Source organism: Marmota monax, unplaced genomic scaffold (genome assembly GCF_021218885.2).
Source record: "Marmota monax isolate L192 unplaced genomic scaffold, Marmota_monax_Labrador192_F-V1.1 WCK01_AAM20220418_F8-fsc00006, whole genome shotgun sequence".
NCBI classification, from domain to species: domain Eukaryota; kingdom Metazoa; phylum Chordata; class Mammalia; order Rodentia; family Sciuridae; genus Marmota; species Marmota monax.
Window position 1 is genome coordinate 20,265,683 of NW_026693712.1, and position 143,395 is coordinate 20,409,077.

Below are 143,395 nucleotides of genomic sequence, written 5' to 3' on the forward strand. Positions count from 1 at the left end.
AGTGACCAGGGCCAGAGAAGTCTGCAGGCACATGAGTGCCTTGTGCTTAGGCTCCAAATAGTCCACGTGGGTCCTGGAAGGCTGCAGTCAACTGAGTTGGTCACTTAGAAAGCTGGATCTGATAGGTCCAACATGGACACAGAACATAAGAAATGGCATCTAGTTCTCAACATGAGAACCAAGGGGTCAGGAAGTGGCTCTGCTTGCTTTAGCTACCACATCCTCCCCAGGAGGCTGGCTGAATTGATCTCTGGGGTTTCTTCCTCTTAGTTAATGGGACAGAGTCATGATTGTGGCTGAGATGAGATTGGATAGAGATCTTGGCAAAGAAAGACCCTATGTTGTAGGGACAGGAAAGAGCTGTCTGGGGAGCCATGCATTTCCCTGTCAGCACTCAAGTTTCCAAATGATAGACACAGCTTAGGGATGCTGGTATAAAACTCGCCATCAATATTTCAAGCAGCATTATTTATTGATCACTCATCTGGCTGGGACAGAAAAACAGTGTAATTAATCAAGGATGTAGGGCTGGTGGGGTCAGTTTGGGAGAGAGGTCAGAGAAAGATAGGTCACTGAGAAGCCCCACCCTCAGCCCCTGCAAGAATACTGGGGATTCCTGAGTTTGGGGACTAGGGACTTAGTATTCTCTTTCAACTCCACAGTACTCTGGATGAAAACAAGGGCAGGGAAGCCTGAAGCAGGTCTCAAAAGGCCATCGTGGCCAAGTCCAGGAAACACTGCAGCCGGGTGAGCTTCCCTTCTCCTGAACCCAACCCCCACTTGAGCCCCTTTTCACTCCTGATCAATAAATAGCTCCATCAGCCTTTCCAGATGTCATTTTAGAAGCTCAGGTTGGAACCCTTGGTCTGTAGGTTTTCCCAGGGTCAGCCTGGCAATTTCCCTGCTCCCTGCTCCAGGGAGGGTACCTGACCCTGGCCACAAAACGGTGCTTTCTAGGTCTGACCACCTCTGGTGGGGAGTTGGCAGAAGGTGTGCACACATGCTGGACTTAGGCAGAGATTTCTTGAGAATCCACAGCCGTTTACCTGCCAGAGATACACTTTATCAGCCTCGCACTCCATGCAGAGGAGTAGGAGGCACTCTGTTCACCAGTCTTGAGCAACTGACTGCAGGAGGATTGTCCTCTAGTCTCAGAATCCCACATTGGGAGGAAGCAGCTCCACCTAGTGGCCTTTCCCTTCCTTGCAGCCAGTCCTCTCATCCCTGCCTCTAGCCCACAGGTGGGACAGGCAGGACAGACAGGACCCAAACTGAAACTGATGCCCAGCTCTAAGAATTTGGGGTGCCCTTCTTCTCCTGGCAGGCATAATTCATCACAGAGGAAAAAATGGGGGGATTTGGGATGAAGATGTTGCATTGTCTGAAATTTAAGGTAAAGTGGAAGGGTACAGAGGCTTTTGACCTGGAAATAGCTTGTCTATCATGCAGGATGCCACAGATCCCAGGATGCCATCTGGCTCAAAGCCCACAAACCCCTCCCACCTCTGACTGCCTCCTTCCAGGCGGATCCTGGGCTCTGCTCTGCTAATCAAATGAGAGCTGGCACAAGCTTCTGGCTTTCCTCTGACATCACGGCTTGGAAATCCCATTTTAAACAGGTTCTCTGGGTGTGGGGAGGAGGGGCCTGCTGAAGTGGCTCCAGGCCTGAGGCAGTCCTAGCTTGGGACCTCAGGTGGCTGCATGGACACAGTGCTAGATCCAAGCCCCAGCCCCTATTCCAAAGCTAGTACCTCTCAAAAACCCCTGGTGACCCAGGAAGCGATCTAATACCCTCCACCTGGTTCTGGCCATAAATCTTTGTTCTGACATCTCTTTTCCATTCCTTTGGCCTGGAGAGATCTACTGAGGCAAAAGGAAAGGAAAGGTAGTTTAAGGGAATGAGGGGACAGCAAAGGGTCACCTAGACCCAGATGTGTCTCATCAGCCCACCTCCTCCCAGGAATCTTTCCATACCTTTTTTCTGTCACCCTCCAGCTCTCTTCTCCTCCCCTGCACCATGGGGGGCAGGCCCTAGCCCAGAGTTCTGGAAGCCTGAGTGTTTCCATGGCAACAGACCAATGAGCTTGGAAATGCTCCCTTTGACACAAGGAAACTCAGATGTGCCTGGAGAGCCTAGCAATACAGAATTTGGCAATGACCTCCTTAGTCATTGTGGGTACAAACATGTACCTGAGTATGAGCGTGTGTGTGTGTGTGTGTGTGTGTGTGTGTGTGAGAGAGAGAGAGAGAGAGAGAGAGAGAAGCAGCTAATGAGATTTAGGTAGAGAGCTTAACCTGGTTTCCTGGCCATATGGTAACTACTAGTGTGGAGCCACAGAATCTTACTCCATGAGGATATTTCTAGAATGAATCTCTCCCTGAGTTCAATCCTGGCATCTTCCTATCTCTCTCTCTCTCTCTTTTTTTTTTGGGGGGGGCAGTTACCATGGATTGAGCTCGGGGGTACTCCACCACTGAGCCACATCCTCAGCCCTATTTTGATTTATTTAGAGACAGGGTCTCACTGAGTTGCTTAGCACCTCACTTTTGCTGAGGATGGCTTTGAACTCTGGATCCTCCAGCCTCAGCCTCCTGGGCTGCTGGGATTACAGGTATGTGTCACCATGCCTGGTCTTTCTCTTATTTTGAATAGAGAAAGAGACCAAGTTGCTCAGGGGTCAGTGGTGAAAGGGATGGCCTTCAGAGAGCTGGTTTCTTTTGGAGGAATCCAGGAAAGAAACAAGGGACCTACCCCCACTATAACCTCAGTTCAGAAGGTTCTTGGTAGTTTGGCTCAAATGTGGTACATGTATGGCTGGGGATATAGCTCAGTGGGTAGAGTGCTTACCTAGTATGCAAAAGGCCCTGGGTTCAATCCTCAGCATCACAAAAAAAAAAAGAGGCAGGTGGACATACCCTGTAATACAAAGAAATCCTTGTGCAGGGATATTTTGCCAAACCTGGGGAGCCTGGCCTCTATCTCACCCCCAGGTCTGTTTCCTCCATTTTCCTACCACAGGCTGAGCTATTATTTCTCTCTCTGCCCTCTCTCCCTCCAAGCTCTTTTCTTTTGCTAATTTCTCTGCAGTCACAGCGTCTGCCGTTCTTTCCCTTCTCCTGGGTTTTGGCCTTCCAGGCTCTCATGCTCAGCCAACTGTGTTTCCCAGGCCCTACAGCCTCCCTTCTCTCTTCCAGCCTAGCCCAGCACTTCAGGGCTATGTCCCTCTCTTTGCTGATGCTACACTGAGCTCTCCTTAGGTCCTAGCCCAGCCCATAAGTGTCTTGTTTCCCTTGTTTGTTCCCAAGGCGAAAGGGGCTGGTTCTTCCACAGTCCATCTTATCTTCCTGTTCTCTGCCCCTTCCCTCTACCCCCTTCAATATTTCTGACCTTTCCAGACACTGTGACCACATATTCTAGCCCCACCCAGCAGATCCCATCTCATACCTATCTCCCCTGGGGCTTCACTGGGGTCTCTGTCCTTAGAGCTTACATCTGGCACTTTCTGTGTGACATCAGAGGATCTACTGGAGTCTTGGGACAGGATTTTGAATGAAAAGACAACTCTCACGGGCCCTCTTAGATACCTGGCTTTATCTTGAACACCAAAACCATTTTCTCAGACAGAACCAACCCAAGAGTGTCTCTTCCCTAGAGATCAGTGTTAATTGGGTTCACAGTCTGGCCTTTTTTCATTTCCTACCACCCCTCCCCCAAGCTGGGCCTGTTTCTCACTGGGAGTCCTTTCAACCTGTGTACTGGGTGGGTCAAGAACAATACAGAGCTACTGTATTTTACATCTTAAATTTCTTTTTCTTTTTCTTTATTTAATTTTAATTTTAATTTTTTTAGTCATACATGACAGTAGAATGCATTTTGATATATAATACATACATGGAATGTACAAACATCAATCATATTGTCTATTCTATTCTGCTGCCCTTCCTATCCTCCCTACTCCTCTCCTCCTCTCCCATCCTTTTTCTCTGTCCAATCTAATGTGACACACTTTTTCTTTTTCTCATTACAACATCACATATGTATTCTGTATAACAATGAGGTTCTCCTTTCATCTTCTGTGCAACTCCCCTTCTCTTTTTTCCCTCCCAACTCTCTTCTCTATTTAGTGGTAGTCTTCTTCTCATGCTCTTCCTCCCTATCCCATTTTGAGTGACCCCCCCCTTATATCAGAGAAGACATTTGGCATTTGTTTTTTAGGGATTGGCTAACTTCACTTAGCATAATCTGCTCTAATGCCATCCATTTGCCTGCAATTGCCATGATTTTATTATTTTTTAGTGCTGAGTAATATTCCATTGTGTATAAATGCCACATTTTTTAATCCATTCATCTATTGAAGGGCATCTAGGTTGGTTCCACATTCTAGCTATTGTGAATTGTGCTGCTATAAACATTGATGTGGCTGTGTCCCTGTAGTATGCTCTTCTTAGGTCTTTCGGGTATAGTCCGAGAAGGGCAATAGCTGGGTCAAATGGTGGTTCCCTTCCCAGCTTTCCAAGGAATCTCCATACTGCTTTCCAAATTGGCTGCACCAATTTGAAGTCCCACCAGCAATGTATGAGTGTAACTCCCCCCCCCCCCACCCTCACCAGCACTTATTGTTGTTTGACTTCATGATGGCTGCCATTCTTATTGGAGTGAGATGGTATCTTAGAGTAGTTTTAATTTGCATTTCTCTGATTACTAGAGATGGTGAGCATTTTTTCATGTATTTGTTGATTGATTTAAATTTCTTTTTAAACATTTTTTTTTTTAGTTGTCGTGGACCTTTATTTGTATGCGGTATTGAGAATTGAACCCAGTGCCTCACACATGCTAGGCAAGTTCTGTACCACTGAGCTTAAAACTCCAGCCCCATCTTAAATTTCTTTTTTTATTATTTTTACTTTTGGGGGACCAGGGATTGAACTGAGGGGCACTCTACCATTGAGCCACATCCCCAGCCCTATTGTATTTTATTTAGAGACAGGGTCTCACTGAGTTGCTTAGGGACTCATTTTTTTTTTTTTCTAGTTGTAGATGGACACAATACCTTTATTTTTATGTGGTGCTGAGTATTGAACCTAGTGCCTCACATGTGCGAGGCGCGTGCTCTACCACTGAGTCACAACCCCATCCCCTAGGGCCTTACTCTTGCTGAGGCTGGCTTTAAACTCGTGATCCTCTTGTCTCAGCCTCCCAAGTCACTGGGATTACAGGTGTGTGCCATTGCTTCCCACGGGTTTTGCATATTCTCTGTATTCTTATTAGGTCAAAAAATAATGAGCTATGGCCAGTGCAGTGGCACACACCTGTAATTCCAGTGTGTCAGGAGGCTAAAGTAGGATTGTGAGGTCAAAGCCAGCCTTAGCAACTTAGCAAGACTCTGTCTCTTAAAAAAAAATATATAAAAAGGGCTGGGGATGTGGTTCAGGGGTTGAGTGCCCCTGGGTTCAATCCCCAATACGAGAGAGAGAGAGAGAGGAGAGAGAGACTTTCTTTTAAAAGGTATTTTATGTTTTAAAAGAGCCCTCCTAAGCCTAATGCATGATGTATGAAAATATTTCAAAATAACATTTTTACTAGTATGAATGTCCTATTAACATTGAAAAACTTAGCAATATATTAGTAAATAGATGTTACCAATTATTTTGTTGTTACTTTGTTTCCCAGTATATCATTATTAATATGTTCTTAGTGTGGTTTACTGACAGTTATTACCAGTTATTTTTTAAAAATATATTTATCTTTTGGTGTAGCTGGACACAACACAATGCATTTTATTTTTATGTGGTGCTGAGGATCAAACCTGTGTCCTGCCTGTGCTAGGCGAGCCCTCTACCTCTGAGCCACAGTCCCAGCCCCAGTTATCTTATTTCTGTAAAATGAACCTCATTGTAAAAAAGAAGCTGGAAGATTAAGGTACATTTGGAAATAAAATTTCAACTTATATATGCTAACAATTACTTTATACCTTGTTTGTAAGCATTTATATTTCTCTAGTGGACAAAAATCAATGTTTGGTTATAAATTGAATTTTGAGCTCTGAAGGATAAATTATGTATTAACACATTAAAGAATAATACATCTAGTGCAGTGTAGTTTCAGCCACTTAAAACATGTTTTTTTTTCAAATGTTGATTTTTAATTAAATACTAATTATAAGAACTTAAAGTAAAAGCCTAAATTGATGAGTAAAATGATATTGGAAACCTTTAAAACAACAACAACAACAAAAAAAACCCAGAGGCCGAAATAAGTGAGGTGCCAGAATTTGGTTTATTGGCTCATCTAGTGCCAAAGGTCCAATGGGCACTATCTTTACAAAGAATTGAGAGTCCTTCTGCTCCTGCATTTCTTTTGTCACAGGTTCCTCTTGGCCCTGATGGTAGCCACGCAGAAATGGGAGGTGGGGTAGGGTTGGAGCTGGGCTCTGACAGGGGTCTGCTTGGCTTAAGAATGGGACCCTGGGGCAAAGAAGGACCCAGTGGGAAGAGGAAGGAGCCAGCTCAGCGGGGCTTCTGCAGTGACTGAGGTCTAGGAAGTCAGGACAGGAGTAGGTGAGGCAAAAAGGATCAAGGATAGAGGGGGAGCAGAGAGGTCCCTTAGAGCCCCATCCTGACCTGGGCTGGGATCCTCTGAGGCTCAGAGACTAGCAGGGACAGTGAAGAGGGGGAAAGACCAGGGCTGAGAGTGGAAGGAGGTGAGCACTAGAGGGAGAGTCCTTAACCCAAACTGGCCCCAGCTCTAGACCCAGTAAAATAACACTCAACACTCACACACCGAACCCTACCCTCTTTTTTCAGGGGGGACATGTAGCACACAGCCTTACCAGATGCAGCTCTGATCAGGGCATCTCAGTCATTTAAATCCACACAAAATTCATGTCCTTCACTCAAAAGCTGTGTCTAGAAGCCCCATCCAGGTCCCTCAAGGCCTGTCCTATTTGCTCCCTTTCTCCCAGTGCCTTCAGGCCCCTTCCTTGGTACATCTGGCTGTGACTGTCCCTAACCCTCATCCTGGGGAGAACAGGGGGGCATGTCAGGGCCTCAAAGAAGGGGATGGCCATGGTCTTCAGCAAGGCACTGGATGGGCAGGGCAGGACTGGAGTGGGGAGAAGAGCAGTGTGGGCTGAGGAGCCCTCCCCTCCTTGGGAGCTCAGTGCTCAGCTCTGGGGCCACCTCTACCCACAACCCGCACAGCTGGGCCTCTCTTCTCTTTTCCAAGCCCCCTCCAGAGGAGTGGCCACTGGGTGGGTCTCAGGAACGAGTATCTGAGGGAGCCCCAGAGCCTGAGACACCTAGGCTGATGGCACAGTATAGAGCAGGGGCTAGGGCTGTGGCCCCTTCCTTGGGCTCCCTCTTTGCTCCGCAGTGTGGGGGCATGGGGCCTCAAGCTGAGTCACCCCCGCCAGAGCTCTTCTTCTTAGGCCTGGTCTTTAGTGTCTTGGAAGCCAGTGGCTGTGGAGTGTAGAAGAAGACAGGACTCAGACCAGTGCCACCACCCCTTCTCCACTTCCTCAAGCTCTGGCCCATGCTCTCACCTCAGTTTTGGGCACTTTTTTGATGGATTTGACCCTCTTGGGGGCCTTGTCTCCCATGTCATCCTCTGAGGTCTCTGTCCGGGGATCTGTCTGGTTTGTGCTAGACCTTATACTCAGGGCAGCCTCATCAGCTGGTTGATGGGGAGGAAAGGAGAACAAAGGTCCAGGGTCTCCCACCTGGCTTCCTCCACCCTGTTCCTCCCCCATGGCCCTGACCCCTGCCTGTACCTAAGTCCTCAATGGTGTCTAGAAGGCCACCAGGGGCAGTTCGGAGGCGGCCTTCAGTTCCCTGCAGAGGCAGTGCATCCTCGTCTCGGATCAGCGTCAGGTCCTGCATGCTGAAGCTCCGGAGCTTCTCTGACAGCACCCCCTGGCCCTAGGGTCACCACCACACACCAAGACAGCAGGGGTGTGGGGGTGGGTTTGAGACAAAGGTCACCATGGTGCTGGCAGCAGCTCCTGGGCTCAGTGCTTTCCCCGCACTGTCCTTACCCAGGCTCACTGAGAGGCCGGGTCATACTTTCCCTGTGGTCAGCTGAGGAAACTGTGGCTGGACAGCAGAAGTGACTTGGCTGGACACAGAGCTAGGACTGGTAGCCCAAGCTGCACAAGACCAAAGTCTCCATGGCCCTGAGGATAGGGTGGATGCCAAGGGACTGGCCAGGAGCAGGAGACAAACAAGGTGGGGGTCCTTGAAGTCCGGGCCCACCCCATCTCACCTTGGCAGCAGCTGTGACAGCGGCATTGGCAGCCAGGTTCAGGCCTCTCTTGCCCACTCTCATCATGGTCTCGTAGCTCTTGTCCCGGGCCTGTGTGATGTACTCATCGATCTCCTGAGAGATTTAAAGGGAAGGAGGAAGAGGTCAGGGGCGGGTACTGCTGTGGAGGCCCTGCTCTTTGCTCACTCCAGGAGGCTGGGGCATTGCCAGGTCACTTTAGGTTCTGGAGACCTAAAGGGAGGGCCAGGAATGTATGGCACAGGGTTGTGTGGCTGCAGGTGCAGGGCTGCCTTGGCTTGGGGAGGCTGGGAAGCAAGCTGAATGGGGCCAAACCTTCTCCTTGTTGGATAGTGTTGGGTGCACAAACTTGCGGTAGAGTACGCTGGAGCCCTTGGTGTAAGGGGACAGAAGCCATATCACAAAGGCAATCTTGAGCTCAAAGTAGAAGGGGAACCTGGGGGGACAGAGGCAAGTATAAAGCATGGGGCAGGGTGTCAGGGGGTACGCTAGGCTCAGCAGCAGTGATCTCTGCTTAACCCTGGAAATCTCCCACCCCTTAGTGCACTGGGGTTCTCATGAGGCTCCCAAGGGGATTAGGAGACTCAGCTGAGAGTTCACAAAAAATGGTAAGATGTGATTTCAGAAGAAATTTACCCAGCAGTGGCTCTCCTTGCTCTCTTCTCTCTTCAAGTCCTGCCCTCTCATTCCTATAGAAGACCCCTATTTTTCTGCCCTGGAGTCAAGATCAAGGCAGACTCCCTAACCTTTCAGGTTAATGTCTGTTCCTCACCCCCTTCTCTTCCTGCCCCTTCTATGAAGAGGGCTGGGATGGGTTCTGAATCCCAGTATTTGCTGCTGTGATACACATACACACATACTCACACCTATATATATTTTTTCTTTCTTTTAGTACTGGGGATTGAATTCAGAGGTGGTCTACCACTGAGCTACATCCTTACCCCTTTTTATTTTTGAGACAGGGTCTCACAAAGTTGACTAGGCTGGTCTTGAATTTGCGATACTCCTGCTTCAGCCTTCTGAGTCATTGGGAGTACAGGTGTGCACCACCATGACCATCCTCAATTTTCTCAATTAAAATTTTTTTTTCCCTTAGGTTAGGAGCAGTGGTGTATGCCTGTAATCCCAGTGGCTTGGGAGCTTAAGGCAGGAGGATTGCAAGTCAAATTTAAGACCAGCCTCAGCAACTTAGTAAGACCCTAAGCAACTTAGCAAGACCTTGTCTCATTAAAAAAAAAGGGGGGGCGGTGCTGGGGCTAAGTGGATAACTGTTCCTGGGTTCAATCCCTGGTACAAAACAAAAACAAAACAAACAAAACAAAACAAAAAACACTCCAAGGCTCAAATGATCCTCTTGCTGCAGCCTCCCAAGTAGCTTAGACTATAGGCAGACATACCCAGCACCCCTCACTCTTAAGGACTGTTTTCCATTTCCCCCACTGCCAAACTTTTTCAAGAAGACTCCAGTGTCCTCACAAAGCCCTCATTAAAGCCCTCTCCTTCCCTGTGTCAAAAGGATCTAGACTTACCACTATCCTCAATCTTGAAGACATATCTTGTCTAATTACTAATTTCTATTAATATTATTGTTCTTAAAAAACAAGGGGCTTATCTATAAATGCTGTGGTCTTTCTGTCTCCCACCCCTAGGCAAAACTCTCTTGATTTGCAGAGTACTGTTTTATTAGTTCTCCTTTCCAAGAGGCATTTGCTCATTCAGCAGATATTTTTGAGCTCCTGCTGTGACTATGCAGATGATTCAGACATATTCCCTGTTCTCAACTGCACACAGTCTAGAATTACCTGGGAAATGGTTGGAAATACAAGCATCCCATGTCTATAGGATTGGATCCCATGTCTATTTCACAAATAAGGAACCAAGGCTTAGACAGTGATTTGCCTAAGGTCACAGTAAGTATAACAAAAGTAAGGTTCCTAAATTCCACTACGGCTTTGGCTGCCCCCAGAAAGAAATGTGGGGGTTATAGTGGGGATTGAACCCAGGGGCACTCCACCACTGAGGTATATCCCTAGTATTTTTATTTTTTGTTTGAGACAGCGCTTCACTTAGTTTCCCAGATTGGCCTTGAACTTTAATTCTCCTGCCTCATCCTCCCCGTCACTGGGATTACAGATGTATGCCACCATGCCCATCTATTTACTCTTATTCTGCTGATCAAATCAGACAAGGAGTGAAATATTAAAGACCCCAAGAGACTGTCAGGAGTTGGGGGGACTCCACTGTGGGGTCCAATCTTCTGTCTGATGAGAGAAAGAAAGAGGCTTGGGTCCTAAGATGCAGAGAGGGATGCTGGACCTCACCAGGAGAGTACAATGTCCGTCAGCGTCTCAGCTGTAGTGAAGAAGGCAAAGACGATCCAGTACATCATCCATTTCACCTGAGGGGACAGAGGGCAGCATTTGCTGGGGCCGAGGGCTAAGGGGTCAGGGACACCTAGGACGCCCCCATCTACAGACTCCTCACACCAGGGCTGTGGGAAGGAACACCCAGGAACCCAAATTTGTGGGCCACGCCAAGGCTGGGCAAAAGGAACACCCAGGAACCTCCTTTATCCAGGGCCTTGTTAATGGCCAACAGTGCTGACACAAAGTCACCTCCATTTGTAATATGACCCATTGCCCTTTCCTATCTCTACAGTGTGGGTCGGATAGGGGGTTTAGGTCATCCACTCACATATTCCTTCACGTTTTTGGTCTTCACGGCCTTGTAGGAAGAATAGGCTGGGTACAAGGTGCCAAAGATGAGCCTAGGGAGGCAGGTATAGTTACTGGGCCCCTCTCCCTCCCAGCTCTGCATTGGCCCCTGGGTAGGTAAGGGGGAAAGGGTGGAGTCTGGTCAGGGGCTAGGGTCAAAGCTGTCAAGACTCAGGAGATACATAAGCATGGGGGATTCAGCCAGCAAGGGAGATGCCCGTCCCCATCCACTGTTCATTTCCTCTTTTGCCCTGGAGGCCCACAAAGACCCAGGAGCCATAGTGTCAAATGTGGTCCCTTTAGTCATGATCCTTGGTATGGACAAGCATGTCATGAGGAGTGGGGGAGTCCAGTCACTGCTATTGAGCTATCTTCCCTCCTTCTGGGCTTCATGCTATTCAACCTATCAGCCCTTACCTTCTACCTCCCTGTCTCAGAGCCAGGCTGGGTAGGACCAGCTTGGCAAAAGAACCTGACACCACCTAACATGATACTCAACCTGGCAGTTAGAGGCACTATTGTGGCCCTGGAGACCAGAGGGCACAGGGTCAGGAGGCCCTGGGAGAAGCAAAGACATTTATTCCCCCATGTCAATTCCTCCAAGATTAGGCTTAGGGAAGGGCCCTGGGCTCAAGGCCTTGGCTGATGATTCCATTACAGGCCACAGACAGGACACAGGTTAATTAGGAAGAAGAGCAATGCCTCTTGGGGGCTCCTCCAGGCCACAGAGAAGCAGCTACCCTGAAGGCCACAGAGAGATAATAAGGCCTGTAGATTCCCTCTGGGTTGGAATGGGGAAAAGGAATGGGTAAGAGGAAACAAGCACATACATGGCAGCATTGAATGAGAAGCCAGTAGGGTGGGGCTGCAGGGATGTCAGTCCCCATGGTGGAGGCTGAGGAGGGTCCTGAGCTAGGACAGGGGTTGGCTGAGGCCCACAAGGAACTTCCCTGACAACTTGAGGGGGTTGCCTGATGGAGGCAGGTTACTTCCAAACCAGCCTTTGCAGATGGGATGTGGAGTAGAATCCTCAAGGACAAAATTTGGGGTTGTGTGGGTTCCGTTTGGAGTTTGGGGGAGGTGCTAGGGACCTCGCTTCACAATGTGGCTGGCAGGTGAATGAAGGCCTACAAACATCCTTCCCGCAGTGGTTTTCACAACCCCAGGCTGAACACACACCTCCTTTCCCAGTTACCTCCTACACTTTGTCCTCCAAGCATCTCTGCTTCCCCTCACCCAGTCTTCCTTCTTGGGGCCTTTGGGGCAGGTGTCCTCATCCTCAGTCTCCAGGCAGTGAAAGCCGGAGGAGGGCGGGAGCCTCTGGGAGGCCCAGGGAAACGGCCATGGCTCCTGAGCTATGGAATGATGAGGCCCTGCCTCGCTCCCCACTCTGTCCTACTCTCCTCTTCACCCAGGGAGAGGAGGCCTGGTTGGAGGGTTTTTTCCAGCCCAGATCTGGAGGTGGAAAAGAAACGTGCCCACCTTCCCTTACAAATCAGCCGCTGCTTAGCCCTAGGATGGGGGAGGGCACAGGAGCAGGGCAATTAAAAATAAAAAAAGGTTATGAAAAAATGTGGGTGAGGTCCCTGGGAATTCAGGCCTGCTAACTCCCCTAGTGTCCCCTTTCCAGTCCTTGGTCCTACATCTCTGGGGACCCCAAACAGAAACGATGTGCCTTTAGGTGACTGTTGCATGAAGCCCCGGGATAGTCCATTACGGGGATTTAATATCCCCGCCCTCCATCACTAGCCCCCACAGCCCCCAACCCGGGCGTGCCCTGCCGCCGCCTCCGCACTCACACCACCAGGCGAGAGATGATCCAGGACACCATGGCTGGGCTGGGCGCTGCGTGGGGCGGGGACCCGGCCCGGGTCGAGGATGCAGCTGTCTGAGGCCGAGCGGCCGCAGCAGCAGGAGCTGCAGTAGCAGCAGCAGCCGCCGCGGGGGCAGCGGAGCTCCGAGCTGCCACCGTTAAAGGGGAGGTCCCTGCCGCAGCGGCGGACCGTGGGCGGTGGCGGCTCTTAAAGGGGAGGCCGCAACAGCGGCGGCGCGCCCCTCTAGCACCTGCTGTGGCTGGGCATGCGCCTTCACCCTCTATGCCCTGCCTCTCTCTTAACCGCTTGTTCACCTTTCTAGGGCCTTGAGACCTCTGGCCCCGCTCCTGCAGGCCTTCTTGACTCCAACCTGATAACAAAGTCCTTTCCCTGCCCACATCAGGCTGAAGATTTACTCATAACAAGGAATAACAACTATGATTTGTTGAGTGTTTATTGTGAGGCAGGCCCTGTCCTGAGAGCTTCACATGCACTATTTATCGAATCCTCCAAACACCCAAAAGTTATATTTATCTTCATTTTTAAGATAATGACATGGAAAGTTTAGGAATGTTTAATAAATTGCCAAGGGTCACAAAACCACTGAGTCACACTGCTGAGATATGAACCCAGGCAGTTTACTTCAAGCTGACTACATAACCTCAACTGCCGACTAGCGGATGCTCCTTCCCCATTACAGGCCACGTAAAGACATTCACCTGAGCTCCTGAAGTCAGAGACACAACTACACCTGTCCACCCCACCCCTTCTCCACAATCACCAATCTCTAGTTCAAACAGGCCCTGCCTGAGCCATCTGTTTTCCCAGGTTGTCAGTAAGCTTTGCAGGGGAAAAGAGCAGGGGCTGGGGAGATGTGAGCCTTAAATTTCAAACAGGGGCTGGGAGGGGTACCTGGGTCCCAGATCAGTGATGAGTCCAGGGGCTGCAGTTCCACCCCCATCAGTAAGCACTGAGGGCAGTGTATGTCCTAATTCTGAAGACATTTATATCCAGAATGTAGGCTAGCCTGCCTCCTGATTTTCACCAAAGCAGCCAAGCTTCAATGCACCCCCCAATTGCTCTCCTTTCCTGTTCCATTTTAAAGTTTTGCCATTTCTTTACCCTTTATGTCGAGGTGTAATCCTTCTGTTGACCAGACTGAATGGACATGCTGAGTTATGGTCTTATTCAAACTTAGTATCCTTGAACTATGATATATTTTCAACCTGGTAATTCCATTCCCAGGCTAAAACTTTCAAGAGAAGCAGCCTCTAATGACCCCTCTTGTTATTCTTTACAACTTCCCCTCTAAAAGGCCTCTACTAATTGGAATGCAGTCTGTCCTTACCACTCAAACCACTTTGTTGTTTAATAAACAAAAATAAATCTCAGTTGAGCCATTCTCCCCAGACATTCTGCCCTAGGAAAGTAAGACTCCTCTGTTCACAGAGCATAAACTAGGAAAATCCCTTTCTCCATCCACCCTCTAACTCAAATGGCTCCTTGCCTTTTAGCCCCAAACCACACTGACTTCATCCTGGCACTTTTCCTTTCTCCCAAATGGCAATAAGTTCAGGAAGCAAAGAGCAGTAATCAGGTGCAGTGCAATAACAAAAACCTGGAAATGAAAACCCACCTCTAAACCAGCCCTCAATATGGCCTTGACTTTAAAAGGGTTGGTCCACAGGAAGAATTTAGTCCACTCCAAACAGATTTGTTAGATTTTTAATAAGAACATGGAAATCCCAATCAGCCCTTCGACAAAATTAAAATACAGAAAGTGAAATTAAAAGTATTCTACAGTAAATGACTTTTATTAAAAAAAAAAAAAAGTAATTGTGAACATATAAACAAGCCTGCAGGGCACTACAGTACAGCTGGAAAGAGATACATTTCCCAATGTACCTATGGGCCAATGAATTCCATCATTTTCAAATAAATTTTTAATAAAAACTCCACTGAGTTGGAAAGTTTTGCTGAAAATATTTCAGGACAAAAACCCAAAAAACAAAAACCTTCATGTTGGAAATCAAACTTTCCTTAGCATTTGGAAATGAGGAGTCCCAAGGGAACGCTGGTAATAGGTGAAAATGGTTCCTGGAGTCACCAGTGTGTATATGTGGGGACACACCACAGCTCAGACATGACAAAGTTCTTTCTCAGATGACTGTTCCCTCAAGATAAGACTGAGAGGGGAGAGGGAGAAACTAAAAGAATTCTAAAAAGCCAATTCTTTTAAATTCTGCTTTGGCTAATTTTGTGCTATAATGGGCAACTGATTTCTAAAAATCATATTTCTTCAAAGAGTTTTATCGAAAGGAAGACTAAATGTAATGTGCCTTTCCTCATAATCCAGGAAAACAACTGTGGTATTTCAAAAATTCTAAAAATATCTACTTTCATGAAATAGTAACTATTTCACTACAAACCTATTTTTCACTAAATACACACATTTCCTAATCCTGGAGCCTCCTGGGAAAAGCAGTGGGTTCTCCCTGGGTCCTGTAAGACTCCAGTGTTCATGGGAGAGTGTGGGGAATAGCTGTACCCCATCTCCTGGGGCAGGCCATGTCAGAGGTCATGTGCAGAGACAGTCAGGCTTCCACCAGGCATATTTAAGCAATCACCCCTACTTGTACCAGTTACATGATTCCCTCTACCTCCAAACACATCCCCACTTAACGAGGCACAAGAGGAAAAGAAAAGTGTGCCCACATTCCTGGATTCCATGATCTCAAGTCAGAGAATAATGCAGGAAAGCCTAGCGATGTTCAGGCAATCCGGGTTCCCAAAAGGCCACTGGCTGGGGATGTGGCACCCTTGGCTTGGAGTCAGAAACTGTGTGTGTGAACAGTGCGACTTTCCTGTGTCAACCTTCAGTGTTGAGGCAGCGTAGAAAGAGTGGCTGGAGAGTTTGTAATACTGACCACACTGGCTCCAGGTGAAGGGCCTCTGCTCCAGCAGAGAACCCTGTGGTTCCCTGTAAGTGTTGAGTGAAAAGACCTGCTTCACAAGGGAGCTTGGAATTTCTCCGTGCCTAAGACCTTGCCAGTTTGGATTCATGAGCCTTGAGGGTACCAACAGCATCTTTCACTGCATGGTAAATGATGTTCTTCACCTGGAGAGTAATTAGCACTGTCAGTTGAATGCAGCTCCATTTTGTGTTCCACAAACACAAATGTAAAGTTCTACTCTGATTCTAAGCCAACTGGTGAAGAAATGACTGCATGCTTCCTAAATCACTCCCCACCAGGATTTATAAATTGTGCACAATGTAAGTTCTCCATGTATTTATTTTCCTTGCCGTACCAGGGACTGAACACCCTGTAGCTACCACTGAGTTATATCCTCTGCCCGTTCTATTTTGAGACAGAGTCTTTCGAGGCTAGCCTCCAACTGGTAATCCTAACTCAGCCTCCCCAAAATCACCAGGATTATAGGTGTGTGCCACCAAACCCAGCTACAGGTCTGTATTTAAGAAAGAATGATACAATCACTTGAAAGGCTATACAATCACCATTATCTATGTGCTGGGTACTATTACTAAGTTATTTATATGGATTTTCATTTAATCCTTGCCATAATCCTATGAGGTAGATTAATATCTATTATCATCTCCATTTTATAGGTGAGAAACTGAGGAAATACAGGTTCCAAGGTAAAGAATCTTGCCGAAGTCCTAAAGCTAATAAGGATGCAATGAACAGTGGAAGGGGAAGGGGGGAAATAACTTATAATGCTGTGTAGTTTTGTACTATTGGTATGTTGAATTTTTTTTTTTTTGTACTGGGGATTGAACCTAGGGTGCTTAACCACTGAGCAACATCCCCAGCCCTTTTTTGTATTTTACTTAGAGACAGGGTCTCACTGAGTTGCTTAGCGCCTTGCCATTGCTGAGGCTGGCTTTGAACTCATGACCCTCCTATCTCAGACTCCCGAGCCATGGGGATACAGGCATGCGCCACCAAGCCTGGCTCCTTTATATCTATTTTTCTTAGTTGTAACTGGACACAACACCTTTATTTTATTTATTTATTTTTATGTGGTGCTGAGGATCAAACTCAGCACCTCCCATGTGCTAGGGCGAGCATTCTACCGCTGAGTCAAAATCCCAATCCTATATGTATGTTTTAATTTGCCTAAAAGGAACAAGTGTTACATGTGAAGTTGGAAGACACAATTAAAAAGTTATTAAAATAAAGCAAACAGGCAGGCACAATAGTACATGCCTGAAATCCCAGAGGCTGAGGCAGGAGGATTTCAAATTCAAAGCCAGCCTCAACAACTTAGTGAGGCCCTAAGCAACTCAGCGAGAGAGACCATGTCTCTAAATAAAATATAAAAAAGGGCTGTGTTGTTGTTTGTTGTTGTTCAGTGATTAAACACCCGTGGGTTCAATCCCCAGTACCAAAAATAAAAAAAGCAAGCAAGCAAGCAAGCAAACAGGCTAAAGACAGGTTTGTTTTTTTTTGGGGGGGGGGGAGGATACCAGGGATTGAATTCAGGGGCACTTGACCTATTTTGTATTTTATTTAGAGACTCTGAGTTGCTAAGTGCCTCCCCATTACTGAGGCTGGTTTTGAACTCGTGATCCTCCATCCAGGCTCAACCCCTCGAGTTGCTGGGATTACAGGTGTGCACCTGCACCACCGCACCCAGCTTAAAGACAGTTTTTAAAAAAGGAATGACATGATGATTGTGGTTATCTCCTTTTTTTTTGGTGGTGTTGGAGATCAAACCCAGGGCCTTGTGCATGTGCATGTGAGGCAAACACTCTACCAAGTGAGCTATATCCCTAGCCCCAAGACTGTGGTTATCTCTATGGAGGGAAAATGGAGAAATGGAAAGGGGAAGAATACATTCAACAATGTAACTGTTGTAGGTTGTATACATATATAATATCATTTCATAAAACATAAGGGGCACTTTGTAGTGGGCACACAAATCTCCCTTGTGCTAGTCTCTATTTTTTTTTTTATTACTTCAATAAATATTTACTGAGTACCTACTATGTGCCAGCCATCATGCTAAGGACAGCAGTGAATAAAATAGCAAAGCCAGGTGTGGTGGTGTACACCTGTAATCTCAGCTACTTGGGAGGCTGAGACTGGAGGATAACAAATTTGTGTCTAGCCTGGGCAATTTAGCCAGATCCCTATCTCAAAATAAAAATAAGAGCTGGAAATGTAGTTCAATGGTAGAGCACTTATTACTTAGCATGTGCGAGGCTCTAGGTTCAATGCCTAGTACTGCAAAAACAAACAAAACAATAAAATTCCTGCCTTCACAGAGCTTAAATAACTTACATTTGAGAAGGAATAGTGACAAACAGATAAAGTATATACCATATCAGATGATGAAAACTACTACAGAAGAAACTGAGACAATAGAAGGGGATTGGAGTGGTGAAGCAGAAATCAATATAAAAAAATATAAAAAATAAAGCAAACAGGCGGGCACAATAGTGCCCAACAGGGTCAAGAAAGGCCTTACAGATAAGGTGATATATTACAAGTAGAGACTGAGGTGATATCTGAAATATGTATGTTTGAATATTTGTATTATATCTATAATACTAATGTGATTATACTTTGTGTAAGAATTTAATGGTTGAAATGTTCCTTGAATTTTTTCCCCTGGTACTGGGGATGGAACCCAGGAGCACACTGCCACTAAGCTACACCCCCAGACCTTTTTAATGTTTTATTTTTAGACAGGGTGTTGTTAAGTTGCCCAGGCTGGCCTCCAATTTGCAATCTTCCTATCTCAGCCTCCTGAATGGCTAGATTACAGGTATGTCCATCACCCAGCTGATGAGTTTCAAATATTGAAAAATGAAAAGCAGGTCAAGCTCAGAGTTGAAGGTGATTAAACCTACCAGCAATTAAACAACAACAACACAACAACAACAAAATTTCTTCCAACCTGATTTGTCATCAACTAAAGAAGACAGAAATGAAATAGGCATAACAGAAGAAGAGGCCAGAAGTGAAAGATGGGGAGAGTGTATATTCAAACTATTAAATCTTCTGCATGGAGAATCCTGTTTCTTTATTCTTTTTGTTACTGAAGTGAATTAATAATGAAATTGTCCTTAAAATTCCAATCCATTTCAAGACCACAAAAATCCTAATCTGAACATCCAGTTCAATTATATAAGGGGAAAACAATTTTCACCCCTACAAATGCAATTCTCAGGGATAGGAACTGCAATCCCTAGGACAGCTATAAAAATTTGAATCTGCACAGAACTTTGCTATAAGAAACAGTTTTAGGTCTGTATCTCTTCTTACACTGCCTTAGTGCTGACCAGGGAGGTGTGTCTAAGTCAGTTACTAAAGTTCAAAACACTATACCTGGGCTGGGTTGTGGTTTAGTGGTAGAGTGCTTGCCTACCATGTGTAAAGCACTGGGTTTGATCCTCAGCATCACATACAAATAAATGAATAAAATAAAGGTATTATGTCCATCTATGACTCCAAAAAATTAAAAAAAACCCCCAAAACAAAGAAACATTATACATTCCAAGGGTAGAGAAACAGGGGCTGTCATGCTGGAAATGAGGTTTTTTTTTGGGGGGGGGCATGGGGGAGGTAGTGGGATTGAACTCAGGGGCACTTTACCACTAAGTCTCATCCCCAGCCCTTTTTATATTGAGATAGGATCTCATTAAGTTGCTGAGGGTGGCCTTTCGATCCTCCTGCCTCAGTCTCCCGAGCCACTGGGATTATAGACATGTGGCACCATGCCCAGCTGGAAATGATTAGGTTAAAAGATGATTAGGTTAAGAGCACAACTGAAGAGAACTGAGGACTGATAAGGTGTTTCTGAAAGGAAGACTCCATAGGTCGAGGTGGAATTCCCTGTGTCATTCTTCCTCCTATCAGACAACTAGAGAATACCCTCAGAGAGGAGAATGTGCCTTCTGTGTAGTATGTGAGCATGTGAAGAAATGACAGTGTGAGGTGAAGGAGAAGTTATTTACCTGCAGTTTATCCTCATGATTTGTATGAGTGTTGGAGAGATGCCTGAATTCCTGAGTCAGGCGGAAACAGTGCTTCACGTGTTCTGGAGATACAAAGTCTTCTGCTACTTTTATGCAACTGTATAGATTGTGAACCTGGGGGCAGTGGTAGGGGTGAGGGAGTACAGAGGTAAAACGTCAGACATTAGAGATCAATAACTCATGGAAAATGTCTATGATAATAAAAAACAAACAAAACATCCACATAATATATCCATTCCCTGCCTTTTTTTTTTTTTCTTTTTTGGAGACTCTTATGATGCCCAGGCTTGCCTTGAACTCCTGGGCTCAAGTGACCCTCTGACCCCAGCCTCCTGAGCAGTTGGGACCACCACATCTAGTTCTTCATTTTGATAATAAAAATACAGAGACATTGTAAGTGCAAACATATAAATTATAAATAAAAATGTTTGCTGGGTACGATGGTGGTACATGGTCAGCTACTCAAGACCAGTGTGGGCAACTTAACAAGAGCCTGTCTCAAAATAAAAAATAAAAGGTCTGGAGATATACCTTATGGGTAAAGAACCTCTTGGTTTGACCCCTACTTCCAAAAACAAAAATTTTAAAACAAAGGGGCTAGAGACTCAGTTCAGTAGTGGAGAGCCTGCATAGTATGTGTGAGGCCCTGGGTTTAATCCCCAGCACTGTGGAGGGGTCGGGGGGGAGAAAAAGTCAGAAAAATTTGAAATAAGACTTAAAATTACAAGGAATCTTATTTATGAGCTGCTCAGAGCAGATTAAAAAGTGTGTTGACAATACAATTTGCAAATTAACTATCATCAACAGGCATAAAAATACTAATCAAGCCAATTGCATACATATCTTTGGACATAAGAGGACTACAACATATTTTCTAATCTTACTTCCAAAATTCAGTCCTTTTGAAAGAGATTAATCCCACATTATCTGCAATCTCATTGTTGCAGATGAGTTCCTTTACAATTAATTTTGGACAATGCAAGTCTTAACCTCTCCCCGCAATACTGAGGAATAGAATCCAGGGCCTCACAAATGTGAGGCAAGTGCTGAACCACTAAGCTACATTTTTTGAGTTATTTATTTTTGAGACAGGATCTAGCTAAGTTTCTCAGGCTGGCTTAAAACTTTCAATCCTTTTGCCTTAACCTCCTGAGTAGCTGGGATTACCAGGCATGCACCACTGTGCCTGGCAATAATGCTGGTTTTATTTCTGCCACATAGTCAAATTTCTCATCATAATCTAACAGTGACCTTTCTTCCAAGCCTCACTTATCTGCCCTACTCCAGACACCCTATATTGCATTCCCTACTACCCATTAGGTATTTGCCTCTTAAAAATACCTGTAGCAGTCAACCTCTAAAATAATCCCAACCTTCTGGTAGTCACAGCCTTCATACCTTTGTGTGTGTAGTACTCTCATAATAAGATTATTCTGTGACCAATATAATGGAACAGATCTGTTGTAATCTGTTTCTGTACACTCCTGGGTGGCATTTTACCATATTGATAAACTACAACTGGATTGTACATTTACCTACTGATGAATATTAGGGTAATTTCCAATTTTGACAAGAATAAAACTTCTGTGAATACAGGCATACAAATCTTTTTGTGGGCATATGCTATCAAAAATTAATACCTAAGGATGCAAATTAACTAACATCAACAGGCATAAAAATACTAATCAAGCCAATTGCATACATATCTTTGGACACAAGAGGACCATATATTTTCTAATCTTACTTCCAAAATTCAGTCCTTTTGCAAGAAAGAATGTTGGCTGTCTATACTACTGCCCATTAATTACCCACTAGCTCTCTGTTATCAGAGGAACTATCACAGTATCACCGTGCTTATGTTCACATACCTATGAAAATAAATAAAATTATAAGGAAGAAAATTAAAAAGCAAAATAGTAAGTTGTGGTATGGTGAAGCAATCAGTCGAATTCTGCCATTTATCTCTCTTGTCAGATTAGAAAGAGAAGCAGACATAAAGAAGCCCATGGAGCTGTAGAGCCCAACCCCAATTTAGAAAATACCTGGTGTGGGGCTCCTGCAGGTATGAAGACAGCATCACCCAGGAACTGCACAATGGCCCAGCCTTGCACACCATATTCCTCATAGAGACGCTTACGGAGAGTCTGGTCCAGGTACCAACTTTGGTCATGAATTGGGTCATGATCGGGGGGATTCTCTTGGCCTTGTTCTTCTCCAACCTGAAGCCATGATCAAAATGCAAAAATAGAAAGATTAATAGTCACTTATTGGGGCTGGGGATGTGGCTCAAGTGGTAACGCGCTCGCCTGGCATGCGTGGGGCGCTGGGTTCAGCACCACATAAAAATAAAATAAAGATATTGTGGCTACCAAAAACTGAAAAATATTTAAAAAAATTCTCTGTCTCTTCTCTCTCTCTCTCTTTAAAAATTAGTCACTTAGTCATAGTTTTATTTTCTGTGATTCTAGCTATCCATAATCAGTCATGGTCTAAAAATATTAAATGAAAAATTCCAGAAATAGCTGGGTACAGTGGTGTACACCTGTAATCCCAGTGGCTCTGGAAGCTGAGGCAGGAGGATCTCAAGTTCAAAGCTAGTCTCAGCAAAAGTAAGGTCCTAAGCAAGTCGGTGAGAACCTGTCTCTAAACAAAATAAAACAGGGCTGGTAGTCAAGTGCCCCTGAATCTAAGTCCTAGTACCAATCAATCAATCAATAAATCAATCCAGAAATAATTCATAAGTTTTAAATGGTGTGCTGTTATGAGTACTGTGTGATGAAATCCACAGCTCCATGCCACCTTGAACATGAATCATCACTTTGTCCAGAGTATGAATGTTGGCTGTCTATTCTACTGTCCATTATCAAAGGAACTATCTATCACAGTATCACCATGCTTGTGTTCACATACCCTTATTTTATTTATTTTACCTAATAATCACCCAAAGTTCAAAAGCAGTGATGCTGCAATTCTGATATGGCAGAGAAGCCATAAAGTGAAAAGGTAAAGCACAATTAGATGCCAGGTGTGGTGTTACATGCCTATAATCCCAGCTACCTGGGAAGCCAAGGCTGGAGGATCCCAAGTTACCGGCCAGCCTCAGTAACTTAGAGACAGCCTATCTCAAAATTAAAAAATTAAATATAGTATGTTGTTATACTGTTTTATTTTATGATGAGTTATTGTTAATCTCTTACTGTGCCTTGTTTGTAAATTAAACTTTATCATACGTATGTATGTATAGGCAAAAACGAAAATATATAAAGGGTCTGGTACTATTTGTGGTTTCAAGTGAGGGTCTTTGAATGTTTTCCCTTTGGATAAGGGGAAACTACTGTAAATACATTTTTTGTTGTTGTTGACACCAGGAATTGAACTCAGGGCCTTGTGCACACTAAACAATACTCTAGTGCTGTGCTTTATCACCACCCTCATTCATTCATTCATTCTTTCTTCCTTCCCTTTTTTTTTTTGAGACAGGGTCTGGCTAAATTGCCCAGCCTGGCCTTGAACTTGCCATCCTCCTGTCTCAGCCTCCCAAGTAGCTGGGATTACAGATGTGCATCATTGTGCTGTCATACATAAAAATCAGTAACAGGATAAATCCAACTTGCTACATTAGTGTTTCTGGCAAAGCCCAAAGTTTCTGGTTTACTCTATTCAATATGCTCGAAGTCTGACTCAGATTTTCTGGGTATTCTGATAAGACGTACATGGCCACTAGGTCTTTAATACCTAGGGACTCCACATGAAAAATCTTGGACAGGTTGTCTCAGTCTCTACACTTTTTTTAGTTTATTTGTTTTTTTGGTGCTGGGGATCAAACCCCAGGGCCTTTGCATGCAAGGCAAGCACTCTACCAACTGAATTATATCTGCAGCCCCTCTAGACTCTTAATTTGAGAGTTGGGAGCACATTTCACCAAGAGGCATACCTTTCGAAGCAGCTCCCGGATCTTCTCTGCATCCTTGGCTGCATAGATGTGCCATAATGCGCCTGGCTTCTCTTTTCCATCATGGATCCTTTGCTTCGTCACCTCATCAGCATCCCCCTCATCAATTGTCTTGAGTACCTCTGAAATGAGCAAAATGACAATTTCAATGTAACTAGTTATTTCAGTATTTCTGAGTGAAATACAATGTCCAAATCAAACAAGTTTGGTCTTTTCTCTATCTCTCTGGAGTTACATAGCAAAAAATCAAAACTCATGAGCTGGGCACAGTGACACATGCCTATAATTCCAGTAACTCTGAAGGTTGACTCAGGAGGATCTCAAGTGTAAGGCCAGTCTCAGCAATTTAGCAAAACACTATCTCAAAAATAAAAAATTAAATCGGACACAGTGGCACATGTCTGTACAATGCCTATGATCCCAACAGCTCAGGAGGCTGAGGCAGGAGGTTTGAAAGTTCAAAGCCAGCCTCAGCAATTTAGCGAGGCCCTAAGCAACTCTAAAGTGAGACCCTGTCTCTAAAGAAAATACAAAGAAGGGGTAGGGATGTGGTTCAGTGTTTAAGCACCCCTAGGTCGAATCCCTGGTACCAAAACAAACAGGACTGGGAATGTAGTTCAGTGGTAAAGTGCCCCTGGGTTCAATCCCCAGCACCAAAAATAGAAAGAGAGATTGGACTTGGAATGTAGCCCAGTGGTAAAGCACCCCTGGGCTTAATCCCCAGTATCCCCTTCCTCCACCAAAAAGAAATAGCAAAATTTGTATTGGTCTAAGCTCCCTACCCACAGGGAAGAATAACTCTAAACTTTCTTTACTTAACAGAGACTCAATATTTTTGGTAATCTAGTTTCTTCTTCTGCAGTCCTAGGGAATCATACTCAGAGCCTCATGTACACTAGGCAAATGTTTTCCAGCTGAGTGACATACCCAGCCTGTGGTAGTTTCTTTTTAAAAAAAATATTTGTAGGGCTGGGGATGTAGCTCAGTTGGTAGAGTGCCTGCCTCGCATGCACAAGGCCTGGGTTCAATCCCCAGCACCAAAAAGAAAAAAGAAAAAAATTGTAGACATTTTTTGTTTATTTTTATTTTTTCTGGTGCTGGGGATTGAACCTAGGGACTTGCATATGCTAAGTGCTCTACCACTCAGCTATCTCCCCAGCCCCTGTGGTAGTTTCTTTAAAAAATGTTTCTTGCTCAAAATGAATAGCTATTTCTTATGTTTAACTTGTGGGTTATTTCCTACTGAAAGTAGGGGGATTCTATACATTTTTGCAAGACCACTTGAAACTCTAGGATTTTGCTGATTTAAGTCCACAAAGCATAAAGCTTCTCTGGCAAATTAAGAAGGTTAGCTTCTAATACCTGTCTATTATAATCCACAAGAAACCACAACATAATGGAAAGGCCTACAGGTGTGTAGCATCAAATCTAACAACAGAATAAGAAATGCCAAAGTAATAATACTGATTATTCCTAAACCTTGACATTTCAAGTTATTTTTCAAAACTGTTCTCATTTTTCTGAAACTTCCACAAGGAACTCATTTATTTTATTTTATTTTTTGGCCAAGGATTGAACCCAATGGTGTTTAACCATTGAGTCACATCACCACCACTCCCTTTATTTTTTATTTGAGACAGGGACTCACTAAGTTTCTGAGGCTGGTCTTGAACTTGGAATTCTCCTGACTCAGCCTCTAGAGCCACTGGGATTACAGGCATGAGTCACCATGCCCAGGCACACACATTAATTTTAACACTGAGATTTGAGCTGATCTCCAAGATGTCCTACCCAGCTGGCCCTTAAATACAATGGGGATCACACCCTTTTTAGTGTCTTGAGATAAACATTTAGGCAGCATAAAATATTGCAAAAGAGGGCAATTACAGCAAAATATCACTTTTATGCTTCGCTTTTTTTTTTTTCTTTTTTTGTGATGCTGGGGATTGAATCCAGGATTTTGTGCATGCAAGGCAAGCACTCTACCAACTAAGCTATATCTCCAGGTCCTTATGCTTCAGGTGACCCCCGCTTTACATCTGTCACTCCAGAGCTGATCTGGCGGATGGGCCAAGTAGATGGGTTTGTCCTTTCTTCATTCCTCATGTGAGGCTACCCCTTGGTCAAAGATACACAAGTAGCATTCTTCTCTGCTAGAACTTCTTTTTCTCTAGCAACATTCACTAGGCACCTACTACATATCAGGCCTGGTAGAAACTTAAGAAAAAGTCACTGGGGAAATAAAGAGAAAGAAAGAAAGAAAAAAAAAAAAGCCACTGTTCCTGACTAAGGAGGTAAACACTCAGTTCTTCCTGGAAGCCAAGTCTCATCACCTAAAGCAGTTTTTCTAGAAAACATACCTTCATCATGAGCACCCTCCCCGACGGGGATCCCAACATACACCATCACATTAACGGCATCAGACACATCTAAGTGAAGATTTGTTGTGCCAACTCTTCTGTCTTCTGCAGTTATCAAGCCTAAAGGGTTAAGGAAAATATGCAAGGTGAAGGGGAAATATTCTGAAGAATCCACAGAGAGCCTAAAACTGAAAATATACTCAAGGACATTCTCAAATGAGTACCACTGGAGAGTGAAGTATGTCTGTTCCATTTATCAAGAAATCCCAGGGGCTAGGGGTGTAGTTCAGTGGTAGAGTACTTTTCTAGCAAGCATGATTCCCTGGATTTGATACCCAGCACCATAAGCAAGCAAGCAAGCAAACAAACAAATAAACAAAAAAATCATTCTTTTCATCTCTCTTATACTGTCTAACATTAATTTCTAGCATGGGTGACACTATCATTAGCTTTAGCCATAGAATTAATCCACTCCCTGAAAATGGTCCCTCCTTTAAAAGCAAAACAGATATGGGCATTAGGGACATTCACTATGGGCATTAGCTCAACTTACACAGTGATTTAGGTTATTTCTATACTTTACAAAGTAATAGACAGGTGGCATGGTATCTGTTTTTTTCATTTTGCAGGGTTGGGATTGAACCCAGGGCCTTGCTCATGTTAGTGAGCTCATGCTCACTACCTTGTTGGCTCATGCTAGGCACACACACTAACAATGAGTCACATCTCCAGCCCTTGGTATTGAGCCTTTTTTGCTATTTTATCAAGTTTTTTTTTTTTTTTTTTTTTAAATATTTATTTCTTTTAGTTGTACCTTTGTTTTTATTTATTTTTATGTGATGCTGAGGATCGAACCCAGGGCCTCGCACATGCTAGGTGAGCGCTCTACCACTGAGCCACAACCTCAGAGCCTTATCAAAACTAAGAATATGTCTCCCTGAGTACAATTTTTGAGAGGAAATGATCTAATTCCTGGGAACATATAGCTTATAGACTAGGCCCACGTACATTTTACACAAATCAGTATGACAAAGCAAACATATTCAAAACCATCCTGGATACCTTAACTTCTGTAGTACCTGTCACTTGCCCTCAATCATCTTTACTCATGACCCTGACCAAAGATCTTCTGTAAGTAAAATGAGCAATCCCCCAAAGGGGCAATTCTGGCCTCTCCCTCATACCATAGGCGTTGTACATCTTGGGTCCTAGATCAGGCCTTACAAAGTAGCTGGGTAGCCTAGAGGCCAGATTGAGCCTGCCATCTCGTTTGGTATATTCCGGCAGAGGAAGGTTCTCCATCAGATCTTCAAACCTACAAAACAGTAGGATAGAAAACTTAGCTATTATAGGGCAAGAAAGCAAAGAGGCAAAATTCACTTGTCTGGGATTATGTAATTATTCTGTGATGGCTTTGGCAAGGCACGAATCTCAGAAGATGGCCCAGACAACAACTAACCTTGTTGGCATCATGTCCCGAAAATCTTCCCCAGGAGGCCAGTCCTTGAGTTTGAGCACCATTGGCTGCCCATCTTCTGATCTTAGTCGTTCTGGAAGAGAGACAGTATTCTCACAAACATCTGTGGGGTTGGTTACTCCCCAAATTTTTCCAGTGATTATGTATGAGATAAAAGTTCTTATTTCAGATTTATAAACCTAGTCCACATAATGGACTAGATTAGGTGGGCTTTGTTTTCCTACCCACTTGCCATGTTTCTCCATTTTATAAGATTATATCTGGTTTCCTCTGAGTAAAAATATTCCACATTCCCTATGGTCTTACAGGCTAAAGCCTGGACTATTTTGGGAAGCCATAGGATTGCCATGCAAGCTAAATGTTTAGCACCAGACAGAAGGTTCCTTCCACCAAGAGGATATGATCTGTTATTGCAGGGACAGAGCTGGCATATAGATGCTTCCCACTCTGCCATTAGTCAACTAGATATCAATGCTACTTACTGCATATTATCTCAAAGCCATCCCAGAAATCCCGAACTTTCACATCAGAAATTATAGCACAATTCCTGCAGTTCACCAAATCCACATCCTGGTCTCCAAATTCCTGGCTAAAGGCTTCTGGCTTCCAGAGTTCAGACTTGAGCTTTTTATGTACTCCTGAAACCAGCACTGGCTGTGGAAACAAAAATATAATCAGGGCCATTTAGGAAATACTGTTAATTCCATGGCTAAAGGACTGAACAGGAGGGTTTCCTAGGGAGAGCTCTTCTCTACAAAATTATTGTTCTTTTACAATTTTAAGATTTATGGATTTTTAAAAAATATTTATTTTTTAATTGTAGTTGGACACAGTAGCTTTATTTATTTATTTTTATGTGGTGCTGAGGATTGAACCCAGGGCCTCGCACCTGCTAGGTGAGCGCTCTACCGCTGAGCCACAATCCCAGCCCAGATTTATGGATTTTAACACATCAGCTAAAGTGAATGGAAACCGCTTCTACTTCATTATTATATTGGATTCTTACTCTGGGAGGCATGCCGCAGAAATACTTCTGTTGCTCTGGTATCTACCACTATTTTGAGGTAAGCAAACAAATTCAACACTTCCTCAAATGTTAAGTGAAAAACTACCTAGATAAATCCATAATCTCTTCCTTCCTTAAGCAGCTGCTAAAGTATAAAAATCACAATTGTTATTGCATAAGTTTATGGGACACCTTCAAACACAGACCTAGAAAAGTACTACCCTTTTCTACCCATTCCTTCACCCTAATAACACATTTAAGGATTCTCCTCCTGAGGTATTGTCAGTTCCAGTTTAACATCTTACAGTAATTTCAGCTGCCCTTTTAAGAACACAGAGTTGTACAGCTTAGAAATAAAATGATACTTGATTGTACTTTTTCCTTTAGAAATTCCTTCATTTTAAAAATCTAAGATACTTAAAAGGACCAAGGAAAATCAACAATACACTTATTATGTCTAAATCTCTCTGGCAAAAGATCTCCCACAGAAGCCTAGAATTATCCTGATAGCTATGCCAGGCAGGCAGAAGCTTTATTCTTACTTACCTGGCCTTGCTTCCAACACTCTCGAAAAATCTTCCAATTGTTTTTGTTGCTGGGATCATGGAGACACAGAAGCCTTCCATCACAGAGCCAGGAGTGTGAAGTATGGGGGTCTAGCACATTTAACCCCATCACCATCTCCTTCACTTCCTTTTGGGTATCAGTCAAGTTGCAGGCCCGCTTTGAAGCATCTGAGGTTTTCTTATTTTCTACCACTGAGGCAATGATGTGGTCAAGAAAGTTGGGTAGACTGGCCTTACTTTTTACTCCCTGCCAGACATAGGTAAGCTTGACTGAGATGCCATAAGAAAAGCATTCAAAAAAAACCATATCACAGTTGCCATTTCTAAGTTCTTACCTATCTGATTAAATTCCACAAAAGTTATCAGAATATCTTGTACAATTGGAGGAGGAACAAAAAGTTGATATTTTTAGTACCTTAAATTCCTTTATCTTTGATATTTATCTTGCATTTATGAAAGAAAAGTATAGAAAGAACCCTTTGCTTCAAGAGACTTGAGACCTAAGAAATACCTATGGTATGTAGATTGCAGAGTTCACAAAATGATATAACTGATTGAAAAAGATCATTTAATTTGGGGGGGAGAGTTCCAAATTTTTTTCTGGCCAGCGGAGATATTTCACCTAAGTAACTGAAGAGAATTATCATGCATCTCTCATCTATCTCAGCTGATAGCAAAGCGTAAGCCCACAGATGAAAGTGACATTTCGTACATCACAGAATGAAAGGGGGTGTAGATTTTGTAATATTGATAATCCTATTGCTGAAAAATCACTAATCATAATCTCTAAGGCATGTAACCATATAATATTCTGGAAAAAAATGTGAAATTAAGGGGCCGCGGTTGTGGCTCAGTAGTAGAGCACTTGCCTTGCACATGTGAGGCAATAGGTTCGATCCTCAGCACCACATACAAATAAATAAATAAAGGTACTGTGTTCATCTACAACTAAAAAATATTTAAAAAAAAATTTTAGGGCTGGGGATGTGGCTCAAGCGGTAGTGCGCTCGCCTGGCATGCATGCGGCCCGGGTTCGATCCTCAGCACCACATACAAACAAATATGTTGTGTCTCCGCCGAAAACTAAAAAATAAATGTTAAAATTCTCTCTCTCTCTCTCTTAAAAAAAAAAAAAAAAGAAATTAAAAAAAATAAAAGAACTGAGAATATGAACAAATACAAATAAAATAGAGTAATTTTTGCCAGGCACGGTGGCCCAGGCCTGTGATTCCAGTGATTCAGGAGGCGAATGCAGGGGGATCTTAAGATAAGAGGATAGCCTGGGCAACTTAGCGAGACCTGTCTAAAATGAAAAAAAATTTAAAGGAGCTGGGGTTGTGGCTCAAGTAGTGGAGTGCTCGCCTAGCACGTGTGAGGCACTGGTTCGATCCTCAGCACCACATAAAAATCAAATAAAGATACTGTATCCACCTAAAACTAAAAAATAAATATTAAAAAAAAATTTTTAAAAAGATAGTTCAGTGAGCTGGTGATGTGGCTCAAGCGATAGCGCGCTCGCCTGGAATGCGAGGGGCGCTGGGTTGGATCCTCAGCACCACATAAAAATAAAATAACTCAAAAAAAAAAAAAAGGACTGGGTCTAATCCCTAATATGGGCAACAGGGGTTAGGAGGAGTAACTGATATATATATATATATATTTTTTTTAAATTAGAGAGAGAGAGAGTGAGAGAATTTTTTTAATATTTATTTTCAGTTTTCGGTGGACACAATATCTTTATTTTATTTTCATGTGGTGCTGAGGATCGAACCTAGCGCCCTGCACATGCCAGGCGAGCGTGTTACTGCTTGAGCCACAACCCCAGCCCTTTTTTTTTTTTAAGTTACTTTTGCAGAAGAGAAGCAACCCAATTGTATAGGTTCAATCACTTGCAGTTCATCAAATTTCAGCCATTAATCATAACATAGAATGAGAAACATATTTATATACTTGTTTGAAATGACCTGCAAGACATATAAAGTGAGAGAGAGAAAAGCAAGTTGTAGAACATTTATGTAAATGGGGGGGACAGCATATATGACAATATTTCTGAAATGACACTCAAGAAACAATGGTGGTTGGGTGCAGTGGTGCACATCTCCAATTCCAGCCATGCAGGAGGATTACAAGTTCAAGATCAGCCCAGGCAACTTATGGAGACCTTGTCTCAAAATAAATATAAAGGGCTGAGGATGTACCTCAGTGGTTAAATGCCCCTGGGTGTAATCTCCAACACTAAAGAAACAAAAGAGAAAGGTTGCCTCTAGAAAGGGAAATGGGTGGCCTTATCACTATAACTCTTTTGTATTTTTCAACTTTTTATATCTTGTGAATTCATTTATTCAATGTTAACTAAACATGACTATGGATCAAATTCTGTGGTACTAGGAATATATTGGTGAATAAAACAATCAAAAGTGCTTTTAGGAAAGGCAAAAGACAGACAATAAATAAAACAGCTAGTAAGATGGTAGTTAGTGGTATGAAAACAAGCAGAGAAGATAGTTATGAGTGGAGTACGGTACTGTGATAAACTTTTTCTGGCAGGCAGGGGGCGGTTTAGTGCGGTTTAGTGCTGGGTATCTTTTTTTTTTTTTGGTACTGGGGATTGAATTTAGGGGTACTCAACCATCAAGTCACATCCCCAGTCCTATTTTTGTATTTTATTTAGAGACAGGGTCTCACTGAGTTGCTTAGTGCCTCACAGTTGCTGAGTCTGGCTTTGAATTCTTGATTCTTCTGTCTCAGCCTCCCAAGCTGCTGCGATTACAGGTATGTACCACCTCGCCCAGCCTGGTGCTGGGTATTTTTAACCCAGGGGCAATTTACCACTGAGCTATATTCCCAGGACTTTTGCCTTTTAATTTTTAATTCTGAGACAGGATCTCACTAAGTTGCTTAGGGCTATGCTAAGTTGCTAAGAGTGACCCTGAACATGCAATCTTCCTATCAGCCTACCAAGCTGCATGTACCATTGTGCCTAATGTGATAAACTTTTTTTTTTTTTTTGGTGGTGCTAGGGCCTCACACGTTAGCCAAGCCCTCTGCCACTGAGCTACATCCCTACCTCTACTGTGATAAACTTTTAAAGAGTGATGTATAAAGAAAGGTTTCCTGAGGGTGACATTTTAGGAGGGAAGAAAAGAAGTTGATGATGAAGCCAGCCAAATGGTTACATAGGAGGAAAATTCTGGGGGAGAAAACAAGTGCAGGGACTGGGTTATAGCAGAGGAAGCATGCCAGGTTATGTTCAAGAAACAGCAAGCAGACAGGTATGGCTGAAGCAGAATGAACAAGAAGGAAAGAGGGGTAAGGTCAGAGAAGTGAGAAGAGGCCTAGAAAGAGTCAAAGACTTCTAGTACATTTTGAGGACTCTGTTTAGCTTATGAAGAGAAATAGGAAGTTCTTGGAGGATTTTAGGTAGAGGGAACATGATTTGACTTACATTTTAAAAAGACCACTTGAGCTGCTGTGTTGAAAATAGACTGTGGGCTAGGGTCGTGGCTCAGTAGCAGAGTGCTCTCTTAGCACATGCGAGGCCCTGGGTTCAATACTCAGCACCACGTAAAAATAAATAAAATAAAGGTACTGTGTCCAACTACAACTAAAAAATAAATATTTAAAAAAAGAAAATAGACAGTAACGGGCAGAATCTATTCCTCATAGAATTCTACTGAGGAATTTACTTCAAAAATTTAGGCAAGAGAGGATATCAGCTCAGGTTAGTAAGAAAGGTGGAGCTGGAAAGAAACAGGTAAATTCTGAATATATTCTGATCAAATTAAGGGATTTACCGATAGATTGATATGAAATATAAGCAAGGAGAAGCTGGGCATAGTGCACATTGCCAGTAATCCCAGAAATTCAGGAGGCTGAGGCAGAAGACTAGCAAATTCAAAGCCAGCCTAACAAACTAGCAAGTCCTTAAGCAACTTAACAAGACCCTGCCTCAAAATAAAAAAATAAAATAAAAAGGGCTTGGGATGTAGCTCAGTGGTTAAGCGCCCCTGGGTTAAAACCCCAGTACCAAAAATAAATATATGAGAGGAAAGTACCAAATGATTCCAAGATTTTGGGGACAAGTAATTGAAAGGATAGAGATGCTACTAACCAAGAAAGGGATACTAAAGAAGTGTAAGTATATTGGCAGAAGATCAAGAGTTCGTTTTAGATGTGTTAAAGGTTTAAGGATATCTATAAGATATCCAAGATAGTAACATTATAAATGTATTGGCTAAGTTAAAAAAAATTAATGTCTGAGGGGCTGCAAATATAGCTCAGCTGTTAGAGTGCTTGCCCTGCATGCATAAGAGCCCGAGTTTGGTTGCCAGCACCACACACACACAAAAAAAGTCTGAAAGAAAATCAAATGGATCAATGTATTGACTTTTCCACTGATGACTAAAATATTTTAATGTCTTAATTTTACTAACTTCCTAACATGGTACAAAAGGTTCACTACTTAAACGGATCTCAAACACCCTAAAACTTAAAAGAGATATGTTGTCAGCTTGACAATATAGAGAACACAAATCACCCACATGACCTCTAACCTAATTATCAGATCTTTGATGGTTCTTTCATAGAAAAGCAGCAAAGCCTAGAATTGTAGAGAGGACACTTACCGATGAGGATGTTGAGAAGACTGGGGGGAAGGGTATGCCTGAATCCAAGGGGGTTTGAGGAAGTTTTCCGGGTCCAGAGTGAAGGAGGTCTCGAAGGCTGGAGCCTTCAGTTTTGTTGTTGGAGGCAGTGGGACCCAGTAACAGACTGTTAAAAAGCTTTGGAGTCAACGGAGAGACCTTTGCAGTAGAGTTGAAAGAGTCCAGCCCAAAGGGTGAATGAGATTCTTTATTGAGCACCGATCTCAGGGACCCTGCTTCTGTAAGAACATAACCAGTAATAGCTTTAGGCACAGCAAGAAATACCCATCAGACAACTGACTCCTAAAAATCAGCCAAGCGGAAGGGACAAAAGATGCTCTCTTTTACCTGACAACTGTGTAAGGTTTGTTGGGACCAAACCTGACAAGCTATGAATATGGGAGATCTCAGGGCCAAAGAGAAACTCTCCTATTTCTTCCTTTCTTTTCCAGATTTGGATTACTTTTGTTTCCATCCACCTCTCTTAACCCTCATTTTCTAAAACTGTTTTTCAAGTGGGTTTCCAGGGGACAGGGATATAGCTCAATGGTAAAGTGACTGCCCAGCATGCATGAGGCTCTGGTTTCAAAACTTAACCACCAACACCTCCACCAAAAAAAAAAAGAGAGAGAGAGCAAGCTACTCAGGTGGGTCACCAGAACACGGGTATTGGAATCATCTGGAGTCCCTGTTAAAAATGGAGATTGTTGGACTGGGGTTATAGCTAGGTGGTAGAGTGCTTGTCTCGCATGTGTGAGGCACTGGGTTTGATCCTAAGCACCATATAAAAACAAATGAATAAAGATACGGTGTCCATCTACAACTTAAAAAAAAAAATGGCGATTGTTGGGGCTGGGGTTGTGGCTCAGCAGCAGAGTGCTTGCTTAGCACGTGTGAGGCACTGGGTTGGATTCTCAGCACCACATATAAATAAATGAATAAAATAAAGGTCCATTAAAAACTAAAAAATATATATATATTTATATTTATTAAAATACATATACATACATATATACACATACATACACACACACACATATATATAAAATGGAGATTATTGGTGTTTTGGGCTGAAAAACAGAACTTCTGGGAAGCTTGCTAAAACTTTGCTTTGGGCTAGAGTTGTGGCTTAGTGGTAGACCACTTGCCTAGCATGTGTGAGGCACTGGGTTCGATTCTTAGCACCACATATAAATAAATAAAATAAAGGCCTATTGACAACTAAAAAAACCCCAAAACAAACAAACAAAAAAAACCCAGGAAACAACAACAAAAAACTTTGCATCAATTCTCACTAGGGAGGCCTGAAGGCGGGCCCGGGTATATGTCTTTAGAAAAGGTCTATTTCTAGAAAGAAATTGAAAAGAGATTCCCTCATTTGTGTGATTAGCCAGAGAAAGCAAGACGCATGTTTCATTAATGTGTATGATAATGTGTGAGTCTGAAGAATCCCAGAAAAACCTTCAGGTTCCTCCCATAGGAAGGGCAAAAGGTGTTCATCTCACCTTTTGTTTCTTCTTTAGCCTTCTGAGTTGCTAAATCTGCCAACCAATGCAGGGCAGAGGAGGGAGGAGCCGTGTCAGGGCATGGGGGCCTGATGGCTTTTAGCTCACTATTGCTATTTGATGCTGAACTGTCTCCCTTCAGGGGCTCTTCAGATCTGATGTCAGTGCCCTCAGGTTTGGAAACATGGTCAGTCTCTGGTGCTGTGACTGTTGCAGTTCCTCCTCCACCTGAGAAGGTAGTTTCGTTTCCAGAAGAGGCACTAGGGTTTATGCTGGGAAGCTAAAGCATGGAAAGTTAAAAGTACTTGTTAAAAGTGTGGTTAAAGTGGTTGGTTTAGGTAGAGAAAATTAAACATGACTAGTAATGGCTGCTGACAATAAATAGGTCTGGAAGAATAATTTGAAACTGTCCCATAAACTGTTATTTCACCAATTTTTTAATTTGACGTATATTTATTGAGTTGTACTATGCACTAGAAACTGTGCTAGGTTCTATGGAAAATACAGGGATAAGACTTAAAGTTTATAATCTAAAATAAAGATTTAGCATGCCTGAAATAATTTCCCCAATGACATATTGGTGATTAAAACTCATTAAGTTCTTCTGGGGGTTAAATGAGATAGCATATGGAAAGGGCTTAGCATAGTTCTGGCACACATAAATGCTTAATAAATGTTATCACTCTATTACATTACTGAATTTTCCAAATTATTTGCTCTGATATATGAACCTGGCTAAAAATATATCTCTAGATCTCTTAGCATCCATCCCTGTGCCTCTTATCAAACAAACATGGTATTCCGAGAAAGACTTCAAATTGTAAACAGTAAGCTGCAGGTTCTTTTTTAAAAAACAACTGCTTGTTCAACATAGTCACCATCAAACCAGAATGGCCCGTCTCTGAGAGGGCAGTGAGAAAAATCACTACCTCTCTGGAGGATTACGATTGCTTTGAGGGTAGAACCAATCCAACTCTTCAAATTTCTGTCCTCTGTACCTAAGATGAACCCATTAATAGGACGATGTACCTTCTCAGACAGGACTGAAAAAACCACAAGTATTCCTAAAAACCTTTTCTGTAGTTTTCACCCACAAAAAGACCTTGACAAGATACAGAGACTCTCCATGCAATTATCAACCAAGAACTGGTTTAAAGATGAATGAAAAGAAACCACACCTTAAAAATCCCTTCAGTAAATTTTTTGGGCTCTCTAGAAAGGTTTCCCCATTCCCTAATTCCTCAGAAACCTTGTAAAGGCCTGGAAAAACACTGTTGAAAATGGGGCATTTACTGGCAATAAGAACTGAAATTTCACTTAGTTATACCACACATACCACTTTACCTGTGACATCCCATTGGTGACAGCAGGTCTCAACACAGATTTGTTTTGCCGACTGATACAAGGGCAGTTTGCTTTAATTCCCCACTTGCCCCGGGCAGCATGTACCATGTCTCCAATATTGTAAAGAGCTTGGAAAAAATATAATAATTAATATTGGAACACTTGTATGTGAGACATATTTTGCTAAGAACGTTCTTTATATTATTTCCCTTTATCCTTACCACATTTCAATGTGTTAACTGCATTTATCCTTAATTTTTGATGATGAATTGAAACTAAAAGAAGTTAGATCATTTGCTCAAGTACATAAAGTTAGTAAAAGGAAGTACTAAGACTTCAACTCACATATCTAGCCCAAAAATTCTTAACCACTGAGCCACACTCTCTCTCTCCTCTATTAAGAATTAACAAGGGGCTGGGGATGTGGCTCAAGCGGTAGCGTGCTTGCCTGGCATGTGTGCGGCCCGGGTTCGATCCTCAGCACCACATACAAACAAAGATGTTGTGTCCGACGAAAACTAAAAAATAAATATTAAAATTCTCTCTCTCTCTCTCTCTCTAAAAAAAAAAAAATCATTAAAAGGGAATATTATTAAAAAAAAAAAAAAAGAATTAACAAGATTTCCTTCAGAAGATCTTGAGGGGTATAATCCTTAATGATCTAGAGTACAAACATTCTGAATTGTACACTTTATTGTAATTATTATTATTATTATTATTTTTGTGTGGTGCTGGGGATTAAACCCAGGGCCTTGTGCATGCAAGGCAAGCACTCTATACCAACTGAGCTATGTCCCTAGCCCGCAAATTATACTTTTAAAAAAAGGTGAAGAGCCTGACGTGGTGGTGCATGCCTGTAATCTTAGTGGCTCAGGAGGCTGAGGCACTAAGCAACTCAGTGAGACCTTGTTTCTAAATAAAATACAGAATAGGGCTGGAGATGTGGCTTAGTGGTTGAGTACCCCTGAATTCAATCTCCGGCTCCCCTAAAAAATAAATAAAAAAAGGTGAAGAAAAAATAGATCAATGTAAATTTTACATAAGCACATGTATAACCATGCTAAAACCAGTAGGGAACAGACATCCTACCACTGTACCCAGGAAGCCCTTAATTGAAAACAATGGAGATACCCCCTAAAGCTTCCTTAAGTAAAGGAGTAGATGGGCAGTGGTTTGGCAAAGTCAGAACTCCAATACATGTATGTTAATGGAAATGTGAAAGCTGGGGATACAGAACTTCTGGAGGAATCACTGCAGTAAACTGGATTTGTGACATAAATATCATCATTTGTTCTTACTATTAAGCTAGCCACCTTCCTCAAGGGTTCAAGGGGTTTGATTACCTTCAGCTGGATTATTATAAGCCTAAAACCAGAGGTCTTTCTGGAACCCTAGGGACTGGCTTTTTCATTCTAGTCCAGCCAACCATAGGAATGTGAAATGATAGCTAGAAACCCAGTGAGCTATGTCTTATGACCAGAAAGACAGTACAGAATATGCAGTTGCTGCATGCACTATATATATATCTAAAGATTCAAATTCTGAGAAATCTGGTGAAGCTTTTTTTTTTTTTTTGTGGTGCTAGGGATTGAACCCAGGGCCTTGTGCATGAGAGGCAAGCATTCTACCAACTGAGCTATATGCCCAGCCCCCCCCCCCCTTTTTTTTTAAATTTTGAGATAGGGTCTCTCTAAGTTGCTAAGTCTGGCCTTGAACTTGCAATTCTCCTGCCTCAGCCTACAGAGTTGTTGGGATTAATGATATGTGCCAGTAGGCTCAGTTTAGGCTTAAAAAACAAATAAAATAAAAAAACAACCAAAACCCTCAAACTAAGATAAACCATTTCACCAAATTTTATGGAATGTAAATATTTCAATTAAAAACACTTTTTTTTCCCAGACAGGAATGGTGGCATAAGCTGTAATCCTAGTTACTAGGGAAGCTAAGCCAAGAAGATCCAAATTTAAGGCCTGCTTGGACAACTCAGGGAGACTCTGTCTCAAAATGAAAAATAAAAAAGGGCTGGGGGGTGTAGGATGTAGCTCAGTGGTAAAGTGCCCCTAGGTTCAATCTTCAGTAGCACAAAAAACAAAGAAAGAAAACCCCCAAACACCAAAAAAGCAAAAAACACTAGGCAGAGGCAGGAGGATTCCAAGTTTGAGGCCAGATTCAGCAAACCAGCAAGACACTGTCTTTTTTTTTTAATATTTATTTATTTATTTATTTATTTTTAGTTATCGGGGGGCACAACATCTTTGTTTGTATGTGGTGCTGAGGATCGAACCCGGGCCGCACGCATGCCAGGCAAGCGCGCTACCGCTTGAGCCACATCCCCAGCCCAAGACACTGTCTTTATAAAAAATATAAAAAGGGCTGGGGATGTGGCTCAGTGGTTAAGTGCCCCAGGGTTCAATGCCTGGTACCAAAAACAAAACCCAACAATGTACCTCTTTTTTTTTTTTTTTCCCATTGCTTGTATTCGAACCCAGGGCCTTATGCATGTTAGGGAAAAAAAAAAGATAAAAAGAAATTTCCTTACCTGTGCCAGGGATGATCTGTGTGGGCATGAGATTCTCTGGTTCATGTGACTGTCCCTTTGCACACTTTAACCAGGAGAAAACCTCTTCATCACCCATCTCCTCTGTCTCTGAAACAGAAACGAATGATTTCATTTATTTTATTAGGCTCACAAGATGGATCCCTCTTAGTGAGACAAAGCTTCAAAAACTTAAAGGTAAATTTTCTCATGGTGAAAGAAGGTAACAGCTAACTTTAAAAACACCTGCTTTACTCTGATATAATTTATATAAAATAAACCAACAATTTAAAATGTGTGCCTCAATGAGTTTCAACAAACATTCATTCAGTTGTACAAACTCTGTCACAATCATGATACAGAACACTTTTATCCTATATCTTGAGCTAATACTCTTTGTTGAATTTTAGCTTCTACTGATCCATTTTCCTTCCTACCTTTTTATTTTTTTTGGGGGGGGCGGGGGCGTGGGTATGGGGAATTGAACTCAGGGGAACTCAAGCCACTGAGCCACATCCTCAGCCCTATTTTGTATTTTATTTAGTGACAGGGTCTCACTAAGTTGTTTAAGGTCTTGCTAAGTTTCTGGGGCTGGCTTTGAACTCCTAATCCTCCTGCCTCAGCCTCCCAAGCCAATGGGATTATAGGAGTGTGCCACTGCACCTGGCCACTGATCCAGTTTTTTTTTTTTTTAGTTATAAGTGGACACAATATCTTTATTTTGCTTATTTATTTTTATGTGGTGCTGAGGATTGAACCCAGTGCCTCACATGTGCAAGGCAAGTGCTCTGCCACTGAGCCACAACCTCAGCCCCTCACTGATCCACTTTTTAATACTAAAGTTTTATATTATTAGAATTTCATATGAATGGAAGCACACAGGATGTAGTCACTTGTGTTGGGTTTTACTCAGCATACACTTTTGAGATTCATCTGTATTTCTGTATTGTTTGTACCAGTAATTCTTTTTTTTTTTTTTTAAGTTGAACCCAGGGCCTTGAATATGCTGAGCAAGCACTCTACCACTGAGCTATATCCTTAGCTCTTCATTCTCTTTGGGTGGTATTCTAAAGTATAGATATATAACAATTTCCTTATCTATTTATCATTTAGTAGACTTTTGAATTGCTTCCAAGCTATAATGAGATAAGTGGTTATAGACATGCATGTACAAGTCTTTGTATAGGCATGTTTTCATTTCTTTTGTTAACAACCTAAGAGAGTGAAGCTAGATCATATGATTGCCTAGGTTGACCTCGAACTCATCATACTCTGCCTCAGCCTTCTAAGTAGCTGGAATTTGCAGGTGTGAGCTACTACTGTGGGGTTGATTTTTTTTGTGTGTGGTGCTAGGGATTGAACCCAGGGTCTTGTGCATACTAGGCAAGCACTCCACCAATACCACCAGCCCCCTTGATCTTCCTTTTTGGATCTTTTGCTCATTTTAAAACTTGGTTGTCTTGTTATTGTGCTGTGAGAGGTCTTTAGGTATTACAGACAAAATTCTTTAGTGAATATGATTGATAAATATTTTTTCCCAGTCTGTGGTCTCATTTAATTTCCTTAACAGTGTCTTCTGAAGATCAAGTTTTTTTTTTTAAAGTCAACTTTTATATATATATATTTAGCTGTAGATGGACAGAATGCCTTTATTTTGTTTATTTTTATGTAGGGCTGAGGATCGAACCCAGTGCCTCATGCATGCCTGGTGAGCACTCTACCACTGAGCTACTGCCCCAGCCCCTGAAGAACAAGTTTTAAAATTTGATATTAAATTTTTTCTTTTTTTTTTGCTTTTCATGTCCTGAGAAATATTTGTCTAACTCAAGAACACAAATACTTTCTTCACCTTAATCTTTAAATTTAGGACTATAGTCCACTTACAGTATTTTTTATAATGATTACTTACAGCATTATGGCAAGTCTTGGAATGAAGCACAGGACAATCCTTCAACTCTGTTTTTTCTTTTTTTGTTTGGGTTATTCTAGGTTTTGCATTTCACATACAATTTTAGGCAGTACTGGGGATTGAACCCACGGGCATTTTACCACTGAGCTACATCCCCAACCCTTTTTATTTTTTGAGGCAGGGTCCCACAAGTTACCCAGGCTGGCTTTGAAGTTGTGATTCTCCTGCTTCAGCCTCGAGTCACTGGGATTAAAGGTGTGGACCACCATTCCATGCCCTATGGCATTTCACTTAAACTTTACTTATTTATTTATGTGTCATTTCTTTCCCATATTTTTATTAGTACATTATAATTATACACAATGGTGAGATTCATTGTGTATAATTTGTACATGCACTCAATATAATTTAGCCAATATCATTCTCCATCACATAAATTTTAGAATCAGTTTATCAATTTCTACAAAAACACCCACTGGGTTTTTGATTTTGAATTGTTTTCAATTATACATTATTTTAGAAGAACTGACATCTTTGTATTCAATCTGTACATGAATATAGTACATATCTCCATTTACTTAGGTATTCTATGTCTTCTATGGATATGCTACATTTATCCCTAAGGTGTTTTTTTTTTTTTGTGTGTGGTGCTGGAGATTGGCCTCAGGCAAGCATTGTACCACTCAGCCTCAACCCCAGCCCCATTTCATGTTTGTTTGTTTTTTTTTTTTTTGTACCAGGGATTGAACCTAGAGGTGCTTAACCACTGAGCCACATCCCCAGACCTTTTTATATTTTATTTAGAGACAGGGTCTTGCTAAGTTGCAGAATCTGGCTTTGAACTTGGGATCCTCCAGTTTCAGCTTCCTGAGTCGCTGGGATTACAGGTGTGCACCACAGTGCTCAGCTCACTTCATGTTTTGATGCTATTCTAAGTGATATTGATTTAAATTTCAATTTCTAAATGTTGACTGCCATCACATAGAAATAAGATAAACAGATTTCTGTAGGTTGACTTTTCTATACATTTCTTAGGATTTTCTGCATAATCATTCCATGTGAGATTAATCATTTTACTTTTTTCCAATCTTATGTCTTTTATTTCTTTATACTAATCATTCCAGCACAATGATGACGACAAGGAGTTCTGAAAGTGGACATCCTTGCTTTCCAGTCTTTCCAATTATGTATGATGCTCCTACTGACACTGGAGTGTTTTTCTAACTTTATCATCCTTTCAAAGAACATTTTTAAGCTTTTTTTTTTTTAAATATTTATTTATTTATTTTTAGTTTTCAGCGGACACAACATCTTTGTATGTGGTGCTGAGGATCGAACCCGGGCCGCACGCATGCCAGGCGAGCACACTACCGCTTGAGCCACATCCCCAGCCCCTTTAAGCTTTTTTTTTTTTTTTTTTTAAACTGTGCTTGCCATCCTACGATTTTAATACCACATATACAATATGTCTGCTTATGTACTGTGGTCCTCTGGACAGGCATGAACCATTGTCATACATGTTAAGCAACCATATCTGAAACTTTATGTGTGCTCAAAATTTCTTGGACTTTCAGAGGTTTTTTTTCTTTCTTTTTTTTTTCAATGCTGGGAATCAAATCCAGGACTTTATGCATACTACGCGAGGATCTACCACATATTCCCAGCTCTCAGATTCAAGATTTTCAGATTAGGAATGTTCAATCTGTAAGGTCTATGGTAAACACTACAAAATGTTTTTTAAAAATATCTAAAATTGGAAACATTTTTGTCTCAAGGGTATTGAATTAGGGTTAGTCAACCTGTAACTTCTTAGATTCCCCTTCTCCTGAAAGAACCAATTCTCACCATTTGAGAATACATGACCTAATTTGTTGAGAATCTAGTCCATCACTTTAACCACTTGGCCATGACCACTGCTGTTTGTTGAGAATCTTGAGAAATGTTTTTTTCCTGCATTTCTTGAAATAATTATGTTTAGTGTTTACTGATAATAAATTGCATTGATTGATTTTTAACTGTTAAATATATACTCATGAGAGATATTGGGGGCTCTAAGTTTCCTTGCTTGTTATATCTTCATCTGGTTGTGGTATTAATGTGTTGTAATGCTAACATCATAAAATGAGTTAGTGTTTTCTCCTATTTTCTGAAAGAGTGTGAGTACAATTGATAGTATTTTCCTTCTGAAATGTTTGTTATAACTTACCAGTAAAACCATCTGGGCCATAAGTTTTCTTCATTGGAAGTTATTTTTTTTTTTTTTTTTGGTGGGGGTGGGTACCAGGGATTGAATTCAGGGGCACTCAACCCCGGAGCCATATCCCAGCCTTATTTTGTATTTTATTTAGAGACAGGGTGTCTCATTGAGTTTAGTTTAGCACCTCGCTGTTACTGGAGCTGGCTCTGAACTTGTGATCCTCCTGTCTCAGCCTCCCTCAACGCTGGCATTATAGGCATGTGCCACCACGCCTGGCTTCATTGGAAGTTTTTTTAAACTACAAATTCATTTGTCCTCCCTTACTCACTACTTGGGACTGAACCTAGGGACCCATTTTATTTTTGAGACAGGGTCTTGCTAGGTTGCTCAGGCTGGCCTCGAACTTGGCAATCCTTCTGTTTCAGCCTCCTAAGTAGCTTCAACTTCTTAAAATAAGTTTATTCAGGTAATGTATTTCCTCTTTTCTCTCTCTTGGGATTGAGCCCAGGGGTGCTTTATTACTGAGCTACATTCACCACCCCTTTTTATTTTTTATTTTAAGATAGGGTCTTGGGGCTGGGGTTGTGGCTCAGCAGTAGAGCGCTTGCCTGGCATGTGTGAGGCCCTGGGTTCGATCCTCAGCACCACATAAAAATAAATGAATAAAAATAAAGGCATTGTGTACAACTAAAAGAAATAAATATTAAAAAAAAAAAAGATAGGGTCTCACTAAGTTTCACAGGGCCTAAGTTGCCCAGCTTGACCTTGAACTTTCAGCCTTAATTTCCTTTTTTTAAAATATTTTTTTAGTTGTCAATGGACTTTTATTATTTTTATTTTTTATTTATTGATACGCTGTGCTGAGAATTGAACCCAGTGCCTCACACATGCTAGGTAAGCTCTCTGCCACTGAGCCACAACCCCAGCCCCAATAGCCTTAATTTCTTAAAATACAGGTGAGTAGCCTCAACTGCTTAAAATAAGGTTATTCAGGTAATCTATTTCTTCTTAAGAGAATTCAGATGGTTTGTATCTTTCATGGAATTTGTTATATTTCTTATCAAGTCTATTGACATAAAGTTCATAATTTTATTCATTATCCTTTCTAATGTCTGATTGATTAGTGGTGAGGTCATCTCATATTTTTTTAAAATATTTATTCTTAAGCTTTAGGTGGATACAATATCTTTATTTTACATTTATGTGGTGCTGAGGATCGAACCGGGTGCCTTGTGCATGCGAGCACTCTACCACTGAGCCACAACCCTAGCCCTCATCATCTCATTCTTAATACTGGTAAACTGCATATTTTCATTTTTTCTAGTTTCTTTAGGCAAATGAGACATTTCTAATATAGGCGTTTAGTGATAAAATTCCCCGCATTAGCTGCATACCACAATGTGGATGTTCTTATTTTCATTCATTTCAAACATTTTCTAATTTCTCTTGTGATTTGTTTTTTGACCTACGGGTTATTTACAGCATGTTGTCTAATTTCACCGAGCTACAACCCCAGCTCTGTTATTTTCTTGTCAATGAACTGATTTCTACATTATACCTACTAATATTTATTTGCTCTTCCTTTATTATTATGAAATGACCTACATTATACTTACTAATATTTATTTGCTTTAAAGTGTACCTTGTCTGATACTCACAGTTAACTTCTTTAAAGTCATGTTAGCCATGGATATAATTTTCCGTCTTTTTTACTTTTAAACTGTGTCTTCACATTTAAAGTAGGTTTCCTATAAAGCTGTTTTCTATTTGTTACAGTTTATTTTAGTTTCATTTTTCTTGACTTCTTTTGAATTATATGAATTCTCCCCACCAGTACCATTGAGCTACAACCCAAATCCTTTTAATTTTTTTTTTTTTTTTTTTTTAATTTGAGACAGGGTCTAGCTAAGTTGTCCAACTAGTCCCAAACTTGTGATCCTCCTGCCATAGCTGGGATTACAATCACGTATCACTATGCCCAGGTTTTACAAATCTGATAATTAAAACTAAATAAAGAATTTGTGACTTTTATGTTTCTGGGCACTGATTTTATTGTAATCTCTTAAAAAGAGATGTTGGGCTTTAATCTAGTGTAGTTAAGTAACTTGCATGTCAGTTTGATTCTTCTGAGGCTTGTTTTACACTTTCCTATGGCAGGTCCAGAGAAGTTTTCATTCTGGCGCTATATTAAGTCCAGTATTAAGGTGTTATTCTTTTGGACTCTACCAAGTATCTCCTTAACTCTGGTTGATGGGAATGCAAATTGTAAGGTCTACAAATTACTCAGTTGTTTACTAAAAGTTCATTCTTAGGCCTTGAGGAGTTTCATCTCATGCATGTGCAGATCAGTATATGACAAAAAATTGAAGGGACCTCTGTAGATTCCTCATGTTCTCTCTGCAGCTCCCTTCTCTTCAGTCCTACGCTTATTCTTCTCAGACTCTGACCTCTGTCTCAATGTAGTGAGGTTGCCAGATTCTGTTTTAGTTCCCTTTCCAGGGTTACAGCCTGGAAAATGGCCCTAGGTACTAAGCTAGGACAATTGCAGGAACCACCGATTCTCCCCTTCTCTCAGGTATCATAGTCCCACACTGCCTAATGCTCAATATTTGAAACTGATTTATCTATGTTATCCTGTTTTCTTTTCTTTTTTTCAATTTGGTACCAGAGATTGGAGCTAGGGTGCTTAATCACTGAACAACATCCCAGCAATTTTTATTTTATTCATTTTATTTAGAGACAGGGTCTCACTGAGTTGCTTAGGGCCTAAGTTGCTGAGGCTGGCTTTGAACTTGCAATTCTCCTGTCTCTGACTCCTGAGTTACTAATATTACAGACATGTGCCAATATACTTGGCCAATTATTATTTTTTGAGAGGTGGTTTTGCTATGTTGCTTAGGCTGGCCTCAAAATGAGATCTACCAACTTCTGCTCCCAAGTAGCTGGGCTTATAGGTGTGTGCCACCATGTCCAGGTACTCAAAAGGTTAAATGTATAGTTATCCTATGACCCAGTCATTCCACTTTTAGGTGTATAACCAAGACAACTCATATGTCCACACAAAAACTTATATACAAATGTTTACAGTGGCACTATGCATAGCAGCCAAAAGTGAAAACAACCCACATGTACATCAGTTGATAGAAAAAATATAGTACTATATTGATACAATGGAATACTGCTTGGCAATACAAAAAAAGAATTAAGGGGCTGGGGTTATAACTCAGTTGGTATATCGCTCACCTCGCACATGTGAGGCACTGGGTTCGATCCTCAGCACCACATAAAAATAAAATTAAAGTATTGTGTCCACTACTATAAAAAAAATTTACAAAAAAAAAAAAAAATTAAGGGCTGGAGATGTAGCTCAGTAGTACAACTCTTGACTAGCACTCATGGGCTCTGAGTTCAGTCCTGAGTACTGAAAAAGAAAAAAGACTGAAGAACTACAAATGGATGAAACTTTAAAGCATTATGCTAATAGGCCAGTCACAAAAGATCAAATATTTTATGATTCCATTTACATGATATGACCAGAATAGGCAAACCTTCAGATAGAAATTAAATTAGTGGTAGCCAAGGCCGGGGGAGGTAGGAATGGTGAATGGACTCCTAAAAGATATTAAATGGAATTAATGGTGATGGTTGCACAATCTTATGATTTAAATCATTTAATTATACATTTTAAAAGGGTAAATTTTATGGTGTGAATTATACTTCAATAAAGATATTTTTAAAACCAAACAGAACAAGGAAAGATGAGGAATGATCCTTCCTGGCTTTTTTTTTAGCCTTCCCAGATAAACTGAGCATTGGAAATTTTAAGGTCTTACAACAAAGACAAATGGAACTAAGCAGTACAAGCTGATTACTCCTTCAATTTCCAAGTTTCACAACTCAACTGATACATAAAGGTTCCCTTTAGAATTTTATCAGACAATATTTGCTTACCACTCCGTGGACGGCTTTTCCTGAGCCGGTAGCAGTCAAGGCAGACCCCAAATCCACATTTGCGACAAACCCAATGGATGTTGAAAAGAGTTGTTTCACATACATCACACATCTCCCGCACACCACGCACAGCTCGCTTCCATGCAACTTTCTCTGGTGGAAAGAGAAAAAGTAATAATGTTGGCACTGATAATCCTAATCACTAGCAAAAGACCCTGATTCGCTGATCCCCATTCAAACCATTCTGTCTAGTAATAAAACTCAAATATTCATGAAGTTTGTGTTTCTTTCTTTTTTGAAGGGAGTACTGGGGATGGAACTCAGGGGTACTTGACTACTGAGCCACACCCTCAGCCCTAATTTTTTGTATTTTATTTAGAGACAGGGTCTCACTGATTTTCTTAGCACCTTGCCGTTGCTGAGGCTGGCTTGAACTTGTGATCCTCCTTGCCCCTCAGCTACCCAAGCTGCTGGGATTACAGGCATGTGCCACTGTGCTCGGATGAAGTTTGTGCTTCTATAATTTTAAGAGGAGAAAAAAATATATGAGGAATGTCTAACATTTCAAAGGTCTGTGGTAATACCAGGTTATGATAGCCTGGTGTTAATGCTACATGTTGTCACTTAAGACACTATAAAATTTTAACCTGGGGAAAGCTTTAAGTAAGATTTGTCTCTTGAAATTTAGGACATGATTTCATGTATAGTCTTTCCTGGTCTGGGGATAGTGTATAGTAACTTATAGATATGGAACTACTATAAATGTCTTAATAATTATGTGGGTTCTAGGTATAAATATGGTAGGTGGTCCACCTCATTTATTCACAAACCAGAGTATTACTTATTAATACAAATATGTTTAAAGCAAACTAAAAATATTCAGGATAAACCAGCTGGGCATGGCAGTACATGCCTGTAATCCCAGTAATATGGGAGGCTGAGGGAAGAGGATTACAAGTTTGAGGCCAGCCTCAGCAACTTAGCAAGGCCCTAAGCAATGTAGCAAGGTGCTGTCTTGAAATAAAAAAAATAAAAATAAAATTGGGGATTCAAATGTGTCTTATGGCACCTGTGTAACAAAAAATGACAGGCAGGGAAGGAACCTCTATACATTGCTGGTAGGATTATAAAATGATAAAATTATTTTGGTAAGTTTTTTTTGGTTAATTGTCAAAGACTTGAAAAAATAAAGTCTGCTGGATATAGTTAAGGCCTCAGCTATAGTTACTACAAAAAGAAAACTTATTGGTCTTAATTCATTCACAGAAAAATGCCATCTTCCACTTTAACCCTCCTTTAAGTGAAAGAAAACAGTTTACAATGAAAAGTATCTGGAAACAAGCAAGAGAATGTCTTACGATGTGGCTCCACCATCATCATGGCCTCCTTCTCAGACATTACAAGCTGACAGAACTGGTCCCCAACATTGGCCAGAATGTATTTTGAGGTCTCTAGGTCTATCCCTTCTGCTAGGGAGGAAGAAGGAATCCACAAGTTCATGGCATCAGGGTCACTTTGCTGAGGGCTTAGAAACCCCTCCACACGAAGCACCCCTTTTCGAGTGAAGATCAACCTGAAAAAAGAAGACAGTCAAATACCGTTGTCCTTGGGATCCAAGGAGGTTTGCTTTCAGGCCACATCCCTGCCCTGCCCCAGCTACCAAAACCTGTGGTTGTTTAAATGGTATAGTACTTGCATAAAATCTATGTATGTCCTCCCATATACTTTAAGTCATCTCTAGATCACTTACAATACTTAATATAATGTAAACACTATGTAAATAATTTTTATACTATATTAAGAAATAATTAACAAAGAAAAGAGTGTTTACATGTTTAATACACGCACAGTTGTAATCTTAAATATGTTTTCAATCTACAGTTAGTTAAATCTGTGGATGTGAAACCAGTAGATATGGAGGGCTAACTGCACATGTTCTCAGCTAATACGAAGGCTTAACACTTAGCAGGTATTGATTCTTTAAAAAGCTGTCACCAGTTTTATCAGTTTTTCTGTCTCCCTGTTCTACAACTGCACCCATGCCACTGAATGTGACTAGAAAAAAATAAAATATCATCATCACATTTTAAACTCATGTATAGGGCTGGGGATGTAGCTTAGTGGTAGGGTACTTATCTACCATGTGTGAGGCCCTGGGTTTGATCTACAGTACCACAAAAAATAAAACTAAAAAAAATAAATAAATAAAATTCCTGTATACCTACCTCAGGAGGATTCTCTCTCCTAGATGCCTATTTTCATACTCTCCTTCTTTTCATACTTCTGAAATTACATTCCCTGTGAGAACCTCACTTCCTGTTCTACTGGTACAAGCCAGAAGAGATTGTTCACAAGCTCCCATCCCACACATTCCAAAGTGTGGATACTCTCCTGCAAATGGGCCCATGTTCTTCATTTGATCTCCTGCTCTGAATGAGGTCCATTTGAAAGTTAATATCTTCACCTACACCCGTCCCTTTTCCCCAACCCAAAGGCACTCCTCCACTAATTTCCCTCTTTTCTATATCATCTAGCTTTTTCTCTACCAATCTTTTTTTTTTTTTCTGGGGCACTTGAACACTGAATCATATCCACAGCCCTATTTTGTATTTTATTTAGATACAGGGTCTTACGCTGTTGTACAGGATGGCTTTGAACCTACAATCCTCCTGTCTCAGCCTCCCGAGCCACTGGGCTTGCAAGCATGCACCACCAAGCCTGGTTCCAATTATCATTTATTAATGCTCTACAAAATCAGCATTTAAACGTGCTACAATAACCATTACAAAAATACTCTCAACCTCACATCCTCCTCCATTTTTTTTGGCTTGTTAGACCCAAGTTTCCTTCAAGTCTGCTACCATTTCCTTTCCTTTATGTTTTCCCTAATCCAGTACAATAAGACATTCTGCCTACCAAACTACCAAAACTACTTTTGACAAGGTCATTTCATCTTGCTATCAAAAGGTCACTTTCAGTCCTTTCCTTACACAACCTGCCAGCATTTGACATAGTTCCTTATTCCTTTCTGGAAGTGCTTTCTTCAGTTGTCTTACTCTTTCTCTCCCTCTTTTGTACCAGGGATTGAACCCAGGGGAACTTAACCACTGAGCCACATACCCAGCCCTTTTTAAAAATTTTAATTTTGAGACAGGTCTCCCTGAGTTGCCTAGGGCCTAAGTTGTTGAGGTTGGTTTCAAACTTGAAATCCTTCTGCCTCAGCCTCTTGAGTCGCTAGGATTATAGGCATGTACCACTGCACCCGACCTTCCTGTTTTTCTGTCCTCAGTGGCTGTCTTTTCTCAGTCCCCTTTACTAATTCCTTTTAATACTTCCCATTTCTGGAGAATGCCAGAGCTCAGTTCTCAGAATGCTTCTGGTCCTAAGACTCTTTTTTTATTTTTAATTTTTAGATGGACACAATATCTTTATTTTACATTTATGTGGTGCTGAGGATCAAACCCAGTGCCTTGTGCATGCTAGGCGAGATCTCTACCACTAAGCTACAACCCTAGCCCTGCTTCTGGTCTTTATCTACATGCTGACTCCTGAGGTCTCAAATTAGACTATGGGCTTTAAATCCCTGGTGATATCTAAATTTGTATCTCCAGGTTGAATCTCTTCCCTTAACTCTAAAGGTGTAGATCCAACTGTTATTTCAATCTCTCCAGCTGGAAATTCTTTCAAATTTCAAATTTAGCCTATCAGGTAATTCTGAGTACTCTGCCTTCAATAGTCTCTCAACTTCTCTGTGCTTCTCCCCTTGCCCTCATATATAGTCTATTCCCACAAAGGTAGTCAAAGCAGTGGGTGGTAATTGGGAATTGAAACCAGGAGCGTATTACCACTGAGCTACAACCCTAGTCCTTTATTATCTGTTTTGAGACAGGGTCTCAGCAAGTTGTCCAAGTTGAACTTGTGATCCTCCTGCCTCAGCCTCCCAAGTAGCTATTATTATAATGTGCACCACCATGCCCAACTTAAAGTGACATTAATCAGTGTTACTCATCAGCTCAAAACCTCTAATGACTTCTTTTTTGTTTTTTTGAATAACATCTTATTTACAGTAAAAATCAAGGCCCTTAGAGTAGCCCTATTAAGTCTAGACTCATCATTAATTCTTTGATCTCAACTCTATTACTCCCCTTGCTTACTCTATTTTAGCTATACTAGTTCTATGGATGTATCAAGAATATTCCAGTCTCAGAATGGCAGCACTTGTCTGGAATACTTGTCTCCTGAATAACAACTGTGTGGCTTTATTCTTTCACCTCTAATAGGTCATTCCTTAACCTGCTCTTTCTCAGATCACCTGGTTTAAAATAGTAGCCTCTCTAGCTTACCGAAATTTCAATCCTCTTTCCCGTCTTTATTTTTCTCAAGTTACTAATTGACATAATATTTACTTAATTTATTTTTCCTCTTATTGTCTGTCTGCTTCTTTAATTCCTCCCTAAACTTTCTGAGACCAGAATGTAATGTTTTGTTCACTACTGAATCCTTAATGTTCAGAATAATGACTGGCACATATTAAATGCTCAATAAATATTTGCCAAATAAGGTCATCCACACCAATAAGCCTTTATTTATTTTATTTTATTTTTTGGTGGTGCTGGGGATCAAACCCCAGGTCCTCCCACATTTTTCTCATCTAGGCAAATGTTTTACCACTGAGCTACACCTCAAGCCCTGATCAGCAGCTTTTCTTTTTTTTATTTAGAGACAGGGTCTCACTGAGCCTTAGTGCCTCACTTTTGCTGAAGCTGGCTTTGAACTCGCGATCCTCCTGTCTTAGCCTCCCGAGCCATTGGGATTATAGGCGTGTACCACTGTGCCCAGCAGCCATTTGGATTTTTTAATTTTAAAAATGAAAGATTCTTAGCTGGGCATGGTGGTGCATGCCTGTAATCCCAATGACGCGGGAGGCTGAGGTTAGAGGATCATGGGTTTAGGCCAGCCTCAACAACTTAGCAAGACCCTGTCTCAAAACAAAAAACAAAAAGAGACTGGGGATGTAGCTCCACATCCCCCAGGTTAAATCCCCAGTATTGCCAAATAAACAAAAACAAAACAAAATCAGCCTTGACAGATCCTAAGTTTCTCATAGAGGAAGAGGAAAAGTGATTAGATATTGCTGTTTTCATTAGTTATCTCTATTTTAAAAATACTCCATTGAGCCAAGTGGGTAACATGCACCTATAGTCCTAGCACTCAGGAGGCGGAGGCAGGAGGATTGTTTGAGCCTACAGGTTCAGGGATAGCCTGGGCAACATAGTAAAAACTCATCTCAAAAAAAAAAAAGAGAGAGAGAGAGAAAATAAAAAGAAATGTGCTTCACATCATCTCCTAATCTTACTTCTCTTAAGTGACTCAAGTCACCCTAGCACTGAAGAAGAAGAAGTGGTCAGGCAGATTCCCAAAATAAAATGAAGTTCTTCTGCTTATACCACTGGTTTCAAATGGAACCCAACTTAGGAACAGCTTAGTAGGAATAGCACATGGCAGCAGCTAAAACTGCTCCACTTCAATCCTGCAAGGACCAACCCACGGATAATTTTCCAACAACTAAGTAATTACTACAACAAAGCCTCAGCATACACCCTGTGAGCATAGGGGTTATGGAAAACTGAGAAAGACAAATTTATAGATTTAGAGAAAGAGTGGGAATTATATGGCACTAGTGAAAACTGGGAATGACAGCAAGGAGAGGAATTTAGGTACCTCCGGAAGTGAAAGAAGCGGCAGGCTACAGTAGAATCATCTTGTTCCTGTTCTTTAAACTTTCGATACCGCTCCAGGCGGCACTCACGACATTTGTGCAGGTGAGGTGCCACATTGATGCATGACCCATCCTGTAGAAAGGGCTCTCCAGACTGCTTGAGCTTCTTCACTTTGCTCACATCTTTCAGCACTGACTGGCCAACTGTGGCAAGGAAGGGAGGAGAAAAGGCTGTCAGAAGAAGCATAAGTAGGGTCCACTAACAAACTCCTCATGTGAACAAACATTGGTCAAAGGGCTATTCCTCTTTGCACTGCTTGGGCACATAATCTACCATGAACCCAGAAAGGAAGAGCAAGGAACAAAGAGGCTTTGGTTGGGAGCTAAGGAGAACTGTATGTGCCTCATGCAGCAGAAGGTAGTCATCACCTGCCCTTAGACACTCAGTATATGCCTACTGTTAATCTAGGCTTTTTGGGCTCTCACAGGATATCAATTCCTAATGAAAGCAGCTACTTTTACCACCAGACTTTCTCTTATACACTTCTAGACCATAACCTCACATCATAAATTCATAGATTTTTGGTAGAGGCGTTAAAAATCCTTACATTTCAGAGAGGAACAAACCAAGGGAGTGAATCTTTTTGTTTCATCAAGTCTACAAAGGGATGAAAACTAATATGGGAATGAAAACTAATTCTTAGTAACTCCCTGGAAGCAAATTAAAGATGATGAAATAGAAAGGAATGAAATCAACACAAGGACATATAGTTTCTAATTAAAAACAACAAGCTAATGAAGATGAATAGTCCTCTTTTATGAGCAGATAACCCTTTTACATTGCTGGTATAGATTCAACCAAGTTTGATAAGGTGCCTCTGCCAGGTTCTTTGCCTCTATAATTCTATAAGATTCTAGAACTTTCCATCAATATGAAGGCATCTGCCGCACAAAAGCACAAGCATTTTGAGGCAAGTGCCAGAGCAAAGCCCACGTATAGTCCCTAGCAGGATCACCTTTCAAGGGTGCAGTCCGAGGTCGGCCTTTAGGGGCCTGTTTCCCTTTGCCCTTGCCCAACAACAGCTCCGCACTACGCTCCCCATTGGGGCCCAGCTTCCCCATCAGGTGTTCTGGAATCCCCTTCAGGCCTGTCTTGGCCTGCAGCTGTTCCTCTGAGTCGCTCAAATCTGACAGGTCACTGTTGGTGCTAGAGTCTGAGTCCTGTCTGCAAGCCAAGCTTCGCTCATCCAGTGAGAACCTTTTCACAGCTTCAAAAGGAGCTTTGTTCTCCTGCGAAAAATCTACTGGGGAGGACAGAAAGCAGCCCGAGTGCCTGCCAAAGACGTTACTAAAGGTTTTGAGGAGGGGATTGTCCTGTTGCCCAGGTCCCACAGTTGGCCTCTCCTCTGTGGGGCTTGAGGAGAGAGTAGGCATCTCAATGGGTTGGGTGAGGCTACTGGTGGGTGAGCTGGAGCGGCCATTCCCCATGGCAGAGAGGCTTGCACCCCCAGTGGTAAGAGTTGAGCCTAGAACACCAGACACCAGCTTGGAGGAATCAGTTGTAATGAAGAGGGTTTTCTTCTTTGCTAAAGATGCTGAATCTGCAGACGAGTGAGGCTCGGGCCAGCCGGTTGCTGCCTTGGAGGTGACAGTGGTAGCAGAGGAAGAGCTACCTGATGCCTGAGATGCAAAGCTGCTGAAAGGACTGTGTTCAACTTTCTCCACAAATGCCAGGAAAGGGTTAGAAGGCTCTTCTCGGGACAGTTTAGGGGGCTGTAAAAATAGATTTTCATGACTCTCTGGGGTGCGGGTATTTAGGAGGCTCCGGGGGAAGGCTGGAGTAAGGGTGGGCATGGACTCTGCAGGCACTTTCCGGTCCACAGCGCTGCCAGCCTTAGAGCCTGGCTTAGTGTCTGCTCCAAGAGTGGATCTGCCTTTGCACAGGCCTGAGCTCAGACTCTCAAGGCTTTGTTTGAATGAGTCCCGACTAGAGGAATCATCAGCCAAACTCTCTGAAACCGTAGTGAAGTAGTTACTGGTGGGTAACGTTTGGGACATGCATTGAAAAAACAAGTTTTTGGAGAGATCAGAATCTTTCTGAGACTCTGGAGCAGAGCTACAGCCAAAAGAGAAGCCCAAAGGTTTGTTCTCTGTAGCTAAAACCCCATTGGACTGGCTCCTTCCACTTCCAAAAGTCAATGGTTGTGATAAACTTGGGAGAGATGTTCCAAATCCAGAAGAGGCCAGAATAGAATTTCTTGAATTCTGAAAGGAAGATAGCCTGAATTAGTGACACTGGCTTCAGATGACAACCTAATGAGCTCTTTCTTGTCCTATCATTGAATCAATATTTATTATTGATCAATTGATCAATCAACTTTTCTCTCCTACAATTCTACTTATTTGCTCTTCTGGATTTCACCAGCAATGGAAGGGAAAAAACTTGCCATAAACCACAGAGGGCATTTTAACTCTAGCAAGATGAGCCAGAGATGTCATTCAACCTGCCTCTCCTTTAGTTGTTACCCAATGGGTCAGTTCTAGAAAGGTGTGTAGGCTTTTTAGTATTTACAGTATTTGAAAACAGAGACTCTGTTAGGGAACTGTGGGAAGATTCCTGATGACAGCTTTTACTTTGAAATTTACCTAGTGACCTCTGTAATATCAATCTATCTGAATGACCTTAGAAACTACAAAGTTTTGATTTATTTAAGCTATTGCAAATATCTTCATCTTATAGAAAGTAACTTCACTTCTATGATAAGCCCACTTATTAAAGAAAAAGTATCTTTATTAATCTGAAACTCCACAAAAGGATCCTTTTGGAAACTGGCCATTTATTGGTTTAAATCTACCTAAAATTTGCAATTAATATTACTCCTAAAGATGCTAAAATAAAGAAAGCTATCCATTGAGATCTTCTGTTATAATTATGATCTAACAAAAGTCCCCAAAGGAAAAATGTACATTACTGAAATATTCACCAAATAAAAACACTTAGCCTAACAAATTGGAAAATAAAATGTTATATAATGCTTCCCATGTTAACTTCTGCATGTGAATGAATATATGTATAAATAAGGGTAGGGGCACTTTCATATACATTATGTACCCATATGCACACACAGAGACACTCTTAGGTAGCTATGAGCCCTTATGTAGTACTCGTTAATTTAATAAAACTCAGATCCTAGCACTTGACTTGAAATGTAGATTAACTAAAACAAAACAAAACAAAAACACCAACCAACTTTCAAGTAGTAGAGAATGATACCTAAACATTCATTTGTAAACATTGGAAATAAAAAATTATTCCATCACTGCTGAATGAATATGGGGTTTTATTTTAAAGGAGAAAAATTTCTGGATCTCATAGTGGTAGTGGTTTTATAACATGGTGAATGTACTACATGCCAAAGAATCATACATTTTAAAATGATACAATGCTAAATATCCTTAAAGGTGACATAGAAGGAGAAGAACCAGGGACACTTCCTATGGCTTGCTTGCAGTTGACATCTGTTGACAGATTTTAGAGTTAAAAAATTAAAGTTCATTTTTTTTTCTTACTAACTACAAAAGCATTGATTTAAGATGCCCCCCTGCCCCCACCACCCAAAATAAGACTGACACAGCCCTGAGATTTTGCTGTTGTTTCACTAGCAGGATTGGCTCAGAGCCTGGACATCTGTATGACTGCAAGAAACCTGCACGAGTAGCTCATGTTTTACTACTAACATTATCCTTTAAAAATAAATACACACATGAATGAAAAATAATTTGGATGGTCTTTCATTTTCTTTTAAATGATCAAATTCCAAATCCTTTCCTTATAAGAAAGCGATGACAAACCGATTTCAACTCCAGCTTTTAGGGCAAGAAAGTCCTGGTAACTATTTCTCTATTTCAGATTAAGAATTGTAACAGAAACATTCATGTCTGTAATTTTAAATCATACTGCAGAAAGAGGCTAAAACATGAGCAAAATGATATTCACAGAAGTTTCTACAACCTATTTGAAAAAAATATTGACTCCACATTTCATCTATCAGCTTTGCTACTCCAAGAACAGTGACATTCACTGGATCTTTTCTTGTAGGTCACAAATTTGGTTTACTTTGTAATTCTCATTTACATTCATACTGCCTTAACACAGAGTTGATTTTAAATGGTGCAGAAATTATGAAGATTTTTTTTTTTTTTTTTTACACATTGGAAACTCATCTATGATCCTCACCTGGTTCTTTTGGGACTATAGGTCAACTAACTGAGGAAAAAATCATAAACAGTGTGAAATTTGCATTTACAGTCCTCTTTTACCTAGGCATTTCATCTCGCTCTCTATTCCTATATATTAGGGGTTAACACATTGTATTTGCTAGAATTAGGAATTAGTCAGATGAAATTTATATACCATGGGTTTTTTGTTTGCTTTGTTTTGTTCTTTGTGGGGCTGGTGATCAAACACAAGGCCTCATGCATGCTAGGCAAGATTTTTTTCTATTAAACCATATCACCCAGTCCTATGTCATGCTTTATCTGTGTTGTTATACCTGAAATTATCCTATTTTGGTGTGTGGGTTCCTTTAAGTAGTGATTTAAAATATTTATAATGCACAGTACTTAGCACACAGTAGTTTCCTATATATTATTTTGCTTTTTTTTTTTGGATGGGGTCTCATTGTTGTCCAGGCTGGCCTCAAATTCCTCGGCTAAAATGATCCTCCTGCCTCAGCCTCATGAGTAGCTGGGCCTATATGCACGTGCCTCCATGGCTGGCTTATGTACTTTAAAAAAATCATTATGCATTTCATCTTTTCACTTCATACTCTAGCTTGAGTTGGCCTATGTGAATCAGTTTGGTGACCAAAATCAGTAAGAAATTCAATTTTTAAATATATATTTTTTTAGTTGTAGACGGACAAAAACCCCCCCCATATTTATTTATTTATTTATGGTATCAGGGATTGAACTCAGGGGCACTAGACCACTGAGCCAAATCCCCAGCCCTATTTTGTTTTTTATTAGAGATGGGGTCTCATTGAGTTGCTTAGTGCCCTGCTGAATTGCTGAGGCTGGCTATGAACTTGTGATTCTCCTGCCTCCGCCTCCCAAACCGCTGGGATTACAGGCATGCAACACCATGCCTGGCTTTTAGTTTTTATTTTTATGAGGTGCTGAGGATCAAACCCAGTGCCTCACACGTACCAGGCAAGCGCTCTACCATTGAGCCACAGCCCCTAGTACCAAAAGAATAGATTTTGATACTGTCTTAAATTTGGATTGCAGTGTCAACTTGACATTAACTTACATTTAACAAAAGTTCCATTTTAGCAAAAAAAAAAAAAAAAAAATCCTATCAGATAAAGACCAAAGCAATAACTGTTATGATTAAATCCATCAAGTAAGGCTTATTAAAAGAATGAAATTAGTGAGGGAAAAACTTTTATGGCCATACTAAACGATGGAAAGTAACCTAGACTCAAGGGAAAATATCACAGAAAATGATGAACTGAAAATAGGGTAATGGTAGCTTGGACTCACAGCCTTAATTATAGTGTTCACTATTACCAACACTATAATTCATTAATCTTGCCTCTCAGATTTGGTGGAGGTTCAACTACTTGGTGAACTAAATAGATAATTGAATTAAAAAGATTCCCCATCAGATCTATTTTAAATCTCATTAAATTGGGTTGTATAACCAGTTTTTGATTAGCCCAATTGTTCAGGTGACTTTTTTTTTTGTACTGGGGATTGAACCCAGGGGCACTTAACCACTGAGCCACATTCCCAGTCAATTTTTATTTTGAGAGAAGACCTCACTAAGTTGTTGAGGCTGGCTTTAAACTTGTAATCCTCCTGCCTCTGATTCCTAAATTGATGGGATTACAGGTATGCGCAGCTGAGTCCAGATGTTCAAGTGGCTTTTAAAAACTGATAAAGTTATTAAAATGTACACATTTGCTCAAGGAGAGCAGTAAAGGCCTAGCCACAGAATATAATTTAAGCATATCTCAGAAATATTCCTTCCTTAGGGCATTTGAGATGTCTGTGAAGGTGTTAACAATAAGGAAGGGTGAGAGAGTAAACACAAATCTAGCAAATCTGCCCCTAGAGCAACTCACCTCTCCTGAGGCCTGTGACCGGCTGCCTTTCTGTTTTTCCGGCCCAGTCCCTGCTGCAAGGCCAGTGTCTGAGATCCTCACCGTGGTTGGGGTGGAGCTGGCGGTAGTGACCACAACTGCTGAAGCCACCATGCCCTGGCCAACTTGTTCCAGTGTTTTTCCTGACTCTTTGTTTTCGGCTCCACCCACCTCTGAGGCCAAAGGTGTCTGACCTGTGGCTGTAGAATATGGAGTGAAAGGTACAGGTGTGTCCCCACCTACGGGCTCATCCTGTACCACCAGAGTCCTGCCGTTTTCTTTGGTGTAAGTGGCAAAGCGAATGTTGCGGTTAATTTGGGGAACAAATGTAGATGGTGGCTGCTTGGCTCTCTGATCCAGCCCTGGCTCTCCACTGGCATTACCTCCTTTCCAGGGCCCTCGGCTTGCCTCACCTCCATCGCTCCCATTACTGTCTACTTCACCCCTGTCTCCTTTTAATTTCTTTGATGCAGAGTCACACCCAGAGTCCGAAGCATTTTTCCTCCTCCGGCCATCTTTCCCCTCTATGCTCTCTCTCTTCTTCTTTCCTTTGGAAGATTTTACTGCTTTTAACGTACCCCCCTACAAAACAAAATTCAAAAAAGATTTATTATAAAGGACCTTTCATCCTGTGAAAACCATAATCCATTAGCTCTTTCCCATCTCTAGAAACAGAAAAAGCAGGCAAAGATTGCCAAATTCTGATGCCAGCTCTAAGACCCTTTGTCAAAAAGCTCCAATCTCCCTGTAATCCCATTTATACACACATTCAAGATAACAGTTACCAGAGGTTAACTCTCTTGGCAAATCTTCTCTTACAATAAATAAACTACTTCAAATGGTATTTTATTTTTTGATGGGTTTTATAATTTGTGGAACTTATTTTTACAAAATAAAATGCCAGGCTAGGCTAGAAGCTTATTTGTACACTGAGGAAATAACTTGCTTTATCTCTTGGTTTTGACAGAAACTTGTACTTCAAGTATTAACATACAAAATTCCTTTTAACCAAAAGTCACTAAAACCAGTATTTGATTACCAGTATTTGTAAATCTATGAGCAAAGGAAAAGTGAAGCTGATAGCTCACAGACACTACAAAGATTCAATTGATCTCCAGACCTTATTTCAAAGCATTAAACAGAGGAAAGGGGGAAAAAAGCAGGCTACCACAGGCCAAAAGCCAAATCTCTTCTATCTTCTGGTAATGTCAGACTATCTATCTCAGAAAATTTTACTTGCACCTTATTTGAAAGGCCAGACAAGATATGGATTAAAAGAGAAAATACCCATTCTGAGTAAACTCCTTCCCTGAGAAGGATAAGGAGAATGGGGCATGAGGTGCAGCTAACATTCTCTACAGCAATCTTTTTTGTGCATCAAGGACTTATATGAAGAAGGTATTTCAAAAACATGTGCTAAGATGGTTAATAAGCTAGTGAAACATTGTTATCTAGGTATTAATATTTATAAACTTCATTAATTTATTCTTACTGTCCTTTAATACTTTGGGCAGTATTATTTATAGATCTATTTTCTTTCTTGTAATCATTACTATAGCTTTTCAATGGAAATGTTTTATGAATTTTAAATTTCTTATCTTCTTAGTAATAGTTTCAGTACTTTTCCTTTTTGCTGTCTTCCTATCTAGTGTTTCTCCTTTAATTTCCCCTACAAGTCATTCATATATATAAAACAGCCCCCCATATATTGGGGGGTACTGGGTATTGAACCACTAAGCTACATCCTCATCCCTTTATATTTTTTATTTTGACACAGGGTTTCGCTAAGTTGCCAATACTGGCTTTGAATTTGTGATCCTCCTGCTTCAGCCTCCTAAGCCCCTGGGATTACAAGCTTGTACCACTGTACCTAGCTTCCCCTACAAGTCTTTATTTTATTTACTTATTTTTATGTGGTGCCAAGTATCCAACCCAAGTGCCTCACACATGCTAGACAAGCGCTCTACTACCAAACTACAATCCCAGCCCCCGCCCAAGTCTTAAGACTCAAGATTTACTTCCATTTCCACCCTACTTCTGAATATTATCTGTATTTCTAAATATATAGTATTAAGTAATATAATAATAAGTAACATACTTCTGGCAATATTACCCAAGTTTTTCAAATCATTCAAAAACTGTTTGCTAAACGTTGTTTTCATTTCATCCTCTTTGAGACAGGCTCTTGCTATGTTGCCCAAATTGGGCTAGAACTCTTAATCCTCCTGCCTCATCCTCCCAAGTAGCTGAGATTACAGGCATGCACTACCATGCCCAGCTTAAATTCATCCATTCTCTTTTAAAACTTTATCTTTTCTTCAACCTGGATTACCATCAGTTTTTTATTTTTACTTTCTTCTTAAATTACAGGGTAAAGTACAGGTGGCTGAGGCAGAGAATTGTTATTTCAAGCCAGCCTCAGCGATTTTAGCAAGGCCCTAAGCAACTCAGTAAGACCCTGTCTCTAAATAAAATATAAAAAAGAGCTGGGGATGTGACTCAATAGTTAAATGCCTCTGGGCTCAATCCCTGGTACCAAATAAATAAATAAAAAGGGTAAACTTGAGGATGGGCATTTTTTGTCCTTTATTTTATTTCTGGTAATGGGACTTGAACCCAGGACACTTTACCTCTGAGTTACATCCCTAGCCCTACTTATGTTTTGATAAGAGTTTCACTAAAATCCTGAAGCTGGTCTCAAACCTGTGATTCTCTTGCCTCAGCCTCTCAAATCTGAGATTATAGGCATGTGCCACTGAGCTTAGCTGAAATCTTTCTTTTCTTTCTTGCTTATTCTCTTATACTCACTGTTAAAGGAGATGAGGCAATCACAGATCTCTAAGAAGGGTTACTGGAAAACCTGGCAAACTGTAATTGAATTTGGCTAGCCAAGAATAAAAGTCAAGTTGGGCACAGTGGCGCATACCTGAGCATGCAGCTCAGGAGGCTGAGGCAGAAGGATTCCAAGTTCAAAGCCAGCCTAAGTAACTTAGTTAGGCCCTAAGCAACTCAGTGAGACCCTGTCTCTAAATAAAACACGAAAAAGGACTGCGGATGTGGCTCAGTGGTTAAGTGCCCCTGGGTTCAATCCCTGATACTGGGGAAAAAACAAACAAAAGAAGATGTCACATCATGGCAAAGCCAAAAAGGAAAAATCAAAATTTACTGCTAACAACCACACTTCCACTTCTAACTCATGCAGTCAACTTGAAGAACCTGGCTCACAGCAACCATTCCCAAAATAACTTATAATGAACTACTCACATGCAAGAAAGTAACCTAGGACACTGAGTATAGTACTTTTCAGTTATACTGGGCTAGCTGTATACTATTTGGCATACAATAGGTGCTTAATGAATGAGTGAAATAATGGACTAAAAATAGAGCCCAATGCAACATCAAAGTAACAGGTTTTTCAGCCATGTAAACATAGTCAAGGGACTTAACCTATTCCTGATTAATATAATACATAAATAAAAAGCTATTAAATTTAATACTGATTCTTCCTTTCTTAGTCTGATCTTTTTTTTTTTAAATCAAGAATAACTAATAAAAAAGATGATGAAGGACTATATACTCAGCAAGAAAGCAATATTTATAGAGGTGATAAGATACTATGAGGCATGTGTGGACAGTTGATTTACTGAAGGATACTCACACAGGATTCCTTATTGGTTCAGGTAAAGATTTATAATGCGCTTATTTATTTATTTTTGGCTATAATAATTCTAAATGAACCAAGTGTTGGCTTAGTCTATAATTATAGAATAATCCACTGTGTGCTAAGCACTGAACTAGGCACCTGTTCATTTGATTCTACTTGGGAATATATGAGCATGTATGAGGTCCTGAGTTCAATCTCCAGTACAATAACTCACACAAAAAAATTTTTTTTACTATGTATATCTATTAACTTAGCAATTGCAAACCAAGGAATTAATTCCAATAAACAATAAATGTGAAAGGATGTTCAAGTATGTTCATTGTGTTGTCATTTGTATTAGTGAAAATACTGGCAATGATTTAAATGTCCTCCAATTTTAGATTAAATTAGTTATGATATATTCATCTTTTGGAATAGCATACATCTATTGTGGCACATGCCTCTAATTCCAGCAAGTTGAGAGACTAAGGCAGAAGAATGCTAAGTTCAAGGCCAGCCTCAGCAACTTAGCGAGATCCTGTCTCAAGATAAAAAGTAAAAAAGACTCTGTTGGAGCTCAGTGCCACCTAATAGGAAAAAAGAGGATGTAGCTTTTCTTCCATATCTAGTTACTGGTAAGGTCATGATTATTACTACCATTTATTGCAGTTTTAACTACTACCTCTTTCAAATATACTTAAGAAAATATAAAAGAAAGTTAGGACTTAAGACTTTATAACAACTATAGAACAAGTCAAATTGAAAGGGTTTACTCAAACTAGGTCTCTTTCTTGACACCATCCACCCTTACCAAGACAGTCCATCTGAACAACCCAAGCAGCACCCATGTAAAAGGAAACCACATAACAAGAAAATGCAAGCTCATGAGTCTTCTCAGAGACTCAGTTGTTTACTGTACCTCATTTTGAGGCGTTGTGTTATCCATCAGCATCACATGGATGAGTCTGGGATCTACTGACTTGATCTCACCACTCTATGGTAGCAGCAGGATAGCAGAACATATGGGAAAAGGGTGGGGGAGAGAGATTATTTAATGCTTTATTCACCAAGACTTAACATTTTCCTAATCTATGTAAGTATCTCTTTATTGCTTCTATTCCCTTATTAGAAGAAAGCTCCATGAGAGAAGGGATATTTACTGTCTCAATCACTGCTATAGTAAGGATATCTGAAACACGGTGTGGAATATGGTGAGCATTAATATATTTGTTAAGTTCATGAATAAAAGGAACAATTGAGTTTAATGCTCAAGTATGTCTTTTAGGGATTTTAATTTGAAATATTCCATATCAAAAACATTCCTATTCAGTATATTATGAAATCAAAAATCTTCAGAACCAACAACAATCATTACAAAAATCATTATATAGGGCTGGGGATGTAGCTCAGTGATAGAGCATATTTGAGACCCTGGGATTAATTCCCAGTACCACCAACAAAACAAAACAAAACAAAAAACCCCAAACCCACAAAAACCAAAACAATAAAAAACACCCAAAACAAACAAACCTACTTTACTACTAAAGAATACAAACTTTAGGAGAGGGAGTACTTTGACATAAAACATCAAATTTACTGTGTAGGGCTGGGGATATAGCTCAGTTGTAGAGCACTTGCCTAGCATGTATGAGGTCCTGAGTTCAATTCCCAGTACAACAACACACACACAAAATTTTTTTTTACTATGTATATCTTTTAACTTAGCAATTACAAACCAAGGAATTTATTCCAATAAATCATAAATGTGAAAGGATGTTCAAGTATGTTCACTGTGTCATCATCTGTATTAGTGAAAATACTGGCAAAGATTTAAATGTCCTTCAATTTTAGATTAAACTAGCTATGATATATTCATTTTTTGGAATAGCACACATCTATTTTAAAGGAATAAGTCAGCTGGGCACAGTGGCACATGTCTCTAATTCCAGCAAATTGAGAGACTAAGGCAGAAGAATTCCAAGTTCAAGGCCAGCCTCAGCAACTTAGCGAGATCATGTCTCAAGATAAAAATTTAAAAAGGCCCAGAATGTAGCTCAGTGAAAAGAACTGCTGGGGTATTGTCAATCCCCAGTACCATAAAGGAGAAAAAAAAAAAAAAAAAAAATTCACATCTCTATATTCACAAATAAAGATTAAAAATGCTTGTTATAAACCAAGTATAGTGGCACATATTTGTAATCCAAACAACTTAGGAGACTGAGGCAGGAGGATTGCAAGTTTGAGGCCAACCTTGGCAATTTAGCAAGACACTATCTCAAAGTAACAAAAAAAAAAACAACAACAACAAAAAAGAAAAACGCTGGAGATGTAGCTCAGCGGTAAAGTGCCCCTGGGTTCAGTCCCCAGTATCAGGAAAAAAAAAAAAAAGAAAAAAAAAATGGAGGTTATATACAATTAAGTAAATAAGATACACTATATAACCTACAGAAATACATATATAGAAAATATTTGGAAGAATATGGAATATAGCTTAATGGGAGAGCACTTGTCTAGCATGTGTGAGGCACTGGGTACCATCCTCAGCACCACATAAAAATAAATACTAAAAATAAATAAACAAAAAATAAAAAGAATATGGAATATATACCAAACTGTTAATGGTGGTTGCCACTGAGTGACATTTACATAGGGGAAAGGTTGGCTTTCATTATCTAGTTTATGTATGTATGTTTTTTGAAATTTTTAAATGAAGATTTATTTAACTTTTAAAAAAATTAAAGAAAGAAATAAATAACAACTACAACCAAAAAAATAAATTAAAAAAAAAAGAAACACTCATCTACTGTTTCTCCTAAATAATTCTCCAGGTATCTCTTAGGTGTTAGGTTCTTTTCTGTTCATTAAAAGCAATTTTTTTCAGCATCTAGGATATAGTGGCAAAAGTAATACAGAAGCCAATGCTAACTAATTGGTCTTTAATACAAACTGTTATGAATATGATAAATATTACCACCTTACAACTGCATATTGTTTTACAGATTTCAAAGCACTTTTAAATATATTATTTCAGTCTTCAAAACAGTATTGTGAGGTAAGTGGGGTTTTACACAATTACTTCTAACTTAAAGATGAGAACAGTGGGATGATAAAGTTGCACACCCCTTCTAAGGGTTATACAATCATTAAATGATAAGAGCCAGGGATAAAGTATTCACATTCTTTACACCATGCTCTGTAAGGGGACTGATAGAATTTAGATGGAATTAACACAGCCTCACCTCAGTTATAGACACATCCATAAGACGGGTGATGGAGTCCTGATGACTTACGACACCATAGATCCACCCTTCTTCCCCCTCTGGCTGGTACACTTTGACCCTGTGACCTTGAACACTGTAGGGACCTAAAAAAGAGATCAGTCAAAACTGTATTTTTGGCTAAGTTATGTTTCATAACTGTTTCTGAAAGCAAAAGGAAAACTACATGATGGAAATACTTGGCACTTTCAAATATCTGCCCCTTGACAGAGCTAACAAAGTAGCAATTCTAGATTTACCACACTCAGCATTGAGTCTTTTTGAGATGTTGGGATAGAACCCTTGTCCTCATACATCCCAGGGAAGCACTCTGATATTGAGCAACATCCCTAGCCCCTATATTCAACAATTTAATAATTGTAATATTCAAAGGGAAAGAAACTTACAAATTAAAACAACAACAACAACAACAAGTAATATGGAAATTTACTCATATACCTGACATGTGTATGAAAAAAGTAGGAGACCACTAAGTTGAATGTACTCTTTTTCTTTTTTATTTGTGCTGCAGAGGATCAAACCCAGAGCCTTGTACATGTCTGCCACTAAGCTAAACCCCCAGTCCCATTGGATGTGCTATTAGGATAAACCACCACAGGAATGATACATAATCATTAACATTCTGCTATCTGACTTTCAATAACAGCTGAGAGTTCAATTTATGAGGTTTCTAGCCTCTGCACTAATAATAGTCTGAACAAATATAGCACCTGTCTTCCTAGGAACACAGAGTTTCAAAAATATTACTTTATCAGCAGGTAATGTTACCCTGCAATTTCAGCTGGTCTTTCCAAGGACAGTTTCTCTCTCCCACATATCACTGTACATTTGAGACTATATAGCTAAAGCATTACTAATTTTAGATTATTTTCTTAGAGCTATAATTAAGTTTCCTTAATTTCTCTGTATATACTCACATATCACCACCTCTCATTTTGTCCACTCAATTTTCTTCTGTTACTAATTTTTCCTCACATTCTTTCTTCCTCTATATCATTCCTTGTTTATTAAACATCATTTTATCCTGATATCTTTTTTTCTCCATTAGGTCAGTATTCTTAACTTCACCTGTTTAGATTTATTTGACAAAAATAGAACCAAGGACACTACTTCACTAAAAATAATGATTATCATAAGGCCCAGAAATGAAGGTGAGTGAATGCATGACATGAAAGGAAGGATAAATGAAGTAGTTTACTCTTCGTATAGACTCTTGAGGCAAAACCGGTATCTGAACTTGAAAACTAATAATTCTTCTTTCTGTTTTTGTTTGTTTGTTACTAAGGATCAAACCCAGGGGCTATGGCATGTTGGGCAAAAGCACTCTACCACTGAGCTACACCCTATGTTCATTTATTTATACTTAAAGCATACTATTCATGTGAATAAGTCTGTGGATGCATTGTTTTATGAACATACTTTGCACTCTAAGTTATATGTTGGTGTTAAGAGTCTTTAGCTTTTTCTTTTTGGTAATGAGGATTGAACGCAGGAGTGCTTCATTTCTGAGCTACATCCCCAGACCTTTCTATTTTTTATTTTGCGACAGAATCTCACTAGGTTACTGAGGGTTTCACTAAATTGCTGAGATAGGCCTGGAACTTGCAATCCTGCCTCAGCTGTCCAAGTTGCCCAAATTAGTGGTGTAAGCCACTACACCCAGCTAGTCCTAGATTTTTTAGAAACCTGCAGATAGTAAATTCAAAAAAAGCAGAGTCAGCTCTAGGCACAATGGCACATGTGTGTAATTTCAGCAACTCAGGAGGCTGAGTCAGGAGGATTGCAAGGCCCTAAACAACTTAGTGAGTCTGTCTCAAAATAAAAAATAATTAAAAAAAAGGGCTAGGGATGTGGCTCAGTGGTTAAGCGCCCTTGGGTGTATTAAAAAAAAAAAAAAATAGGTAAAGATTTTCTAGCTACTGGCTAGATCATTAGTGCCTTAACATTGTTTCTAGTGCATGTTTTTAAATAAATATTTCTAGTGTCCTTAATAAATATTTTAAAAATGGGGAAAAAAAACTAAGCTTACAACAAAACTATGGTTTATGAAAAGTACAATGAAGAGAAAACAATGGGGGGCTGGAGTTGTAGATTAGCAGTGGAGCGCTTGCCTCGTACATGCAGGGCACTGGGTTTGATTTCCAGCACCACAAAAAATAAAATAAAATAAAGGTCCATCAACAAATAAAAAAAATATTAAAAAAAAAAAAAAAAGAGAGAGAGAGAAAACAATGGTCTTGGAGAGATCCTATTTTTCTAGTTTATTTGGAGATTTAGCTAATCGGAGATACTTTCGTCTCTACTCACAAAAAGAGGATGAGGACAAATGTTTAAAGCTACATGATGTCCCATTATATCATTCAAAACTGACAATTCACCTGATTCAGAGTTCAGGGACAGAAGACTACCTGTTCTTACCTCGGCTGAATATCTCTTGTAGCTTTTGGTCACTGATCAAAGCATTAACTGTTTCTCTCAGAGCAGTATGTTCTAAAAGAATCTGGTTTTGGCTATCGGTTCCCATCTGGTAAAGATAAAACAACTGAATGTTAAAATAAATAGCAATAACATCTAATTAAATGAGAAAAATCACATACCAAGGAGTTCTATATCAACACTTGCTAAAAATGCCTTAAGAATTCTAGTCTCATGAGAATCTCTGCAAGAATTAAAAATGCTAGTATAAATGAGGCTTAGAAAATATTACATATTATATCTATCTACATGCAGAACATGATATTTCCTAAGCCTAAATTTATATATGTTTCTGTATACGACATCATACTCAAGGTTCAGAGAAATCATAGAGAAAAGAAATATATTTAAGTCAGGGTTTCACATACTTATTTGACCACAAAACATTTTACTCCATATAAACCTTTTTGCTTATTTTGGTGTTTATCCAACATTTCCTGAATGCCATTCTCATATAAACTCTGGGATTATAAAGATGAATAAAGCAAGACTGTTGAGAGTGAGGTCTCATGAGGACTATATAACAAAAAGAAATATACATTAATATACATAAAACAGTTTAGGAAACACTGTTCTTGGCTTTCTTGATAAGAATAAAACTCTTAGAAGTCTCTCAGATTTTAACCTTCAGATAGTAACCCTTACAAGTGAGAATTAAACAGTACTTTGTTAAATTCTGAAACCCAAACTCAGAAGCTAGTTTGTTTCAACTATTTAACTTATCCCATTTTTTTTTTAAACTAAAGATATACCAAAAGCTCTTCAAAACTTCACACTGCATGGAACCACTCCACATTCCTCCCCACTTCCATGCCACTAAGGTATGCATAGGGCCCCTAGGACTCATACTACAGAAGCAACCAACTCAATGAAGCCACCTCTTCTGAAGGGACCCTCAGAATTGTGGTCTTAAGTCTTCAATGGCTTTAGTGTGGAGCAGGGTTATACAGAAAAGGAAAGAAGCCTCAGTACTTTGCAAGGAAGCAGAGAAACTTTAAAAGGCACAGGGGAATTTATTGAAGGAAATCAAAGAAACACTAAGAAAAAGGGAAACACCAGTATTTGTATCAACAAAGAAATTAGCAAGGAGAAAAATAATAGGCTCAAGACCAGAGTTAAGTGTAAAGTACCTGGAACAGATGCAACCCATTAGCATCTGACAGGAAACGAAGTTCTCGATCCAGAAGGTATTCAACTGGCACCACAGAACCCAAACCCAGTTTATCTACTAGGGGAGTGAAAGTCTGTGAAGCATAATGACAAGAAACTGATTAGAACTTGGAAATGAAAACCAATAACAATTCAATAAATCCCTACTTCAGAAAAAGTATTCATTATTATATTATTTTTATATTTTCACACTAGTAAATACAGATAAACTAAAGTTTAAGTCCTTGGAAACATTTCTAGCCTAGCATCTGTCCCTAGGAAGCAAACTAACGTAGAAAACTTTGCTCAATACTCTTCTATTATGATCATTATTATCCAAAGTACATGTATGAAGACACAAATTGGTGTGGATATACTTTGTGTACAACCAGAGATATGAAAAATTGCGCTCTATATGTGTAATAAGAATTGTAATGCATTCCACTGCCATATAAAAATAAAAATTTAAAAAATACTTTTATTTATGGCTAAAAAGGACAATTGAGATTAAAAATTCCTCATTTTCCTTAGGGATCTGACTAATCTTATCAGCCTTCAAGAGGACTAAATTTCAGTAAATGCCCAGAATACCAGGGCTGGGGTTGTAGCTCAGTGGTAGAGCACTTGCCTCACATACATACATGCATGAGGCACTGGGTTTAATCCTCGGCACCACATAAAAATAAATAAAATAAAGATATTGTGTCCAACTACAACTAAAAAATAAATATTAAAATACAAAATAGTGCTGGGGATGTAGCTCAGTGGTTGAGTGCCCCTTAGTTCAATCCCCAGTACCAAAAAACAAAAACAAAACAGGTATTTTCACCATACCTGAAAAGGCCGGGTATGGTGGCACATGCCTATAATCCCAGTGATTTAGGAGGCTGAGGCAGGAAGGCTGCAAGTTTAAGAGTAGCCTCTCAACTTAGTGAGACCCTGTGTCAAAATTAAAAAAAAAAAAAAAGGCCTGGGGATGTAGCTCAGTGGCTAAGTGCTCCTGGGTTCAATCCCTGGTACCAAAAAATAAATAATGAAAAGAGCTGGGGACATGGCTCAGTAGTAGAGTGCTTGCCTAGTATGTGTGAAGCTCTGGGTTCAAACCCCAACACGGCAAAACAAAAACAAAACAGTCAATCTGCAGTACTGCAAAAATAACAACAAATGAAAAAGTGCTGGCAAGGATATGGGGAAATGCATACATTCTTAGTGGGACTGCAAACTGCCAACTAGTACAACCACTTTGTAAAGCAGTATGGAGACTCCTCAAAAGACTAGGAATGGACCCATCATATAACCCACTCTATTCCACTCCTTGGTATTTATCCAAAAGAACTAAAATCAGCATACTATAGCAATACAGGCATATTAATGTTTATATCAACACAATTCACAATAGCCAAGTTATGGAACCAGCTGGGTGTCCACCAACAGATGAATAGATAAAGAAAATGTGGTATATGTACATAATAGAATTTTACTCAGCCATAAAGAAATAAGCCAGACTCAGAAAGCCATGGGTCAAAATATTTTCTCTCATATGAGAATGCTAGGGCAAAATAAGGGAAGAAAAGGTGGAGGGTGGGGGGAACTCCATGAAAACAGAAGGAAGATCAATGGAACAGAAGGAGGTTGAGAGGAAAGGAAGAGGGACAGGAAAAAGGAGGAAATGAGGAATGAAATTGGCCAAATTATGCTATGTACATATATAAATACTCCATGTGAATTCTCCCTTTATGAATACCTATTAAGCACCAATTTAAAAACACAATAATCCAGGCAAAGTGGCAAAAAATGAAACTCAGCAACTCAGCAAGTCCCTAAGCAACTTAGTGAAACCCTGTCTAAAAATAAAATATAAAAAAGGGCTGGGGATATGACTCAGTGATAAAGTACCTCTGGGTTCAATCCCCAGTACCAAAGAAACAAAAACAGGTATGAGGGTACACGTCTGTAATCCCAGTGACAGGAGGATAACAAATTTCAGGCCAGCCTCAGCAACTTAGCAAAACCCTGTCTCAAAATAAAAAATAAAAAGGGCTGGGGATGTAGCTTAGTGGTTAGGTGCCCTGGGTTCAATCCCCAGTATTAAAACAAAAACAAACAAACCAAAAAAAAAAAAAAAAAAAAACCCAACAAAATAAACCAATAAGTAAATAGAAGGAAGACCAATAGAAAAAGGAAGGCGGAATGAGGGGAAGGAGAAGAGAGGGAAAAGGGAAGTACCAAGGACTGAAATAAAGATAATTATATTCCATGTATGTATGATCATGTCAAAATAAATCCCAATATTATGTATAACTATAATGCACTAATAAAAACATAAAAAAGAAAAAGCTAGGGATGTGTTCAGTGGTACAACATTTGCCTAGCATGTGCTAGGCCCTGGGTTTAATACCCAGCACCCCCTGACACATACAAAAGAAAAAGACAATTTAGCAAGGAATAATATGTATAATCAATAGGTCAAATAATATTTGCTTTGAATATTATTTATTTAATTTGATTAGCCACAGGAGAATTAGGATTTTTTAAAAATTGCCATTTATCTAACAGGATAGATAAAAACAAATGGATACTCTCAGAATTTTATAATACTATTTCATTTCATTTCAAAAAACAAAACTTAATTACAAAACACTTTTGAGGATTACACTATTTCAAATCTTGCTATGAGAAAAGACTAAAAGTGAAAAAATTATTTAGAGATAAACAGTATCAAATATTATCAGAGTGTTTTGGAGAACACAGAAGAGAAAAGCTCTCTCTTAATTTTTACTTTCATAACTTTAAGGTAGGGTTTTGTGAATTCTAAAGAGTTCCACTACTGGGCAAACACTATAGTTATGTTAGGAAAGCTCAAATATGTTCCTACCCAATAGGGGCCACTCAGGGACCAAGGGTATATACAGCTCAGTGAAATCACTTGCCTAACAAGTACCCTGGCAGACCTGAGGTAGTAGGTGGCAGGATTTGGGGGCTACAGGTATGGCTCATTAGTAGAGATCTTGGCTAGCATGAGTTAGACTCTGGAATTAAGCCCTAGGACCAAATAAAAAAAAATAATAAAAACTACTCACCAGGGCTGGCCACTGTGCAATTGAGACTCGAGTGCCCTGCAAAAGGACTGGGTCATTCCGGGGTGCCCATACAAGTGACCCTTCCAGCAAAAGCACAATAACTTCTTCAGCATGAACTTTAACCCAGGAGTGTTGCTTCCAGTTACAGCCATCAAATTCTACAAAGATCTGCAAGAAAAAATAAAAAGTAGCTTGGAAGATACATTTGATGAAATCCCATACTGTAACACATAAACAAAACAACTTTGAACAAGTGACTGGGAAAAATAACTTTTTAAAGTTATTTTAAAGGGCACCAATAAAAATTATGTTACAGCAGGGTGTGGTGGTGCACGCCTGTAATCCTAGCAGCTTGGGAGGCTGAAGCAGGAAAATCGCAGGTTCAAAGCCAGCCTTAGCAAAAGGAACTTGGTGAGACCCTGTCTCTAAATATAATACAAAAAGGGATGGGGATGTTGCTCAGTGGTCAGGTGTTCCTGAGTTCAATCCATAGCACCAAAAAAAAAAAAAAAGATGTTACTTCAAAGCCAGGAAGCTGGTTTCAGCCTCATTCTAAAACAGATGTACAGAGTTAAAAGGGGCATGAGTTATACACACAATTCTTTAGTAATTTCTGGTCATGTCCCTACTGAAACTTGCAATTTTCATTTACCAATTCATATCTACACACATAAGCTGGGGGCTTACTATGTGTAAACTACTGTGCTAGGTTCAGGAATGATGAGATGAATCTCATACACTTCCTAGTCTCCAAGTGCTCATAGTCTATTTTATTTATTTATTTATATATATATATTTTATTGGTTGTTCAAAACATTACAAAGCTCCTGACATATCATATTTCATACATTAGATTCAAGTGGGTTATGAACTCCCATTTTTAAGTGCTCATAGTCTAATAGAAAGAGAACTTTTTAGTACTTCTACTAAAGATGACTGAGAAATTATTTTATTAGTTTTTTGAATAGGTGACATATGTATATGGTACAAATTTCAAAAGGATAGGCAATGAAAGAAAAAGAAGTTGTCTTCCCACACCCACCTGTGGATTTATTAATTGTTACTGCCAGCAATAATCTCTAAATGCTAGCCAAGGCGTGCTGTAGTCACAATGTTTTGCTTCCTTCCTAAATAGATGTATACTCTACTTCTCAAGATATGTTTAATTGATACTGTGAAGAGTTCTTGGAAGTGATTTGTAGCAAATGAAAGTACATTTTTCTTTTTTTAATATTTATTTTTTAGTTATAGGTGGACACAATATCTTTATTTTATTTTATGTGGTGCTGAGGATCGAACCCAGTACCTTAAAAGCATGCTAGGCAAGTGCTCTACCTCTGAGCCACAACTCCAGCCTGAGACTACATTTTTCTAATCACTTCTGAATGTAATTAAACACAGTATGAAGATCAAGACATACACATGTTGGCATCACTATATAAAATAGATATGTCCAGTGCCAAACATGGTCACAAATGAAGGGCTAGAGATTTATTTATCTCCTGATTCACCTTTAAAGAATTTTAGATGGCTTTTGGGAAATACATGCACTAAAATGATGAAAGATAAATTTAAAAATCACAGCCAAGAAAATGACAATGGAAAGTCACTATCAAAGTGGAAAAACTTTATCATGCAGAAAAGATCAATACAATTGCTACAACTGAGTGACATATTTGGTTCTGAACTTCCCAAATACCAATGTGAAAAAGGAGACAAGCTCAGTTGCAAGCCAAGTTATTCAAAAAGAAATCATTCAAAAAGCAATTATTCAGGGGAGCAAAGCTATTTCAACTACTTGGCTCTGTAAGAAATTTCTCACATGAAATTTCCTATGGTAACACTGAGTAATTCAGAATAATATCAGAATCCCTGCAAATATGGATCCCAACTGGCAACTTAGAGTTACCAAAGAGGATCTGCAAGTATTAGGAGCACCAAGCATTTCCTGTAGATGGAATACTAGAGGTCTTGTATGTGTATGTATTAGCAGCTTTCATTTTTCTCTTTTTCTTTCCTTTTTTTTTTGCTGGTTGTGGAAGCAGTGGTATACACAAACACATCTGCAATCCCAGCAATTCAGGAATCTGAGGCTGAAAGATCACAAGTTTCAGGCCAGTCTCAGCAACTTATTGAGATTGTATCTCAAAATAAAAAATAAAACAGACTGGGTATGTAGTTTGATGTTAAAGTGCTCTTGGGTTCAATCCCCAGTACTGGAAACAAAAACAAAAACAAGGACAGCAATGGAGATTCAACTCAGGGGCTCTCAACCACAGAGATACATCCCCAACCCTCCTCCCCTTTTCATTGCAACTAAAGTCATTGCCCAGGCTAGAGTGGAACTCGTGATCCACCTGCCCTAATCTCCTGGCTGGCTAAGGAATATACAACCACAGCGGGCAAAAATTCAACCAACGTTTTTTTTCTTTTGCTTTCAATGCTGGGGATCAAACCCAGGGCCTCACACATAATAGGCAAGTGCTCACCAATGAGCTATATAGCCTCAGTCCTCCATTTAAAATATATGTAGACAGCCAGGTGTGGTGGCGCATGCCTGTGATCCCAGAGGCTCAGGAGGTGGACGCAGGAGGATCCCGCTTTCAAAGCCAGCCTCAGCAAAAGTGAGGTGCTAAGCAGCTCAGTGAGACCCTGTCTTTAAATAAAAGAATAAAATACAAAATAGGCTGGGGATGTGGCTGAGTGGTCAAGTGCCCCTGAGTTCAATTTCCAGCACAAAAATAAATAAATAAATAAATGTGATATAATAAAATTTAAATCCATTAAAATGGTTATGAAAATATTGTGTACTTCCCCATAATAAAAAATGGAATTTATTTTACTCTATTCATAATAGCTTTTTGTGTGTGTATGTGGTGCTGGGGATTGAACCCAGGGCCTTGTGCATGTGAGGCAAGCACTCTACCAACTGAGCTGTATCTTCAGCCCTCATAATAGCTTTTGTGGTATGTTCTCATGCAACTAACATAAAAATTATAAAGTTATGAGAAATTCATGATATTTATAATACTTGAAAATGTAGAATGATAGCTCAGTAGCCTAGCTTTTAATCAATTTCTTCAGATACCTTGTAAATTGAAGTATATTAATGAAAAGATCAAAAGTTAAATTCATTATATAAAATAGTAATTTTATTATTTATTGTATGCAAAGTAAGTTTCCTATCTACTTAAAAAAAAATAATGGGGAAGCACGACTCAGGGGAAGGCTGATTTTTACAGAGAAAGAGAACATTGAACTGGACATGAACATGCTCACTCGTATATACACATATATATTCTAGGGGAATAAGGCATAGTACCTACCTTCAAATAGCTAACAGTCAATTGGAAAGAGAGAAATATTCAAACTTATATTTACGTGCACATTCAGATTCAGACACTCAGAAAGGTAGTAGAAGTATATTATATAAAGCTTAGGGCTTATGCACAGGAGACATGGATGAGTCTTAGTGCCATGCTTTACTAACTGCAAAACTTGGGCAACTTACTATTCCCTCATCATATCTTGGCTCAGTTTTCCTCACTTGTGATAAGACACTGTCTTACTTACCTAATAGACTGTTGTGAAAATTAAATAAAACAGATTCAAATGCACTTTAGTCAACTATAAAGCTCTTTGGGGGCAATAATATGACATAAGATAAATAAAGTATGGTGGGCTTCAGAGGTAAAGAAATCATTTCAGGTATGCAGAGGGACTGGAAGGGGCTGAGGCCAACCAAAGCCTTGGTAAAGTTATAGGATAGCCAGGAACTACATAGCACTGTGGTGGGGAAATAAAATTTAAAAGATTAGGAGTTGATATGGAAAATACCTGAATACTGAGATGAAAACTGAGGCCATGGGCTAGGGCACAATCACACATGCCTGTAATCTCTGCTACTCAGGAGGCAGGAGAATCACAAATTCAAGGTTAGCCTGGGAAATTTAGCCAGACTGTCTCAAAAAAGGGAAGGTGCTGGACTTGGTGACACAGGCCTATAATCTCAGGGGCTCAGGAGGCTGAGGAAGGAGGATTACAAGTTTAAAGCCAGCCTCAGCAATTTAGCTAGATCTTGTCAAAATAAAAAATAAAAAAATAAATAAGGGCTGGGAATGCAGCTACGTAGTTACGCGCCCCTGGGTACAATCCCCAGTACCAAAAAAAAAAAAAAAAAGGGATGTAGTTCTGTGGTAGAGCACCCCCGGACTCAATCCCCAGTACTGCAAAACAAACCAAACAACACAAACTAAAAACTGGGACTACAGTTAGATACAATGACACAAGCCTGTGGCCCCAGATATGAAAGAGTCTGAAGCAGAAAAATTGTTTGAGCCCAAGAGCTTGGCAACATAGCAAGATCCCATCTCTTTAAAAACAAAAACAATTCAGTGTAATAAAACTATGCTATGTACACATATGAATATATCACAATAAATTTCAGCTTTATATCTATAATGCACTAATTAAAAAAAACTATAAATAAATAGAAGAAAGACAAGTAGTATAGAGGAAAGGGAACAAGGGGAGTGAGGAAGGAAGAGTAAAGGAGGTACTGGGGACTGAATGGAGCAAATTATATTCCATACTTGTATTAATCATGTCAAAATAAACCCCAATATTATTTATAACTATAATGCACAAATAAAAAATATTTTTTTAAAAAAATTGTGAGTGTGGAAGCCAACACAACTGCAATTAAAAGGTTAAGCATTTGTGGGCTGGGTGGGGCAGGGCAGAGCAGGTGTTCTTATGTGATCTAGAGTGGGGATAGACAAAGATGGAAGTGACTCAGGTTTGTAAGAATCCATGAGCCTTATTACAAAGCTTGGTGGCTGGCCTACATAGAAGGGAGAATTTAAAAATGACGTGGTGGCACACACCTGTAATCCCAGTGGCTGGGGAGGCTGAGACAGGAGGATCAGAAGTTCTAGACCAGCCTCAGAAATTCAGCAAGGCCCTAAGCAATTTAGTGAGACCCTGTCTCAAAAAATAAGAGGTCTAAGGATGTAGATTAGTGGTAAAGTGCCCCTGGGTTTAACCCCCAGTGCAAAAAAATAATTAATTAATTAATTTTAAAATTAAATGAAATTAAAAAAAAATAAAAATGACTTGGATTTTTGAACCAGAGACTAGATGAAGACAAACTGATGGCAGGAGGTAGCAACTGCTGGAAACTAACAAACTAACAAACTAACATAAAAAGAAAAGAACTTGAAAAGCCACGCAAAGGAGCATAGACTATTCAGTGCCTAGGCTGGATCTAACCTTGAGGGACGATATTTTTCAGGCATCACTCAGAAAACCAGAGGTTGAGGCTCTATAGTAACTGACAGGTAGGTGTCATTCTGGAGTTCTAATCTATCAACCACTTTAAAACTCAACATAGAATCCACGTAAGGTGGCAGGTACCTATAATCCCAGCCCCTCCGAAGATGGAAGAGGCAGGAGGAATGCAAATAAAAGTCCAGCCTTGGGACCTTGGAGACACCCTGTCTCAAAAAATAAACTGGGAACAGCGGCACATAACTATAATCCAAGGGCTCAGTGGTTAAGAACTCCTGGGTTCAATTCCTAGTACCATTTTTTTTTTAATCAATATAGGAGTCATAAAATTCCAGCCAGGTATGGTGGTGCACATCTATAATGCCAGCAACTCAGGCAGCTTAGGTAGGAGGCTAGCAAGTTCAAAGTCAGCCTCAGCAACTCAGCAAGACCCTTCTCAAAAACAAAAACAAACAAACAAACAAAAAAAACCCACATAGAACTTAAACACAGAATTCTATCATGACAGATGAAAACATCAGGAAATGTTTCACTTAATTTGAAGGCAATTATCTCAAACTGCCTGGACAAAGGATGTGGAATAAGGGTTTATTAAAAACTGACAATAACCATGTACTATACATTATGGGATCAAGCAATTGCTCTAGGATAATGATAAGAATCTGTTTTGTGAACAATGTGGACCATGGATACTTGTAAACATGTAAGTAAGACTGATTTCTGGCTCTCTAGTATTATACTTTTCTTCTCAGAGAAATAAAAGGAGTTGGAAAACAGAAGGTAAAGAAACATTTTAAATTAAAGCAAATAGAACACAGTTTGACTCTCAAAATGGTAGAAGGTTAGGATACAGGACAAGTAGAAAGGATATAAAATAATGTTCAGCCAGAGATGACCAGGGAGATGGATAATAGAATACGACAAACACAGTTTGAGATGATTTTTACAAGTCTGAATAAAAGTAGCAAATAGTACTATACATACGATAGAACCCAAGGATTAGAGATGAAGTATTTCATGAGTTAAGGTGAGTTAGTATTAAAACTCGTGCTTTCAAATTTCCCTTTAAGGTCTGTATGTGATTTATATTAATTTTATCAACACTGAAATAAAGCTGTGCCTATACTCCTATCCCCCTATGCTTGGGATGGAACCCAAAGCCTCAAGCATGCTAGGCAAGTACTCTCTACAACTGAGCCCCATCCCAGCCTTTTTTTTTTTTTAATCAAATAAATTACCTTTATTTTTGATAAAATCTGGAATTAGTAATCTGAGCAATATAGGACTTCATGTTTGTCATGTAGCCATGAGTTTGGATTCTGGCTTTCCACAAGGTCATTCTTACTACCGTTAGTAAGATTATTCATTTATTCACTCAATCAATAAAAACAGAATGCCCCTTACATGTGTGCACTTGCCAAGCCTAAGAATATCAAGGCAAATAAGGTAGCATATGCCAAGAAGGACTCACCCCAAATGAGTTAAGAGAGGTACAGAAATTCTTACAAAGCTATGTAATAAAAAGCAGTAATAAAGATCTAAACTGCCATTAGGCTAGACTGACATCTGTCTTGGGCAACTCAAACAGTTTCACAGAAGATGTAGGAGTATGATAGCAAGTCTTAAAGGACAAGCTGTATTCTTCTAGCAGAGAAGGAGGGAATAATTTTCCAGCACAGACAAAGGCAGAGAAACATAAAAGATAGTGTGTTCTGGGAGAAAGGGAAGGTGGCTAGTAAGTAAGCTGTAAAAGGGCTCTGTAGTACATTAATGGATAACAAACTTAAATTTGTTGGCCCTCTCAGAAAGCTGAGGCAGGAGGATCACAAATTCGAGGCCAGTCTGGGCAACTCAGTAAGACCCTATCTTGAAATACAAAATAACAAGGGCTGGGGATGTAGCTCAGTGGTCGATCATCCCAGGTTCAATCCACAGTATGGTGGGGGAAGGGGGGAAGGGGGGCGGGGGAGGAGAAACTTGTTGGTAAAAGTTTCTTATTTGGTCATCAGTGTTTTTCTGCTTTGTTTTTAAAGTGCATTTTAACATCTTTAGGCAATTTCTACACTCTCTACCAACTGTCAGTCCCACTACACCCTTTGGTCTGTCACTCAATTCTTTGTAAGTCACTGGATGTCTCTGAGTATATGATGCCCATTATAGAGCTTGAAAGAGCCACTGATGGTTTCACTGATGGTTTTAAAATTATGTGGAAAAAATATTTTATGAAGATAATGCCACCTGGGGAATAAACTTCTTAACCCTCAGTTTAAATAGGAAATCAAAATGAAATTACAAAGCAATTCATAATTAAACGAATGAATAAAAAGATACAACCAATACTATGGAATAAATAACACAGAGTTTTCAAAAATTACATCTATTGAGCCAGAGTAATAAAGCACTTGCCTAACATGTGTGAGGCCCTGGGTTCAACCCCCAGTGCTGAAAAGAGGGGGGGGCGGGGGAGGGAAGGGGGGGAAGGGAAAGGGAGAGATATATCAATTGATTGATTTGTCTAACAAACTAACATAAAAAGATTTTCAAGATACTTGGAGAAAAAAGCAAGTTGCAGACTATCCGGGTTGAGGAAATTATAGGGAAGAGGAGGATTGGAATGGGATGGTTAACAGTATTTCAGGCCTTATTTCTTTTCCTCTTTAACCTGTGTATTATATATTAGTTATACAATTAACTTTTTTTTAAAGGATGAAATTAGTGAGGCATGGTGATGCAGGCCTGTAATCACAGCAGCTCAGATGCTAAGGCAAGAGATCTCAAGTTTAAAGCCAGCCTCAGCAATTTAGCAGGCTTATAGAGACCCTGTCTCAAAAAAAAAAAAAAAAGGCTGGGATGTGGCTCAGCTGTTAAGTGTCCCTGAGTCAATCCCTGGTACCAAAGAAAGAAAGAAAGAGACTAAATAAAACTATAGGAATGAAAAGTATATTTGAGAAATTAAGAGATAAAAACAACAGTATTAGCAATGATTGTCAGAGGATAAGGCAATGGAGATGAACTTTTGAGGTTTCTAACTTCTCCGATTTTCTTAAAAAAAAAAAAAAAAGCTAAAAAAAAGCATGAACTGTTACAAATGATTTTCAAAATCTGTGGGATATCTTGACAACAAAAATGGGGAATGATACATGTCTAGAATATTATTATTTTCAATAATATTATCTTTAGAGTGCCTTTGGTAAAGAGCACTTTCTACCAAACTATCCCAATTACCCCTCTTCTTTGCCCCTGCCTATTTTCTAACAGCCTAAAGAAATTAAAAGTAAAGTAGCTAAGTATAGTACAGTGATAATCTGAATAAAAATTCAAACATGTATAGTGATTTAGAGGCTGTGGAATCATAAAGATCTGGATTTACATCTCAACTCCTCCATTACCTGTGTAGCCTAAGCCTAAAGTAAGTTACATTAGCTTTTTTTTTTTTTTATGGTACTGGGGATTGAATCCAGGGGTGCTTAAGCACTGAGCCACATCCCCAGTCCTTTTTATTTTGAAACAGGATCTTGCCAAGTTAGGGCTAGGGCCTCACTAAATTGCTGAGGCTGGCTGTGAACTTGTGATCCTCCTGCCTCAGCCTCCTGAGCAGCTGGGATTACAGCTATGTGCCACCATGACCTGGCTACATTAGACTCTTTGAGCCTCACCTCCTTTGCCTATAAATAGAGACAATAAGGACCTCAAAAGATGTCTATAGGGATTACATAAATAAAGCTGTTAAATGCCTAGCAGAACATAGGCCCCTGATAAAATGACTCATTCCTTAAACAAATTGACAGTATTAGTAAGGATATAAACTGGTATAACTTAAAAAATAATTCTATGAAATAATTCATAAAAAGACGTTACTCATAAAAACATTCATCATCACCTTATTAATAAAGCCTAAAATCTGAAATAACTTCAATATTTAATGAAAGAGAAAGTTAAATCAGGGCTGGGATGTGGCTCAAGCTGTAGCGCGCTCGCCTGGCATCGTGCGGCCCGGGTTCGATCCTCAGCACTACATACAAACAAAGATGTTGTGTCTGCCGAAAACTAAAAAATAAATATTAAAATTCTTAAAAAAAAAAAAAAAAAAAAGTTAAATCACTGAGCCAAAAAATACATTCATAAGATCTTTGTTTTTTGCTTTTTCGAATGTTGTACGTTGCAATGGGCTGGCCTTGAATTTCTGGGGACTAGCATTATCCCGCCTTAGAATCCTGTGTCCACTATGCCCAGCCATAAGATATATTTTTCGGTACTGGGGATTAAACCCAGGGGCGTTTTACCACTGAATTACATCACTAGCCTCTTTTTTATGTTTTTTTTTTTTTTTTTTTAAACAGGATTTCACCAATTTACTGAGACTGGCCTCCAATTTGTGATCCTCCTGCTTTAGCCTCCCAAGTTGCTGGAATTACAGGTGTGCACCATCATGCCTGAAGCCATAAGATATTCTTACAGAGCATTTATTGTTTTACTTTCAGTAATGAAAGCAATATAATATTTGTGAAAAATTGAGAAAAACACCAAGAAAGTTAAAATCACCATAAACTAAGTTTTTGATAATAAAAATAATTGCCACATTAAATGAAAAGCAAATCTCTAAATTAAAAAATGCAGTATGAGGGGCTGGGGATGTGGCTCAAGCAGTAGGGTGCTCGCCTGGCATGCGCGGGGCGCTGGGTTCAATCCTCAGCACCACATAAAAAAATAAGTAAAATAAAGATGTGTGTCCACCGAAAAATAAAAATATTTTTAAAAATCTCTCTCTTTAAAAAAGAAATGCAGTATGAATTCAACTATACTTTTTCTAAAATTAAAAAAAAAAAAAAAAAAAGATTGAAGGAGAACCTAGTCACTGACCTAACCAACTCCATTTTGTCCTTTTCTAACTCCATTTGCCTTTTATACTTTTTTCCTTCTGAGGCCCTTTCTTCTACAGTTACACCTTGGATTCCAGGAATTATAGTCTTGTTGATAAGCACCTATAAGACGAGGAGTAGAAACCATCCCCAAGCTACAGCAAGCCTCCCAGGAACAGATCACCCTAAAATGAGACTGCACCCCAGAGGAGGAATCATCCCAGGATGCAAATCAAATCACCCCATCAAGCATTGATGAGAAAGATCAATCAGACCAAGAATAACCAAGAACAACCAATTATACCATCAATATAAATGCCTCAGGCATTCAAGCCCCCCAAACTTGACTTTCTTCCATTTTTCTATAAAACCTCAGGTGTAGCCACACAGCTTAAAAACTCTTTTCTTGCCTTTCATCACTGCTGTTTTTTTGATTACCAGTCACACTGGGAAGGGTTGCAAAGCATGGTCTGTTGGAATCACCTGGGATGGAGCCTTCACCAAGGACTTCAGAAATAAGATTAGATCATATATCAAAATATAAACAGTAGTTCCTAATAGGTTGTGAGACTACAGGGTCTAGTTTTTTTTTTTCCCCCCCTTTCTTCATAATATTGTTAAAATGATTTCTACCCTTTGTGAGTCTGGGGTTGTGGTTTAGTGGTAGAATGTTTGCCTAGCATGTATAAGGTACTGGGTTGGTTCAATCCTCAGCACCACATAAAGAAATAAAGTTAAAAAAGAAAAGACTTATACATTTTGTATAATAGGCAGGTATTACTTTAGAATCAGAAATATAGAATATCAAATGCTTCCAATCTAAGAAAACAATCCAGATGTAAATCACAAAAAACAAGAGACAATGTAGCTTGGGTTGGAGTCCCAAACATGATCCAATAACACCAAGACAAAATTAGTTGCTAAGTCTATATATTAATAAAAATATGTAAAAGAAAAAAAAAGGACTAAATACCTTATTTTCAGGGCCATGGTGTAGAATTCCATAAAAATCAGAAGTGAATGTAAACTTAATATAGGCTTCTAAATATTTTATTTTTTTAGATAGGGTGGTCAGAGAAGGCCTTATAAAATAGTACTAGAAAAATTCAGGTGTTCTCTGTCTTCCAGGAACTTTCAATCTATATAAGAGATAAGCAACCTATTTCTCTTGCTATACAGCTACAACAATAAAAACTAAAATAATAGTCCAAAAGTGTGCTAAAGGAGCAAAGAATAAAAGCAATATGGTGAGGACTCAGAAAGACTTTATAGAGGCAGCAGCTCCTAAAATGGACAGACTGGAAGGATGGGCAGGGTTTCTTCCTCTTCATGGGATTTCAGTGGATGACAACATTAAAAGCAAATGGTAAAGCAATGGAAGCCCCTAAATACCAGGAAAGTGGAGAATCACCAAATAGGGCTGCTGCTGTAAATATCCTTTTTGCCACACCCAATTTTCCCTCCCCTGACTCTCTGCACACCAAGGATACTTCTTATCTATAATTTGTCTCTTGAGTAGAACAGGTGTGAGCTCTCATGCAGGTCTCTGTATAGATATATCTCCCACTGAAAATTAATAACTCTGCATATGGATTTTTGATTTAGTCTCCAGAGGGTTTGGTTAGTGAGTCTGTCCCCTAGAGCCTTATTACTTCCACACAGACACACACACACACACATACACACACACACACAAAGGAGTTTCTGCTCTTGCAAAATTGAGAGAAGTCACACCTAAACAACCAGCAGTAGAAAGTCACTGCTAAAAACTTAGGAAGAGCTGGGCATGGTGCTGCACACTTATAATCCTAGCATCCTGGATGATTGAGGCAGGAGGATGGTAAATTCCAGGCTAGTCTCAGAAACTTAGTGAGATCCTGTCTCAAAATTTAAAAAAAGGGCTGGCAATGTAGCTCAGTGATTATTTATTTATTTATTTATTGGTACTGGGTTCAATCCCCAGTACCAATAAACAAACAAATAAATAAATAAATAAATAACCGACCAACCAACCAGGCACATTTTTTATATTTTGGCAGTACGGGTGGATGGCAGATTTGGGAGGGTTTTAAAATCACCAATCCAGGGGCTGGGATTGTGGCTCAGCGGTAGAGCTCTTGCCTTGTATGTGTGAGGCACTGGGTTCATGTCTCAGCACCAATAAAAATAAAGGTCCATCTACAATTAAAACAAAACAAAAAACAAAAAAATAAAAAAACAATCTGTCAAAGGCAATGGAAAACTGAGAAGCAACAACAGGTGTTATGTCCCCTAGGCCTTGAGGAAGCTAAGACTATAGGAACCCACCCCAGCTGTTGTTAAGAAAATCACCAACAACAGAAAATGTCATGTTTCTTACCTACCATTTGTTTATAGAGGAAAAACAAAATCAACCAGAAAAGGTTGGAATGAGAAGCAAGCAAGTAAAAGTAGTATACTAGGGAATGAGCCCTAGGCAGGTGGGAAGTTAGTGAAGCAAGTTCTTACAAACAAATGGATAATTAAGAGGAAAAATCTGACCGTGTAGTAAAAAGAGAGAATGTAAGACAAAATGACCAATGTATAGTATGATCATTGGTGTACATATTGTATAGCCCTGAAGAAGAATGCAGAGATAAATTAAGATAGAGCTTTTAGGGGCTGGGGTTCTACTTCAGTGGTAGAGTGTGTGGTTGGTACAAAGCCCTGGGCTCAATCCGCAGCACCCCAAAAAATAAAAATTAAAAAGACATGAGTTATTAAAAACCACACATAAAAGCCAAACCTGGGAACACATGTTTGTAATGCTAGCAACTTAGGAGGCTTAGGCAGGAGGACTTCCAAGTTTGAGGCCAACCTCAGTAACTTAGTGAGACCCTATCTCAAAAGTTAAAAAAAAAAAAAAAGCTGGGGATGTTGATCATTAGTAAACTCCCCTGGGTTCAGTCTCCAGTACAAACAACAACAACAAAAAAAACATATATTTTTTAAAATGAACTTTGTCAGGCGTGGTAGCACACCCTATACTCCCAGCTACTCGAAAGACTGAATCAGGGGGATCCCTTGAGCCTAGTAGTTCAGAGGCCAGCTTGGGCAACACAGTGAGAATCTCTCTCAAAAATAATTAAGAAAAAAAATTAGAGTTAAGATACTTGTGCTTAGAGGAGGTGACAATTGAATAGTATACATTCTTATCATCAAATAAGTACAATCATTTTTATTTAAAGTTCTATAAGCCATAAAAAACAGCATAAGATGTCATGATATCAAATATGTTTTTGTGTGTATGTGTATATTGGGGGGGTGGGGGGGGCTGGGGAATCAAACCCCAGGCCTTGTATAGCACTCATATTTTTATTTAACGTTTGAAATGGTAAAAAAAGGACACTTAAAGATAACCATTTTAAAAGCCACAAACTCCATTTTGATTAGGTCTGAAATTCTAGGCTTGAACATAGGTAGAAAATAAAGAATGGATTCTACACTAGAAATATGGTATATGACTATAATTACATTACTTAGAAACAAGGTAGACAGGTATTTTGGAGTCTACCTATTCTACATCCTGAGACAAAGTGAAAGGTTGATGTAAAAAAATAAGGCAGATACACTTTCATTCCTCTTGGAAAACTTCCAGACTGAAATAACACAGTACTAGCCTGAACACTGCTACAATTATTGCATTATCTCCAATCAAAAGAAAGGAATATTTTAGAGTCCCTCTTCCTCTGAAATGGAGATGAAAGATTAAGGGATAAAAAATTAAGGCAGATATACTTCCACTTGCTCTTTCAAGTTCTAGATGTCTATGTTACACATTCAAAACAAATCAATGCTGCACTTATAGCATCATTTAATTCTACCACACAGCAAGAAAGATTTAATAAAAATTAGTGCTGACACAATTGGTTACTTAGTAGGAATAAAAAAAGTTATCCCCCTTTTCACATGCCAACTAAAACAAGATTCCAGATGGATCAAAGATCCAAAGATAAAAATAAATGAAATTATTAGGAAATTTGAAGAAGAGTTCTAAAATGGGCATTTTGGTGCATGCCTGTAATCCCAGCTACTTCGAAGACTGAGGCAGAGGGATTTTTAAGGCCAAGGCCAATCCGGGCAACTTTGTGAAGCACTGTCTCAATATAATAAAATGTAAAAAGGGCCAGGAATATAGCTCAGTGGTAGAGCACCTGCTTAGCATGCAAGAGGCCCTGGATTCAATCCCCAGCACCACACACACAAAGAATATAAAAATTTAACATGGAGAAGTCCTTTACAAGCATATTGTTCGGATGAATAAGAACTATATTTGCACCAGAACAATGAGATCCTCAGAATAAGTTACACTCCATGTATGTATAATATGTCAAAATACACTCTACTGTCATGTATCTCTAAAAAGAACAAATTAAGAAAAAGACTTTGTATGAAAAGAAACCGATAAACAAAGTCAAAAAACAACTGAGACAAAATAAGTATAACACTCTATAGACAGGTAATTTAATCCATGCACAGAACTGATAAAGTGATAGGACAATCTACATTTTTCTCAAATGGGCAAAAGATACACATAAATAGCTTAAAAATAGAAAAAAAAAAAGAAACATAAAAGGTTAATACTCAGAGGAAAAGAAAACAGTAGTCATGAAAATGCTAGATACTATTTTCACTTATCAGACTGGCAAAAATGAAAAAGACTGATGATACTGGTGAAGGAAACAGTATATACACTTGCTGTTGGTGAGGCTGAAATGTTATCATGTGTAGGAAAATAACCTGTAATACAGGACTGGAGGCACAGCTCAATGGTAGAGTACTTACCTAACATGCAGGAGGCCCTGGTTTAATCCCTAACAATGTGCATGAGCATGTATGTGCAGGTGCACAGACACACACAACAGGAAAAGAAAAAAGAAAAAGACATTTTTGGCCAGGTACAATAGTATACACCTGTCATATCAGTGTTTCAGGTGGCAGAGGCAGGAGGATCACAAGTTCAATTCTAGCCTTAGCAACTTAGTGAGAGCTCATCTCAAAATTTTAAAAAATTAAAAAAAAAAAAAAAAAAGAACTGGGGACATAGTTCAGTGGTAGAATAGAGCACCTGGGTTCAAAACCTAGTACTACAAAAGGAAAACAAAACAAAAGAGGCAAAACAACATCAAAACACATATATTCAACCTAACTGTCCCAATTGTGGATGTCCAAAATACAAAAGGAAATCTAGATCACTTAAAGCTATATGTACAAGTATATTAATGGTAGCATTGTTTTTAGTGCCCCCAAAAACTTTTAAACAACTTGAATGTTTGCCAAAAGGAAGAATGAGTAAGTTATGGTACATCCTTTCTATGGAATATAAAGGACTTATCAAAAATGTTTTTGGCATTGCTCAGTATATAGAGTACTTTCCTCTCACTTGAGAGACCCTGGATTCCTGAGGTGGGGGCCGGTAGGTGGACTTGGGGGTGATGGTTAAAGTATGTCACTATAAATGCCTATGGTATAATGTTAAATTAAGAAGGACAAACAAGGGCTGGGGGTGCTGGGGTTGTGGCTCAGCAGTAGAGCGCTCGCCTAGCGCATTCAAGGCCCTGGGTTCAATCCTCAGCACCACATAAAAAAATAAAGGTATTAACAACTACAACTAAAAAATAAATATTAAAAAAAAAACAAGGGCTGGGGTTGCGGTTCAGTGGTAGAGCACTTGCCTAGCATGTGTGAGGTACTGGGTTTGATTCTCAGCACCACATATAAATAAGTAAATTATTAAAATAAAGGTTCATCAACAACTAAAAAATAAAATAAAATGAAAGGAAAAACAAAAAGCAGCCTGCAGATATGGTACAGGAAGGTATCATTTACTTTAAAAAAAAAAAAAGCAATATTTTGTATACACGTTTTCATATTTTGTATAAGTATTAATAAAGACTAGTAAAGATAACTTACCCTTTTTAGCAAACTAGGGCATATAGAGATGGAGACTGATGAATTTTCATGTGAATAACCGTTTTAACACTTTGCAAATAGCAAGTTTTGTTTTTATATCAACAAAAAGGAAAATTCAGGGGATGGGGTTGTGGCTCAGCAGTAGAGCACTCACCTAGTGAGGCCCTAGGTTCGATCCTCAGCACCACATAAAAATAAATAAATAAAATAAAGGTATTGGGTCCAACTACAACTAAAAAAAAAAAAAAATTTAAATCCATGTTTTTGGTGGGTTTTTTTTTTTGGGGGGGGAGGGGGATTGTTGTCTGTTTTAGCTATTGTACCTACACACTGTGAAGATCCCAAGGTCTACACGACTTACCTCAATCAATAAATGACTTAGAAACACAAACTGGACAACTGGTTTAGAGAGGAACCAGGGATAAATGCATAAAAATCCATGAAACTTATTTCTGCAACAGGACTTTTCTCTTTTTAAACATAAAAGGCCTAATTTTAATAACAAAGCTGTTATTCCACTGGGTGGGGGGTGTTTTTCTATTTTTGGCTAAAAATCTTAATAGTTATTTCTCAGGAAAGATTTAATGGGTAAGAGGGCCATCTATAAGATCATTACCAACAAAATTCCCAACCAACAGCATCCTGAATTAACTTTTTTCACATCACATTTAAGGTAGCCCATGGGTTTGGTATTGTTTCCCAATAAAGGTTTCTTTAAATATATCAGTATTTTGAATGACTTTAGAATCAAAAAGTATTTAGAAGAAGATATTAATGGAAATTAAAATTGAAAAGTATGTTTTTTAATCATTTCAATCCAACCCTCAATTACTCATCCTTAACAGGGGGCGCCCTGCCTTGTATTACTCAAAACCAAGCATGCCTGAAAACATCTTAAACATAACTGAAAGAAAATCTGTCCAATCGTGAGGCAGCTGCTTGCAAACTCCACCCTTGAGTACAGGAAGAACACTTGTGATTGGAAGATAGTTGTGTTTACTACAGTGTGTGGTGCAAATTGGAAAGGTCCACATGCCCAGGGTCCAAAGGAAATTTCAATGAAAAAGGAAAACAAAACTGCTAGTTCTGATCCTCTACTAGTCACTGTCATTAATAGGACCTCAACATAACAGCAATTCTTGGGTAGCAAGCTGGTAAAAATAAAATAAAATAAAAAGGCTCTGAGTTTTGTTATGGCTGTTTTCTCATTAACGCCCCTTGGATATATGTACAAGACAAGCACAAATGTATTTGCAAAACTCAAACTTGCCTTTGCTTCTAAATTCATGGCCTCATATAAGAATTCAACAGTTTGTAAGAACATTTTGCTTTTTTTAATACGGATTGATAACCCAGTTCCACGTGCCCAGTGGTAAAATTATTCAGTATTTAGCTTAGATGTTGTCCAGCATCTCAATGAGCTTCAAACACCTCTGCCCTTAGGGAGCCCAGCAAACAACAAAGTGAATGGGCAGCCATTTCAGGTGCAGAGCTCATTAGCAATTCAACTGATGGAGGAAACAACCATTGGAAGAATTAGAAAATAAAATCCCAACTGAAAAGAGAGCTGAGGATGCCTCTGGTCAAAGAATGCACATAAGGGTGAAACTCAAGTACGTTTTGCTTACCAGGGTGAATTACTGAATCTAAGAAGCATACCTCTCCCCCATCCCAGTCACCTTCTAAAGAAAGCACAGAAGAATTTATATCCAAATTCCTGTCTTAACCATGGATCCCCCTCTCTCCCTTATATTCCTGGTATCTTTTTACAAATTCGCCCCACTAAAGCTTCATAAATGCCCTACCAGCCTTTCTTATAGGGCATGGAGAAAAATCAAAGCAAGGGAACTCAAGAAGCAGAATCAAAACCTAAGCAAAACTACCCATAAAGCTTGTGTATCATAATAAAAGACAGTTTAACACTGTTGATCAATAGAAAAACATCAGAAACATTACTCCCACTCTCACAAAATGAGTTCCCGTTTAGAGCTAAGAAAAGGTCTGCAGAAGGAAATTCATCAACATTTACATTCGGCTTGTTGATCCTTTACATTCCAAAAAGTCCCCCGCCCCCATTTTTCTTAGCCTTATCTCACCAGAGAAGGCTAGGGCTACGCTACCAGAATGAGGAACTATAGAGGTTGGCTAAAACTCAAAGACAGTATTTTGCCGCCACATTAACAAAACTAACACATTATGGTCCCCAATGCTGGCAAAGTTTTTTGCTGAACAACTTTAATCACAAAATACATGAAGGCAAGCGTGCAAAAGCAGCCAAGCCCCGACAAAGTTTCAAAACAAAACCTCTCTCAAGGTTGGGGGAACAGACAAGCTGGGAGCAAAAAAGCACCACCCTGCAGCCCCATTCGACTAAGTCAGATCTCAAACTTATCAAAAAGCCACAACAGCAGCTCCTGTCACCCAGAAGCGCAAAGATAGGGGAGCTCTAAACAGTCCTGAGAGCTGGTCTTTCTGAAGAGCGCCAGGCCCAGCACGGCTCAGACAAGGAGGAAGTAACTGCCAGATAAAAAAGCCCCAAGCAGCTCCAACTGCCTTCCTACAACTGCCCACATTCTCGCCCCACTAGAGACTCCGGGAGGAAGGGAACAGGGCGCAGGTCTCCGGGGAGAACCTGGGGATTACAGGTCCGCGTTTTCTAGGGGAAAGCGGCAGCACCGGCCGAACTCTGCGGGGCCCCGGCACCAAGGTTCGAAAGCCTGCTCGGAAGGCGTGTTGCGGGAGGGGGGGTGCGGGGAGGGGACGCCTAGCAAAGGGTCGCTCAGGAGGCGGGGCCTGCCGGCTAAAAGCAGCAGCTCCTGGCACCCAGGCCGCCCTCCGGGGGTTAACTGGGGCGCGCACCCCGACGCGGAAGCCATGCAGGCCAGAGCTCGGGGTGCCGAAGTGCCGGCGGGGGGCGCTAAGGAGATCCGGGGGTGAGGAACTGGGTCACCCCCACCACACCGCCCCCTCACAAAGGCCCCCGGGGAGGCCGCCCACAGGCCCTGCAGCCCCGGCCTCGAGTGCACGTCTCGACCGCCACTCACCGCTAGGTCCTGGGGCACCGCCCCGCTCATGGCCCGCACCGTGCCGGCCCGCCAGGCCCGAGTGCGCAGCGCAGGCCCCGGATCTCCGCTCGCCACCGCCGCCGCGGGGGCCGAGGCTGAAGCTGAGGCCGCGGTGTCCGCGAACAGAAGCAGCAGCCGCTTGCCCACCGGGGAGGCCGCCGCGTCCGCCATCGCCAGGGCCGGCCAGACCTGCGCTCCCGCCCGCCGCCTCCCACCACCTTCGCAGCCGAGCGCCCGATCCGCCCGCAAGGCCTCCCTCCGCACCACCCGCGGCCGCCGCTCCCCCCCACCCCCCCCAACAGCCACCACCAACCACCGGCGCTGCGCAGCGCCCCCCGTGGCCGGGAGCGGAGCCGCAACCCGGGGCCCGCACAGCGCCCCCCGCGCTCCGGAGCGGGGCGGCAGCTCCGGGCCCCTCGCAGCGCTCCGCCCCAACCTCCCCGGGGCCTGCAGTGCCCCCTGCGGCCGGGAGGGGAATTGCAGGTTCTGCTCTGGGGGTAGTGGGCGGGTCCGTCAGTACCCCTTAGCACCATCCCTGGTCCCAGTCTTCCATCAGGGGGTCCCCTGACCATGTCTGAGAAGGTTTTAGCTACCCTCCTCAAATACCAAAGACTTTTAATGGGGTGGGGTGATGAAGGGCAAGGTATCTGGAGGTGAATGTTTTCAGCTAAGAAGTTAGTGTCCTTAATACCCCATTGATTTCCTATCCTCAAAATACAAGCTACCCTCCCTGTCATCTTTTAGGAAATGTTCCCTTCATTGGTCCACAGTACACAATATCTTCCTTCTCATTGGTCAATGACACGATAATGTCCCATTCTATAGTACCAGTACTTCATTGGTTCTTTTCCAGTTAGCCAATATACTATATTCATTGGATGTGATAATTCTTTGCATTGGTTGAAAACCAATGTGCCTCCAACATCTTGGTATTTTGTCTCGAGCTTATGGCCCTTCTGTCCCTTCCCAGTCTGCCAGTGTTATTAAGTGTAGGTGTTTCTCAACTAAAGTTTTTGGGAATTGGAAAGAGACCAGCAGTAAAGGGGTTCTCTTCCCTGATTCAGTAGCATTTCATCTTACCGTGGAAGTAGTGGGGCTGAGGGCCCTAACTCCTAACTGAATTCATCTAATACATGGTATAGGATATTGATTTCTTCTGATTAGAAAGGGAGGCTGTAGAGAAGGGAAGATGTGGAAATTTTTGACCAATTGGTTTTCACAATGCACTGGGGAACCTCAATTATTTAATATTGGTAAATGTCAGACTAGCATGTTCCATGATCTCATAGATGAAGAGACTCGAGTATATACAAACCAGAAAAAGGGTCTAGTAATAAGATATGACTATGGCTCTAAAAGTGGCTTATTTCATGAATTTGCCCTATAGACAGAGAAGTAGCTGGTTCTTTCTTGAAGTCTTCTGTGCCTATCCCATTTTATCCACTCCATAACCTTGTCCTACTTTTCTTGTAGCAAAGGCTGGGGTGGGGGACAAGAAATATACACTTAAATAAAAATCATCTAGGAAACTCATTCTAGAACTATCCCTATAGAGCACCAAGAAAACATTCTTTCCCCGTTCTTGTAACTTCCATCTCCACAGTCAACCTCAGGCCTGAGAATGTTTTTTGGGGGCTGAGACGCCACTTAAAGCACATACCATAAATTGTAGTTCATAGGAGGAAAACAAGGGTGAATGCATACAGGACCTTTTTGCCTTGCAGCTTTTCTATCAAAATTAACTAAAACAAAAACAAGACAAAAAGGAAAAAAAAAAAAAGGGGGGGGGACTGCAGTTGTAGCTCAGTGGTGGAGCGCTTGCCTAGCATGTGCGAGGCACTGGGTTCGATTCTCAGCACCACATAAAAACAAATAAATAAAGGTATTGTGTCCATCTACAACTAAAAAAAATTTTTTTTTTTTTAATTAACTGCTGGGGCTGGGGTTGTGGCTCAGCGGTCGAGCTCTCACCTAGCATATGTGACACCCTGGGTTTGATCCTCAGCACTACATAAAAATAAATAAATAAAATAAAGGTACTGTGTTCAACTTCAACTAAAAAAATAAATCTTTTAAAAAAAAATTAACTGCTGGGATTTTCTCCCATATGGAGCTTTAATTACTGCCCCAATCTCTAAGGCTGGTTTCTCATAGCACTGGAGACAGAAATGTACTTAAGCTCAGGGATGGGAAGGGCAAAGGGGAAATTCATTCAACAAATATGTCAGACACTTTTCATGTGCCAAGAACTTTCCAAAGTGTTGCAGACACAACAGAATAAAACAAAACCCTCGCCCTCATGGAGTTTACATTCTTTTCTATACAAGTGAGGTTTCAGGAATGAAAAATGATATCACACTTGGCCTCACATTAAATAAACAGTAGAAAAACCCAATTATAGGGCTGGGATGTAGCTCAGTGGGAAAGCATTTGCCTAGCATGTGCAAGGCCCTGGGTTCAGTCCCCAGCATTGCCAAAAACAAACAAATCCAAGTATAAAATTCAAAAGAAAAGAAAAAAGGGAGACAGAATCATTTTAGATGTTCAAACTTTGGCTCAACAACAGTTTTGAAGGAAGAAAAAATTAATACTAAGCCACTTTTAATCACATGCCACAGCCCTAACCCACCTCCAAAGCCCCTCCTTTGTTTCCAGGGAATGCGATAAGTCCCATACTTTCTAAGGTGTATTTTCACCTTTGCAAAGGCTCCAGGTAGTCAAGCCAATCCTGTCCTCCTGTGCACTTCATCAGTATTCAATGATGAGTGTCACCAATTTGAAGCAGGAAACTAGGACATAGGCTAAGCAACTTGACTCTTACTGCCTGGCTAGTCAACACCACCACTGATAAAGAAAGGCTATGGGGCTCTTGCCTGATCTCTAAGCTACTACATTTCACTCACACACATTAGAAGATGGTTAACACAGGGAGAAGACAAAGGGTAGAACAGAAAAGTCTAAAGACTTGAACTACACAGCTTCTTTCAGCAAACACTCCAAATTGAAGTATTAGGGAAAATACCCATCCCCTAGGACAAAAGAGAAGCTTTGCTGCTGGGATAATTTTCCAAAAGCAGTATTTTTAGGATGGAGAAATTGCCCAGGTCTTTGGAATCTGAAATCTGATGACTACATATCCATCCCTCCAGGACACAACATGTGAAAGCTCTTAAGAAAGAAAGAGATTCCTGGCTGTTTCCCACCCTGCTTTCTCCCTGCACCCAAAGCCTGTAAACCAATCCAGACCAAGTTTCTAACCATACCATCAAGCACTTCTCAGGGAACTGAAATGTATTAATACCTGACTTCAACCCACTGGAAGTGAGAGTGAAAGCAAGGAAGAGGGGATAGGTATAAGTGCCAGGGACAGAGAACAAATCAGACTGCTAGAAATAACCAAGGCCTTGACAAAAGTCTGGGCCATAGGATCTGATCTGCTGTGGTGAAAGGCCTAATCATGTCTTAGAAAAAGGAATTAGAAGCTAGCTAGGTGACCTGCTCCCTGCCTCTTCCTTGCCTTTCTTTGTGGGTAAGGGAAAAAGACACTGTAGTACACAAGATTGCTTGGGAAAATGGATTATTCTAATAAAACTTTATTTTTTCAAACACAGCCACAGAGGCAGAACCTCATGTTTAACACACACAGACTTATGGATTTTTTTTTTTAATATAAAACAAAGTTTACGAAAAATCTTTTTCCACTTTTGTTTTTGTAATCCCATTAGTACAGGGACTTTGGCAGCAGGTGGGAGTGAAGGGCAGCTGGGCTGCCACTGGGCAGTCACCGGGCACAGGAGGAGAGCACCAGCCTGGGAGTGGCTTCACTCACACACGCAGGAATACTCACCTACTGGCCAGCCACACCACACACACAGCACAGATGCAGACATCAACCCAGCGTCAGCCACAAGCCCTGGAGTTGTGTTCCACTCTGGGTAAGCCCAATATGTGAAAATCCAAATATTCAAAACAGCTAAAATAGAGGGAAGTTGCTTGCTTTACAAAAGAAGCAATCATGGCTGCTTTGAAATAGTCAGCAGTCCAAATGCATTAAAAAAAAAAAAAAATAGCATCTGGCTTACACAGAACTGTTGGAACAGACCTATTGTGTAAAGCAAAATGAACCACTTCTTAAAAGGCTTTTTCCAGGGCCACAGGTGCTTAGATTAAGAAGCAAGATGATAGTTCTGACTAGTTGAACTTTCCAGACTTAAAGTAATGGAATTAAAATACAACAACTGTAGACCTTCTCCCCTAGGTGCTAAGGAAGCCAGGATGGAGCTGAACCACTGCTCTCATTTCTTCAGTTTAGGGCCTATAGAGACCCTGCTGGCATTGCCAGTGAACTACTGGAAACTGGCACAGCCAATCTGCAGCAGAGAGCCCAGGGATGAGGATGCCCCAGGAGGAAAAGAAGTCGGCACCAGGGAAATTATGGCCTGAAGAGGGAGAGAAGAACCAGGGGAGGGATGAAACCAATGATGGGCAACTCCTGGGCTCACAGTTTCCCTGGATTCTCTAGAGAGCCTCTCTCAGGCCCCTAGAGACCTGGTAGCCCAAGTGGCAATATGTGGTAACTAGCAAGGAGATGGGAGGAGCCCTGGAAGGGTAGAGCCTCTGAGGGCCACAGGCTCAAGAAGACATGGCCACCTCCTCTGAAGTGGAGGCAAGGAGGCCAAAGCCTCTGATTCTGACACGATATATAAAATGTCAGGCTCAATTCCATAAGGAAGAAAAAACAGAATTTGGTCTTCTTCCCTATCATGAGGAATTGGGTCCTAAGACACCCTGGAAATTGAACAGAAAAATGCTCTTCTTGCAATAAACAGAAAGAGCAGGTCCAATTTGGTCATGCAGGGTCTAACCAAAGCTGGACAAAACCTTATAGGCTACTATGGCAGCAGCTTCAGTATGCATATTCACTGGTGCCAGCCCTAACAAGCTCTATAGTCCTCAAATCCACCACTGAGGCCACCGAGACCTGCTGCCCTGGCTCAAGTTGTGGATGAGAAACAAAAAAGGAAATTCAATCCAACAACAACAAACTCCCAGCTGCTTCTCACAGCCTTTGCTTTACACATCCTTAGCCAATCCCTCAGTGAGCCCCAACCTCCTTGTGGTCTCTCAGGGCCAATTAGAAGAAAATAAACATTTCCTGGCAGAAGTGGAAGATAAGCAAACTATTAAATGCTGATCACCCCTTCTTCTTTCTCAAGCATGTCAGAAAAGAGTCTGGGCCTGGTTCTTATAAGAATAGGTCTCCTTACAGACTGCTTCCAAAGGGCAGTGCTAGGGCAAGTTTACCCCTTTCTGCTGGGGACTGAATGCTACTACTCTTGTTGCAAGTCTGCCTCAAAAGATGGTGGGGACCAAGATAGGGCCTTGCTATCTTGTCTCTAAACTGGATGGTCAGAAGATAAGAGGAAGAGGTCCCCTCAATGAAAAAGACACAGAGCCCTTCAGCCCAGTCTCATGTTGCCCACATGTTGCATCTACACAGAGAGCCAGAGAGGCAAGTTGTATATGGCCTAGACAATCTGATGAGAAAAAACAGGCCAGCTCAGAATAAACATGGCAACCCCTGCAGCCCTCAATACTAGATCTAGTGGGAGGGGGTGGGACTGAGGAAAAGACCATTAGCTGAGGTCACATCACTTAAAAGGCCCTGGTGTACCCCAAAACAGTATCCCTTGCAGAGCCAGTGTTGCTATGGATTATAAGCCTGGTTCCAGAGCTCTTTAGAAAAAAAGGAAAACTTGGAGCCATCCTCTTGGCTCCTTGAATAAGCCCACTGTCCCCTTAAAAACTCAAGATCCTTGGGGTATCATGATGCTCTGTTGTTAAGGAGCAACTGCCTTCCTTCCCTAAGGCTATGCAAACACACTTTTCTCCTCAAGTACACTCCCATGCACGCACACACTCTCACACAATTTCTCTGAGGAGGCTGACTGAACCCCCCACCCTGGCCAAATTCTAAGACACAAGTGCCCTTTGAAGCAAAGGGGCTAGTGAAATTCCCCGAGCTGGGGTCAGCAGACCCCTTCCTTCCCTGCCCATTGCTCTCTCAGCGGCAGGGATACTCACACTCAGGGCCGCCATGGAAAGGGTCTGCTCTGGGGCTGTCCCTCCCGCCACCAGCTCCGTTTATCTTGTCCCGGCCAGTCTCTTGGCATGGTCGAGCTTGCTGGAGCGAGAAGATTTCCGGCTGCCCTGAGTCGGAGCCCTCCACTCACCCCCATTCCCAGGCTGGGCCCTCAGCCTTGGGGCCTCGACACTTGTTAGTAGCCATAAGAGAGTCAGTCTGTGTGGCCCCAGGAAGTAGCCTCTCAGTTTTAGTTCTCCTCAATCAGATTCAAGTCCAGGTCCCCAAAGTCCTGCTGGCACAGTGTCCGCTTGCTCAGTGCCTGCCGCCCCCACCGCACAGCCCCCTCCTCCTCCTCTTCACTTTCACTCAGCACCTGGGAGGAACCCTCAATGGGGCTGCAGGAAGCCGAGAGAGGTGGGGGGCTACAGGCCATGAACCACGGTGGAGAGATGCTGCTGCCTTCCCGGGCTGTTTCTTGGAGACAGAGACCTCCTGAGTAGGGTTTCTGTCAAAAAAAAAAAAAAAAAAAAAAGACAAAGTTAGAAGATGAAGAAAAAAATAATATTTCCTACAGCATCTTAAGATATATTTCAAAGTGTCCCTTCTCAGTTACACTTGAAGGCAGGAATTTTAGGTTTTAGGGTGAGGTTGAAAAGCATCCTGATAAAAAATTTGGAAAATTTACTATACAAACACAAATTTCTCTGAGGAAAGAGAATCTGGTTTCCAACAGATTCAAGGATAGAAGCTCATTTATAAGGTCCATGCAGACAGGAACATCAGTTGACTGTTCTGCTAGTCTCTAGTCAGAATCAAGTAAGTATATAGTAGGTTTTCAATAAGTGCTTGCTGTGTGGTTGGATGACAGTTACGAATAAATGAACAAATTCTCAAAGAGACTTGTGACCCAATGATCTAGAAAGAACATGAAAAAAGCAGGCAAGTATATACAACAACTGCATTCACATTAGGATGCCAGAAAACACTGATTGAACAGATAAACATCTGTTTAAGCCTCTCACGGGCCCATGTGAAGCAGTGAAAGGCAAGTGTCAAAACCAGCCCAGAGGGCTAGGAGGAATAGGGCACTCACTGGTGATGGGACTTTTGTGATTTATGCACTCTTTTTGGGGGGATTGGGGGTACTGAGGATTGAACCCAGGAGTGCTTTACTACTGAGATACATCCTCAGCTCTTTTTATTTTTTATTTTGAGACATGGTCTCACTAAATTCCTGAGGGCGCACTAAGTTGCTGAGGCTGTCCTTGAACTTGTGATCCTCCTACCTCAGCCTCCTGAGTTGCTGGGATCACAGGTATACACCACCATACCTGGCTTGTGGTTTATGTACTCCTACAGAGGAAGCAAAATGCCTCTGGCAGGACAATCTGGGATCCCTTTGGAAGGTGTAACAAGGGTTGCACTCCAGTTTCTCTGTGACCCCTAGGCCTGAGGAATCTCACAAGACAAGACTTTCAGGGAGCTGGGTTGTAGCTCAGTGGTAGAAGCACTTGCCTAGCATGTGTGAGGCACTGGGTTTGATTCTCAGCACCACATATAAAGTTATATTAACAACTAAAAAAAAAAAAAAAAAAAAAGACATTCAGTGCTAAAATTGAACAGTCCAATGCAAACCAGGTTGGTGGATCATCTTACCAAAAGCTCAGACAGGCCAGGTATGATGTCACATGCCTATAATCACAGACTTAATCACAGCCTCTAGGGAGGCAGGGGTAGGAGGATCAGGACAACCTCAGCAACTTAGTAAGACCCTGTCTCAAAATAAAATAAGGGCTTGGGATGGAGATCAGTGGTAGAGCAATTGCCTTGAATGTATTAGGCCCTAGCTAAATCTCCAGTACCATTAAAAAAATAAGATAAAGCTCAGACAGAAAAGAGCTTTCAGGGAAGCTCTAACAAGGAGACAGCTCAAAAGAAGGAATAAAAATGATGCCCCGACCCCCCCCACACATTCCTATCCAAGCTCTCCCCATCACATTGGTCCCACCTGATTCATCTTGTCAAAGTCCAAGGAAGGCCGCAGACGCCGGGGATCCTCCTCGTGGCGCCGCTTGACCCCAGTCTTGCGGGCATCCAGATCACAAGGCTGTGAGCGGCTTCGGGGAAGGTTACGGAGACCTCGAGGTCGCCAGGGTAACTCCGGGGAAGATGCAGGGGAACTCCGGGCAGACGGCAAGAAGCGACTTGCCTGTGGGCCCAGGCTGGGTGACAGGGAGAAGCGGCGCTGGGGTGGGCAGGGTGACAGGGACTCAGCATCACTCTCCCAGGAGCCACTTTGAGGGGAGGTGGCACAGGGTCGAGAGGAATCTTGGGTCAGGGCCAGACTGAAAAAAGGGGGACTGTAGGGTCTGTGGGCTGGGGCACATTGAGAAGAGGCACTGGGAGCTTGGAGGAACCTGAGGCTGGAGACCCGCTTGGGGGGGCTCTGGTGAGGCACCTGCGGCCCACCCCCTCCACCAGTGCCCCGATGCTTGATTGGAGTCCACAGCTTGGAGGGGGCGGGCCGCCACACTGGCTGCCAGCGAGACAGGTCCACGGGCACTGAGAGTGAACGGCAGTGCCTCTTGGATGGAGGGGCAGGGGGCACAGGAAGCTTCTCTGGGTCTGGGGGCTCAGGGCTTAGGACTTGGGAGAGGGGTTGCTCCTGTGGGGAGCTTCCCCTACTGGGTGGTCTGAGGTGCAGGCTTAAGCCTGAGGGGTGATAGTTGAAGTTGAGGCTGTCTTGGAACTCAGCACAGGAACAGTGGGGCAGGCCCCTCCAGGAAGCACCTTCTGGAAGGCATTCATAATAAAATATTAATGAGAGCTAACACTTTCTGAGAGCTTATCTGACACACAATGTACTGAGAACTTCATGTGGTTTCCCAAAAACCTCTATAAGAGAGGTATTATGATTATCCTCATTTCACATGAGACAAGTTCAATAACTTGCCCCAAATAGCTTAGCAGTCAAATGACTAAAGCAGCTGGGCATGGAAGTACACACCTGTAATCCCAGCAACTCAGAAGGCTGAGACAGGAGGATTGCAAATTCAAAGCCAGTCTCAGCAACTTGGCAAGGCCCTAAGCAAATTACTGAGAGACTGTCTCAAAATAAAAAATAAAAAGGGCTGTGGATGTGGCTTTGTGGTAAAGCACCTCTGGGTTCAATCTCCAGTACCTACTAAATCAATCAAACAGGATTCAAATCCAGGTCTGTGTGATATCAAGTTTTTGTTGTTGTTGTTGTTGTTTTTGTATTTTAAACCCACTCTACTATACTGCCTCTCCTTTGAGAAATCACCTAGAATCAAAAACATTTCAGGCTGGGTGCAGTGGCACACGCCTGTAATCCCAGCAATTCAGGAGGCTGAGGCAAAAGGATTGGGAATTCAAAGCCAATCTCAGCAGATTAGCAAGGCACTTAGCAACTCAGTAAGACCATGACTCTAAATAAAATACAAAAAAGGGCTGGGGATGCTTCTCAGTGGTTAACACCCCTGGGTTCAATCCCTGGTACTATAAAAAACAAAAAAACTATTTGAGGGCTCAGAGGTAGAGTGCCTGCCTAGCATGTGCAAGGCCCTAGATTCGATTCCAAGCACTACAAACAAAACAAAAACCTGTATTTCATATGCTGCCTTCAACTCACTTTCAAAGATAAAACATTACATGAGAAACAAACACGTCTCTGTGTGTGCCAGGCTTACCCTCACTCCACTCCATCTAACCCTATTTCTAACCACTCCTCCTTGCTCCCTGCCCAGGTTCTGAAAAGCAGACTATACTTTCTTTCCTTGGCCTTCTCCCTTCTCATATGTCAACAGGACGAACAGAATTTCAGGGCTGCCAAGAAGTAAGAGGTAATTAAGCAGGTGGGAGATAACTTTTATTCCTAAGGCCTGTTTATTGTTTATTCCTAGAGAGGAAAAACAGAATGGGGAAGACCTTTGATGATAGAATCTGTGCTTGGGAAACCCTAAGACTTTGAACTGTTGATGTTCCGTTCTGTCTGGCTACCCAAATACTCTGATTCCCTTCTCTTTGGCCTTCTCTTAAAGCCAAACAGATGGGGCCAAGAGAAGGAAGGGGAAATGGGCTAAAAAGAATGATCCAATCAAAAATCAACTTTTGGGAAATAGCACACTGAGAAAGGGCCTACTTCAAGCTCCTCTGTCTAGTTGGCTAGTATATGAAGTCAAACTTGATGACAAAACTTTTAGCTAACTCAATTCAGCCAATAATTCCTCTGTTTGTAACTTCCATGAAATCAGGGACCATGGGTCTTTAAGGGTACTTATGGCATAATACCTGGCTTTCATCAAGTGTTTAACAGTAGGAAAAGACTGAATGAAGATGCTTTTCCCAATCCACTTTCCTTGCCAACTATCCCAGAAAAGAAAATGAGATGCTGAATAACCCAGCAGCATGGATTAGAGATTTCTGGCTGTCTATTAGTTATGCCTATGAATAGGCCCTAGTTCATAACCTAGGAATTTCCACCTCAGATATATTTTCACATGTGAAAAATGACTTATGAGCCAGGCATGGTGGCGCATGCCTATAATCCCAGATATTTGGGAGGTTGAGGCAGGATGGTTGCAAGTTCAATGCCTGCCCTCAGTAATTTAGTGAGAAGCCTGTCTTGATATAAAAAAAATAAAAAGGGCCAAGAATGTAGTTCAATGGTAGACTACCCTGGGTTCAATCCCTGTACCACAAAATAAACAATTAAAAATGACCTGTGTACAGGTTTTATATAGTGAACAGAAGATTAGATAACCTAAACTGCCAGTAACAGTAATCAAACCTGTAATCCCAAAATTCAGGAGGCTGAAGCAAGAGGATCACAAGTTTATTTATCATTGATCACAGCCTCAGCAACTTAGCAAGCCTGTAAGGAACTTAGTGAGACCTTGTATCAAAATAAAAAGCAAAAAGGGCTGGGGTTATAGCTCAGTGGTAAAGCATCCCTAGGTTCAATTTCAAGTACTAAAAGAAAAACACAAATTTACATACCAAAAAATAAATAAATAATAACCTAACTATACATCAATAGGAGATTGGTTAAATAAACTATGGTATATTTTTTTCAGTATAATAAGATGCTGCTACATAAAACAAGGAAATGCTCAGCATACTGATAGGGAAAGATTTCCTAGTTGTATTTTGGAAGGGGGCACTGGGAAATGAACTTAGGGTTGCTTTATCACTAAGCTATATCCCCAGTTCTTTTTAACTTTTTATTTATTTTTATTTTTTGCAGTACTGGGAATTGAACCCAGGGGTATTTTACCCAGCCCTTTTTATTTTATTGAGACAGGGTCTCCCTAATTTGGCCAGGCTGGTCTCAAACTTGCAATCCTTTCTCAGTCTCCTGAATCACAGGGATTACACATATATACCACTGCATGTGGCTTCTTTTTTATTTTGAGAGTAGGTCTCACTAAGTTGCTGACAGTCTCTCTAAGTTACTGAGGCCTTATACTTAGAATCCTCTTGCTTCAGAAAACCCATCTTGGCTGTATTAAAAAAAAGGGGGGGCCAAGGAGTGGTGGTGGCACACACTTGTAATTCTAGCAACTGGTGAAGCAGGAGTTCCAAGCCTGCCTCAGCAACTCAGGAATACCTGGTTTCAAAGTAAAAAGAGTTGGGGATATGATTCAGTGGTAAAGCCCCTCTGGCTTCAATCTCCAGTACCAAAAAAAGATTGTAGCATAACATATGTTTAAAAGTGGGAATAAATATATGCATTTGTATTTGCTTTTAACTGTATAAAGAAATTCCAGTTAAGTATATAAGAAATTAATAATAGGAGTGGCTTTTTTTTCTTTTCCCCTTCAGTACTAGAGATTGAACCCAGGACTTCATGCATGTAAAGGCAATAACCCCAGGTCTAAGAGTTATTTTTAGGGAGGTGGTAGGAGCTGGATGAACAAGAGATAGGAGAAGATGACTTTTTTATGTGTGTGATGCTGGGGGCTGAACCCAGGAGTGCTCTACCACTGAGCTACAACCTCAGCCTTTTTTATTTTTATTTTTTTAATTTTAGACAGGATCTCACTAAGTTGCTTAAGCCCTCACTAATTTGCTGAGGCTAGCCTCAAACTTGCAATCTTCCTGCCCCAGTCTCCCAAGTAGCTGATATTATAGGTATGCCCCACCTTGCCTGGTAAAGAATATACTTTTATCAGTATAAACTTTTGGTTGGTATTCAAAATTTTTTGAACTATATAAATGTACTACCTATTTAAAAATTAGATTAGCTAGGTACGATGGTGTCTGCCTGAAATCTCAGGGACTCAGGAGTCTGAGGCAGAAAGATTGAAAGTTCCAAGCCAGTCTCAGCAACTTAACAAGACCCTATCTCAAAATAAATAAAAAGGGCCAGGAGCACACACCTTAATCTCGGCAGCTCAGGAGACTAAAGCATAAGGATCACAAACTCAAAGCCAGCCTCAGCAACTTAATGAGACCCTAATTCAAAAACTATAAGACTGGGGATATGGCTCAGTGGTAAAGCATCCGGGATTAAAAAAAAAAAAAAAAAAAAGATTTAAAAAGTCTCCATAAGCTATAAGCTATATAAGCTAACTAAGTCCCCAAAGGCACAAACAGAAAACTTTTATTCTAAGGCAGTAAAATGGAGACATATGCCAATCTCAGAGTGACCCTGGCAAGAAAAAAGTTCTAGAGGTAGGCTACTATTATGGTTTAGATATGATGTGTCCCTCAAAAGCTCATGTGTGAGATAATGCAAGAAATTTTAAGAGGTGAAATGATTGGGTTATCAGCCTTAACCTAATCAGTGTGATAACCCACTTGAATGGATGAACTAGGTAATAACAGGACATAGGTAGGGTATGGCTGAAGGAGATAGGTCGCTGGAGGCGTACCTTTGGGGTTTGTATTTTGTCCCAGGTGACTTGGTGAGTGGTATCTCTGCTTCCTGACTGTCATGTTCTGAATTGCTTTCCACTGTCATACCCTTCTACCCTGATGTTCTGCCTCACCAGAACAATGGAGTGGCCATCTATGTATTGAGACCTCTGAAACTATGAGTACTAAATAAACTTATCCTCTTCTAAGACTGTTCTTGCTAACTAAAATAGTTAGTTAGTCCTAGTCACTGGAAACCAGTGAAAGAAATACATGGATAGAGGCATGAACACATACACAAAACACACACATGATGCCTTACCAGACACAAGCTGGAAAGGGTTCCCACAGTTGGAGATGTCTGCATGATCAGGCAAAGGCTAAGAAAGAAAGAATAGCTATCATGATTTAGGTTCAGGGCACACTGACAAATTTCTAGAAAGCCCTCTTAAATTCTTTCCTGCAATTCATTTGCTATAGGGGTGTTAGAGACTTAGTAGAACAATCCACATCTTCTAATTTCTCAAACCCTTTTCCACCCAATTTTGATATCCCTTCTCTATCAATGGAAAAATCCCTGCCCCCTTCCTTTTGGGCTGGGTTCTAAGCCATTAGTGGCCTCTTTCAGTACAAGTACAATAATTATACACTACAGGACAAGGGTAAAGTAGTAGCAACAAACAGCCTCAGAAAAAAGGGGGAGGGGCCATGGAGAAGCAGGAAGACTGGTCTTTTACCAGACTGATGCTGAAGCGTGTACATTTCAGCTCATCCAGAGTCTGTTTCTGTAGCTGCTCAGTGATCAAGGTTATCATGATTCTCCCCAGGATTTTACTTGCACACTTTGGAGCAAATGATGGATGTCTTCCCTGTCGTTCTTCCAGACCTCACTCGTGAGCCGTCTTCTGCCACTGCAGCACCATTCTAGCACCATTGGGACTTCCCTCTCCAGTCATGCCTGCTGAGTCTGCCAATTACAGAGGGACCAGCCCCAAGTGATATTAGAGATATACCTGGTCCAGTGATGGAAAATGCATGGCACACATACCACAGCACCACTATGCCAAGCCTCTGGCAGATAATATTAATTGATCACAGCTTGCTCCTGATAAGCCTAAACATAGCCTCAGAAACATACTGAACGTGGAACTCCAGATATCTAGTAAAATAAACTGGAGTTCTCAAGCAATAGGTTGAAACCTATTTACCATTCCTAACCTGGTTCATGCTCTGCCATTTCTATCTGGAATATCAGAACCACTTAGAAAAGAGCCCAAATGGTTATTTCCATCCTGATTAGCCCAGTATTTATCTTCCACTCAGAAACTAAGAGAGGTACCTTCTCCTAAACTACAAAATAGAATACAAGGAGGGGCAATGGCTATAAGCATGACTTAGACCAGAGTAAATAAGATTTTATGTCCTCTCATAGCCTGAACAACTGATATATTATTATTTTATAGATATCTTTGTGTATTCTCCTATAAATGGTCAGGATAATTCCAATTATATTTCAACTACACAGATTAAAAAAAAACTTCATGACTTCATTCAACTAAGTTGTTAGAATATCTGCAAAAGACCATGAATATAATCAATCAAGATTCTTTCTCATGTTTGAATTCTGATGGGGAAGCTAACTCACTCTTACTAGAGAACAGGCTTCAAGCCCACACAATTGCTTAAGGAGCCTTGCTCAAAGGAAAAGGGGAGGATAACCCAGGTTCTTCTGTTTGTTACTAGAGATTTAACCCAGGGGCACTTTACTACTAAACCATATCCCAGCCTTTTTTATTTTGAGATACGATCTCTCTAAGTTGTTGAGGCTGGCCATGAATTTGCGAACCTCCCGTCTCAGCCTCTCAAACCACTGAGATTACAGGAATGTACTACCATGCCCAGCTTAACCTAGTGTCTTGAGGCAGGGAGAACCAGAAATGACCAGCACAGAGATAGCTCACCTGAAAATGTATGTAGCATTAGCTCATGTAAAAATCAAGAAATCTGTCTTAATCAAATTAGCTGAGGCAGTTTTGGCAATCACTTCACATTCTTCAGTTTACTCATAAGTAAAATGGATACAATAATCTTAATCTCTCATAGGAATGATATAACATCATATATCAAAATATACAAAAACATACCATCTGACCTATAAAAATCAGGAGCCCACACAGACTGCTGTTTCTCATTCTTTCTGTTTGTTGTTCTTCAAAGCCTTGGCGTGCCAGAAGTGATGGTATCATTAAGATGAAGAAGGCAATAGGGTCTCTCTCTGGTTGGATGCCATCCTCCCTTACCTGCTCACCAAGGAAGGAAGCCTAAGGCAGTACTTCCTTCTGTGACCTTGGGGGCAGATCACACTCTACAAAGGAGGGAATTATCCCTACCCAATTCTCACTTCAGAAGGAGGCCACAAGGAAAAGCAAAGAAATACACTTGGATGTATTTTGAGTTCTTTGGAAGAAAGACGCAGAAATCAATCATCATTATAGTTAACTATAATTTTCATGCATAATTATTACTACCACCCTGAACAAAGTTCCTGCTTCCTTCAAGCTCCTTTCAGTTGTTTCTCCCATGTTCTTGTGAGAGAAACTAAAGCTCATATCACTTCTGCTCCTGGTTTCTTAACTCTGCTCTCAAAGATCAACCAGAGAGGAACTTAACTGCAGGCTTTTACCCTAGAGACCCCAGGCCTCAGGCTGACCAGTCAAGAGGAGCACGGAGTAAAGCAAACTCTTTCAAGCTTTTCATGAGGGCTTTGAACAAGCAGCAAACTCCCACCCTCTCTAGGATCAAGTGAAGTGAGTGATTTTGTGTTTTTCTGCATTTTAATTATTGGGATGTGGCCACACACAGCGGTAACTGGAACAATGCAACTACTACCACACAACTGATACTCTCAACCTGAGTTTCCTAAAACAGGCCAGGCTGAAAGGGGGAACGGAAGCCATAAGGAATCAAACCAGGACACAAAAGAAGGCAAACCAGCTCCGCGAGGGGCCTCCTCTTTCTCAAGCAGGCACTGAAAAAAGTGTTAAGAAGCCCTCTCTTGTCGCCTTCCTACCCCTTCCATTTTGTGTATCTAAGAGGTAGAGACAGCCCTGAACGTTCACTAAACTTAAAACTTCTCAGCCTAACTGGCAAGGGGCTCAGCCCTTTACAGACCAGCAGGCCGCTAGGCCCTTCCAGCAACCCCACCAGGCCTAACAGTCTAGGCTCTTCCAACACAAGCCCCCTAAAATAAAGATTAGACCCCCACTCCACTGCTATTGGTCAATAGTAACCCCTGACACTTGTGCTTCAGGGATGCTTGGGTTGTGCGGAAAACTGAACAACCTAGGATCAAGTAAGGCCAAGGGACAGGAGAGTCACAAATCCCCTGGGGATCTTCCCCCACCAGGTCCAAGCCCCTCGCCTCTGGTGGAGAATGAAGGAAAACACGAGGGAGGAAGGGAGGTACAAGAACAGGTAAGTGGGGATCTGACTGCTCTTTTTCCATATGGTTCTTGTGGGGATAGGGGTGACAAGTGGGGAGCACCCCTCCCCCCACCCCGATGAAGAAGCAAAAGGCTAGGCCCCCTCCAATCTTCAACCTCTCCCTCTGTTGCCCTGACTGTCCCCGCGGGGTGGGGCATGGGGCGTACGCTAACCCCCCCCCACGGGGGGGGAAAGCTCTTTCAGAGGTAGGGGCTGTCGCTGGCCTCTTCCCACTCGGGTTCCAACATCTGGCCGCGGGAAGCGAACTCAGGACACTAGGGATGGGGAGGGTCTGGGACTTAAGACTCCGACACCCCCTCCCCCACCAGGTCCCGTGCTCACCCCGCGGAGGCGGCCTGTGAGGCCGGGCCGCGCGGACGGCTGGTCTGGGGGAGGGGAGCAAGGGAAGGAGGAGGGACGGCCGAGGTGCCCGCCCCGAGGCCCCAGCGCCACCTGCCCTCCGCCACCTACCGCGGCTCCACCAGCTCCCAGGGCCGCGGCCAGAGCAGCTCTGAGCGCTCGGTTCGCCCCACGGTGCCCTTAAAAGGCGCCGGCGTGAACCAACGGGCCTCTGAGGCGAGTGGGGGAACACTCGCTCTCGCAGAATCCCCCTGAACCTCCTGCGGAGTCCAGAGCCCTGTGTCGTTTCTCTCTTAAAATCTTCCTAGTGTAGCACTGTCGGGAACGAGCCTGAGGCTTTGATTTAATGATGGGGCGGTTTCCTCACTAATAAGTCAACCCCCCTCCAAAATATCACAGAAGGTGGAAGGGTCCAGTTGGAAGCATATCTTGAAACTCGTGGGGGAGGCCATGTCGGACGAAAGTAAACAAAGCCGTCGCTCTCGCCCTCCAGGTCTACATCTAGTCAGCTGCAGTCTCTCACAACCTTCCGGCCGCTTAACAGAATTAGCGACTTTCTTCTCACCTGTTTTCTCACCTAGACGGATACAGTCACCTTTCTGGAAGAATCCCCTTTCCCCCAGCAAAGGACCGGTCCGTGGCGTGAAGACTGCTGGGAAATGTAGTCCAAGCGCCGATCAGGGCCTGCTCTGAGTCCCTGGAGCCCCTCTTCCAGCAGCCGGATCGGCTCAAACCTTATAAACCAGGAGTTAACAATGGTTGCGGAGATGTGCTCACTTGATTCTGTAATTTACCCTCACCCAAAACACTTTGTAAAGCTGAGGAGGGCCCGTGGCCGTTCACCTCCTCTCCTCCCTTTACGCACCCCCCCCCAGCAGGATGAGGTAATGGGGTTGTGATTATGACATCATAGGCGGTTCAGTTGCATGCGGGGCGGCGGGGGCGGGGGGAGAAGTACGGTGGTAACAGCTGGACGACTCTCTTTAAGACAGAAAGGGAGGAAACGAGGAAACGAGCAGATGGTGTTGACGGGCGCTATATTTCCTCTTCAGGAAAAGGAAACCACCTTTTTGTTAAGTTTCAGCCACTACCACCACCTCCCACCTCAGCCAAAGTTTGTGTCCTTTTTAAAGGGACTGAATGTAGACGAAAGTAGGTGAGAGACTGGGTTTTTAGCTTTTCTGTAAATTTGAAAATTTGAATGTCAGCATCAGTGAGATAAGCCAAAAAAAAAAAAAAGGGGGGGGGGGGAAGAGTTTTTAATGCCTTCATGTTGTGATCTCTTTGTAGGACAGAGTTTTAGATTTTTTAATTGGTTAAAAAGTAGTAATGTAAATAACTTCACTATTAACATTTAACAGCAAGCCCCCTGAAGGACATCTGTTTTTTTCTAAACATTTTGTGCCATACTCAAGTCTGGGACAAGTAAATAGCTGTGATCCTGTGATTGGCTAGAAAGCAGAATCATTCTTGGGGATCTTCAACATTGAGCTTGGGAGGAGAGGACAGAGGAACCAAGTCTGCAAACTGCAAAAGTAGAGGAAAAGTGAGGTATTAGTTAAGAAAATGGGAGTAGATAGATTTGATAGATTTTTTTTTCCACTGCATATCATTTCTCCTTGGCAAAGAGAAGGAGCAGAGGCAGGAGCCATAATGTAGGAATATATATTTACCTATAATTACCCATATTATGTGCTAGGCACTGTGCTACACACTTTAAATAAATATGCATTCACATTTTTTCTTACAATCACTAAATGAAAAAAAAATCTTATTTGGGGGCTGGGGTTGTAGCTTAGTGGTAGAGCACTTGCCTAACATGAGTGAGACACTGGGTTCAATCCTCAGCACCACATAAAAATAAGTAAATAAAATTTAAAAATCTCATTTTGGTAAATGAAACCTCCTGAGGGGTTTACTGCCCATGTGGTAGGTAAAGGTTGTAACCAAAAGCCTGAGACTGTAGTCCTTGTTCTTCATTACTAGATTGTTCCCCTTTTTATTATGAACCATGTTTACTAAACTTGAATAGTTGAGTAAAAGAAGTTGGCATTACTATTTGTAAAACATTAAAAAAACAGAAAACACATCACTGCAAGTTAGTTTTCAGGCCTCATTTCAAAGGAAGGTTACATCCTCTTGCATCAAGAATAAAATAGCCTTCCAGTGCAGCCTAATGCTCCTGTCCATAATTAAATCTATTTATGCCACTTTTAGTTCTCAAGTTTTTTCACTCATGTTCTGCTATTTTTTTCCTGCTTCACTTCCTTTATTTGTCCTTGGGCCACTTCTTCAAATCCCATCTGACATCATGGGTCAAACCCCCATCTTTGACCCCACTACTTTCACTTTTGGTATAGGATACTACCTGGGCCCCTTTCTTGCATCCATCTGGATTCTCCAAGGGTTGGACCCAGTCACCCAGAAGGTTATCCAAAGGGGTAGAATCCATCAGCTCTAAGGGGCTCTGCATTCCCTGCCTATGGAGGAAGCAGAGTAAGAAATCATACATCATTGCAGACCACTCTCCCTTTCTACCCAGTAGAATCTAACCCTTTTCAAAGTCAGGAGAAGTAAGGTGTGGCCCTCCACTCATAGAAAGAACCAGTAATAGTGAACATACCCCTGAGCCCCCCTGCCCTGTAGAGGCTGGCTGGGGGGGTCCCAGGTATGTAGGGCTCTTCTCCATTGCCTGATCTGGGCATCCCAAGAACGACGGCTGTATCTCCTGTTCTTGTCTGGTGTTTGAGGGTGAAGCCCTGGCTGTCTCTGTGCCCTGGCAACAATAAATATGGATCAGATGGAAGTCAAAGTGAAAGGACACAGCTCCCTGCTTATTACAACAAATCAGGAGTCTAGATAGAGAATTACCAGGATAGATGTAGAAGCAATACCCTCAATCCAACAAAAAAGTAAATCTTCAAATCAGAATAAGCACCAAACTTCACACCTCCCTAATATTCTCCTAAAAGGGTAAATTACATATAACTTCCTCTGAAGTTAACATACAAGACAATATATGACATATCTTTAAAATAAAATACCTCCTCTGTTTTCACATTTTTTGGTATGCATACATATAAACATAATTTGTCAAGTATGTTTCAATTAGCCAATTTGGCTGGAGGCATGGGGTGTTGGTCAAAATTTTAGGGAGGAAAACAACCTCATTAGGAAACATGGATAAAGCTGTAGAAGCCCTTATAGGCGAAGTACAACATTTTCTATTTGAGAAAAATCTCAGAAACCTATTTTGGGAATGTATTTCAGGAGAATTAATAATACTGCAACATTGTCAGAGCACTCAGATTCTCTCATCTCCCTATCACCTGACATTGAACCATTGGTTGATACTCTTGTGACCACCCACAACTATACTCACTTGGGGACCTGCTGTAGAAAGCACCGGTAACCAGGTGTGCACTTGCCATAATCTATCTGCTTTTGCCTCCTCTGCAAGACAACTTCATCTGTCTCTACTTCCCACCTGCAGGAAAGCATACAGTGACCCACAAAGTGTGATTATAGTCATTAAGACAGAAATCAATGTATTCCACACTCCCTTAATCCCCAGCCTGATTTTCAAGCTTACCTGACACGACAAGGCTCTGTGCTGACTGCCACACTTACCATCTCTATTCTAGAGAACAGAGACTCTTCACACACCTCTTTTCTGGTGAAGCAATTTCTACAGATGAAAAGGGATCCGGATAAAAACCAGCTGACTAGTTTGCACCTCTCAGCCACTATTAACACTAAGATCCTGACATCAGGTGAAGTTTATATATTTTTTTCTTTGATAGTGGGGATTTAACCCAGGGGTCTTTACCTCTGAGCGAGCCTGCCTTCCTTCCTTCCTTCCTTCCTTCCTTCCTTCCAACTGGGGATCAAACCCAGGGCTCTGCAAATGCAAGGCAGACACTTTGCCACTAAGCTATATCCCAGCCCTTTTTAATATTTAAAGATTTTTTTTAGTTGTTGATGGACCTTTATTTTATTTATTTATATATGGTGCTGAGAATTGAACCCAGTGCCTCACACATGCCAGGCAAGCTCACTACTGCTCAGCCCCAGCCCCTACATTTGTTTTTTGAGACAGGTTTTTTTAAAGTTGTTGAGGCTGGTCTAAGAACTTGCCATTTTCCTGCCTTAGCATGCTGAATTGCTGGGATTACAGGTATATGCCGTCACTCCTGGCTAAAGTTTGTATTTCTGACTTTTTTTTTTTTTCCTTCAAAGTGTGGTCTGCTAACCATCTGCATGGGTGGCACCTAGTGGCTTTGATAATTCCTGGGCCCCACTCTATACCTATTGAATCTTCATTTTAGGGGTCTACATTTTAAAGAGTTTTAAACAATTTTTAATTATGAAAAATTTCAAATATACACTGAAGTAAAAAGTATAACACAATGCCTTGCTACTCAGAATATGGTCCTGGGACCAGAGACATCAACATCAGCTGGGAACTTGTTAGAAGTGCAGAACCTTGGGCTAAAATCCAGATCCACTGAATCAGAATCTGCATCTTAAGAGTATCCCCAGGTGATTAGTATACACATTAAATATTAAGAAGCACTGAAATAATGGACATCTCCACCCACACCATCGTCCAACATTCCTGACCAATTTTGTCTCATCAATACCTACCCCAACCCTAACAGGATTGTTTAAATGTAAATCCCTAATATTACGAATTTCCAGAGCTGGGGAGTGGAGCTCACTGATACAGGGCTCTCCTAAGCGTACTCTAGGTTCAATTCTTGCCACCGCAAAATAAATAAGTAAGCTATTTTTTCAAAATATTACCTTGTCAATATTTAAATTTTCATAAACTGACAAAATTTAAGGTCCTTTGGGCTGTGGTAAGAATTAAAGGAGATGATTCAATTTCTTTCTCTAAAAAGGATTTTCTGTCTACCCACCTAGTATCTCTGAGATACTGTGCACTAAAGTCGGATAACAAGGAAAGCTCTCTCGGAAAGAACCAATGCCGCTCAACATAAACACACCTGTCACGCCCCAACATCCGCCGCCCTGGCGGCAAATGTTCCATCTTCAGCGGAAGGCTAGTAAAACCAAGGAGGAACGATACAAGAAAGAAGCAAGGAAAAATAAACACTTCCACTCAAATTAATCTTTCCTAGTATTAGCTTAAGCGAAAGGTCATTGCTAGCGAGCCGCAATTTAAATCTCCCGGGGTTGGCGGGGTCTAGGGAATAGTGAGTACGGGGAAGGTGTGGCGATTGGCCAGAGGTAGAGCCAATGGTGCGCTGAGTTCCTAGCAAGGCAAAGCTTACTTAGCAGCTTTGTGAACGCTGGTGGGCCAATTGCTTTCTTGCTGTGGCTCTGGGGCGGGACAAATATCGCCCCTTCCAGAGAAAGCTTACGCCTCCGGGTGATGGATGAGCAAACTATTGGCTGTGATGGAAAGGGTGGAGTCTTGAAGGCGCGCGAAGATTGGCTGACGCAACTTACAGACGGGCCGGGATAGGTTGCTGGGTGGGCGGAAGATTTGAATGATCCAGCCTGTGGCTGTTGGTATTTACTCGAGCTAAACCTCCCCCTGCTGCGGAGAGAAGTTGCTAGAACCTGTCCTCATCCTATCGAGTCGAGCGAGAAGCAGAACCGTAGGTAGTCCCGTTTACTGGCTGTTTTCCTCAGATTTTCCTATCGTTCTCTCGAATCTTCGCTTGTATCCAGTCACTGCCCACTTTCCTTTCTCCTGAAAGTAAGTCTGACTCGACGTAAGCTCTAGCGGTTTCTACCACAGGGTCACTGAGACCTGTTTCTTCCGGTAGGGTCTGTTCAGGCCAGAGGTCCGAATGGGCATTATCGCGAGTTAGGAGTCCCGAGTTTCTTCCGGTTAGAAGCGTGAAGCTGTGTGGCCCCAAACAAATCAAAGCCCTCTCTTCATCCCATCTTTAAAATCCTCAGATTGCGCCTCCTCGGTAAATTAAAATTTCAACAAAAAGGCCTCGTCAAGTGCGATTTAAACTTAAAACCGAGTTGTGATTCACTCTTTGGAAAGCCTCCCATCCCCCTTTGCCAATCCACTGGGCTGGATAGGGTGGAGGGTGTTGGAAAAGCTGAATGGTCTGTGATGTTCTCCTAGCAAGGTGTTTTGTTTTGTCCCCCACTCTCCTCCCATTTGTGAAGATTCAGAGACCATGTCTACATAACTCTTTTCATCCTCAAAAGAAGAGGGAAGGTCTCGCTCAGGACCCAGTTTTAGGTCCAATCAGAGGAAGATGTTACACCTGCTCCTGGAGAGAGACTCTTCCTTTACCATCTGTCCAGGTCTCCTTAGATCTCCAATGGACAAACTCCTTGGCGATTCTGCAAATCTAAGCATTTTGTCTGGGTAAACCCACTTTTATTTTTATACCTTATCTCCTTTGCTTTACAAACAGGCTTGTTTGTTTAATTATCCTAGCTCAAAGATCAGGATTTAGGTCCCAGCTCCACTGTTGACTGTGTGACCCTTTTGAATCTCGGGCTGCTTTTCTGTGTAAAACTGTCTCACTAGGATCTTTTTTTTTTTTTTTTTGTGGTGTTGTGAATTGAACCCAGGGCTTTGTGCATGCGAGGCAAACATTCTACCAGCTGAACTGTATCCCAGCCCCCTCTCACAGGATCTTGTGAAAATCAAATAATGTAATGACTGGGTAAAGTCTGAAAATATTCTGTTATGAATTGGCTGCTTTATTAGCATTAATATTAATGTTATTGTTCTTGTACTTTAAATTCTGGTCATCTGGGTTCCATTCCTAGCACCACCAAAAACTAAAACAAAACAAAAAAACCAAAAACTGGTCATGATGTTTTTATGCCTCACTACCAAATAAGGAGAAGTATTTGAAAAGTATTAGAGACTGGAGGGAAAAATCAAATCTGTGTATTCATCATAAACTGGGTAGAGGATATGGATTCAAGATTTCACTCAGTTAATAAACTTTGGGCCTCATTATTTTTTTGTTTTTAAGTCCTGTCTCAATATCTTGGTGAAGAGAAAATGAGGCACATGATGGAGTAGAGAAAAATTGAGAGATTTTTCTTAATGAAGTCTGATATTTCTAGAAAGCAATTAGATACTTTTTATATTTTTGTGATGGTCATTGAGAGGTATTTCAAATGAAGGATCTTTGCCTTTCAAGATATTACAACCTAATGGGAATCTTGATGTACTATTATGTCTCAACAGAGGAACTCCAAAACGTTGCCTTGATCTTACGAATTTCAGCAGTGGGGAGATGTCTGCCACTTACCTTACCACTTCTGCAGACCTTGATGAAACTGGTAGGGAAAACGGAGGTAAAGGCCTCAAAGGGAAGAATAACTTAAGGGAGAAGACAGGGAAGTATGATAGAAATGGAAGATGCTGAAAGTAGGTAGAGAATCTACCTGAAGAATTGGAATTTTGAGAGTAATTAGAGGATTTTTTTTTTTTTTTTTTTTTTTGTACCAGGAAGTACCAGGAATTCAACTCTGGGGTGCTTAACCACTGAGCAATACCCTTAGTGCTTTTTAGTTTTTATTTTGAGACAGGGCCTCACTAAGTTGCTTAGGGCCTTGCTAAGTTACTGAGGCTGGTTTTGAAGTTGTAATCTGCCTGAGTCAGCCTCCTGAGTTGCTGGGATTACAGGAGTAATCCCACCTGGCAAGGATTTTTTTTTTTTTTTTTTTTTTTTAATAAGACTGCACTTTGAATGCCTCTGGGTACATCTGCAGAGACCAAGCAACATCCCCAGCCCTTTTTGCTTTATTTTAAGGCAGGGCCTCACTAAGTTGCCTGGTCTGGCTTCAAATTTGCAATCCTTCTGCCTTAGCCTCCTGTGTAGCTGGGATTATAGGCGTGTGTTACCATGCCAAGCTTAATTAGAGAATTTGAGGTGATTAATGAAGCCAATGAGAAAAGAAAAAGAATAACACTAATAGGAACACTAATAAAAACAATAACATTCTACATTTGAAAAAGTTAGATAAAAGGAAATATATTTTATTGACAGATTAATGGTACAAAAGAAAGTCCAGAAAAGTTTTGTTTCTTAGTTTAATTTCATCAGAGGCAAAGGAATCAGCATAAATAAATACTTTGTCAGTTGATTCTTACACTTCTATAGGTCTGTACCCCCAAAAATGCTTCATTACTAAACCATTCTAGCATTTCCTCTAATTTTGGATTTCCTGCATAATAACCTTTCTTTTCTACTCATGAATAAAAAAAAACTCCATCACTATTTCCGAGGTTTTCTGTTTTGTTTTGTTTGTTTTTTAAAGTTTTTATATTTGTAGATGGACAGAATGCCTTTATTTCATTTATTTTTATGTGGTGCTGGGGATCGAACCCAGTGCCTCATGCATGCTAGGCAAGTGCTCTGCCACTGAGTTACAGCTACAGCCCCTTTTTTGTTTTTTTTGGTCAAGGTCTTGCTAAGTTGCTGAGGCTGGACTTGAACTTGTGATTCTTCTGCCTCAGCCTCCCGAGCTGCAGGGATTACTGGTGTGTGCCACAGCTCTCCCAGCTTTCCTAGTATTTTTTCTTTGAGTAGTACATGTAAATTTTTAAGTTTCCATGAAATTGTATTTTGTACTCTGGTATTTTGTTCCATAAGATGGGTACCAGTTAAGAGCTTTGTGTTCTAGAGTTTAGCCTTTGAAATTAATGTGGCATACTGGTAACAAAGAAAATCAGAGGGGAAAACAGGATGCATGGGCAAGAATAATGCCTCTTACTGATTCTTCATATTTGATTTCAGGTCACTTGGATTCTTCAGGGCCTCAGGAAGTACAGTTAGCTAGGATGTAAGTTCTGTTGCTAAATGAACCCCATGCTTAAAATCTTACAGCACTGTTCATAGGGATTTTATCTCATGCAGATTCCACATAGTATGAATTTCACTTTGGGTATAAGTAGGCTTCAAGACCTAAATGCTGGACTTGAACAACTTTTAAGTTTTCTAGATCTAAATAGTTGTGTTAAATGAAGGCTATTCATTTTAACCATCACACATAATCAGAATTATCTTTTTTTTTTTCCCACTATGCTGGGAATTGAACTCAGGGCCAAGTGGTAGACAAGTGCTCCACCACTGAGCTATACCCTGAGCTGAGTCAGAATTATCTTTCAAAAATAAAGGAAAATGGTACTTGTGCTTATGAGTTGGCTTCTATTTACATGTGAAAAGTGTAAGTCTTAGAGATTAAAAGTACAAGTTACAGGGTCTAGAATGAGAGTGTCTGGATTCTAGTAGATTGCAATATTACCAGCTATAACGGACAACTTTCTTAATTTCAATGGACCCCAGTTTCTTTATACAAAACATGGAAGTAATAATAGCACTTTTCACTGGGGCAGAGCACTTGCCTAGCATGTGCAAGTCCCTGGGTTTGATCCCCATACCTCAGGAAAAGAAAAAAGAGAGGAGGAAATAAAGGTAAGATAAACTTGTGCATCTTTGGTACACCTCTTTAGATGTAGTTATGCCCATGAAATGAGAGCCTTTTCCCTTGGGTCTTACTATTTACCACAGAGAATATATATTGTTATAGGAAGAGATTTATCTGCTAGGACTAGGGCTAGTTGGAAGAAAGGAAGGAAAAAGTTGGATGCCTCAACCCATTGAATAATTAGAGAATTTGAGGTGTTTGGGGCTTACCTAGTTGTTTGCTTTAATATGCAGGAATCACCACCAGTATGCTATGAAAGGCAGCCCAGTGAGTATCTCTTCTTGGTTTGGGTTTGGGTTTGCTTCTTGGGGGGGATGCAGAGGGTTTCAAATTAACTCATGGCTCAAGGATGCTGGATGTTCTCAGCAAAAAATGTCTTTTAGGCACAGCTGCTTTGTAGCACTCCCAATGCTTTGGACCATGGCCATAAAAAGAAAGATGCAATGCATAGTTTAACTGCAAATAAAGAAAATGTGAGTATTTAATGGAAATATAGTTACATTATTCTATATTTATTCATTATTATTATCATTATGATACTGGGGATTGAACCTAGGTGTGTGCTTTACTACTAAGCTACATCACCAGCCCTTTTTTTAATTTTTAATTTTGGGCAGGGTCTTACAACATTATTGAGACTGTCCTTGAATTTGGGATTCTCCTGTCTCAGTCTCCAGATTAGCTGAGATAGGCATTCACCACCTTTCCCAGCTCTATATTATTATTTTATTCCTTTGAGAGAAGCGACTTACTGGTTTTGGGAGACCTATAGCTATTTATATCTCAGTATGCTAGACAAGCAAATTATATCACCATAGGTGAAGAAAAATCTTTGTAATATTTTTTTTTTTTTTTCCCCTGTTAAAACAAGAATCCTAAATCCAAATCCTCCATAGTAGGAGTTCTTGATTACTCATATTCAGTTGATTACATTAAGGACAAACATTGTTGTTACCATTGTATAAAGAATTTATTTCTTAAGCTGGGTATGGGGGTGAATGTTTGCAATATCAGCTACTCATATAACTGAAACAGGAGGACTATAAGTGTGAGGCCAGTCTCAGCAACTCAGTAAGACCCTGTCTTAAAAAAGAAAAACTTTGATAGTGATAACATGCATAACTCGTTCAAAGATTCTTTTCTTTTTTAAAATATTTTTTAGTTGTAGATAGACAGAATACCTTTATTTTATTTATTTATTTCTATATGGTGCTGAGGATTGAACCCAGTGCCTCACATGTGCCAGGCAAGTGCTCTAACACTGAGCTACAACCCCAGCCCTCAAAGATTCTTTACATGGAGTTTTATTTATTTGTATAGATATTTATTTACTTAGTACTGGGATTGAACCCAGGGGTTCTTTACCACTGAGTTACATCCCCAGTCTATTTATTTATTTTTTATTTTGAGACAGAGTCTAAGTTGCTGAGACTGGCCTCAAACTTACAATTCTGCCTTGGTCTCCTGAGTCTATGAGATTACAGGTTTGTGCCACTGCACCTGGCTCCATCATCATCATCATCATCATTATTATTTTCTAATTTGTGGATTGAGAATTGAACCTAGGGGTTTGCTATACTAGGCAAGAACTCTAAAATTCTTTTATTTTGAGACCAGATCTCCCTAAATTGTCCAGGTAACCTCAAACTGTGATCTTCCTACCTCAGACTCCCAAGTAGCTGAGATTACAAATGAGGGTACTGCACCCAACCACTTTATTTTTAGTGCTAAGGATTGATAATGCTAAGGACTGAACTATGCTAATAGCATGTTGTATCACTAGCTATATCCCTTTAGTCCCTATTCTGAAGAAGTCATGTTTTTTTCTGTCTAAGCCTTTGACCATATTTCAGATCCATGTTGAAATTTTCCTATCCTAGATACCTAATCACTAAGATAATTGTGTAATTAATCTCCTTCCTTTTTTTTTTTTAAAAGAGAGAGAGAGAGAGAGAATTTTTTAATATTTATTTTTTAGCTTTTTTTCGGCGGACACAACATCTTTGTTTGTACGTGGTGCTGAGGATCGAACCCCGGGCCGCACACATGCCAGGCGAGCGAGCTACCGCTTGAGCCACATCCCCAGCCCTCCTTTTTTTTTTTTTAAAAAAAAACTACCTTCCATCCCTTCTCCCAGGGTCACTGTGCATAAAAGATAGTTGTTGTTTTGTTACTCTGACAAAGATATGTTCATGTTTTTGGCTGTTCTATTCAGATTTTTATTGATTTAATACTGATTTAATGATTCTTGGGCCTCAGTCTCTCGATTAGCTGGTACTATAGGTGTATGCCACCAGGCCTAGTTTATAATCAGTTTTTCCCTGCAATGTGCTGGAGACTGAACTCAGGGCCTTACATGTGCTAGGCAAGCACTATAATACTGAGTTTTACACTCAGACTTTTTTTAAAACTTTTTTTTGAGACAGGATCTTGCAGAGTTGCCCAGACTAGCCTTGAACTTAATGTCCTTCTGTGTCAGTCTCCCAAGTTGCTGGGATTACAGGTGTGTGCCTACCATGCCTGTCCTTATAAACACTTTTTGAAATCTTACCATCTTCTTCCCAAGCAGGTTCTCCCCAACTCCTCAATTCTTTTGTTTGTGATGATAAAATTAATATCCTACAAGCAAATCTAGGTGCCAGACATCAAATTCAAACCATTATTTGCATCTTCAGGGTATACATTTAATGATTACATTTGATGTGTTTCATGAGGGTTATTCATAGTTTGATTAGACAAAATGTTTTTGGCAGGGCCCAATTAATATGTCTCTTCCTCCCGCCAACATAGTTTTTCTTATGCAGGATAAAAACACTTTTAAGGCCTTGGAGTGGCAGACACCCAGGAACCTGAGGTTTCAAAAAAGATCAGGAGGTCCTTACATGTCTTCCCCTTCTGTGCTGGTGAGTCATTGAATATCATCATTAAGGGTAGGTTGGGGTATTATAGGATAGCAGATTTGTGACCCTTGACTTTTTTTAATCTGGCTGTGTGAGACAGGGGTGGACAAGTAAAGTTTGAACAGAGAGAGGAAAGAGCTATATTTCCTTCAATCATTTTATTAAATTTTTTTTTTTATTATTATTGGGTTATTGAACTAGGGGCATTTTACCATCAAGCTACAGCCTCAATCCTTTTAATGTTTTTATTTTGGGATTGGGTCTCGCTAAGTTGCTAAAGGTCTTGCCACATTGCCCAGGCTGACCTCAAACTTGGGACCCTTCTACCTCAGTTGTTATGCACCACCATGATTGGCTTCTTTTCTTTCCTTTCTTTGAGATAGGGCTTGCTGTGTTTCCCAGGCCGAGTTTGAACTCCTGGGCTCAATCACTCCTACCTCAGCCTCCCAAGTACTGGGTTACAGGCATGAATGACTGAAGGACCATGCCTGGTGACAGTACCTTATTCTTTTTTTTTTTTTTTTGATACTGGGGATTAAACCCAGGAGTGCTTAATCAATGAGCTACATCCCCAGCCCTTTTTTTTTTTTTTTTTTTTTTTTGAGACAGGGTCTCATTAAGTTGCTTAGTCCTTGCTAAGTTGCTAAGGCTGGCCTCAAACTTGTGATCCTCCTGCCTTAGCCTCCCAAGCCACTGGATTTACAGGCATGTACCACTGCACCTGGATATATTTAGTTTTTTGAAGAACTGCCATACTATTCATAGTGACTATACCACTTTACATTCCTACCTGTAGTGCATAAGCACCTATTGTCCTTATAATACTCATTTTAATGGGTATAAAGTGGTATCTCCTTGTGATTTTCATTTTGATTTCTCTGCTAAATATGTTGAGTATCTTTTGGTATGCTGTCAGGCTATGTATATGTCTTCTTTGAAATGTCTATTCAAATCCTATTTGTTTTTGTTGAGTTCTAGGAGTACTTTATATATTCTGATGTTAATTCCTCGTTGGATATATGATTTGAAAATATTTTCTCCCATTTTTTGGGTTGTCTTTTAATAATATCCTTTGGACTGGGGGTATAGCTCAGTGATAGAATGTTTGCCTAGTATTCCCAGGCTCTGAGTTTAAGTCTTACCCCCCCCAAAAAAAAAAAAAAATTAACAAAATGTACATCCTTTAAATAAAGATAATGTCCTTCAATGCATAAAATCTTTTACTTACTTACTTTTTTATACTGGGATTGACCAAGGGATGCTCTATCATTGAGCTTTATCTACAGCACTTTTTATGTTTTGAGACAGGTTCTATCTAAGTTGTCCAGGCTGGCTTTATACTTATGATCCTCCTGTCTCAGTATCCCAAGTCACTGGAATTACAGGTGTACACCACCACAAATGGATCAGTTAATTTTTTATATGGTGTAAGGTAAAGGTCCTAAATAGGTTTTAATATTGTTGTTATCCTTGACAGGACAATGGGAAGTTTGCAGAAAGTGAAATGAAATATTTGGGCAGTCCCATTACTACAGTTCCAACATTGGATAAAATTCCAAAACTTGAAGACCAGGTAGAAGAGATTTCAAATGTGTTGATGGAATTTTCCCTAGAAGATCAAGAAGGCACTGAGGTATGCTGCTCCCTGATGATATATTTGTGTTTCTTCATTCTTTTTTGGTACTGAAGATTGAATCCAGGGGTGCTTTACCACACTACAAAGCTACAAAACCAACCCTTTTTATTTTTTTATTTTGAGATAGGGTCATGCTAAGTTGCTGAGGCAGGCCTTGAACCATGATTCTTCTGCCTCACCCTCTTGAGTTGTCTGGATTACAGGCCTGTGCCAACATACCCAGCTCTTCATTCTTTCTCTCTCTTTTTTTTTTTTTGGTACCAGGGATTGAACCTGGGAGTGCTAAATTACTGAGTCACATCCTCCAGCACTCGCGTGCGCGCATGCACATACTCTCTCACACTCTCTCTCTCTTTTCCCCCCAGAGGGTCTTTCTAAGTTGCTTTGGGCTTCACTTCTTGAGGCTGGCTTTGAACTTGGGATCCTCTTGCCTCTGCTTCCTGAGTTGCTGGGATTACAGGTGTGCATCACCATGCCTGGCTTCATTCTTTTTTGCATAAACAACATTGTATGCCTAATATTTTGCAGTCATTGTACTAAATGTTAGGGCTGCAGAGATCAAGAAGATATAATCTTAAGACAGGTGACTTTGGAGACTGAGGCAGGAAGATCTTAAGTTCGAGGACAGTTTCAGCAATGTAGCAAGACCCTGTCTCAAATAAGAAATAAAAAGGGCTGGGGGTGTAGATCAGTGGGTTCAATCTCCTGTAACTGTGGGTTCAATCTCCTGTAACCCTCCCTAATAATCATAAAATAATAGAAACTAAGGGAAATTTTATTTTCACAGCAGGGATATTTAGTTAAGAATAGGGTGGTGAACTAAACTGTTCCTAGAATGTGGGATCTTATATGATAAAGCTGGGAAAGTCCTAGACAAACTGAGATAAAGTTGGTTACCCTAGTTCTGAAGGGTAACATACATGACAAGTAGAAGAAAGAGTGTACCTTGATAAGGGTATGTGGCATGTAGAAAGTTCCCAGTGTTGAAAAGTTCTTTGGGTTCTCAAGGACATGAGAAGCCAATGTGAGTAAGGGGAGATTTGCATGAGTTGGGAAAAAAGAGGTAGTCAGGAGGCAGGACATAAAGGGCTTTTTAGACCATGGTGAATGTTTAGATTTTATTTTAAGTACAGTTGGACACTATTGGGGGCGGTATTAAGCAGGAATATAATATGCTCTGATTTTTGTTTTATGAAGACCATTCTCAATGCTAGATTGGGAATAATGGGTAAAAAATTAAGTTGGAAATAGTAAGAGAAGGAAGCTTTGCTATAGTCCTGGCAAGAGTTGGTGGTAAGCTAGGTGTGGTGGTGTTAGTTCCAGCTAATGAGAGGCTGAGGCAGGAGGATCACCTGAACCCATGAATTCAAGACCAGCCTGACCAACACAGTGAGATCCCATCTCAATAAAACAAAAAGAAGTAGCAGGGGCTGAGGTTGTAGCTCAGTGGTAGAGTGCTTGCCTAGCATGTGTGAGGCCCTGGGTTTAATCCCCAGCACCACATAAAAAAACTAAATAAACAATAAAAGAATTGTGCCCATCTAAAACTAAAACTATTTTAAAAAAAAAATGGCAATAGCCTGAACTAAGGTAGAGGCTATAGAGGCAGAGAAATGGATGAATTCAGAATATATTTTGGAGGATAGACTCAACAGAATTTAATAGGTTGGTTGCAGGCTGTGCAAGAAGGAGGAGATTAAATATAACTTTAAACATGTTAAGTTTGACAGTTTTTGTTTTTTTGTTTTTTTTTTTTAATATTTTTAGTTGTAGATGGACACAATACCTTTATTTTGTTTATTTAGTTTTATGTGGTGCTGAGGATCGAACCCAGAACCTCACACATGTCGGGCAAGCACTCTACCACTGAGCTACAACCCCGGCCCCAAGTTTGATAGGTTTTGATTCAAAGAGAAAACAGAAGCAATCAGAAGAAAACTACCTTCTTTTCTTGCCAAATATAGCAAATTATCTGCTTTGATACTTACATAATCTGCTATTCTACAGATATCCCTGCTCCTATCTAAAGCTCTCCCTTCATACCACATCCTATTCATTCTATTTTTGGAGGATACAGTAAGGAGCACACCAACACAATAGAATGCTACTCTCATGGATCTTACATTCTAGACAAGAGGAAACAAATAAACATATGTATAAAATGGCAGATGCTAAAAATACTCTGATGGTAAAGCAGGCAAAGAGGAGTATCTGAGCCAGGCATGGTGGCACCTGCCTGTAATCCCAGTGGCAGGAGGATCGCGAGTTCAAAGCTAGGCTCAGCAACTTAGCAAGGCCCTAGGCAACTCAGTGAGACTCTGTCTCTAAATAAAATGTAAAAAAAAAAAAAGGGCTAGAGATGTGGCTCAGTGGTAAACCACTGCTGGATTCCATCCTTGGTTCAAAAAAAAAATAGGAGTATCTTGATTGGGGTTGGGTAGGGCTAGAGTTGATTTTTCAGTATGTTAGATCAGAAAAGACCTCGTAAGAGTGACATTTGAGCAGACACCTGAAGGAGCAAGGGAGCCAAACAAACAAACAGGGTGAGTATGGGAGTGAGTTGTTTCAGCCAGAAGAAAAAGCAAGTGTACTCTACACTCTATATACCTGAGCTTGGCACATTTGGGAATAATAGTAAGATCAGTGTGACTGGAGCAAAGTGAACAAGTGGAGAATGGTAGAAAATGTGGGGAGGACAGGTCATGTAGGTCTTTTTAAGTCATTGCAAAGAATACAGAAATGCTTGAGGCTGTTGGAAGCATCTTTCTACTCTTACTTTATTTTTATTTCCTGTATTAATTTTCCCTTCTTCTAGATTAATAGTTCTCAAGTTTTTTGGTTTTGGGACTCCCTTACAATTTTTTTTTCTCCCCCCACTCCTTTACAGTCTTAAAAATTATTGAGAACCCCTTGCCTTGTATTTGATCTTAGGAGAAAAGCATTTAAAAAAATGTTTTTTTAATATTTTTTAGTTGTAGTTTACACAATACCCTTATTTTATTTATTTATTTTTATGTGGTGCTGAGGATTGAACCCAGGGCCTCAAACGTGCTAAGCGAGCACTCTAATGCTGAGCCACAACCCCAGTGCGCATTAAATTTTATATATTGAATATGATGTTTACTATAGGTTTCTTGAGATTCCCTTCATCAGGTTGAGGATGTCTTTTTGTATTCCTAATTTGCTGAGAGATTTTTAGCAGGAACAGGTATTTAGATTTTGTCAAAGGCTTTCTCTGTGACTATTGAGACAAACATGAGTTTCCTTTTAATCTGTTAATATTATGAATTACATTGCTTGATATTCAAAGATTAAAACAATCTTGTGGGATGGGAAAATAACTCAGCTGGTAGAGTGCTTGCCTTGCATGCACTTAGGCCCTGGGTTCAATCTCCAGCACCACAAAAAAAAAAAATCTTGCAAGCCTGGTGCAGTGTCTATATAGTCTCAGTTCTTTGGGAGATTGAGGCAAGAGGATTACAAGTTTGAGGTCAGTCTAGACAACTTAATGAGACCCTGTCTCAAAATAAAAATTATTTATTTATTAAGATACCATAAATAGAGGAAACACAAGCCATAGAATGCAAGATGTTTGAAACGCATTATCCATTAAAGGATTTGTATACGGAATATATAGAAAGTGCCGCAGTCTGGCTGGGCACAATTCAGGAGCCACTTGTCAAAAGAAACTAACTTTATTTTTACAACCACACACGCCAAACAAAACAGCTCCTCAGGAAAAACCCTCAGAGCCCAACTGCCACCACCGGCTTCCCACAAGCCTCTCCCACAACCACCAGCCTCTCCACCTCCCACAATCCTCCTGCTCTTGAGGCCGATTGGCTGGGTGCGCGGGCAGAGCCAAAAAAGTCCCCCAGTGAGCAGCTCCGTGGCCTGAAAGGGCAGGGAAGCAGCCCAATGAGCATCACCGCAGAGGAGCCAATCAGCTAGATGTTGCTGGGGCCGCTGTGAGCCAATCATCAGCTGGCAGTCTGAAAGTTTGCTGGGGCCCCTTCGGCTGTGGCTCTCAACAGAAAGGACACCAAGAAATAATTGAATCTAAAGAACAAATTTTTAAAAAGGGACCAAAAAAAAAACTTTGAAAGGTGCTTCATAAAAGAGGGAAAACAGGGGCTGAGTTTGTGGCTCGGCAGTAGAGCACTTGCACGTGCGAGTCCCTGGATTCAATCCTCAGCACCACATAAAAATAAAATAAAGATATTGTGTCCACCTAAAGCTAAAAAATAAATATTAAAAAAATAAATATTTTTAAAAAAGAGAAACATGGTTATTAGACCTATGGTCATTAGGGAAATGCAATTTAACAACACAGTGATATATCACTATACACTTGCTGGGGTATTGAAAACAAGCATGCCGAGGAAAAGGTGCAAGGGGCAACTTGAATCCTCATATTATTGCTGTTGTTTTTAAAATATTTTTTTTTTTTTTTTATACGTAATTTTTTTTTTTAATTTTATTTATTTTTTTTTTTTAAGAGAGAGTGAGAGAAATAGAGGTAGAGAGAGAGAGAATTTTTCAATATTTACTCCTCAGTATCTGGCGGACACAACATCTTTGTTTGTATGTGGTGCTGAGGATCGAACCCGGGCCGCACGCATGCCAGGCGAGCGCGCCACCGTTTGAGCCACATCCCAGCCCTTAAAATATTTTTAAATATGTTTTAGTTGTTGATAGATAGACCTTTGTTTTATTTATTTATATGTGGTGCAGAAAATTGAACCCAAGTACACCACTGCTGAGCCACAGCCCTGCTGTTGAGTTTTTTTTTTTTTTTTTTTTTTTTTTAAAGAGAGAGTTTTTAATATTTATTTTTTAGTTTTCAGCGGACACAACATCTTTTTGTTTGTATGTGGTGCTGAGGATCGAACCCGGGCCGCACACATGCCAGGCAAGCCCGCTACCACTTGAGCCACATCCCCAGCCCCTTGAGTTTTTTAATTGGTGCAGTTGCTTTGGAAAACTGACAGTACTCCTATACCTAAGCATTTTATGACCCTGAAATTCATTCTGGATGATAAGCCAGGGGAAAATGAGTGCATATGTCCACCAAAGACATGTACAACTAAGTTTATAGAAACTTGATTTATAACAGCTCAAGATAGGAAATGACCTAAGTTTCTATCTAGAGTTAAATGAATAAATATCGAAATAAAATTTAAAAAGGGCTGGACATGTAATTCAGTGATAGAACACTAGCCTAGCCTGCATGAGACCCTAGATTGCATCCCCATACTGCAAAATATAACAACAACAAAAAAAAAACTTTGGATTCTTGTGATAACTTTACTAAGTTATGATATACGATATATTATTCTTTTTATATTTATTTAGTTAAGAATAGGGATTTGTACTTTTTTTTTTTTTTTTTTTTTTTGTACTGGGGATTTAAGTTAGGGTCACGATAAGTTGCTGAGGCTCTTCTTGAACTTGTAACCTCCTATTTCAGCCTACCAAGTAATCTCTCTGCTGGGATTACAGACATGTGCCACTGCACCTGGCCTGATTTGCTAAAATTTCATTGAGAATTTTTGTACTTATGTTCATGAGCTTTATTTCTCTTCAGTGTTTTGTTTTTCTTGTAATATCTTTTGGTGTTAGTATCAGTATAATGCTACCATCAGTAAACCGTTTGAAAAGAATTTTTTTCAGTTTCCTAGAAGAGTTTCTTTTTTAAATGTTTGGTACAATTCACTAGTAAAGTCACCTGAGCATTTCTTTGTGAGAATGTTTGCAACAAATTCAATTTTTTATATAAATATGGAACTATTCAGCATATCTTTTTTTTGATTGAGTGAATTTGGTTGTTAATGTCTTTTAAGGAATTTGTCTACTTCATTTACATAGTCAAATATATTGGTGTAAAGTTCTTTATAATATTACTTTAATACCATTTTAGCAAGAGGATTGCAAGTTCAAGGCCAGCCTCAGCAACTTAGCTAGGCTCTGTCTCAAAATAATGAATAAAAAGAGCTGGGGATGTAGCTCATAGCTCAGTAGTAAAGTGCTCCTGGTTTTAATCTCCAGAACTGCAAAAACGAAAGAAAGAAAAAAATAGTTTCTTAATTTTTGAGAAATTTTCCAAGGACTTTTCAGTTAATTTTAACTCAATTCCAAGAATATACTCACTAAATTGCCAGGTACAGTGGCACACACCTATAATCCCAGTGACTGAAGAGGCTGAGGTAGGAGGTTCACATGTTCAAAGTGTTCTTAGAAATCATCTGGGCATCTTGTTAAAAATGCAGATTTTAATTTAATTAAGTAGATCTGGGGTGCATCTGAAATTCTGCATTCCAAACAAGCTTCCAGGAAATTTTGATGCTACTGGTCTCCAGACACACCTTGAGAAATAAGAACTAAGGAATCTGATATTCTTTCTCAAATAGGCATCACTGAAACAGAAGGTGCCAGTATCACTCACCCTCAATGCCAGAGAATTTGAACAGGGCAAGAATAAGGCAGGTAGTAAAAGTTAAAGACAACTAAATACCAGATAAGTGAAAAAAAAAATATATTGTTCTGACCAGCAAGAGCTCAGGAAGCTAAAATAACGATCTTTTATCTAATTATCTTCTCTGCTTTTCTAGCTTTGGCATTGCATTAGTATGCCTTTTTTGAATTCATCCTCATTCCTTTTTTCTCTCTTCATTTTTTTCTTTTCTATAACTGCAACCATTTATAAAATATTTGAAAATAAATATCTGTTACATTATACTTTTAGAAATGATGTCATCATATTATCTTCCAACCCTCTTTTTTTAAAGATCTGAGAGAATTCAAGGGAACTTGGGTTGGTATGGATACTTATTGCTGTTTTACATGCAGTCTGGCAGAAACAACATCATGTGGCAGATTGCAGATTGGTGTGGTAGAAAGAAACTTCAGAAAAAACTAGTCCTTGTTCCCTATCCTGTTTTTAAAAAAATTCTAAATTTTTCGTCATTTTATAAATTCAATATGATATAAGAGACTGGGCACCTTGATACATGCCTGTAATAAATAAGAGACTGGGCACCTTGATACATGCCTGTCATCCCAGCAGTCTGAGAGACTGAGGCAGGAAGATACAAATTTGAGGCCAGCTTGGGCAATTTAGCAAGACTCTGTCTCAAAATCAAAAGGACTGGAGATGTTGCTCAGTGGTAAAGCACCACTAGGTTCAATCCCCAGTACTTTAAAAAAAAGAAAAAAAGAAAGAAAAAAATACAAATAAGCAAAGAGAAGTCAAAGTAAAATACCTATAATCCCACAGGCCAGAAATAGTGCTGCCAAAAAAAAAAAAAAAAGTGGAATTACAAACTACATATTTTCTAAGTAAAGTTAGAAAATATGTAGTTTTTAATCATAAATTTATTTCTATGCGTGCAAAATTAATCCACAATATACTTTTTATTATTATTATAAACCCTGTTATTGAATATTTAATTGGATAGTAATTGTACTCTGTTATAAACATGCCAGGATGATCCATTCTTATAGCCAAGTCTTTATACATATTGTTATTTCCTTGGGGAAGCCAGTGAAAGTATTAGATCAAAGGGTATGCATATTGTTAATGAGACTCTAATCTCCCCTTCCTCAAGAGCTTTTATGTGTGTGTATTTTTATTTTTATTTTATTTATTTATTTATTTTTGCAGTACTAGGGATTGAGTCCAGAGGCACTCTACCACTGAGCTACCTACATTCCTGAACCTTTTTGAGACAGGGTTTTATTAAATTTCCAGGGCTAGCCTCGAATTTATACTCCTCCAGCTTCAGCCTCCTGACTCACTGGGATTATAGGTGTGCACCACTGCACCTGGCTTCCATCTTCTGGTTTTAAACCTTGAACATGGGGGCTGGGGTTATGGCTCAGTGGTAGAGCACTCGCCTAGCATGTGTGGGGCACTGGGTTCGATCCTCAGCACCACATAAAAATAAAAAATAAAGGCATTGTGTCCAAACATGAAATATTAAAAAAAAAAAAATTAAACCTTGAACATGAAGATTGGAGGAATGAGTGGAAATCTTGTCATTTCAGGGTTTATGTTTAAAGAAGGAGGTCTCTTTCTGTGACACTAATATCACTCGGGTTCTGGAGGAAGATTATAACCAGAGGCCTCTGATTGGTGATTTTTCCAAGGTGAGTTTGGTTATATTCATCATTTATGTGTGTATGTGGGGGTGTGTTTGTATAGGTTTCTTTTTTTTTCCTTATGCATGCTTGGCAAGCATACTACCACTGAGTTGCATCGTCAGCCTCTTCCTGTATTTTAGTGAGTTGCTTTGGATTTTAATCTTTTTCTTCTGTTTTCAGAAGATGTCAGGTATAATTTTACATGGTCACAAAGTACTCTTTGTAAACTTGAAGGTATGTGCAGGTAGATCTTAGTCTTATGCCTTTCCAGAGAGAAAGTATTTCTTATTTATCTAGGAAAATCCAGAACAGTGGGGAAAGTATGATACTTTTTATCTTTTTTTTAAATTCTAATTTGTTATATATGACAGTAGAATGCATTACAATTCATATTATACATATAGAGCACAATTTTTCATATCTCTGGTTGTACTCAAAGTAGAGTCACACCATTCATGTCTTTATACATGTACTTAGGGTAATGATGTCCATCTCATTTCACCGTCTTTCCTATCCCCATGCCCCCTCCCTTACCCTCCCTCCCTTTTGCTCTATCTAGAGTTCATCTAATCGTCCCATGCTCCCCCCGACACTTTTTATCTTCTTATTGTTAAAAATCTTTTTAAAAATTATATTAATAATACTTGGCCAATTCTGAAAAAGTAGAAAATGAAGAAACTTGTTCTAAACATTATAAATCAGAATAGTTATTATGTGGTGTATGTTCCCATAGATTTTTTTTCAGTATAATTACACAAATAACAAATACATTTTCTGTTTTTCTACAAAAATTTCTTATGCTATTTTGTAATCTATTGGGCTTTCATCCCCAATTTTATATTATATAATGGGGCTAAAGATATAGATCAGTGGTAGAGCACTTATCTAGCATGCAGTACGGGTTTGATCCCAGTACTGCCAAAAAAGAAAAAAATTATGTTACGAACATCTTTTCATGTCCACAAAACAGTTTTATTTCATCATTTTTTCATCCTCAGCCATTTTGGATTTTTGGTTTGGTTTTGTTTTTAAGACATGATTCCACTAAATTGTTAAGGGTTTTGCTAAGTTGCTGACATTGGCCTGTAACCTATCCTACCCTCAGCCTCCCAAGTAACTAGGATTACAGGCATATACCACCCATACCCATCCTTTCATCATTTTGAATAGCATACATTATTTAATTTTTTGGCTGATTATAATTTATTCATAAGTTTCATCTTGTGGGATATTTAGCTTTATTTAGTTTTATATTTTTTCCTTATAAATGAAGTGTGTGTTTTGTAAAGAAATCTAAAACTTCATACACATCCTTCATTAGTTCCTTGGTATCAGTTCTTAGAAATAAAATTATAGGTACAGTTACACACTTCTATAATTCCAGTGAGTTGGGAGGCTGAGGCAGGAGGATCAGCAACTTAGCAAGGCCCTAAGCAACTTAGTGACACCTTGTCCCAAAATAAAATACAAAGGGCTGGGGAGGTAGCTCAGTGGTTAAGCCCATCTGGGTTCAATTCCCTACACCAAAAAAAAAAAGAAAAGGAATTGCTGCATATACATGTTATAGAGACCATTGATTTTTAAAGCTTTGGGGTTTTAAGAATCTTTTGAAAGGAGGACAATATATGGGTCTTTGATCTCAGGCTTGGTTGGAGAATACTTGCTGTTATTTCAGCTTTTGGGTATTTCTAGGTATGTGTGCTGCCAGTCGTGTCAGGGAGACACCAGGATCTGAAGTACATCAACCCAGAAACAGTAAGCAGATTTCTGGAGATGGTAACTGGTTGGTTACATAAGCTACCATCTGGTCCATTCTGTTACTAAAATCCCATTTCCATTTGTATTTCTTTCATTGTGTTCATTCACATAGGCTCCTTATTCAACTGAAACTGTATTAAAGTACTCCCTTTTTTGTCCATTTTTCTGATTTTTTGTTTTAAACAAATGATGCATAAGTATTTTTAAAAAACAGGAAGGAAGGAGGGAGGGATGCAAACACAAAAAGGAAAAAAATACTACTTACCTAGGGTCTCAGATAAAGTAAACATAAACCTTGTCTTTTTATATTATAATCCCTTTTATATCTATTAGGATAATTATTAATAGTGTTCTCTTCCCTCCCACCCCCACCCCCAGCACTAGAAATTGAATCCAGTGGTGATCTACCATGAGCTGTATCCCCAGTCCTTTTTTAAATTTTATACTTTGAGATAAAGTCTCACTAAGCTGCCAGGCTGCCCTCGAACATGTGATCCTCTTGCCACAGCCTACTGAGTAGCTGAGATTTCAGGTATGGGCCACTGTACCCAGCTCATGTTCTCTTTTATTCTCAGAAAGTTTCCCAGTATGTACAATAATTATGTAGTCCCTTGACTCATAGTTTTACCAGCAAAGATATAACCACTAGAGATATTTTCTAGATTTAATAATAGTATGTTTTATAAAAATGCGAATTATGCCAGGCATGATGGCACATGCCTATAGATCCCACCTACTTGGGAGACTAGGGCAGGAGGATCACAAGTTCAAGGCCAGCCTGGGCAACTTAGTGGGACCCTTAGTGGGACCCTATCTCAATATAAAATTTTAAAAGGGTTGGGTGGTCTAGCTCAATGGTAAGTTCTGGCCTACTATGCACAAACCCCTGGATTTGATTCCAGTACCCAAAAAAAAGAAAAAGTGTTGGAATTAGTAAGACATCATAATTGTCTCTTTCTTTTCTTTTGATACTGGGGATTGGGGTGCTCTACAACTGAGATACATCCCTATGCCTTTTTTTTTTTTTTTTAAGAATTTTTTTAATATTTTTTAGTTTTCAGCAGGCACAACATCTTTGTTTGTACGTGGTGCTGAGGATCGAACCCGGGCCACACGCATGCCAGGCGAGCGCGCTACCGCTTGAGCCACATCCCCAGCCCCTATGCCTTTTTATTTTTTATTTTGAGACAGGGTTGCTCAGTTGCTGAGGCTGCCCTCAAATTTGTGATCCTCAGGCCTCAGCCTTCCAAATTGCTGGGATGCCACCACACCTGGCATATACGAATTTCTATATCAATAAAAAGATATATATAGTATCATATTAACTGCTATATAATATTCTGCTGTACTGACATGTATATAACTTATTTAACCAACCCCTTATTGAATATTTTTTAAAATATTTATTTTTTAGTGGTAGTTGAACACAATACCTTTATTTTATTTATTTATATGTGAAGCTGAGGATCGAACCCAAGTCTCATACATGCTAGGCAAGTGCTCTACCACTGAGCCATAACCTCAACCCCTTATTGAATATTTAACTTATTTCTAATATTTTGATAACGTAAAACAATGTTGTATTAATATCAAATTGTGCCTACATCTTTGTGTATTTTTCTGTTTACTTAAGATGTTAGAAGCCAAGCATCATAGTGCACATCTGTAATCCCAGCTACTCAAGAGACTCAGTCAGAAGCATCACAAATTTTAGGCCAGCCTGGGCAACTCAACTACACCCTATTTCAAAATAGGAGTTGGGGATGAAGCCTAGTAGTAGAACACCCCAGGTTCAAGTCCCTCCCCCTTCAAAAAAAAAAAAATGTTGGAAGAGAAATTTTTATTCACAGTGTTCTCTCCATTGTGAACCAATTTATACCTCTATAAGTAGCTTAAGTTTCTACCTCTAAGTATGAATTCTTTTTTTCTATGTCTGAAAGACTTGCTTTTTTTTTTTTCTTCTTTTTTCCCTTCTTTTTTTTTCAGGGCCAAGGACCAAATCCAGGACCATGCATATGCTAGGCAAGCAGTCTGTCTCTGGCTAAATCCCCAATCCCAAGGCTTGCTTTTGAAATTTTTATTTTCTGAGGATTGAACCCAGGGCCTTATGCATGCATTTTTTTTTTTTTTTAAATGCAGGTGGGGAATTTTTTTTCCCCATATCTTGTAAAACTGGCATCTCTAGCTGCTAACTCTGCTACTGTAGAAGTCTTTTGAAATCTCCTAAGAAGCTAATTCCAGCTACTCCTACCTCTAAATGGGTAGCTGCAGTAAGGTCTTCCTTGGTGTCCTGGCAATACTAGCCATTTTAGAGCCTTACAAATGCCACTTCTATTTCATAATCTTTTTTTTAGAGAGAATTTTTTTTTTTTTTTTAATATTTATTTTTTAGTTTTCGGCGGACACACATCTTTGTTTGTTTGTGGTGCTGAGGATCGAACCTGGGCCGCACGCATGCCAGGCGAGTGCACTACAGCTTGAGCCACATCCCCAGCCCCCATTTCATAATCTTATGTGGGGTTAGGCTGAACCACCACATTGCACATATGGGTTGACTCTTGATTATAGTGGAATCCTGGGTGACTAATGGGAGCGTGCACATAAGGAGCAATGTGATTGACACTTCTCTGTCAGAGGGCAATGAGCAGGGTATTCAATCATTGTTTCTGTGTAGGTGGCTGCCTTACTGTCTGGAAAGTTCCAAGATCTGATTGAGAAGTTTTATATCATTGATTGCCGCTATCCATATGAGTACCTGGGAGGACACATCCAGGTAAGGTTACATTGTGGACATTAGCAGAGATGGGCTAGATATGGGACTTAATTTCTTTCTTTCTTTTGGCGGGGAATTGAATGCAGGGGTGCTTAACCACTGAACCATATCCTCATCCTTTTTTATTTTTATTTATTTTAATATTTTTTTAGATGTTGATTAATCTTTATTTTATTCATTTATTTATATGTGGTGCTCAGAATTGAACCCAGTGCCTCAAACATGTAGGCAAGCACTTTACCACTGAGCTACAACCCCAGCCCTAATTTTTCTTGAGACAGGGTCTCTAAGTTGCTTGGGGCCTTACTGAGGTGCTGAGGCTGGCCTCAAACTTGTGATCCTCCTGTCTCAGCCTTCCAAGTCACTGGGATTACAGGAGTGCATCACTATACCTGGCAAAGATGGGACTTTCTTAAAAGGAGTCTGTGGATAAAGAGTCCTGTGAAGTTTAAAACCAAAGCAGAGATTATAGATTTGGAACACTTCCAGGCTGAAATTCTCATTCCTATTTTAATTCTGTATACCTTGAGCGACTTACTTTTCTTTTCCCTTCTCAACCGATCTCTTCTATCCACAGACTGAACACTGTGTATGGACATTCCTTGCAATGATCCCTACACTCCAGGTGATTCAGTTCTATGCGTATTTATTGAGAATCTACTACATACCAAGTTCTAAGCCAGGCCCTGGAGTAGATACAGAGATACACAAAGGTCCCTATTTGAAAGTTCTTTTTGTCTACTTTTTCTGACCTAAGTATCCCAGGATGCTATACTAGTCATTTCTAGTATTGATACTTTACACAGGCTCTGGAGGGAATACTAATTAAAATTCCTCCTTGGGCTGGGGATGTGGCTCAAGAGGTAGCGCGCTCGCCTGGCATGCGTGTGGCCCAGGTTTGATCCTCAGCACCACATACAAACAAAGATGTTGTGTCTGCCAAAAACTAAAAAATAAATATTAAAAAAATTCTCTCTTAAAAAAAAAAAAAATTCATCCTCTACAGGGAGCCTTAAACTTATATAGTCAGAAAGAACTATATAACTTCTTCCTGAAGAAACCCATTGTCCCCTTGGACATCCAGAAAAGAATAATCATCGTGTTTCACTGTGAATTCTCCTCAGAGAGGGGCCCCAGAATGTGAGTGTCTACATGGGATAAGGTGGGCAATAGAAATGGATTTTTTTTTCCCTAATAATGGGAATTGAACCCAGGGGTGCTCTACGGAGCTATATCCCCAACCCTATTTATTTATTTATGAATGAATGAATGAATGAATGAAAGAAATAGGGTATCACTGAGTCATGCCATCATGCCTTGAATTTGTGATCCTCCTGCCTCTCCCTCCTGAGTCCCTGAGATTATAGGCATGTTCCATGGCATCCATGTAGAAATGGATGGATCTTGAGGTGGACTTCTCACACCAGTTTAGATGGAGATTGACTGGATGCTCTCCAATACTATTTGAAGAATGTTAGGAAGGTTGAAAATCGAATATGGAGCAAGCCAGTCACAATGGTACACTCCTATAATCGAAGCCGCTTGAGAGGCTGAGGCAGGAATATCTCAAGTTCAAGGCTAGCCTTGGCAACTTAGCAAGACCCTGTCTCAAAATAAAAAATAACAAGAACTTGGGATATAGCCCAATTGTAGAGCTCTGGATTCAGTCCCTAGTGCCACAAAAGCAATACAGGGAAAAGGATTGAAAATGAGACTGCAGAAGAGGAAAGGAAGAAGAGGGGTGATGTTTGGACCTTGTTTTTGCAAACACAGAAGTTTCACTTTGTGTGTGTGTGGTGTTGGGGATTGAACCCATGGTTATATGCATGCCCAGGGGATTCTGACCTTGCTTCTTTCCAACCTACCCACCCCTACAATCTCTTGATTTTTCCTAAAGGTGCCGCTCTCTGAGAGAAGAAGACAGAGCTCTGAACCAGTATCCTACCTTGTACTATCCAGAGCTATATATTCTCAAAGGCGGCTACAGAGACTTCTTTCCAGAATATGTGGTAAAGGGTAGGGCACAGGGTGGAAGGCAGACTAAGGGAAGTTAGCTCTAGCATGCAACACACAGAGGCTGTAAAGCCTCTGAGAAAAAACTTCTGTTTCTTTTTAGTCATAGCCAGCAGCAGTATCTCTGTTATACTTAGTAGGCAGAGTTCAGGAATCTGGGGAATCCCTTACTCTATTCTCTGCCTTTCAGGAGCTGTGTGAACCCCAGAGCTACTGCCCTATGCATCACCAGGACCACCAGGCTGAGCTGCTGAGGTGTCAAAGCCAGAGGAAAGCTCAGGAAGGAAAGCGGCAACTGAAGGAACAGATTGCTCTCCTATTGAAGGACATGGACCTGTGATAGTGGATGAAGAAGTGGCAGCAAGCCGGGTGCAGGGGCACGTGCCTGTATTCCCAGTGGCTCAGGAGGCTGAGTCAGGAGGATAATGAGTTCAAAGCCAGTCTCAGCAAAAAGCAAGGCACTAAACAACTCAGTGAGATCCTGTCTCTAAATAAAATACAGGAAAAGGCTGAGGATGTTGGAAAAGAAAGAAAGAAAGAAAGAAATGGCAGTGAGCCATTTGTGGTGGCGCACACCTGTAATCCCAGTAACTTGGGAGGAGGAGGCAAGAGGATTGTGAGTTCAAAGCCAGCCTCAGCAACTTAGCAAGGACCTAAGCCATTTAGTGAAACCCTGCCTCAAAAATTAAAAAGCTGGGGGGCTGGAGATGTGGCTCAAGCGGTAGCGCACTGCTGGGAGCCATTAGCCAAGTAGGTATGACAATTTCCTTGCCAGAGTACCCCATGTTGCTGACATGTTGCAGTGACATTGAATGTAGGTGACCTTGCTCAAGGACCAAGGCAGATTAGGGTGTTCCCGGTTTTAAGATAATCGTGTTTAGGGCGTTCCCAGTTTAGGTTCCAGGTTTAAGGTTTAAGATTATTCCTGCTGGGAATAGGGCGTATCCTGCTGCCTGAGTTCCCCTTGAGTTCTCACGGGATTCAGACAGTATATTTTGGAGATAGAAGCCCAGTGGAGGTGAATTTGGGCAGAGAACATGGATTTGGGAAGAGAACGTGGATTTCCCCAGAACGTGATTGTAGACGGCTGGTGTGAGTTCGGGAATAAAGAGTTGCTGTTTGAATCTACAAGCTGTGTGGTGGCTCGTGATTGTGTGCCCAGCCAGACTGAGGCATTTGTGCCCAGCCAGACAGTGGCATTTGGTGGCCCGTACGGGGAACTTCTAAAGATTAGAGGTAAGTGAAATTTCTCACCCTTGAGGAAGAGAGAAAGAATGGGTGACCAATTCCAAAAACAATATGCTATTGTTTTGATTTATTTTGTTTTTATTTCAAGTTGCCTGTTCCTAGAACTTTCTCAGGCAAACTGGGGAAAATGGTTGACTCAAGGTTTGAAGTTAAATTGTTAGAGGAGGGAGGCACCTCAGTGAGACCAAGAACAATTAGGGCATATGTTGATACAATACAAAAATGTAGCCCATGGCTTTTTAAAGACGAGTTATTAAGTATATCAATGGGACCATCATGGTATCCTGTAGAAGGATTTTTCTTCAACAAGAAAGAGATGGCTAGTTCTGTTTACTACATTTGTCTAAGATCTTGGTTTTTACAGACATCTAATTAATTTACAAAGCTAAAGTGTTAAAATATCAACCACTAAATATAAGATCAAGTACTCTTTACTTATTAAGTTCCATAAGGTAATATATTTAAACATTATGTGTGTTTTCATAAATTGGTAAATGGAAAAATGTTTAATATTGCTTTGTGTCTGTGTCTTTGCTAAAACAAGGTTACTAAGTGTTAAGATTCTATCATGTGTAATTTATATACAAAGAGTAGAAAAATTTTCAGTTGGGTTTCAATTATAGTATTATAGTATCATAAAAAACATGAAAGTCTTTCATCTTATTAAAGTGGAGTAATTTGTCTAAATCAGAAATTTTATAAGAGTTGTTTCAAAATGTGAATTTATAAAAAGGGTTAACGGTTAAAAAAGAGATAGAAAAAGATTCAAGATGTGGAAATATATTTTAATATAAAAGGTTAAAGGAAAAATAAATGTTTCTAGATGAGATAATCTCTATGTGGTAAAGTAAAAGTTGTAAAATGCCATTTAAAAAGATTTTGAGGAAACTAGACTTACTTTAAAAGCTTGAGAAAGGAAGAAAGAAGAAAAAGGTATTTGTACATGGCAGATTGAGACAAAGCTTCTCAATGGAGTTAAAAAAAAAAAAAAAAGCCTTTGGTTGAAGGGCAGCCATGTAAACTAACATTGAAGCGATTTAAAAAAAATCTAAGTCTCGTTTAGAAGAGTGAAGTTGTAGGTGGTGAAAAGTACATTTAAAAGTACAGTATAGATGATAATTAAAAGGCTTTAAAAGGTTAAATTGAAGGTGGTCGAGATACCTTCATGGCGGAAAAAAAGATTGCTTTATTGCATCATTGGAAGCCTAATTAATCTTAAAGGCATTACTTTAAAAAATGGGAAGATAATAGGATAAAAGATATTTAGATAAAGAAGATTAAAAATTTGAAGTGAAAAACTTTAAAGACAGAAGTATAGAAAGTTAAAAAGAAAAAGATAAACAAGATGTAGAAAGATTAAAAAATGTAGGAAGACAAGAATTTTAAACCCACAAAATAGGAAGAAAAAAAACTAGGAGGAAAAAAAGCAACTAAGGGTGAATGTACTAACCTTAAAGGAAAACTAGAAGATGATCTTTAAGGGGTATATATGCCCCAAAGATAAACTTAAAATCACCGTTTTTACACTAAACTTTTAAAATTTGGATTCATAAGGACTTAGTGCTGCGGAAAGACATATGTATCCAAAAAATGTACATAAGCCTAAGGTACTTTGGAAAGATATTCTAACAGGACAATGGAAAGGTCCTGACCCAGTGATTGTCTGGAGTTGGGGTTTTGTTTGTGTGTTTCTACAGGGAGAACAGCAGCCAATTTGGATTCCAGAGAGATTAACTAAAACAATTTCTACAGATCGAAAAGAAGATGATTTGACTCAAATCCATAACAGCCGATATCCAGAACTCCAGCTTGGCCATTCTTACATCTGCGACAGTGATTAACCAGTGATGCAATTTTTATTTCCTTGCCAGCGCACCCCATGTTAGTTGTGGTAGTGCTGGCATATCTTTGCTGATGGTGTCACCAGTGATGCAATTTTTCCCAAGGAGCCGTCAATTGGCTTGGTGTCGTGGCATTTCTGTATCCTCCTCCCTTCTGCTAGTGATGGTCTAAAATTTGGGGGCCAATGGCGTATGCTGGACCGGTAGTCAGTGATGGGTATGATCCAATTGCAGTGGTATCAACCTAAGACAGGAGGCTGACGCCTAAAGGTCAGTTTTCCGATGACGGGTAAGAACCATATGTTGAATTGGACAACCTACCAGGCACGGTCCTTAAGCCACATTGCTTGTTGTTTAATTAATCAGAAGGGGGGAGATGCTGGGAGCCATTAGCCAAGTAGGTATGACAATTTCCTTGCCAGCGTACCCCATGTTGCTGACATGTTGCAGTGACATTGAATGTAGGTGACCTTGCTCAAGGACCAAGGCAGATTAGGGTGTTCCCGGTTTTAAGATAATCGTGTTTAGGGCGTTCCCAGTTTAGGTTCCAGGTTTAAGGTTTAAGATTATTCCTGCTGGGAATAGGGCGTATCCTGCTGCCTGAGTTCCCCTTGAGTTCTCACGGGATTCAGACAGTATATTTTGGAGATAGAAGCCCAGTGGAGGTGAATTTGGGCAGAGAACGTGGATTTGGGAAGAGAACGTGGATTTCCCCAGAACGTGATTGTAGACGGCTGGTGTGAGTTCGGGAATAAAGAGTTGCTGTTTGAATCTACAAGCTGTGTGGTGGCTCGTGATTGTGTGCCCAGCCAGACTGCGGCATTTGTGCCCAGCCAGACTGCGGCAGCGCACTCGCCTGGCATGCGTGCGGCCCGGGTTCGATGCTCAGCACCACATACAAACAAAGATGTTGTGTCCGCCAAATACTAAAAAATAAATATTAAAAAATTCTCTCTCTCTCTCTTTAAAAAAAAAAAATTAAAAATTAAAAAGCTGGGGATTTAGCTCAGTGGTAATGTGCCCCTGAGTTCAATCCCCAATACCAAAAAAAAAAAAAAATGGCAGTGGGCTGGGGATGTGGCTCAAGCAGTAGCACGCTTGCCTGGCACGCGTGCAGCCCGGGTTCGATCAGCACCACATACAAACAAAGATGTTGTGTCCGCCGAAAACTAAAAAATATTAAAATTCTCTCTCTCTCTCTCTCTCTCTCTCTCTCTCTCTCTCTCTCTCTCTCTCTAAAAAAAAAAAAAAAAAATGGCAGTGAAGGAGTCACCAAAAGACAGCCTCCTCCTCAGGGTTGCATACTATCTTTTATATGGCTAAGCCCAAGATTGTTAAAAAGATGCCTGCAAACCGCCAGGTGTGGTGCATGCCTATAATCCCAGTGGCTCAGGAGGCTGAGGCCGGAGGATTGTGAGTTCAAAGCCAGCCTCAGCAAAAAGCAAGGCACTAAGCAACTCAGTGAGACCCTGTCTCTAAATAAAAGACAAAACAGGGCTGGGGTAGTGGCTCAGTAGTCAAATGCCCCTGAGTTCAATCCCCAGTAGCGGGTGTCGGTGGGTGGGGAGTCTGCAAACCAACAGGCTGTTCCATTAATGAAATCCTAGGCTTGGGAATTGGTTAGGTTTAAGTAGAGCTTGCTAACTGGTGGCTGAGTCCTGAAGCTGGATCTAGAAAGGTCTAGTCTTGACTTGCATTGAGATTTGTGTTTCTTCAGGGAACTCTTACATTCTTTCTTTTTTTTTTTTTTTTTTTTTAATTATTTTTTAGTTGTAAATGGACACAATAACTTTGTCTATTTTTATGTGGTGCTGAGGATCTAACCCAGGGTCTCATGCATGCAAGACAAGTGCTCTACCATTGAGCTACAACCCAGCCTCTCTTACATTCTTCTTACAAGTCAGAAAGATCTTTCTCTCCCTGGGCTTATAGGTATGCAAGAAAGTTGCCTACCTTCTTTCTTGTATTTTCTTTGTTTCCTCCTGGGAAAGTAAATATTGCAGAATGAGAAGTGGGTTGTGAGCCCAGAATGCTCCTAGATAATTTATGTAAGGAGATGATCACCAAATTAGACTTCTTTAAGGGGGACAGGGATACAGCTCAATGGTTGAATGCTTGCCTAGCAGTCACAAAGCCCTGGGTTCTATCTCTAGCACCACGAGAATTTATTCTAAATAAATTTATTCTAAATTGGCCTCCTTTAGACATAAAAGTGTTGCCATTTTTATTCATAGCTGAGGCCAAAGTGTTTTCTTCAAAATTTGTTCTAAAACTTTGGACTCTGGACTCTGCATTATCTGAATTTTTGTGAAATGCAATTTTTCATGGCCTACCTCAGACTTTGTCAGAACCTCTGAGGTTAGGGCTCCAAAATTTGGGTTTTAAAAAATTTCCCTTTTCAAGTGATTTGATATATGCTAAGTATGAGAACCACTGCTCTGGAATTAAGGAAAATGTTTTAAATTGTATTCTTAGCAATATCCCAGGTGTTTCTTTCCTTGACCATTCCCTGGTATGAGTTGCTTAAAAGTGTTCCCAGACTTGGCACCGTGTGATCTCTAGGCCCAGAAAGCCAAGATGAAGCTGGGTGCAGTGGTGCACACCTGTAATCCCAGCAGCTCTGGAAGCTGAGGCAGGAGGATTGCAAATTCAAAGTCAGCCTCAGCAACTCAGTGAGACTCTGTCTCTAAATAAAATACAGAAAAGGACTGGGGATATAGTTCAGTGGTTAAGTGTCTCTGGGTTAAATCCCCTGTACAAAAAAAAAAAAAAAAGATGATTAGCATTCTCCAAGGTAGCTGATAGATCTGAATTGGATTCAGATTTCCCTGTTTATAATGGGATTTTGACTTTTGCCATTTCCTATATTCTCTCTTCCATTTTACATCTCATAAGGCAAGTTTAGGATTCAGGGAGGTAAGAGTAGAGATCTGTGTTA

At 40.5% G+C, this 143,395-nt stretch overlaps 5 protein-coding genes across 13 annotated transcripts; 1 reads left to right on the top strand and 4 right to left on the bottom strand.

The window, feature by feature from the left end:
- Positions 1–6,258: 6,258 nt before the first annotated feature.
- On the bottom strand, positions 6,259–12,992 carry Reep2 (receptor accessory protein 2). 2 transcript variants are annotated; one of them, XM_046459984.2, is made up of 8 exons: positions 12,792–12,992; positions 10,973–11,045; positions 10,600–10,676; positions 8,594–8,714; positions 8,261–8,374; positions 7,770–7,917; positions 7,542–7,672; positions 6,259–7,458 (listed from the first exon to the last, which is right to left on the bottom strand). In XM_046459984.2, exons 1-8 carry the CDS (start codon positions 12,821–12,823, stop codon positions 7,390–7,392), a joined length of 765 nt encoding a protein of 254 aa, XP_046315940.1. In that variant the 5' UTR covers positions 12,824–12,992; the 3' UTR covers positions 6,259–7,389. The 2 variants fall into 2 exon arrangements, with proteins under 2 accessions (XP_046315940.1, XP_046315939.1); XM_046459983.2 differs by lacking the exon at positions 12,792–12,992 and having other exon boundaries at positions 10,973–12,720.
- Positions 12,993–14,515: 1,523 nt separating this feature from the next.
- On the bottom strand, positions 14,516–92,089 carry Kdm3b (lysine demethylase 3B). 2 transcript variants are annotated; one of them, XM_046459979.2, is made up of 24 exons: positions 91,872–92,089; positions 72,749–72,916; positions 69,650–69,763; positions 68,463–68,568; positions 66,006–66,130; positions 63,686–63,760; positions 59,106–59,705; positions 53,994–55,242; positions 52,980–53,181; positions 48,617–48,831; positions 47,259–47,411; positions 39,205–39,312; positions 36,666–36,793; positions 35,322–35,601; positions 33,799–34,055; positions 29,154–29,420; positions 28,084–28,255; positions 27,584–27,674; positions 27,309–27,439; positions 26,125–26,244; positions 23,747–23,886; positions 21,855–22,031; positions 19,792–19,926; positions 14,516–15,924 (listed from the first exon to the last, which is right to left on the bottom strand). In XM_046459979.2, exons 1-24 carry the CDS (start codon positions 92,061–92,063, stop codon positions 15,844–15,846), a joined length of 5,286 nt encoding a protein of 1,761 aa, XP_046315935.1. In that variant the 5' UTR covers positions 92,064–92,089; the 3' UTR covers positions 14,516–15,843. The 2 variants fall into 2 exon arrangements, with proteins under 2 accessions (XP_046315935.1, XP_046315936.1); XM_046459980.2 differs by lacking the exon at positions 59,106–59,705.
- A 3,363-nt stretch (positions 92,090–95,452) lies between these two features.
- Positions 95,453–108,966, bottom strand: Fam53c (family with sequence similarity 53 member C). Of its 6 annotated transcripts, XM_046460331.2 has the most exons (6): positions 108,811–108,867; positions 106,818–106,878; positions 105,594–105,823; positions 105,179–105,236; positions 99,986–100,770; positions 95,453–98,482 (listed from the first exon to the last, which is right to left on the bottom strand). In XM_046460331.2, exons 3-6 carry the CDS (start codon positions 105,669–105,671, stop codon positions 98,225–98,227), a joined length of 1,179 nt encoding a protein of 392 aa, XP_046316287.1. In that variant the 5' UTR covers positions 105,672–105,823; positions 106,818–106,878; positions 108,811–108,867; the 3' UTR covers positions 95,453–98,224. The 6 variants fall into 6 exon arrangements, with proteins under 6 accessions (XP_046316287.1, XP_058440285.1, XP_046316286.1 ...); XM_058584302.1 differs by lacking the exon at positions 106,818–106,878 and having other exon boundaries at positions 99,986–100,767; positions 108,811–108,966; XM_046460330.2 differs by lacking the exon at positions 106,818–106,878 and having other exon boundaries at positions 108,811–108,966.
- Positions 108,967–110,110: 1,144 nt separating this feature from the next.
- On the bottom strand, positions 110,111–113,725 carry LOC124103718 (oocyte-specific histone RNA stem-loop-binding protein 2-like). The gene is made up of 6 exons (XM_046460431.2): positions 113,709–113,725; positions 112,292–112,387; positions 112,082–112,186; positions 111,323–111,475; positions 111,068–111,179; positions 110,111–110,226 (listed from the first exon to the last, which is right to left on the bottom strand). Exons 1-6 carry the CDS (start codon positions 113,723–113,725, stop codon positions 110,164–110,166), a joined length of 546 nt encoding a protein of 181 aa, XP_046316387.1. The 3' UTR covers positions 110,111–110,163.
- A 523-nt stretch (positions 113,726–114,248) lies between these two features.
- Cdc25c (cell division cycle 25C) lies at positions 114,249–139,648 on the top strand. Of its 2 annotated transcripts, none has more exons than XM_046460317.2 (14): positions 114,249–114,330; positions 114,856–115,060; positions 115,901–116,010; positions 117,456–117,501; positions 118,380–118,413; positions 118,530–118,619; positions 120,951–121,049; positions 122,524–122,679; positions 130,729–130,830; positions 132,517–132,579; positions 135,257–135,355; positions 136,362–136,495; positions 137,253–137,364; positions 137,559–139,648. In XM_046460317.2, exons 2-14 carry the CDS (start codon positions 114,948–114,950, stop codon positions 137,706–137,708), a joined length of 1,308 nt encoding a protein of 435 aa, XP_046316273.1. In that variant the 5' UTR covers positions 114,249–114,330; positions 114,856–114,947; the 3' UTR covers positions 137,709–139,648. The 2 variants fall into 2 exon arrangements, with proteins under 2 accessions (XP_046316273.1, XP_046316272.1); XM_046460316.2 differs by having other exon boundaries at positions 114,277–114,427.
- Positions 139,649–143,395: the final 3,747 nt, after the last annotated feature.

Bases quoted from the DNA above. Each gene is read 5' to 3' on its own strand.
- Reep2 (XM_046459983.2), bottom strand. From the start codon at position 11,095: ATGCAGAGCTGGGAGGGAGAGGGGCCCAGTAACTATACCTGCCTCCCT. The intron at 10,677-10,972 runs GTGAGTGGATGA...CTGTCCCCTCAG, and splicing joins CCAAAAACGTGAAGGAATAT to GTGAAATGGATGATGTACTG. The intron at 7,673-7,769 runs GTACAGGCAGGG...CCCATCAACCAG, and splicing joins AGACACCATTGAGGACTTAG to CTGATGAGGCTGCCCTGAGT.
- Kdm3b (XM_046459979.2), bottom strand. From the start codon at position 92,063: ATGGCGGACGCGGCGGCCTCCCCGGTGGGCAAGCGGCTGCTGCTTCTG. The intron at 59,706-63,685 runs GTACAGTAAACA...TTTGTTTTGTAG, and splicing joins ACACAACGCCTCAAAATGAG to GGGGGTACGTTAAAAGCAGT. The intron at 53,182-53,993 runs GTGATCCTGCTA...TCCTTGCCACAG, and splicing joins TCGGACTGCACCCTTGAAAG to TTGGCCAGTCAGTGCTGAAA.
- Fam53c (XM_046460330.2), bottom strand. From the start codon at position 105,671: ATGATAACCTTGATCACTGAGCAGCTACAGAAACAGACTCTGGATGAG. The intron at 105,237-105,593 runs GTAAAAGACCAG...TTTCTTTCTTAG, and splicing joins CACGCTTCAGCATCAGTCTG to CCTTTGCCTGATCATGCAGA. The intron at 98,483-99,985 runs GTGGGACCAATG...TTTTTTTGACAG, and splicing joins ACTTTGACAAGATGAATCAG to AAACCCTACTCAGGAGGTCT.
- LOC124103718 (XM_046460431.2), bottom strand. The intron at 111,476-112,081 runs GTGAGTATAGTT...TATTGTTGCCAG, and splicing joins TTTCTACAGCAGGTCCCCAA to GGCACAGAGACAGCCAGGGC. The intron at 110,227-111,067 runs GTAGTATCCTAT...CTACTTTTGCAG, and splicing joins GATGCAAGAAAGGGGCCCAG to TTTGCAGACTTGGTTCCTCT.
- Cdc25c (XM_046460317.2), top strand. From the start codon at position 114,948: ATGTTACACCTGCTCCTGGAGAGAGACTCTTCCTTTACCATCTGTCCA. The intron at 118,620-120,950 runs GTGAGTATTTAA...TTTCTTATGCAG, and splicing joins TAACTGCAAATAAAGAAAAT to GATAAAAACACTTTTAAGGC. The intron at 137,365-137,558 runs GTAAAGGGTAGG...TCTGCCTTTCAG, and splicing joins ACTTCTTTCCAGAATATGTG to GAGCTGTGTGAACCCCAGAG.